Source organism: Ctenocephalides felis, unplaced genomic scaffold, assembly GCF_003426905.1.
Source record: "Ctenocephalides felis isolate EL2017-DRISC unplaced genomic scaffold, ASM342690v1 CF-g0.4_SCAFFOLD_01604, whole genome shotgun sequence".
In the NCBI taxonomy this organism is placed as follows: Eukaryota; Metazoa; Arthropoda; class Insecta; order Siphonaptera; family Pulicidae; genus Ctenocephalides; species Ctenocephalides felis.
Window position 1 is genome coordinate 24,179,577 of NW_020537758.1, and position 144,179 is coordinate 24,323,755.

The 144,179-nt window shown below is 30.6% G+C and overlaps 8 protein-coding genes and 1 long non-coding RNA gene across 17 annotated transcripts; 5 read left to right on the forward strand and 4 right to left on the reverse strand.

Moving 5' to 3' along the window:
• Positions 1 to 11,488: 11,488 nt before the first annotated feature.
• LOC113372732 (trifunctional enzyme subunit alpha, mitochondrial) lies at positions 11,489 to 15,533 on the reverse strand. 3 transcript variants are annotated; one of them, XM_026613079.1, is made up of 14 exons: positions 15,318 to 15,533; positions 15,122 to 15,215; positions 14,764 to 14,950; positions 14,509 to 14,701; positions 14,292 to 14,430; positions 14,003 to 14,215; positions 13,713 to 13,892; positions 13,480 to 13,646; positions 13,292 to 13,406; positions 13,110 to 13,224; positions 12,829 to 13,021; positions 12,627 to 12,762; positions 12,341 to 12,561; positions 11,489 to 11,992 (listed from the first exon to the last, which is right to left on the reverse strand). In XM_026613079.1, exons 1-14 carry the CDS (start codon positions 15,395 to 15,397, stop codon positions 11,737 to 11,739), a joined length of 2,289 nt encoding a protein of 762 aa, XP_026468864.1. In that variant the 5' UTR covers positions 15,398 to 15,533; the 3' UTR covers positions 11,489 to 11,736. The 3 variants fall into 3 exon arrangements, with proteins under 3 accessions (XP_026468864.1, XP_026468862.1, XP_026468863.1); XM_026613077.1 differs by having other exon boundaries at positions 15,122 to 15,211; positions 15,287 to 15,533; XM_026613078.1 differs by having other exon boundaries at positions 11,491 to 11,992; positions 15,122 to 15,222; positions 15,322 to 15,533.
• Positions 15,534 to 16,890: 1,357 nt separating this feature from the next.
• LOC113372596 (transmembrane 9 superfamily member 4) lies at positions 16,891 to 19,644 on the forward strand. The gene is made up of 10 exons (XM_026612954.1): positions 16,891 to 16,948; positions 17,077 to 17,450; positions 17,609 to 17,764; positions 17,837 to 18,111; positions 18,253 to 18,456; positions 18,535 to 18,723; positions 18,787 to 19,015; positions 19,098 to 19,281; positions 19,339 to 19,477; positions 19,544 to 19,644. Exons 1-10 carry the CDS (start codon positions 16,937 to 16,939, stop codon positions 19,642 to 19,644), a joined length of 1,863 nt encoding a protein of 620 aa, XP_026468739.1. The 5' UTR covers positions 16,891 to 16,936.
• A 1,587-nt stretch (positions 19,645 to 21,231) lies between these two features.
• On the reverse strand, positions 21,232 to 71,384 carry LOC113373166 (Krueppel homolog 1-like). Of its 3 annotated transcripts, none has more exons than XM_026613479.1 (4): positions 26,073 to 26,190; positions 23,118 to 23,602; positions 22,475 to 22,680; positions 21,232 to 22,359 (listed from the first exon to the last, which is right to left on the reverse strand). In XM_026613479.1, the coding sequence occupies exons 1-4, from the start codon at positions 26,119 to 26,121 to the stop codon at positions 21,423 to 21,425; spliced, it is 1,677 nt and encodes a 558-aa protein (XP_026469264.1). In that variant the 5' UTR covers positions 26,122 to 26,190; the 3' UTR covers positions 21,232 to 21,422. The 3 variants fall into 3 exon arrangements, with proteins under 3 accessions (XP_026469264.1, XP_026469265.1, XP_026469266.1); XM_026613480.1 differs by lacking the exon at positions 26,073 to 26,190 and adding an exon at positions 24,003 to 24,149; XM_026613481.1 differs by lacking the exon at positions 26,073 to 26,190 and adding an exon at positions 71,257 to 71,384 and having other exon boundaries at positions 21,235 to 22,359.
• LOC113373169 (WD repeat and FYVE domain-containing protein 2-like) lies at positions 51,954 to 53,892 on the forward strand. Its single transcript, XM_026613487.1, has 7 exons — positions 51,954 to 52,264; positions 52,346 to 52,526; positions 52,604 to 52,770; positions 52,857 to 53,096; positions 53,184 to 53,380; positions 53,452 to 53,593; positions 53,655 to 53,892. Exons 1-7 carry the CDS (start codon positions 52,104 to 52,106, stop codon positions 53,791 to 53,793), a joined length of 1,227 nt encoding a protein of 408 aa, XP_026469272.1. The 5' UTR covers positions 51,954 to 52,103; the 3' UTR covers positions 53,794 to 53,892.
• LOC113373165 (myosin-VIIa) lies at positions 55,656 to 79,266 on the forward strand. Its single transcript, XM_026613478.1, has 11 exons — positions 55,656 to 55,737; positions 67,266 to 67,313; positions 71,268 to 71,528; positions 72,197 to 72,475; positions 72,561 to 72,845; positions 72,999 to 74,594; positions 74,695 to 74,922; positions 75,214 to 78,267; positions 78,341 to 78,654; positions 78,725 to 78,992; positions 79,056 to 79,266. Exons 2-11 carry the CDS (start codon positions 67,296 to 67,298, stop codon positions 79,260 to 79,262), a joined length of 6,510 nt encoding a protein of 2,169 aa, XP_026469263.1. The 5' UTR covers positions 55,656 to 55,737; positions 67,266 to 67,295; the 3' UTR covers positions 79,263 to 79,266.
• On the reverse strand, positions 71,366 to 94,714 carry LOC113373168 (suppressor of hairless protein). 4 transcript variants are annotated; one of them, XM_026613483.1, is made up of 4 exons: positions 93,378 to 94,714; positions 88,736 to 88,964; positions 88,436 to 88,635; positions 71,366 to 71,495 (listed from the first exon to the last, which is right to left on the reverse strand). In XM_026613483.1, the coding sequence occupies exons 1-3, from the start codon at positions 94,484 to 94,486 to the stop codon at positions 88,459 to 88,461; spliced, it is 1,515 nt and encodes a 504-aa protein (XP_026469268.1). In that variant the 5' UTR covers positions 94,487 to 94,714; the 3' UTR covers positions 71,366 to 71,495; positions 88,436 to 88,458. The 4 variants fall into 4 exon arrangements, with proteins under 4 accessions (XP_026469268.1, XP_026469271.1, XP_026469267.1 ...); XM_026613486.1 differs by lacking the exon at positions 71,366 to 71,495 and adding an exon at positions 83,326 to 83,373; XM_026613482.1 differs by lacking the exon at positions 71,366 to 71,495 and adding an exon at positions 84,281 to 85,406.
• Positions 94,715 to 95,062: 348 nt separating this feature from the next.
• Positions 95,063 to 99,856, forward strand: LOC113372906 (DNA repair protein complementing XP-G cells homolog). The gene is made up of 9 exons (XM_026613242.1): positions 95,063 to 95,362; positions 95,482 to 95,657; positions 95,725 to 95,941; positions 96,000 to 96,229; positions 96,326 to 98,294; positions 98,364 to 98,482; positions 98,554 to 98,685; positions 98,752 to 98,967; positions 99,443 to 99,856. Exons 1-9 carry the CDS (start codon positions 95,275 to 95,277, stop codon positions 99,854 to 99,856), a joined length of 3,561 nt encoding a protein of 1,186 aa, XP_026469027.1. The 5' UTR covers positions 95,063 to 95,274.
• A 962-nt stretch (positions 99,857 to 100,818) lies between these two features.
• Positions 100,819 to 103,368, forward strand: LOC113373096. Of its 2 annotated transcripts, XR_003366854.1 has the most exons (11): positions 100,819 to 100,941; positions 101,677 to 101,756; positions 102,194 to 102,322; positions 102,385 to 102,454; positions 102,512 to 102,581; positions 102,645 to 102,717; positions 102,781 to 102,850; positions 102,916 to 102,985; positions 103,049 to 103,118; positions 103,180 to 103,249; positions 103,347 to 103,368. It is a non-coding gene; the product is annotated as an uncharacterized LOC113373096 (long non-coding RNA). The 2 variants fall into 2 exon arrangements; XR_003366855.1 differs by lacking the exon at positions 102,512 to 102,581.
• Positions 103,369 to 111,171: 7,803 nt separating this feature from the next.
• Positions 111,172 to 113,559, reverse strand: LOC113372230. The gene is made up of 10 exons (XM_026612555.1): positions 113,556 to 113,559; positions 112,761 to 112,830; positions 112,491 to 112,562; positions 112,358 to 112,429; positions 112,091 to 112,162; positions 111,959 to 112,028; positions 111,825 to 111,893; positions 111,692 to 111,761; positions 111,375 to 111,626; positions 111,172 to 111,312 (listed from the first exon to the last, which is right to left on the reverse strand). The coding sequence occupies exons 3-8, from the start codon at positions 112,500 to 112,502 to the stop codon at positions 111,730 to 111,732; spliced, it is 327 nt and encodes a 108-aa protein (XP_026468340.1). The 5' UTR covers positions 112,503 to 112,562; positions 112,761 to 112,830; positions 113,556 to 113,559; the 3' UTR covers positions 111,172 to 111,312; positions 111,375 to 111,626; positions 111,692 to 111,729.
• Between the last annotated feature and the right edge of the window lie 30,620 nt (positions 113,560 to 144,179).

The window sequence follows — 144,179 nt, forward strand, 5'->3', positions numbered from 1 at the left end:
ATACGAATATATAAATACATTCATATATTTCCACACATGCATATATCTTTACATACATACATATATACATTTGTACGTTTGCGAGAAAATAATATACAAGGGAGGGAAAAGGATACATCGATTTGTGATGCACTTACACCAAGAACCTGCCTTCTTTTTGCATTATCTATTTATATTTTTATACATATACACATTAATACAAGCACACAAGAAACAACGAATCAGACACTCGAAAACATGTCCAGTATCTTACATAAAATCCAAAGCCTTTCCAACAAAATCTTGTCAGTATCACTCCAAAAATACCTATCGTATCCCTTCTGGAAGAATTGACTTAAAGTATTAAATCGAAAGCATGAAATTTTCTAAATTAGTAGCACGTGATTTTCCACTTGAGATGTTATTTTTGTGCGGAAAAGCACTTAGAATCGAGCACAACGGCAACCTGTGTCTTTGATGGTTGCTTTTCCGCGGAACAATCAATATCGGTGAAAGGGCAAGGAGCCAGAGATGAGTGCGACATTCGATAATTTTAGAGAATGAAGGTTCCAATACGTAATAAATAATTACTTTGATCGGTATTAGAAGACTAATGTGTTAAAACTTTACTCATTAATAAATAAATTACTTCATTATCAAACATTGAGAGAATGGTTCCAGTTCAGATATAACTATTTTGTGATTGAACAAGTCAACAAAAACATAGTTTTATATTAATTTTCACGGCGTTTCGAGCAACTTGTTCTATAAACATCTGCAAGAAATATCTACCAAATTATTATATAAGTAGCAACTGAAGATTAAGTTATTTTCTCAAATTTGTTTTACAACGATTGGAGAAGAAGTAAGTCGTTTACTTGGATATCGGTAAGGCGATTTCTTGAGAAAATTTTACAGCACAGAGGAGAAGTACGTAGTGATCTATTTCGGTGCTCGGCACTAATTATAGAGTGTAATAGGTCGCCTGTTGATAAATCAGTTTACAGGCGAAGCGGCGAAACGGCGAAAGGCACGCACGCTGACACGACTAATGTCGATGACTACACACTAGTTCTCGATTTATTACAACCAAATAAAAAAAAAACGATTTGTATTTTTACATTTTGTCAACTTGTGAAGATAAAATTCAATATTAATCTTAAAAAAATCAAATGATAATATTTGGCTTCGATACGATGAATAAAAATCAATTTTGTGAATTCGTTTTACGAATAAGGGATGGTGTTTGCTTACGTTGAATTCACAACACTTATATCTGATCAAATTAATGTGATAAATAATAAGGCAAAGAAACCATGAAATCAGAAGAATTAAAGGTGAATATGATGTTTTAGAGTGTTCGTTAAGATCATGAACTCTACCATACAAAGTCTTATCAAAATTGATATAAAAAAATCAACAATTGATTACGATAATTAATTAAAATCAATTCAGGATTTTAGGCGAAACAAAATCTTTTGCTCTTTTCGGGTAATTATATAGGTCTATCGAATCAACGCAAGTCCTATTCGAGTTACATCGAATAGGTTTCAAAATTTTGAAATCAATGCGGCCGTTTTTGGAAAACGTCGCAAGAATCAATTTTTCAAAACATACACATACATACATAAGTTTTCTAATTACAATATCACACGAATGACTTGAAACGCCTAGAAAAATGAAAATTTCTTTTGTAATTTTAATAATGCACTGCATTTTTCTTTAATAGCCATTAAAAAATATATTTTCTATGAAATCAACTCGTAAAAATGTCAAGAATTCCTCTAATTACTCAGAAATATTTTCCAATATTGCTAATGAAAGTGTAGCGAAACACATTCTAGGAATTCTAAGTAATCGAAGTGCCCTTGAAAATATTAATTAAATACGGTGTGTTTTTATGTTTTCATGTGAAAAAGTCAATAAATAAATAAATAACAATTTGAAATTCATTAAGTATATATTTAAACGCACTCAAGTTATTAACATATTAATTCATTATATCCGCAGCAACTTTGAAATCTTATTATCAAAAACTGAAACCTATATGAAATTGAACAATTTTGTTCACCTTACAAGAACCCAACACATTTAAAAACAATACAAAAACAATAGTGCAAATGAAAAATAAATGAAAATGGAAAACCCTTTAGGTCAATCAAATGGAATATAGCAAAATATAATAAGAATATTAAATGTTATGATTTTTTTAAATGACTACGACTTTTCAGTTATTTATATTAATAAAAGAGATCCCATTTCTAGATGGCAGAGAACACTTATTTAGCATACTGTAAGTCGGCATTATCCCGTCAACATAAAAAAGTTGAAAAAAAATATATATTTACTTTGCAATATATGTTGATCGTTAATTTACAAGCTTCTTCTATCATTTTCGTTAACTCATAATAAAATACAGGTATTTTTATGCATACCTCCTGCCCCAAAGAATTTCGGGTCAAAAACAAAGAGCCCCTAGTCAAATTTTGACCATAGGCTCTTAATATATTTATATTATATAGACAATGAGATCTCATTTATTAGTATAAACGACTTAAGAGCCATGAAACAATTATAAAAATCATGAAAGTCATAACAATTAATATTATTTTTTATTATATTTTGCTATATGGTATTTTATTGAACTAAAGGACTTTTCTGTTCATTTTTTTTTTGTATTTGTAGTAATGATTTTAAATGTAAAAATTATGGGTGCAAAAGCTTATAAGACACTTAAGTGATGTTTAAAAATGATGAAAAACATAAAAATCATATAATTCCAACTATTGATAATAACGTCAACGTCAGCAAAAGTAATCACTATTTTATGAGCTGACCCAGCTCACAATAAATATAATACATATAATTTTATGCGTATGTCGTTGAATTTAATTTCGTATTGTCTTATTAAATTTTCCCCTCTACCCAGGTGAATTTAGATCCGTTAGAACAATTCTAGGGGTAATAGTAGAGGAATATAATTCAACGCTTTCATTCATAAACGAGCAGATTCACTTCGGGCGAACATCGGCATAGTCTGACTACGTCATTAGCCACGATCATCAACGATAGATCCGCATTGCCGAATTTAGTTTCTACTGATACGGAGGAATCTATGTATTGTCATTTTCTTGAAAATTTATAATATAACCAGTAATTCATGCCATCGTGTTTTAAGGAAAATTGCTGGAACTTTGCGTATCTGTTTTTTTCTTTTTTTTTAATTAGCATTAGGATACCATCATACCAGAACGCCTAATAAATGGTTTGGCATCCGATTAAGACATTCTACAAAGGACTATCAAAATATATCAAAAATTTGCTGATATTTTATAATATAATAGGTGCAAATATATATGAAAATAAAAAAAATTGAAATAGATTATATAATTAGATTTTTGTGAATTTTTAAATTTTTGAAAAAATGACTTTATTGAAACAATTGAATTTTTTCTATATTTTAAAATGTTTTGGAAATTTTGAACTTTTTTCTTCAACGCGCTGCGTTAGCTTCGCAGAGATTAAATATCGAAGCGCATAGGCGCCGCTTCCTAGTCTAACATTCAACAGATAAATATTGGTACAGAACCCATATAAATTTGAACAAAATTTGTTCTTATTATAAAACTTTCTACAAAATATCTGATAATTTGATATGCCTATGTCTAATGATCATTTTTGACCGCCGAATAATATTTTTTTAACCTTTTAACCATTTGAATGATTCATTTTGTCAAACATTTTATTTATTTGTATTGAGGAAAAGAAGAACTAATAAAATTTTTGGCAAGAATGAACTATTATGTTTTATATTATATACATATATAAACCAACAATGAATTTGATATTAATTCGCCGATTTATTATTTTTATTTACTAAACAATCAACGTAATTTAATAGCAATTTTATTAATTATTTGGCAATTAGCAATTCATAGCCTTCATATTTTTGTATAAAAATTCAATTTTTATGTAGATTTTCCCTGTTGTATCTTTATGATGCATACACATTTGATAATATCACCCCAAATGGATTTTGTTCAGTCCTACTGCATATTTTTATTGAGTTGTACAATTACTATAAATGATAATAACCGCGGCTAACGATAAGTATTTCCTATTGATTAATTGACAATGTGCGTAATGTGTATTTATATAGTATCAGCGTGCGTCATTGTGAAATTTATTGATTTAGGGCTGAATTACATCCACTTACAAATATAAATAATATTTTCAGAAAAAGTCAATTAACATATAAATTTTATTTGGTATAACACGGGGATGAGTTTCATTACCTGAATTATTTCAACGCCCCAAAATTTTCAAAATAAATCCAAATTTTTATACATGTGTATTGTTTTCGGGATTTAATAACTATTTGCAAATTTTTAGAAGTTAAATGAAACGCGTTATATCTTCTTGTAAAAGTACTGCTTGTTCGAGTTTTAAATAATCTAAAAATACAACGATTATGAATGAACAGAAATGCAGTATGTAAATTATGATGCCAACACGACATATATAAATATATATATATATATATATATATATATATATATATATATATGAATGTTAACATTTAGCTCAGACAGCACCTGGCGATAGGTTTTGAAAAAAACGACTCTCTAGCCATAGTTGCTTATTATTTATTGATGAAAGAATGCGATCGATAACTTGTTCACTGTATGTACATATAACTTAAAGCCAAATTCGAATAACAGATACGTTTCAGAAATATTTCTATTCATAAATAATAAATAAGCTCATTATTGAAATCAATAAAGTGGAAATAATCGTGTCCGATAGAAATGATCTTGTTATTGTTAGATGATTAAGAAAAATAAGACATAACGATTATTAGAGGTGCTTAATATATATATATATATATATATATATATATATATGATTCATTATAATATTCATTCAAAATTAAAGCTTTATATTTCATCTCTTATTTCATTTTTCACCCGACTAATTATGACTGTCAATTCTCTCAAATTATTACAAATTTGAATAATATTAAAATGAATTTTAATTCTCAATCACCATATATTGGATTACATTGGAAAACAAACAAAAAGCTCTCGAAATAATCGCGGGAACAGAATCAATATCGAATTACTGCGCCGGAAAACACTTCTGAACAAGTGGATGAAAAATAAAAATGAAAAGCACCAAAGGATTGAATTTCATATAAATTAAACTGCAACGAGAGAAAAGAATGTTAATTAGGGCTAAAATTAACAAAAGCGAGCTTAAAATATTTTTCCATGAAAACACGAGCAAAAATAATGCTGAGTACATAGAATGTGAAATAAATATTATTTTTGAAGATTTTATGGCGTAAGCCTACACAAATGAGATATAAATATCTGATCCAAACACTAAAAACTCAAAATAAGATAATTAAACCTACAAGCTAACATAAAATAGTTCTACTACTTTAAAAAACATATCAATACATTTTAGAAAAATTTTAGAAATTAATTATTAATTAATTTGGTATAATCCATATTTTATACCAAAACGTTAAACACCTGTATCAAAATTTTAAAAAAATGTCTGAGAATTCACACAAGTTCAAAGCTAGTCAAAAAAAATTGAAATCATTACATTCAGGTTTATGGTCAAAAAAATTACGTAAGAAAAGAAACGAGCTTTAAACTTCTGCAAATATAGATTTTTAACCATTTGAAAAAAATAATCCAAATTGATCTCAAATAAAAATGGCATTTCTTGGGCATTGCTGCAACATATATTGTGACGTAGAGAAAATGAAAGACTTGCTGTCAATCAATCAATCAATCAATGAAAAAATATAAATTTGAGGAAATTATAATATGTAGGTAATAAAACATGTGAAACTATTCAAAATGTAAAGAAAAGTAAAATGTATGTAACGCGTAATTAAAATAAAAATTAAAGTGCAATAAAAAGTATGAAAAATAGGTATGTTTGAGGTGTTTTTTCATTATCATTACTATTTGTTATTTAATATAAAAAAATATTAAAATTTATAGAATTTAGAATAAAAATACGTGTAGGATCAATTAAATGTGCAATACAACAAGCAAAAATATGTAAAATGTGAAGAAAAGGTAAATTATTTAGAATGAAAAGACTGACTGTGCATCCATGATTGAGTTGCATTTTAACTCAAAACATGGACCTACCTTCGGGAGAAGTATCCATTTAAGAAAATTAAAATATGTAAAATGTAAAGAAAATTCAAAATGTATGTAACTCGTAATTAAAGTAAAAATTAAAGTGTGATATAAAAGTATAAAAAATAGTTCTGCTTAAGAATTTTTTTTTATTATAATTATTACTTATTGTTCAACATAAAAAATATGTATTATGTTGGAAAAGACAATTCGTATAATTATGTATGCATTTATAAAAAACATACTATTTATAGTAATTTTTAATTGACCAAACCAAAATGTTGAATATTTTCCTACATCGTGGTAATAATTCTAGTAACAGTTAGTACAATAATACAAGGCCCAAAATAAATTTCAAAATTAATTTTGTTTGTAAATTATTGAATGAACTATAAAAGTAAATGATTCATGGGCATTTTACAATTTACAAGTGTTTATTTCGTCGTATAAAAGCGTACTCAATGTCGTGTTCATGTGTTAAGCCTCAACACAGTTTTATAACGACAATTATAATGAGCGTTGACTAAAAGCAAATCTAGAAACGAGAGCAAGTGGAAAAGGAACCTCGGGCGCCCCCCGCCACACGGGTCCCACAGTCGTCGACCGTGTAGCAGAGACAATCGAACGAAAATAAACCAAAGACGAGTGATGTGACCAATGCAAAATTCTTACAGATTTATCAGGACTAATGTGAATACTACGTACCGGCCAAATAATACAATCAACCAGCCAATTCGAAATGTTATCTTACAAGTTTCCTTGTTGTTATAATGATAACGTTCAGTTCATCTAGAATATTTCTATTTCTTTCATTGTGCATAATAATGACGATCTATGGACTTAGTTAGAAAGATGAATAGATAGTTAGGTAAAAGAGACAGATTGGTATGCAGATGATTTATACACTACAAAGATACTTGCATAGGTCGACGGGTACAATATAAGTAGATATTTTGATTTGATTGATAGAAAATATCTAACAATAAGTTGGAATTTTATAATTATAAAAGAAATTGTAAATCAATGTAATTACAATGTTCAAATTAGAATTAAGTTCCAATGGCTTTGAACTTGTGGTTATGATTTTTAAGGGGGTCTTCCTATGTGATGGGTTGAAAAAATCGATTTTTTTCACAAATTGCTCCCTTAACATGTCTAGAATACGGTAGTAAAGCGATTTTAGAAAATTCGAAGTCGTTTTAAAGATACAGCAGGTAAAAGAAAGAGCGGTTCGGAGCGCTGAGTTGGCAGTTAGAAACTTTAAACGCGTTTTTCTCAAAACTGTGTTTTTCAAACTTTCCTCCATTGTATCTCAGAAACGGCTGGACCAAATTACTTGAAATTTACAGGGCACACTCGATTTTTTATAGCAAAAAACAAAAAAAAACGCCTAATTTGCAACTTGTATTTCAAATGTCTATCAAAAATCCAATTTTTTTTATATTCATTTGATTATAGGTCATTCCGTGATTTTAAGCCTACAAATTAAAACGCCGTTTATTTTTTTTTTCAGATAAGCCGATCAGCCGGAATCAAGAAGTGGGAGCTCTTTTTTTCGAGGCGGGGGTGTTCAGAGCGCTGTAACTCTAGTTTGACTGAATATTTTTAGCTGAAATTTTATATTTATACTGTCCAAATATGTGTTAATAAATGATAAAAAACTTGAAGCTCTAAATATTTACTAGTCGTAGAAAAAAAATCCTAAAATATCCCTAAAAAACAGGCCGTCACATAGGAAGACCCCCTTAAGAAATCGTATGAAAGTAATTGATGATCTATATGAATTAAATTAGTTATAATTAATTTTAAATAATTTTTGTAATTAATTAACTGAAGATTTTCTTAAAAAATCAGAAGCAAAGTCAATAATGTGAAAGTAGATCGATTATGAGTTGCAGAGCATTATGAAGAATGTTTATATTTATTTATTGAGAGTATACAGACCAGTTAATATTCTTTGATTCTAATAAAAATGTTCTGTATATACTTCGAACATATTTGAATTAAATTTCACTAATTATATTATGACTGTCTATGTAAATCTTACATGAGGCATGAAAAAATGACTTAAATCGCAGGTAATTTAGCTGTGCTGTATCTTAACTAATATAAAAATAAAAGATATATGAATTATTATTAATTTTATGTTGTATATGGAATCAGATAAATCAGAGATTAACGAAAAAGAATAAAACAAAGGTTAAGCTCAAATCATAAAATGAGAATGGCCTTCTGTATAAAATATTCTATCAGAATAAAACCCTCCCCATATCAACCTTTGACGAGTACCCTTGCTTATGCTAGGATTACGTAAAACCGTCAATCAATCAAACACGTCAATGCATTTGTTGTGTACCAGAGGAAAAACACAACACTGGTGCGCTTGAAATACATTTTCACTTATTATTGCACTGGTATTCATCAATAGCCTCAAGTTATTTCCAGTAAGCGGAACTAGAAAGCGGAAATGCCGCAATAAACACGGATTCAAAACCACGTGTTTGTTTGGACAATTCAAGCTGGAATTTTTATGGTGGAACCAACATTGCCTAATGGAATTACTTAAAGAAAATCATGAATATTCTTGTGCGCGGAGATCTATTCTTGGATGGATTTCAATCGATTTTGCATATGATAAAGCTATTGTAGTACTATCATATAATTTATTGCATATTTTCAATACGAGATTTGAAACACCTGTTGTTGACATTAATCAATCGTAAGTCAATTATTATGTCTTTTCACAATTTTCTAGTTCGAAGTGCACCTCTGTGTCAAGAATGTAAAACATAAAATGTTTCATGAGTGTTCCCGGGCCTTACTCTTTATAACCAAGGTTAGCATGGCACAAATTTATTTTCGTTTGATCTGTATTAGAAGATCGCAAATAAGAAGCGTCAATAAATTTTGAATCTCGGCAGAAAATTTAAATGCAGTAAGTTTAATGTACAGTATGTCAGAAAGGATGATTCGTGATTCAATGATATTCAAAAGTTGCTTAGACTATTTGAAGATTTATGAGAGTTTATGTTTTTATATTACACTAAAACCTTTTCTAATGTATGTTTTGTTTTAAATATTAATTAGAATATTCGAGTTCATTATGAGAGTTTCCAAATAACACCCAATGACTCTATAAGAACTTTGAAGCATATGTTCTTAAAATAAAATAGTGCATACCTCGGCCATGTGTATATTCCTGATACTTCGAATCCATAATGCCACGATCCGGAATAAGCTCCTTGTCCTTTAGGCCCGGTGCACACACCATGTCCGTGAGCTTTGCCATCCTCCCAACCCCCGCAATAAGTACCGCCATCGTCAAAATCAAATCTACCTCCGTGCACTTGAGTTTTTCCGGCAGCCGCGGTCACTCCGACCGAACCCGTGGGACTCGTAGCCCCCGGAGCGCCGCTACCAGTAGCGACTCCGTTGCCTGCGACGCCGTTCGAAGGCTGCATCGTTCGAATGATACGAGTTTAGGTTATGAGCGACTATTTGGAGGCATTCAATCGTTGTGGAGTATCATATTGCGAAGCCTCGTGGTTGCGTCTTTTGGCATTTCAAAAAATCTAAGAAAAACTCATTCGATTCCGTCGCTTTTGTTAAAACTGAAGTATTCTCGGCGCACTATTTATGGATCTCACAATCATGTTCATGCCGTAGCGTAAGTACACTAAAAAAAAGTATCAGCTGTTCGTATCGTCAAATAATAATTGGCCATCACTAGAAGAATTTAATAACGCGCACGTTAAACATGTCTCCAAATCGGTTTATTTTACGTGTTTATCGTTGCTGCCGCGGCACTGTTTTCGTCTCGAATGTGTAAGTGTTGCTTTTAGAGACGTGAACAGGGTGACCAGCAGGCGCCTGGCCGTTGCGACGCTGCTTGCATTGGAGCACGCATGCGCCCGGTTCCCTCTACGATATATCGTATCCTGCGAAAGCAAAGGGAATTTTGCGAAACCAATCGGGAAGTAGTGCGATCTAATAAGAAACCGGTTACAATGCCATCTACAACCGATTAAATACATTTAATAACAGAAACTTCAAATAAAAACGTTTATGTTTACTTCAAGTTTTCAAATAACGTTTCAAATAAAAAACCGAATAATTTCATTTTTCATTTAATATCAAATAGCACGATTGTAAAGAAGCAAAAATCGTTATCACAAATCTGTAGCCAAAACACTCAATTCACAATTTCAAGTGAAATGAACATGAGAAGTACCTGGCATTTAAAATATATTTGATTTGAAATATTAGGGTTATGCTACATTTATTATCTTCTATATATATAAAAATAAGTCGGGTTTTCCTTCCTGACGAAATAACTCCAGAACGCACGAACTGATATGGACAATTTAGCATTTGTTGAAAAGGCTCCGCAAGGTTTATAGCTAAGAAAATTAGTGGTGCATAGCATCGTACCCTAATGCAAATTGCTGGAACTTCACGCACCGTAATTAAAAATTCGAGTAATAAAAATAATCAACAATTGTTTTAAATAATTTCAAATAGATTATCTTCTATATTCTATATATATAAAAATAAGTCGGGTTTTCCTTCCTGACGAAATAACTCCAGAACGCACGAACTGATATCGACAATTTAGCATTTGGTGGAAAGGTCTCGGGCTCCGCAAGGTTTATAGCTAAGAAAATTGTGGTGCATGGCATAGTGCCCTAATGCAAATTGCTGGAACTTCACGCACCGTAATTAAAATTTCGAGTAATTAGTGAGAATTATCAGAATTATGCTTGGTTAAGTCAACGAGCAATTCTTGCCGCAAAGAATAATGATATACACGCACCGAATTTCACCATTAAATCAAAAATTGCTGGCGATTTGATGACATACCAATAATTCCGACTGGTCTTTCGTTTGACTTCAAACGATTGCAATTTCCAGTTCGCCTTGCGTTCGCAATAACAAGTCGCAAGGCCAATCGCTTAGTGTTTGCGGGATAAATATCAAATAGATTATTTAGAAATTGCCTGTTCACGAGTTGGAAAACCATCCGCTTTGTTTGTGTTAACGTCAGACCAAAAAACAAAAAATGTCGTTTACCAAAGAGCACTTCAATGAAACGGATAATTTACGGATTCACTTTCATTTACTTAGAGAAGTTCAATTAAAAAACACTGCATTTTTGTAATCGAAATAAATTCATTACTGTTTTATAATAAAATCACATTTTTCCTTTTCAAATATAAAATAAACAAAAAATTTCTTCATCTTTCTCACGAAATCATCTGGTGGCGAAACAGAGTTCGTCGGGTTTGCTAGTCTTATATAAAAACAAATACTACTTTAATATAAATTTATTGTCTATTTTAAAAAATACAGATATAATAAAATTTATAAAATGCTAAACATGAACAATTATGCTCCAATACATGGCACAAGAAACAAATGTGCCTTACAAATCCCAATTTGCTGAAGTCTTCAGACTGTTACAACTTTGCAGCAGGTACTAATACTCCATGTCTAAAATTAATTGATGATGGATTTGCCATTTTTTTAAGTCAACTTAATTTAATTATTCTTCATATCAGTCAAGTTAAACTCTATTTACAAATGCATGATATTATTACTTTGGGTAAAATTTCTTGCTGGGATCTTTTGCCATTTCAACCAAGGTTTCAGCTGGCTTGAATGGTGCTCCATATAATGCTGCATATGAATTCATTTTTGAAACTAAATTTGCTGCTCCAAAACGGTCAACCCATCTGAAAGGACCCCCAGTAAATGGTGGGAATCCAAGACCAAATACAGCACCTACATCACCTTCAAGTGGATTGGCCAATATTTTTTCTTCGAGGCATAAAACTGCTTCATTAACAAATCTTGAAAATTAAAATACTTAAGTTGATAAAACTTCTGCATCAAAAGAACTGCATGTGAGTTGTCAAATGTAGCATGCATTGGACTAATATCAATCAAGTAAAAAATTCAAAGACTATAGATTTGAAAATGAAGTAAATACCAAACATTACTCATAATGTTAATAGGTAAGAAAAGGAACTTCCCATGATTTCTAAATGTGAAATTCTCACATTTCTCATCATATAACCCAATTCTCATCATATAACCCAAAATAAAAGTTCAATTTTATTTTAATCAACCCGACACAATATGGAAACATTCATAATAACAATCAAATTTTATTATTTTTGAAAATGATCACATCTTACCTTGAAACCATCCTTAATTGCCGATCTTCAACACTATCAGCACCTTTTGGTTCAAGTTTATATCTTTTTAAAACATCCAAAGCACCTAGATTGACTTCCTTTGATTTGCTCTTATTTTGATACATAAATATACCTCTTCCAGATTTCCTACCCATAAATCCCTCCTTAACTAAGTCGGTCATAATATTTAAATCACCACCACTAATTCTATCACCAAATGCCTAAAATATTCAAGAACCATTTGGTTTATATGCAATTTATATTATATAATCATTATCATTCCTACCTTAGCAAGGTCAACAGCGATATGGGATCCTACATCAATTCCTACTTCATCAGCTAATGTAGCTGCGCCAACAGGGAATCCAAAAGATTTTGTGATTTTGTCTAAATCAGTTGGTTCTAAACCTTCTTGAAGAAGTCTTTAAAATAGCAAAAATTAATATAATTAACAGCTAACAACCTGAGTAAAATAAGATGAAGCATACCTGATAGCCTCTGATAACATTGTCGACAAAATTCTAGTTGTATAGAAACCTGGTCCATCTCCAACAGTAATGACTACTTTTCCTTGTTTCAAGCCGACATCAACAGCTGCCGCACATGTATCCTTGCTTGTTTTATCATGTGTGATAATTTCAAGCAATTGCATTTTATCAACGGGTGAAAAATAATGCATTCCTGAAAATGGTTTATTTATATTTAAAAATAAAGAAAACTATATTATAAAAGATTATTAAAATCAATGCATCATTAAATTTCACTTTACCTATTACTTTTTCAGGTCTTGAACTACCAGCAGCTATTTTTGTTATTGGAATAGCACTAGTGTTTGTTGCAATAATGCAATCTTTCGAAACAACTGCTTCAATTTCTTTAATAACCTAAATCAATAAAAGATTATTTAACTACAGAAATACGTTTACAAGTTTGTAATGTATAGTAAAGTACCTTATGTTTAAGATTAATATCCTCAAACACAGCTTCAATCACCATATCTACATCTTTGAAAGAGGTATAGTCTAATACTGGATCTAGATTTGCCATATATTTATCACATTCAACTCTAAGAAAAATGAATCAGAATAATTATATATTATTTATGTATGTAAAGTGCATAGTTGTAGCATTTTACTCACTGGGTCATTCTCTTTCTCTTAACAGCATTGGCCATGCCTGTTTGGATTTGGCCTATACCTCTGCCAAGACCTGGCCGGTTAGTGTCTTTTAATACAACTTTGTAACCTTTGTCAATAGAAACATGAGCAATTCCTGCACCCATTAAACCAGCACCAACAACTGCAATCTGTTACAAAAAATAAATAAAATTATTTAAATTACGTTTATAAGATAAAATGATATATTGCTATACCTTTTCAGTTTTCTTCTCTGGTGCTCCAAATCTATTTTTTTTACATTCTGTTTGACCTCTAAATAAGCCTATCAAGCCATTTGATTCTGGGGTTTGCAACAAATCACCAAATGCTTTTGCTTCTGCTTCATAACCAGCTGCAGGTCCTTTATCAACTCCAGTACGAATAACATCTAAAATCTGAAATGTAAATCAAGAAAATAAGTAATCAAGAAGTAGGCAGAAGTATCGTGGCAATTCAAAAAAAAGCAAATGATCAAGTAGATTTTTTGATTTATTAAAATATTTACCCTTAAAGGAGCTGGATACAGTCCACCGCTTAGTTTCATTACTTGTTGCTTAGCTTTCCCAAAGACTTGGTCCTTCACAAAATTAAATTGTAATGCAAAATTTAAGACAGTATTAAATAATCCTTTTTTAGTTCGGTCTACAGTTAAAGCACCAGATGCCAAATTTTTTGCCGTTTCAACAGCAACTTTTTCCAAATATTCTGCAGTATTTGCCTGTTATAAAGAAATGTTGAAATATTGCAAATACTTTGATAATAATTTAAAAGGCTATAAAATCAAAATATATTACTTCGGGAGAATTTAATCCAGGTCCTAAAGGATCAACAAGTAAATCAACAATGCCCAGTTGCTTGGCTTTGGCCGCTTTCACTGTTTTGCCTGTGAGAGTTAAATCTAAAGCATCAGGTAATGACACAAGTTTTGGTAATCTGCAAGTTTAATATACATTTGTCTGAATAATTAAATTAAAATAAAACGATATAATTACAAATAAAATATTTTATCACCTCTGAGTGCCACCTGCTCCAGGAAGAAGACCCAACATTACTTCAGGAAGCCCCAAACCAGTTTTGCCATCTTTAACTGCAATTCGATAATGGCATGCAAGTGCTACCTCCAAACCTCCTCCCAAACAAACACCTTGTATAGCAGCTACAATTGGTTTTTTCGATTTTTCCATTGATTCAAACACTTTTTGACCTATTAAAATAGTGAGAAATGAAATTATATGTTGTAAAATGAACTTTGTATGATTCACTTACCTTCTGAAGCCATTTTAGTGGCATCTGCAGCAGTTTTGCATTGTTCTAACATAGAAATGTCGGCACCAGCGATAAAACAACCAGGTTTTCCAGAAATTATCACCGCAGACTGAACAGCAGGATTGGACTGAACCTCTTGAAATGCAGCCACCATTTCAGAAATGACGCCCTGGCTGAGTGAGTTGACCTATTTAATAATAAAAAAAAATAAACAATTGGATCAATAGATAATTTTAATTAATCTCGAAGAAAAAATTGTAATTGTACCAAATTCAAACAATTCAAGCCCATGAAAAAAAGATCAATTGCAGTAATAAAATTTTATTTAAATTTAACATTTGTTTAAATAAATCCTTACCTTAACATTGGGAGAATCAATTGTAATAACACAGACATTGTCTACTATTTTCGTCCTAACGTGTTTCGAAGTTTCAGCAGCCGTGTTGATCTTTCTTGCAACTGCAAGAGAAACAAAAATTTAACACATTCATAGCCGGTCAAAGTGCAATTCTAAATTGGTTACAGAAAATAATTTTTGTACAAAATTCATACACTTACAAATATTTCTGTTAAAAAATCTGGCATTGCGTTGATTAATTTTAGATAAAGCACCAAAAATGCGTGAACTAGCCATTATTAAAATCACATATGAATTACTTTAGAAACTTAATTCAAACTGGGTGACAGTAAATGCAAATGAATGAGAGAATGGACTACGCACGGCGTTCGAAAATGCAATGAAGATAGGAACGCAATGGGTGTGTGAACGAGACGAGCGAACCAACATATTCAAAACAAAGCAAAGTCCAGAAATCTTGGCTAGACTGTTATATAAATAATTAGTACGACATCTGGTACAAAATTCGTAGAGACTGATTTTCGCCAATTGATTTAAAAATAAATAAATATGAAATAGTAACTTAATAATCAAAATTCTGTTAAAATGTGAACAAAAATAAAATTGATACAACCCCATAACCCCATATATGCCCCATATAATTATGCATATATATTCTTCAATTTTTTTTGTTCGACGTTGAAATGGAAACGTATTCTTGAATGTTTATTTACAGCCAAAATGTCGAAATAAAAGATAATATATAATTTAATTAATCATTTTGCACGTTTCGACACTCTATGTACATCCATTCCTTTTATGGTATGCCAAAATGCTTAGAAGCCATTGCAACATAGATATAAAAAAATGTCGAATTTTTAAAAATAAAAATAATAAAGTTATGGCGAAACAGGATGTCCCATTTTCAAAAACTATTAAAAACATAAGAAAATAAATAAACTCTTTTTTGATTATTTAAAAATTGAAAGAATTCAATTCTATTCTTTGAAACTTAAAATGAAAACTACACTCACTAATTCTAGTTGTTTCAAACACAATTTTCTGATAGCTTTATGGATTTTATTAATTTTATATTTTTGTTCATATTTTAACTATATAATTCATAAATTGAATCAACAATACAGTTTAATACTTATTTAAAACTTTAAAAATATATTTGTATAAAATTAAAATATATCTTACTTACTTTTTATATTATCCATAACTTTGACAATAGAAATACGTATATATCTCACAAATTATGCTTTTGAATTTATATTCTATATTGAATATTTTTTATATGTTAATATATTCGTATGGATTATCATTACTTGCAAGTATAGTTATCAAAGAAAAGATAAGTTTTTCAAAGTCATAAAAACATGCAAAACAAAAACATATATTTCAATAATTTATTAAATTATGGCAAGGACAATTCTAGGCATTATAGAAAGTTTCCATTTTTTATACAAAATAAATTTCAAATAAAATACTTTATGAGTGTGTTAATGGTTTATAATAATGTTTAGCATTTTTGTTGTTACGACTTTTGATAAAGCTTATGAAGTGTCATTTTGATACTTGATTTTGAAACAAATTGATGTCAATTTCATATATAAATAAAATCTTTCATTAAAATGTTTCTTATCGTTTTCAGTTTTTCTTGCAGTTGAACAAAACGGGAGGAAACGTATTTTAAATTTTTTATTTTTGTCTGCATAGGTGGCAAGCCTGATATGCGACGTATGAGCATGAAGTGTTTTCTTGATTATTTATAGGTTATGCTTGTTGTCAAAATTGAGGGATATTTTCAAATTTTAGGAGTATTTTGAAATAATGAATTTATATGTGAGTGAAAATGTCATTTTCATTTAATATGAACATTCGGAGAAGAACTTCTTTATCATATGACAACATAATAAATATTTATATGTCAACATATAAAATATATTTTTTTTAATTATTATTAATTTTAGGTCATAACATTACTGTTATTATTGCAAAAATGCTCATCATTCTATATCCCAGGCGTAGCTCCTGTAGAGTTTCGCAAAGGACAAAAAATCGAAGTAAAAGCTGTTAAGATGACAAGCACACATACTCAATTACCTTACGAATACTATTCTTTACCCTTTTGTTTACCAAAAAATGGCACATTCATTTATAAGTCAGAAAATTTAGGAGAAGTTCTTAGAGGCGACAGAATAGTTAATACTCCATACGAAGTAAGAATGGCAGAAAATATTGAGTGCAAATTGTTATGCCATTCGAAAGACAAGCCCATGAATTGGAATGATGAAGATTCACAAAAGGTTATTGAAAGGATTGAACATGAATATTTTGTTCATCTGTAAGTCAGACTTATAATTTAAATAATTTTAAACATCCCTTGCTTATTATTGCACAATATTGCCTATATAGAGGGTAATTCATAATCATACAGATATATTCATATTGTACTAGCATAGATGATTTTTTGATTAAATCAATGTAATTTACTGTTTTCAGTCTGGTTGATAATCTACCAGTTGCAACTAAAATTATGAATGAAAATTCATTAGAAATTCAATATGAACCCGGATACAAACTTGGTAATATTGTACAGAATCATGCATATATTAATAATCACCTCAAGTTGATTTTATTATATCACATGCATAATGTGTAAGTAAACTTTTCTAAATGAATCAAATAATTATTGATATCAGTTACTGTAAAAAATACATTATATTGCAGAGATACATATAGAGTTGTAGGTTTTGAAGTTGAAACCTTATCAGTTCATATGAGTGAATTAAAATTCAAAGGAGACACATGCGAATTTTCTAGTGATCCTAAGCCACAACCTGTTAACAAACACTCAACACAGTTATGGTTTACCTATTCTGTGGAATGGAGAAAATCAGACGTCAGCTGGGCTTCACGATGGGATATATATTTGGGAATGAATGATGTCCAGATTCATTGGTTCTCTATTATCAATTCGTTAGTGGTTGTGTTTTTCCTATCAGGTAAATTGTATCATTTATTTTCTATTCTATTCTAACAATATATATGTTATTACATCCATATTATAACAAAAATAAATTATAAAAATATATATATATATATATATATATCCATGTTAAATTTGCTTTGTATTTTCTGTTTAGGTATTTTAACAATGATTATGGTAAGAACATTAAGAAGAGATATTGCACGTTATAATGCTGATGAATCTTTGGATGAAACTATTGAAGAAACAGGATGGAAATTAGTTCATGGTGATGTTTTTCGACCCCCAAAATATCCAAGATTATTTGCTGCTGTTATTGGAAGCGGAATACAAATCTTTTTTATGTCCCTTATCATCATATGTAAAAAGATATTGCATATTTATTTTGAGCAAATTTATTAAATAAATTGTTTTAATGTGTTATAATAAAATATTCTAGTCTTTGCAATGCTGGGAATGTTATCACCAGCATCCCGAGGCGCTCTGATGACTGCTGGAATATTATGTTATGTTTTCATGGGATTAATTGCTGGATATGTTGCTGCACGTTTGTATAAAACAATTAAAGGACGTGAATGGAAGAAAAGTGCTTTCCTGACAGCAACATTTTATCCTGGAATTGTTTTCGGTAATACTATTAGTCTTGTATTTCTCGACTGAATTCAAAATTTTATGAATGTTGTGCTTCTAGGTTCTTGCTTCTTCCTTAATTTCTTTATCTGGGGTAAACATTCCAGTGGAGCCGTACCATTTGGGACAATGGTATCTTTATTATGTTTGTGGTTTTGCATTTCATTGCCACTTGTATATCTTGGTTATTACTTTGGGTTCAGAAAACAACCCTATCATCATCCTGTTAGAACAAATCAGATACCAAGACAAGTTCCTCGGCAGCTGTGGTACATGAACCTAATGTTGAGGTAAATATTTTTCATATTAATGACACGGCATTATTAATATCAACATTGGATTTATGATTCAATATTCTTCTTTTCATTTCAGCACTTTAATGGCTGGTATATTACCCTTTGGAGCAGTCTTCATAGAATTATTCTTTATTTTCACAGCCATCTGGGAAAATCAATTTTACTATTTATTTGGTTTTCTGTTTCTAGTATTCTGTATATTAGTTATATCTTGTTCACAAATATCTATAGTCATGGTGTACTTCCAATTATGTGGAGAGGTAAGGTAATTGCGTTAAACAGGTTTTCGAGATATTATTGATGATATTTCTCAACAGGAATATAGATGGTGGTGGCGCAGCTTTATTGTTTCTGGAGGATCTGCAGTTTATGTGTTAGCGTATTCAATATTTTATTTTCTAACAAAATTAGAAATCACTGAATTTATTCCAACACTGCTATACTTCAGTTATACAGGTGACTAATTAAATGTCATTAAATAACTATTTATATCAATGCAATATAATTCAACTTTGTTCCCAGGTTTAATGGTGTTGACATTTTGGCTGCTAACAGGCACAATAGGTTTCTTTGCGGCTTATGCTTTTATAAGAAAAATTTATGGAGCTGTTAAAATCGATTAGACTGATTTACAAATATTTTTAGAATAGTTCTGTCTGATTTATGATTTTGATATTAAATATAATAAAAGCTTGTATGAATGCTATGCAATAATGAGAATTTATATCATTAGAATAATTGACTGTGAGTTTAAATTAATATAACTAATTATTATATTATATTTAATTATTAATAAAGAGTATGATTTATTTTACGTTCTTTTTGTTATTAAATATTGCTAATGATGACTTTTATTAAACAATAAATTAAACTTAGGAAAAAAAATTACCTAATGTTAGAGAATCCTGTAGAAATTGTAAATTTTCCAATATGCTCGACTATTTCAGCAAATAAATAGTGCACTGAAGGAACTATGTATACATGGCATTTATAATTCATGATCTGTAAATAATTACACAAAAAACTTTAAATTTTCGTTCCAGCATGTATTTTCAAAAACATTCATTTATTTTGCAGATTATATATTTATATTCTACAGAATTGTAATAAACCTTTCGGCTTGGCAAAATAAAAACAACCTATGAGATATAATTCGGTTTTATTATGTAATAATTAATGAACAGATTCATTTGATACAAACAGAATGTAGTTTTTATCAATAAACTATATAAACAATTTGAAGTATATTAAATTGCCTAATATTAATTTTTAATTAACAATACATTTATAAAAGTTACAAACTTTTACAAAAATTCAGTCTATAAGCGATTAATTATTCCTCTTCATAATCTGATTTAATTTATATGTTCAGGTAAAATAGTTGTAAATCCTGATATTTTTCATAGAACAAATATTATAAACAAAAATAACAAAGATATTAACAAGCATCACATAAAATATATAAAAATAAATAGTTTACCTGAGAACGAGGTATTACAATACTCTGTCAAATAAATTGTGAATGCAAATTATAAAGGAATTAGACATTCATTTCTTATGCTAATAGAATTGGAAATATTTATTATTTGCAACAATTCGGTTGTCGAAATTGGATTAAATACATTGATTGACAATTCTGCATATCTATATAATAATATAAATTAGATGAATTATGAGGTATAATTTTTATATTACCAACTACATATACAAAAAATAAGTTACCATACTTAAAGTTATATTCATATTGTACATAAATATTTATGAACTTTGAAATAATTTTGTAAAATAACCACGATATCCATAATACATTCACATTTACATACACAAACACATATAAAAGTACTCCCAGAAAATTTCTGGTTCAGTATAAAAGTGTCAATATAAAAATGTCATATATAGAGCCAAAGAGGCACCATATTATAAATAATATTTTCAATGAAGTCATTTTATATAATAGCAGTCGCCTGTAGATTTAATATTAACAGTCTTATGATAACAAGTTCCAAATCGACTAACAATGAATATATATTAAATTTCTAATATAAATACAATCTATTATAAATAATATATTATTTTATAATTTTATCATTACTAAATAATATTGCTTAAATCTATGAAGGTAGTACGGAATTTGAAACTTGCTTTTATATGCAAATAATAATTTAACTTATAGAATGAAAGACGAGCAAAGAATTAATTTTTACATGATAAGTTTTTAATTTTATGATTGTTTAATTGTCTCATCATTCAGATACTCAATAAAATTGACGATTTAATTATATATCAAAATCAAAAGCCAAAAGCTCTTATCAGAATGCTTTCATTAAAATAATATTTAAATCTTCAAGTAGTTAAGAATTTTTGCTAGTCTTTGTTCTATAATCTTAAAGCAATAATGTTTTTATGAAGCTTTCGCAAATTGAATGACTGAACTTAATCTAACATTATTGATAACTGGAGCGGATTCAATATCCCTGAGGTACATTTTCCTTTTTCTAGGCGGCAGACTCATCATTTCTTTATGAGCTGCTAAATCCAAAATATCTTGTTCCATTTCAGATATTTGTGGTGGTGTCACAGAAAGTCTTTCAGGTGATGAACTAGGTACACTAAAAGTAGTTGGACTATGTTCAGCAACAGACAACGCTGCTTCTACACGTTTTATGATATCATTTGATTTCTCTAAATTTGAATGGTATTCAGGAACAGGTTGAGGTATGAGCTGGTATGCTTGCCTCATAACGGCTAAATGTTCATACATGTTCATCGACCTTTCGACGCTTCTGGGCGAATAATTAGTTGGCTCAGTATTATAAATTGTATCATTAGATTCTATTTCCATATCATAACAAACGGGTGAAGAAATTTTCTTCTCGGAAGACGACACTACAGCAGCCGTGGCTAGGAGATTCATACCACTAGAGTATCCTAATTGTTGATCAAATCTATGATAAGTATAAGCAGGTGCGTCTTCTTTATAGATTTTATTTTCTTTATTACTCGTCACAGACCCGCACGATGACGAATCCGTTTCAGGTGACATTGAACTAGGTACGACAGTCTGTACAGGGGCCTCAACTGTGTCAACAATTTGGTTTGCATGACCCTTTATGTGAGCTTCCATCTCTTTTTTATTTTTGAATGTTTCATCACAAATTGTGCATTTGTAACACTTTGAACCGTAATGTTGAACTCGATGCAGTTTCAGCACATGGTTATATCCGAAATCGCGCAAACAAATGTCACAATGGTATGGCTTTTCACCCGTATGCGTTCTTGAATGTACTTTTAATTGTTTGGAACAAGTGAAACCTTTGCCACAACCTTCTACCGTACACCTGAAAAAAATATTGCGATAAGTCAAAATAATTGAAATAGAACATCTACAAAAAACTTATTTATTCGACTAAATAGTCAACTTTACGATAAAGATATTAATTTTAAAATACTAACTTGTAAGGTTTTTCGCCGGTATGAGTCCGCAGATGAATGACTAGTTGACCTGACTGTATAAAAGTTTTTCCACAAATGTTGCATTCGTGGGGGCGTTCGCCCGTATGGATGCGTTTATGCCGATGCAATTTTCCACTGTGTTCAAATGCTCTGCCGCATACATCACACTTATAAGGCCTCTCTTTAGTATGTATCCTCCTGTGCACCTGAAAAACACAAATTAAAAATAAAATCAAAAAACAATAATACTATGTTATGTAATTTTAGCAACAAATTTACTGATTAAAAAAATGGCATATAGTTTAGTTCCAAAATATATGCAATTTAGGTACCTCAAAAATATGAAAAATTAATAGTATGATCACAACACAAATTTATTATATAGTGCCTTATAAATGAATTAATAGTATGACCTTATACAAATCAATAATTTTATTAATATACGAAATATTATTTTTTTAAATGACGAATGTTGATCTAAAAATTTAATCGTCGCGTTGAAAGCACACAAGCGTAGCGCTTATTCGGGCGTCGAAATCACTTGCACTTTTGAATGAAGCCTGAACGAACCGACAGTTACACCGTAAATCTATAGAACTTAATATAGCTATATAAGATAATAAGATATATTCTCGAAACTAACCTGGAGATTTTCCTTCACACTGAACATCTTCGGACAAAAGTCGCACCCGAACGGCCTTTCTCCTGTATGAGTCCTGTAATGTCTCACTAGCCGCGCTGGTACCGCAAAAGTTTTTTTGCATACATCGCATTCATAAGGATCCGAGGACGTTGTGGGTCCTGTTGTCTGTTGGGCTGTCCCTATTGCTGGAGACATTTGTACAGCACTCTTGGCAACATTCTGTTGCTTCGTATGCGATTGAATATGCGCCCCAAATGCACTCTTATTAGTGAATGTCATATTACATTCGTTGCAGCGGAGCAATACAGCGCCTGAAGCTTGCGGTATATGGTTACCACTTATTGGAGAAGACATTGTGGTAGAAGCAGTACAGTCCGCAGGTGAATTTGATGGTATTTCACCCCCAACTAAAAGACTGTTGGGTAAACTAGTATAGTATGAACCCACCATCGTGCCGTTCGCACGAGGTAACGAATTTTGAGAGCCTGTTAAAACAAAGATCTATATTACTAAATTGAATAAAATAAATATGAAATAATGTATCACTGAATATCAATTATGTATATTTCATATATATTCGTACATAAAAGTTTAATCAAATTTCATGAATCAATAAGTGAACGCAAAATTCACAATTCAAGCAGCAGATCATTTTATAAGGATTTCTGATTGCTAAAATAAAACGTTAATTTTTTTTTAATTTCTAGTTCTTTAATACTGTTGTGTATTGTAAAACAATAAACTCATACTAAATAATCAAAATGAATCAATTAATATGTACGAATATATTTAAAAATCGACAATGATCGAAAAGTACAAGAATGCTCCACCGCAAGTCAATATAAAAATACTGTGATGATAAAAGTGCACTGTAAATCAACTCACCGTTAAAATTACTTAAATCCTTATTAACAAACATTTTTCTAATACAATGTCTATGTTATTTAGTCCCAGATTGGTAACTTATATATCAATAAAAAATTTAAAAAAAATATTTTTTTTAAAGCTTTACAGTTCATATTAACCAGCCATCATCACAAAATGTTTTTATACACTTAACTGCAAAACATAATCACTGCACAAGAATAATACGAAAAATTCTATGTTTCACGAAGAAGAAGTAATCCATGCGGAAGTCGGTGACTGAATGACGATCTGTTGTTAGTACTAGGCCTACGAGCCGATACGGCATGCGCCATTTCAATGCACCGTAGCACAAAATGGACGAGCCAACAAAATGCTACGGGTCAGGTTGGGTGGCGTGGGGAGAAAGCGCTTTGGAAAATATTGTGCCTTTTATCTCAAAACTTGCTATATGCCAAGAGAGTGAAGATAAATATTCACAGATTTTGACTAGGTCATGATTAATTGTATGACGAATGCAAGTGACGTCGTCGTAGAAAATATTTATAAATTTTGTTATGCGAAATGATAACAGATATTCTTTATCAGTGGACGTAAATATGTATGTAAATACTAAATGCGATTGATGATTATTCGGTTGAGCAATGTATTGACAAAAACTATTTGTATTCCTGTTTTTTGAGAACACCAGTATGATAAAAAGTGTGGTATCACACACGTTTGGTGTAAAATTTTAAAGAAATATTAAATTGTAAATAAATATAATTTCGATAAAAATGTCAGTTAAAAACAACCTCTCGGATAGCGCATCGCCGTCGTTCTAAAAATACACCGCAAAGTTGTGAATGTCGAGTTGTTTGTGTATTTGTATAGAGAGGCGGCGTGTCGGTTCGAGGGAACACACGCTCTGCTATGACGAAGTACGAGATAGAGAGGCGAAGTACTCGGCACGTTGTTTCATGAAGACGGCTCATTTTTCTGTTCGAGCTCCGATGAAATTGATCGTGCAGAGTACTGAGCCTCCACGCGCCTACGTTTCGGAGCGTCAGCGACCTCGCCAACTAGTCGCGCAGTGTGCATGCCGCACGAGATGACTGTATGAGTGCTTTCGAAAAGCTTCGGACACAAAAACGTTCGTGTGTGGGTATAATACACACGCCGTGATACAGAGCAGGTGTTCCCAAACGAATGCTAACGGGCCGAGGGACCGAGATAGTAAAATTTTTAACTGAGATGTAAACGTAATTTATAGATTATTTGTAAACGATAAATTGAATCTATTTATATGTCGTACTATTAGGTAAAATAAAATAACTTGCTTCGGTTTTACAATTAGCCAAATCCAAAGTAAATTGGAAAACATCAAGTTCACGACATAGGACATAGGTCTCAAGACGTTTTAACCAAAATGAACCCTAATCGACTTCTATTATTTTTTCTCTCTATTTTCTCTTTAGTTTCTAATGTCGTCTAACATTATCCATTTCCCCAGCCCTGATCAAAGGCATCAAAGAAGAGGGTTAAAGCAAGAGAAGAAGGGCGAAGCCGCAAATTCGGAAAGGGGACATTGCGAAGTATCTACGGACTAAGCCGATCGTAGAAAGCTGGGGTGCGATGAGCTTTCGTATGGTTATGCGAGTATAAGACATTTTTTTTCTTTTGGCGAAAGACTTTTAGATTAATATCGATTTCTTAAATACTTCAAACATGTCTTCTGAGGATTCTAATTTAAAAACAATAACGAATATTTGTAGATTCTAATTTATCAATAATAACAGTATTTGTAGGGAAATATTATGGAAACGTTTAGTTTAAATACTACTATTTATTAACATTGATTAGAAATGATACACAAAAAGCGATAATATCTAATGCTATAAACCTCAACCTGACGTATCGTGTGACATATGCGGAGAGCACAATAACTGACCTGTCTAACCTGACGGAGCTTACATTAGATTGGCATTCCAACTGACATCCAATTGGAAACTCATTTGATTTTACAAAATTTATCATAAAGCATTTTTATATTGACATTGAAGCATTAAGATATTTCAAGAAGTTATATAAAATTATCTAAACAATACTTACTGTTGAAACGTTCTGTTCCAATAGCTGTCATTCGAATTTCAGTTGCCATAAACAGTTTAAAATCACAAACCAACTAAACACTTCTTTTTAATGTCACAAATAAATTATTATATTCACACGTCTCAAATCACACATTGATTTAAATATAGTCTTTATACGTATTTAATAAAACGTCTATTAAGACAAAATAAGTCCGATAATATTTTTCCCGAATTTTAAAAGTGTCCGCACCGCGATGACCGCTTTATTCATAGAAGATCAAACAGTGTTTAATGTTTACCTCCTACACGGAGTTCGAGCGGCGTCGTGCCCCACGAAAGCGAGCGAAGCGCCTTGCCCCAAGCCCCCCTCGCCGTGATAACGAACGATGTGAGCACGATACACAAGTTGGAGCACGTGGAGGCGATGTACCGGACACGATAAATAACGGGCGCGTGTAGCGATCACAGTATAATAGCAACATGAACAAAAGGCTCGATATTTATATACTTACCACGGCAACGTAGATACAGTAGGAGTTCTTCAGCCCGGTAGATCATATTTGAAAACTTAGGTCTTAAAGGTGAGGTACGAAAGGGGTCGATATAAAGTAGATTTTAGTTACATCGATCAACGAATCAGGTTTGAATAATAATTAAGAGGGTTAGGTGATTTTTTAACGAATACTGATTATTAATACGAAACCTATAATGGTTTGTCATAAAATGGCAATAATCAAATATTTATCTCGAAGGGTAAATGTAAACAGTGCGATCCAAACAACAAATTCATTTGTGTATTTCACAAGCTGTTGTCTGAGGTGCCAGTGGTCGATGACCCGATCGCTTAAATTTTCGACGTGCCGGGTACTTTGCCTCTTATACGCTCGTGGCTCATCGCGGCACATTACTAGCGCTCAACACACAAGCATCGGCCCATGTAAATAGACCAGTCTCCGCTGTGTTAAATGTACACTACTACATTTTAAAGAGCGCTGCGCGTGCGTCCAACACTAAGAAATATTCTCTGTTAAAACGCTAACAAAAACAAAAGTTATATGTAGTGGACAGCAACTCACACATTCGCAAGCACGTGTATGCCACCGAAAATAAAATGTTGCGAAAGGGGGGCATTGTGTTGGGGAGAGGCGAGACGATATTTTGCTTCGCGTGCTCTGTGCTAAATATTGGCTTAGGGAATGGTCTAGCCACGCACACAATTAGAACTTTAGATTACTGAATTCTACATATACGCATTCATTGCCTCTACCAACAACATGCGAATGATTTTCGCGCACAGCTTGTAGTACGGATACCTTGACATTCGTTTCACTTTAGATGAAGGTCTAAAGTTGCTAGTACGCAAAAGGAAAACTGCATCGTGGAAGATTCCAGAATATACTTCCTAATCACAGTACTACATAGAACACAATATGCACACAAATGCATATACTCTACAAGTTATATATTTAAAGGACCTATACAAGTACGATACATTTACTACAAGTCATGATTTTTATAATTAACCTTTACCATTTTAATCAATCATTGGAAAAATAAACAAAAAGTGACCAAAATGTATGTCAAAAATCTTATCCAAAGCTATTTAATCGAACGTAAATTAGCTTCAAGACCTTGCTCTAAATTTGGATTTTTGCACATGTGTAAAATAATATTCATTTATTTGATAATAGAATTTATCTTCAATTTCGTAGTAATATGATAAATATCTAATATAAATAATTTTTACTAAAATATAAATATTCTGTTAATATCGAAAGCTCTACACTACAGCATTTCAAAATCAATTTTGACTTGAATAAATAAATAGAAAACGAATAAAAGAGAGAAAATAAATAAAAATAAAAACGAATAAATCATTTATAACAAATTTATATTAGCACAGAATCAAATACACAGTTGTCTGTATTGAGTTTACTATCGAGAAAACAGTTTTGTGGACCAGTATAATTAATAAAGTTTCTAAGAATATGAAAACAAATTAAATATTTTAACTCATTTATATAGTTTAAATGAAAACTACGCGCTTATTAATAAATTCATAATGAAAAAAATTTTAATAACACATATGATTATAATTGTAGTTTTATCTGTGTTTACAGAATGCAATAACAATCCCGTGGTTTGTTAATAAAATGTCCTTGATAGGCCGCAACATGTGCAATAAACAAATGCCGAGCGCTGTAAAATAATCCTTGAATATCGGTAAACATGCTCGGAAGCAATAGTTGAAAATCAATTATTAAATGACGTTTACTAGGCACGTGCAGCTACTTACTGTGGGATATTCGTTAGATTATGCACTTTGACGCTAATAAATTATTCATTGTTATATTTATAATATTAGATAATGTGCTGATTAGGATACTGTTCTAGAAAACAAATTAATACAGCTACGAATAGATAGTATGATTAACGGAATATTATTGGACTTCCGGACAGTGCAGAAAATACCTTGCAAAAAGGAAAACGAATCTTGACAGTAACTCGCTCTTAACCCTATTGCGCTTAACAAAAAATATTTTTTTGAACATTCAATTACGAAAAATTGTCTCTCTCACACACATACTTTTTCCAAAACATAAAATTAGCAAATCGGATTTTTGGCAAAAACAAACCTCTTCGGTATGTTAACAATTATGATAATTTCAGATAAAAGTTTTTATCTATTTTTGTATTTATGATACCTACACAATATAGATAATATTAACAATAAAAACATTTGTATTCTATACAGATAATATCTAATATAGATAACTTTATTGCATTAAACAAATTGTCACCAAAATACGATTAAATTTACTGAATTATAAATCGTAATTAATGCTTTAAGTGCTAAAATTTACATGAATTTATGATTTATCTCATGGTTAAAGCCATTTACCAGCGACAAGGGCCAATGTCAATGGCTCATAATCTTGTTCAAGAATCACCTGTCGATCAATATGCTCTATCCGACTATCGAATGACCCCGTACTAATCTTGGACCGTTTTCATTATCACTAACACATCAAACTTGTCTATGTCAGGGTCTATGTCCTTGTGTTCATTTCGTAGAATTAAAACAAAAACCGCATACGCGATTGACTGATCATTTTACCGTAGGTCAAGTATGTAAAAAACACATGTATTATTAAGACAGACACTAACAATAAGTGTTCATATTTTGTTATACTACAGGTGATGCTAACCATTATTTTAGAATCAAAATAGCTGAAACCATGTATAATCATTATCCAAGTACTATGAGGTATACAGGTTCTAATAATAATAATACAAGCACTAATCGTAAGTGTACTTTTTAAAACCTTCCTTTTATTATGTGAAATATGTATAATGGATAGAATGTAAAGCAATATATATTAATATCGGTTAAGATGCCACAGTTTTTTTTATGAAATTTCAACCTCTCTTGTTCTAGATGCCGAGCACTTATTCAATAAATAATACTTATTTAAAATTATTTGAATAGCGATCATAATTCAAGGGTTTCATAAGTTTTTGTGACGATTTGCCCTAACTGCGACGGATTTATAGAAGGCAACCCAAACAGTTGCCCTATATCTCCATATGACAAATTTTTATTATTACAATTTCTGGAATAGTGATGATTATTTCAGTGATACAGCATTGCTGGTTAAGCTTTGTTTTAACTTTGATCCATATTGCTAAGTAAAAACTTAAATTCTGCCTGACATCAGGGCGCCCGAAAAGGGTAACAAACATGGGTTCTGTGATTGAAATTCCATAACAAATCTACAAAGGATCCTTCCGTTATTTGTTATCACTAGTATTGTGAATAGTTAAAGCAAAGTATAGTTAAAGAAAATTTCTAGTTTCTTTCAAGTGACTATTTTTTTATTCATTTTTGTGATCAACAGAATAAAACAGTTTTCGTCAACCCTAACCGAAACTATAAAAATATGGATTTCATAATAATCATAAATTACCTGAAGCTAATTTTTTTGACAAATATGATTGCATTCACATCGAATAGATTTTTCTCCATTCATTTGAACATCCTTGTATAATAATAGTAATACATCATCGTTATGAGTACAAAGTGAGGAGGAATAGAGGTCACAAATTCCAACGTGCGCATTAGACATCGTGTATATACACATAAATAAATAAAATACATATGTACACATGTTCTTGAATATACGTTGTGTAAATTGCATAGAAAGATTATTTTGAGACCTTGGCAGAAACAGAAAGTGAGGTAAAATGGAACTTGGAACTATAAAATATAAGTGACTTTATTAAATTCTTTCTGGTTTAAACCTATATTTTATCTTTGAACTCAAAACTAAATACAGTTTCAAATTCAATCATTGCTAACTATAATAGATTTAGAATCTAGTTCAAGGCCTGGTAAGATCATATTAAAGATTTCAAGGATATTTAAAAATTTTCAAATTAACATATTAGTGTAACTATTCTCTCAGAAATTTTTATTTATTTTATTATTAATATCATAAAAATTTAATATGACTAAAAAAAACATATTGAACCTCGGATTCTTTGGTGTAATTATATCTATTGTAGTTCTATTGTAACTTTGAAATGGCGTAAGTCAATGTCGTTTATTTTACATAAAAGAAACATGACCTATACCAAATCTATCGTTGATTATACGTTTTTTTATTTTTGATTCAAATCGTTGTTGCCAAGAACAAAACTAAGGTATTCAATAAAAATAAAATTCGCATTAAAAACAATACACACATTCTAAGTATAGTTATACCGACATATTTTATATAGCCCAATAGCTGTAATATTAGGAATATTGACATGGTAACATGGTAACATATATAGACTGGAAACTAATATTTTGTAACATTTATAATGACTGGAAACTCATTCTCAACTTTTGGACTGTTCATGTAATATAAGTTAATTTATAAACAGCTTGTAAATATTCTAAGTACCAGCGACAAGTAGATATATTTTAAACTTACAGTTGAAAATAAAAAAACAATGATGCCATGTATTCATATTTTTTATCGTTTACAGACCTTAAATTACAGGATTGATAGATTCGATTAAACAAAATTGGCTCAATCTTACATTAATATTCTTAAATCAATATATATACTTCTACGTGCTCATGTTCGCAAAATGACCACTTTTATTCTTCCATAACTGTTAAAGAGTGTTCGGGAAAATTGTGGTAAATTGAAAATTAGCATTAGAATCAGCAATCATATCCATAGGTAGAAAAACATATATTAAGTAATTGCAAATTAAAACATTTTTAAGCTTTATTTTATTTATTTATTAGTTATTAGTTATTGTACTGTGATATTATAATATAACAGTTGAGTAAATTTTATATTATGAATGATTAAAATAAATCATAATGGTTATAGAAATAACATTTGGTTACAGATAAATAAATAATCGAGTAATAACAATATTTTTAATATATAGTAATTTTTAAACAAAAGTCCTGAAATGGTTAACAAGTAAAACTGCAGAATTTAAAAAAAAGGCTTTAAAAATACAAAATCTTTTAATTCTTATCTGAGATTTTTTGAAATTTGAAATTTTGAAAACATTTGACCAATTAATATAGTTATTTAAATAGAACAACTATAAATCGATAAAAAATGATTAAATCAAAGTTCTCTATTTGATTAAATAACTATAAAAGTGTTTATACAGAAACTTTTCCAAAAACTAACATCGACCCATAAGTTTCAAAACTGTTATATTAAAAGATGTTTCGAGAGACAATGCCGAAACTCAATACCTTCAGACATAATGCTAACAATTTTAACCTACTATTTCAATTACCGAGTTGTTCTAAAAATTGAAATGTGCTAAGTCAATTTCGATGTTGAAACGAATAGAAGTATTTTGGCCAAAAGATCGCTGAACCGGTTACGCGAGGTACATTGCCTGACCAATCCAACAACTGCCGCTTTGTCCGCGTTTCTTTTCGATTTTAGCGATGTTCCGTGTTACTAATAGTGTTAGAACGAAATATCGAGTACTGAGTAAATATCGATACTTTGCGGTCGATAGTGAGTACTTTTGCTATCGATTTTTTAGCTCGATCTATTTGCCAATATCGATTCTTTTCGTCGATAGTACTCAAAAAGAATCGACAGCGTAATCTATAAACCACTCATCGACCAACTATTAACCCCACTCATTGCCAAATGCAAAGCAATAGTCTCCCTAGGTGGTCATAATTGTTCAAAGAAGTGTCAAGAAATGATCCCGAAGGGTCATTAGTCTTAGAATTTGTTGCTCAAAAACCCAAAATGAATATGACCACACTAATAACTAAAGATGTTTATTTATTACGCCTATGTAAAATGAAAAAATAAAATGATTTAAAGTACCTTAAATGTTTTATAAAAACATATTCAACAATCGAAGTATGATTATTTCAAATAATAATACTTACCAATTTCAATATATTAGTATTTTACGTAAAAAGGAATCGAAATATAATTATTTAAAATAATAATATTCATCAATTTCAATATACATATTAGTATTTTGTGTTTATTATATTTTAAAATATAAATATATATTTTTTATATATATTGAAATGGTTGAGTATTATTATTCGAAATAATATATTTTTGTTCTTTTTTACGCAAAATACTCATGTATTGAAATTTTTGAATATCAGCATGCAAACATATGGGTTTGAGTTTCTCGGAACCATTTAAACTTTAAATCCCATCGCTCCGAAGGGATGTTTTTCAAGTGCCGAAATATTATTTTGACCGTCATTAAACTGAATGTTTATTGCTTTTCAAAGAGGTTCATATTGCACTTTTATGTACACATGTAACGGCTTTTAAAGTTGCATGCTCGCTAAAATTATTCATATAAAATATTCAACAATTATAAAATATTATTTTACTTAATAATATTAAAAATATTATTGTACTTAAAAATACTTAAAAATGAATAAAATTGCATTTTGAATATAGTATCAGACTATTATATTGTTTTAATAAAAAATACTCAACTATTATAACTTGTATTTTTTTTTGAAGAAGTATAGAATTCGAAATTAGTATTGAAAAATTACTGTTAACATTTTACAATATTGAAAATGATTCTGATTTAACACATCAGATACAAGCAATAGAATTCATTCTAATATTGTGATATGATATTTAATGAGTTTTAGATCTTTCTTGCACTTATGTTTGATTTTGATGAAAAGTACTCATAATTCGATATTGAGTACTATCGATACTTTCGCCACGATATTTTTTTGGCATCGATATTTTGATTAGATACTTTTTAAAGTACTCAATATCGATCTTTTGCCTCGATACTTCTAACACTAGTTACTAACAGATCTCTCTCCTGGGTCACCGCGTTCATTCCGCGTGTCGTGTGCGAATGCGTATTCGACTTCTTTTTAAACAATTCTCGACTGTGACATAATTATCATCGAGAGTTCTATTTTAGAGTTTAAAAACCTATTTATAAAGTTCAAACTGACAAATCTTAATTGCTATTCAGAAATGTAGTCAGATATATTAACAGTCATTAGTAAGCTGTACCGTACTATTAATAGCATGACAACATTTGTAATGGTCCAACTTAACTCATTTTTGCATAATATAACTCTCATAAAATAATTAAATGCAGATTCATTAACTCCTGCTGACTAGTCGGTATATTTCAAACTCACACTTAAAGTAGCTGAAGCTTTAAGTTCAATTAATAGGATCTTTTCTTATTTATCTACCCGATGTTACTAAGCACGTTTATTTATCTACCCGAAAAATAGCACGTTTAGGTTGTTTTTTTAATGATCGGCTAGAAGAAGTCTCAACAGTTAAGTCTCAAATTTGAAATCGGTCTAAAATTCATTGAAATCGATTACGTGATTAATGATCGGTCGGTCCCCTAGTAATTATTATGAATAATATTAGGTTGTCAAATATCTCCCTTCCGCTTTTTTGCTCTTGGTTTATAATACAAAAAGGCGGAAGGGAGATATTTGACAACCTAATATGTATAAAGTTAGAATCAAAATAGAGTTAACACAGATAGTTGGAGATAAGCAAACATTTTGTTATGTTTTTGACCGCAAATGTCTCCCAAGCAAGCAAGTATATTGTGTCATGATTGACAACTTATTTATACGTGCGGCTTTTCATTGTAATACATAGATATTTTTCCTTGAAATTATAATGCGTTAGTCCACTGCTTCGTCTATTTATGTTCAAACAAAACTTATGTATATGAAACTTGTTCTCATACAAAAGATTCTGAAATTATTTGTTAGACACCGACAGTTCGAGGGACAACATTGAATATAAGCAAGAACTATTTAAATAGAGAATTTCCTAAATAAAGAAATCTTTGACTAAACAAATGAAGATTAGTTTCTGACACCGATATAAAATAGTTCAATTTACATTTTATAGTTCATATTTATTTAAAATGTTTATGTAGATATATAATATAAAACATAATTAGATTGGAGTTTACTAATTGATTAAATGACTAATAACAAAGTTGCAAATATTTAGAAGAGTTTAAAAAGACGACGTTGGTTCTCTAATTAAAGCATCATACTAACACTTTTAATCTACTCTTTTAACTACTTAGACGTTACAAAAATAGAAATATGCCAAAATGATACAAAAAACTAAATTTTATATAAATTGCCAAAATAACGAAACAACATTGAAGTACGAATAATGATTTTTATATTACAAAATTTATATTCATTTTATCATTTTCAACACACGGCGCGACATTTCGCCAAACTGTCGTGAAAGTTAAAAATCGTTATTTAACCAAACGAATATGTTTCTTATTATTATAAATAGTAGCCAATTTACTTGTCAAGCCCAAAATACGGTCTTTATATCGTAAAAACATTCAATTAAAGTTTACAGAATTTTAGTAAGCAGATGGGTAATAACAGCCCTATATGTTTAGATTAATAAAAGGTTCCTTTGTTGCAAAATATTAAATATATACAAGTTCTGTATGCAAATAATTACCTATAATTAATGATTAAGTATTTTAATTTATCTTTATTTATGTTAAAATGAGCTGTAAAAGCTTTCGTACAGTACAACTATAAATATATCGTACATACCATTGAGATTAAATAACACGTTAGTACGCAGTTCAATAATTGTTTATAATTAATCTTGAATAGCAATTAGTAGAAACTAAATATTGATAAAACAAAGATTCGGAAACGTCAAGTCATTTTAATAGCATTGGAATTACTGCGCGATTGCGTTTTATATGAACCACCGATAAAACATACATAAACAAAAAATTCTTACAAATAGTAATAATAAATAGTACTATATATAAATATATATATATATATATATATATATATATATATTTATATATGTTTGTGTGAATGTATTCAAAAAAATCATTACTGAAATTCTTTAGTTTCTTTCACAAACATCTGTTATCGGTAATTTGAGTACCACGTTATGTAATAACGTAATTAAAAATTATTTGACTATTACAATTAACAAAGTCGGTTCATGTTTTTGGAGGCACTATGCCAATTGTTAAAGCGTTTAAACTGCGGTGTCATATAACACTTTCACGAATTGAAATTTGATACGTCGGTATGCTGTCAATTAGCTTAATTGCATAATATAAATTAGTTTTAACTGGATATGCTGTGAAATTATAATTAGAGAAATACTTTAAGGAATCATGAGAATTTCTAGTAAATAGTGAGAATAAAAAAAGAAACTGGACTTGATTGGAAGAATTATGAATACATGAATCGTTTAATTAATTAATACTAATAATAATAATTATGAATACATGATATGTAATGGTTGCTTCGAGTTTCATAGATTGCATTAACATTAACAGTATGAAAGAATTGGTGCTATATATTACGATATTCCGAGAATAGCTTATTAATCTCAAATGAGTCAAATGAGTCAAATTGGGTAACATCTCTATTTGCTATTTCTTTCCTCTCCTTGTCCTACCAAAAATCAATTTGCAAAAACCTTAAACTCTTATCTTGAAATGTTAGATATTAAACCAATAGATAGAATAAATGAATCAATTGATCGATACACATACACATACAGCATGGTAAGGTTTGTGTTTGTGTTACTGGATTCATGTATTTTGTATTCAACTACTAGACAAGATTTGTTTTGAAAAGTTGTCAAGATTTGACTAGAGCTTTTTGTATTCAACTCGAGACTTATTAATTATTCAAAGTAATCCGCTCCAAAAAGATATAGTATAGTATTTTATATAGTTCAATTATATAAATAACTTTTTTCTTTATTATTTTTTAGATTAGACAAACTCACGGTTGTCGCCCTTTGGATTCGCGCGCCTTACCATGATTTCTCCTTGTTTCTTCCATCGATGGTCAAAAAATACCTATGTTATTTTATCCGCCGCAATAATATTCGTAGTGTATGTATTTCATTTATTTCATAAGCACGTGCGTAATGTATTATCGCGTGTAATGTCCTAATATCATGAAAAAATATCGTGCCACTCGGAAGCATTTGTTGTGAGCGATAGCGTTCGCTGCGCATAATGTTTCTGTCTGTATTGTATTTCTGTATTTGTATTGTGCAGCAAAACGCGTTGCTCCGCGGGTAAGTTCTTGGGTCGTTCACATCGCCCTTTGGAGCTGCCAGTGACGTAGGGAACGGTAAATACGAAATCAGACGGGTACTTTCAGGTGCATTACATATGATAAATGCATCATACTTTTATATGAAGGACACTGCCATAGGACATAAACAAATTCGTCCAATTGCAGCGGTGATATAATTTAAAACAATACATATTAGTATAAGGTTTCATAAGTAATTACAACCTCATGCAATAATGTAGATGGAATTACTAAAACTAAAGTATGAGATGATGCAAATGTGAGACCCTTGTACATCTTAATTCCAATGTTCACAATGTTCGTAATACGTTCGTTTTGAATAATCGTGCTTTAAGTTGTGCTCATGTAAAATAACCTTTCCTATTTGATGTTACAAATATTATACAGCATATTTAGAGCATTTGTCGTATAAATATTTGGTAGGGTAGGGCGGGGCTAGTTGAGCATAGGGGCAAATTGAGCAATCGAAATATCTCGAAAACTATTCACCGTCCGTTTAGGCATCATATGGCGGAAATATAGAGGTTTGGGAGAAATAAACATCCCGCGATCGCTAGTGGCTGCTGGACAAATGAGTGAGGCTCACGGGCGTTTTGATTATTTTGAGACCAAAAAGTAAAAAAGTAATTCATCACGAGTTTTAGTCTGGTTTAGTCAAATGTTATTTATTTTAAATCAGGTAAATGTTATTCTTCCATATAACTATAGTACTTTTAATATGCACAGAGATTCTGGGTATAAATCTCAGTTTTTTTATAAACTCACTTTTATTTTGAAATTCCGAGTTGGGGTTAGTTGAGCATAGTTGCTAAACTTGTTCTGTCACTAAGACAATTACCATTAACTTCCAGAAATTAATTATTATTTTTAAGGTTTAAGCTAAGTCTATGAGTAATAATATAAAGACATAATGATTTTAAACAAAAATACTGAATATAATGGTAAAATAATTCCTAAGATACGACATTGTTTTTTTAATTCTACTTTTGGTTAATTATTCAAAGAAAATTACTATAAGTTTTGTTTTCTCTGTCAATAAAGACTATTAATATAGAACTGGTTATTAAAAACTTATTTTATTTTATCACTAATCGACATTAAACCTATAATTTCATTATAATATTTTAGTGCTCAACTTGCCCCACCTATGGGGTACATTGAGCATACTTGACTTTTTGCACTTAAACAGCTGTAGCTTTTAAATTTTACATATTACAAAATAATAGTATTTACACTTTTGTTAAGCGATAAACAACAAATCCATTAGGTCGTATAGCAATTTATTGAAACTTTTCATAGAGGAGCTACATCCGTTTAATTGAAAATTTGCTCAACGAGCCCCGCCCTACCCTAAGTATAAAAACTATGGGTTACGCCAGTTAATTTGAATGTGAATATCTCATTTTAAAAACTTGTCTTCGAGCATATCATCAATCAATAATAATAAAATTAATTATTTCCCATTCATAAATTAGTCGGAAACAAATTGTCATTCAAAAGTTGATTCCTTTAATATTTTGTCATTCATTTTAAACAACCAGCAACCCCTTTTTGTCATTAAAATACCTCCGCCGTATTAGTTCGAGTATCGAACGAATGAACCGCACTGCGTACGCGCGCGCTCACGCATATCGCGACGCAGCTACGCAAAGAGTCATTTCCCGCTGACCTATATTTTCCCTAAAACCTTGGGAGCGAGCGATGTTCGGGAAGCGAAGAATGGCGATCGCCGAGAAAGGATACGGTGGTAGACGGAAAGCTAAAGGAGAGAAAGTTATAGTAGCAAAAATAATAATCATCGACGAGTAATTTACGTAAATCTTATGATGTCGATTAAGCATCTAATTATAAGTTGCTAAATTTAAAAAATACTAATTAATTCCTAAATTCTGATTTTTGTAGAAAATATTTATTTAAGTGTACCAAAGTCTCCATATCAAACAAAAGAGCAAACAACCAATGAAAAAATTCAAACAACTGTACTAGCTAATTGGCAGAAAATCGAAAATATCATACGCAAACAAGACTTTAATATACAAAACCGTACTAGTACCAATATGGAGCTACGGAATAGAATTATGGGGATGTGCAAGTGCATCAAACATAAAAATTATACAGCGTACCCAGAGCAAAAGAGCAATGGTAGATACGCCTTGGTACGTAACTAATGAGACCATCCACAGGGACCTGGAAATTAAAACTGTAAATGAAATTATAAAGACCCGGAGCTGTTCTTACCACAACAAAATCGATGATCATTCGAACGCTGAAATACAAATCATCAACAAAATGGTTCAAACAAGAAGACTCAAGAAGAAATGGCCAAAGGACCTGCAATATTAAATTATATACAGACAGCTATAGATTAACTCTAGCAGAGGATCTCTTCAATGAAGGAGACCTCTAAACGCCAAATATAACTTATCACATAGGCTAATAGAAACATTGTCTTCTGATTGTTAAATAATAAATAAAAAAATTGTACCAAAGAATTAAAGAAATTAATTCTATGCGTTATAAACACTGAGCCACAGCAATTTTAAAGTTTTAAATAAAATTATATTAAAGTTTAAGTCAATAAATTCGCAAGTGCACAAACAGGACATACAAAAAATATTGGTTTTATGAATTAATTTAATGAAGAAGTGGGTTATCATTGTGCATGGTATATAATATAGTGGACAAGCATAAATATATAAAAATGTTTATAGCAATTTATTATGAAATTACAATATACGTTTATTGCATAACAATAATCATAATTTCCAATTTTTAGGACTAGATCATAATTTTTCTCTTTTTTTTCATGACTACTCCGATGAGCACAGTATCGCACAGATTGAACGCATTTAAAGTTGTGTAAATATAGACGACAAAATAATGAGAAAGAACTTTCCACAGATATCCTCTTAAGAGAAACAAAATATCATGAAGGACCAGGGATTGTCAACTTAAAGTGCACAATTGAATAATTATAATATTTATAACAATATTATAACTATTTGGATCTTTAAAAAATAAATAGTATTGGAATAACTGAATACTTAAATGTTTTTTGTTTGTTTTGAAGACGATTATAAATTATGTTGATTCAAACGTATAAATAGATAACCTCATGTAAAAATGTTAAAAAAGTTAAACTTCATAATAAATAGCATATGTTCAAAGACATTTCTTTAATAATTTATAAAATGCAAGAAAAAATGTGGATGTGTTATCGAGATATACACATTATATAAAAAATATTAATATTAAAATTTATATATGTATAATATATTTTTGAGTGGATAAAAACGTTTATAACCAAATTTTTGTAAAAATCTCTACAAAGTTCATCGCTTACCAAATTAGCATTAAATCACGTATGAAGCCAAAAGCAAGACAGTACAGTACAGCCTTTCAAACCAAGAATTGTCTTATTCTATTATATTTATTAAATCAAGGGTTTTAATTAGACTATTTTGTACAGTTGATATAGCGTAATATATTCTATTTCATTTCACTGCACGCGTATGATGTAATAATTTCTAATTCGACTTCACCTACTCTGCATTTGTCCCAGAAAATCAGACCCAACACGTGTATAGGCCAATGACGCATCGTTCAACGACCGATTTTCATTCTGGATGAACCGCATAGCTTTCGTTGCTTTCGACGAACACTTTTTCCACTTGTTATTAAATTGTTGCAGTATCATATTACGATTAAATATACAAAAATACATATCAACTTACATTATTTCACATGATAAATTGATTTCATATCGAAAATAATAAGAATAATAGATTACGCTTGTCCGAAATGAATTGACATTGATTTAAATTTCACAAGTTTCACTAAACTGGTGAAAAATCATCAATTTTATTTTTTGTGTTTATAGATAAGTATTTACCATCAATTACCAATTCAACTGTTTATTTTTGCTATCTGTTGACGCAAAATATTACAGATTGTGTAGCGACACGTGGAACAGAATTATCGTTCTTCGCGATAGAATATTTTATAGCCAAATAAAATTATGTATTTGACGTCAGCTATGAATTATTATTAAAATTCCACGTTTAAATAATTTATTCTTATCTCATTAGGAGTTCCGTATTATTATCATTCATGTTTATCAATATATGTTTGTGATGCAAGATGAATTTTATTTAAATTATAATTTACTTACTGCCCTACCACAAGATTTTTTTTATATTGAATGATGCTTTTTTATTTTCATTTTCATTTCATATAATGCAATACTTGTCGATAACATTAGTTTTTCATTTAATTTCATTTATGAATTCAAAATGTCGTATATCGAAATAACATTTTCCAGAATTCTACGTTACTATGTTGTTTTTTGATGCGCCTAAAAAATAGAAAAATATAACATCAAATAAATTTTCCATTTAGGTTTACATATTTATGAATAGTCTGTTATTCAAAGTGTTTGTACTATTTTTTACTGTAAATAACAAGTGTTTTGGAAATTATTTATGTCACTAAAACTATTAAGATTATCATAACTACCTTCTATCATAATTAATATTATTACAATATGTGCAGATTGAAAAAAATCAAACTTAAATTATGGTTATTAAGTATTTTTTAAAAAAAACATTTAAAATTAAAATAAAATTATTATCGCTTCATCTATTTTAAATAAAATTTCACTTAAAATAGTTGTGATAAGTAGATAAGTTGTAATTTACACTGTCATAAACAAATGAAAAAAAAAATTGTTTACACCATTTATAGCAAAAATATATTATTTTAGCGCATTGCAAATAAACTAATAAGAAAAACATATTACGAGCAATTAAAAAAATTTAGGCAATTTGTAGTCGAATTATACTTTCAAGAAATCAATTTATTACTCATGAATCTGATGCGAAGTGTGCTAATAACATCAACATTCACCGAATTTCTATAAATACGCGGATGTGAACGAAAAAAAACTATTTCTACAATTAATTATATTTGGTATCTGTCGATATTTGAAGGAATTTGGAAGAATTCTCTTAAGAAGTATTTATTGGAGCACATGCTCTGATAATTTCAAGATGGAGCTTGCTTCGTTGTAATCTGTAAGAGAGTAGATTATGAACAAAACAAGTAATAGAACAAACAAACATTCATGAATCCACGAGATCAACAATATAATATTTATCCAGCCGATCTGATGGTATAAGAACAAGTAACCAATATTGATTACGATAAATCAAAATGAAAGAATAACTAGATGTTTGTGCATTTTGCCTTAAAGCAAGTTGCACAAACTTCCCGATATGCGTAAGTAATTAATTAAAACCTCTTGGCCAATTTTTACCAAAAACTAATCAACACGATTTTCTACTATTCTTTGAACGGCTTTTGAAATTTTGAAGTCAGTTCAGGGATTTGGCGAAAACGTGGATAAAAATTTTAGCACTGATCGGCTAATTGTAAAGACACAGCTTGGCCGATCGTCTTAAAAAACTAAGTGTGTCTCATCGAGCACCATTAAATGACTTAAATCGGTGCAGCCCTTTTGGAGAAAACTTTAATCTATTTTTTCTTATTTTGGTTTCAAACGATTCCGAATGGCTTTAAACGAGATGAAATAAAATTATCAACTCAAATTTTCTGTGCAACTTAAATATTTGTAATTATTCAAACTCCAAACATAATTTCTAACCAAAATCCAAATTCGATTGCAATTCACCACCACTTGCAACTTTCAAGTCGGTGCCTTGGAGCGAGTGGAACAGAAGGCACTTACGCAGCTTGCAACAGAGAAAGTGAATTCTAATTCTTTCTTCTACTATATTGTATGATAGGAGGAGCCGGTGTGAATAACCTCTGAATGCTCGCAAGTGAATAGATGTTAGAGCATGCACGTGCTTCCCGGTGCGGTTTCGGCGTTCCGGGACCTCGGCTGGCTGTTACCGAATTGGGTTAGATGTGATAATACGCGAGGCGGAACGATATGGTGGTGATGCTCTCGGGACAACGGCCTAAGAACGATGATATATTAGATCATATATCAATTTTGATATAATAAAGTTTTATCAATTGTTTATTATACAATTTTTACTACATATTGATTTATTATCAAGTAAACTTTATTATAACGACAGGCGTAAGTCTTACAAATCAGCATTAAATATATTAACCAATTAGTTGGAAGAATACGTCATACGATTATAACACCAAATAACTTCATTATATAATCATCAATGATAAATAGTACATGCAATTATATTATTAAGTTATTACTTTGTAGCAATTTGAATCGATGCAGGTGCGATTCACGTACCAAGTTCTTTATTGCGCGATGCCCGATTATTGCCATTGACAAGGTTAATGTTTTCGTTTCAAACTCCACGCGCTCCACGTTCCGTGCTGCACGTGGAGACGACTGTAGAATGTAATAAAATATTTAAAATCACATTTCGAGTGCATTATTAACACGATTTAATTTGTTTTCAGCTTTTATGTAATGAATGACTCAATGCATGAAAAACTTGCCGAATTGCATTTCGACTTGATGTGCACAGAGTGATGAATTATAATAAAAGTTTAATAAATAATAATTATTGATGAAACTTAGTAATAATAAATTAAAATAATATGTATGTATGTGTGCTGGCTTATGAAATAGAGACATAAGTTGATATAAAGGCAAAATTTGAACATATAAATCAATTATTAATTTTTCATCGACAGTTTGCATTTTTTGAATGAATAGTCCATGTACTCTGGCCATGTATCGTATCTTCATTATTGACAACAAACTCATTGTTTCAAATTACATCTTTGAAGATGGCGATAAATTTATTCTGTGTAACAATAGTAATATGAATTTACATTAGATTTATTTGATATATTGTTCTAATAACTTGTTTTAGATCTAATAATAAGTTCAAACTTCTTTTCGTTCAAATTCCTTTTTCTCTCTTGTTTTGACAATCTATATCTCATCTCTGTGAAGAACTACATCATTGGAAGAAGTTCTTAGTTTTAATTCTACTCTATAACACGTACAATTTATTTTATATCTCATGTGGATAGATGATCAAATAAATAATATAATAAAAAAATACATTTGATCTGCACTCTTCAAAAGCTTATTTATAACTCGTGTTAATAAAAAATATAAAAATCATAAGAGTTCAAAGTTCTACGTCGCCTCAGTAATATCTTAATGCATTACTTCAGATCTCAAAATATTTATTTAACGAATGTCGTTTTATTGAGAAGTTTAAAGTATCGACCCGGCCTTCTTCATCAAAATGTCTACTTGCAGCGTAATTCAATTCTGAAGTACAAACATTCCCTCCGTAACCCACATTTACTATTCACTTTCTGCTGTATCGACCCATTTACAACGGAGCCTCCCTTGACCTGGTTCTACGTCGGCGCCTACGCGCATAGGGCTACGAGCCACGCAGGAAAATGACAACAGTGGTGTAAAAGATTTTGACATTCATATTTTATGAAGTTTCAAATACTAATTTGATTATAAGTATTAGAATTAGTTGTATACTACATTTACTTCATATTCGTTGATATCATATTTATTTATTCATTCAAAGAAAACTAAAAAATATAAAATATTTTTAAAATTGTATAGATATAGTATGAAGTTTAGTTAGATATAGTTTATGGAACAATTTAATTAGTTATTGATTGCTGCCATGTTATTGTTTTCAGGAGCCCCCAAAAACTATACGTCTAATAGTAAAAGTCTAATAAAAATTAAATCTGTGTTTTCATTGATATGGAATTCAATAGAAATTAAGCAAATAAAAATATATATAAGTAATAAATAATGCTTTTTCTTGTTCAATATTGTTCATATACTCTTAACTTAAGCTACCGTAGAAACAAATTATAAACTCTCTGCAAACTAACTAAACAAGCTTCAACTTTTACTAACAAAAAGCTGTTTTAAAGGACGGAGAGATACTCTTTATTAAATTATTCAAATAATTTTTCTAATTAATTTGCCATTTTAGTGTTAATATTCGAAACTTCCAAGTTAAAAACGAAATATATAGCAATGCTTCTAGGAGCGACAGATTTACGCGAAAAGCTTTGCGTAGGCCGTAAGCGCAGTACGCATTGTAGGGAGTGGTTATCATTCTATAATATTAGGTTTAGGTTATATAATTATATATATATATATATATATATATATATATTCATATGTATATATAGATACGTATGTATATATATAATTATATATGAAAAAACTTTTCTCCAATACATTTATACACTTCAAATTGCAAGCCAATAATGTTGATAAAATAAAATATATTGATATCAATTTACTATTAATATCAATATTAATTATTCAATTATCAGTCATTGAAATCTATTCATATATCAAATCATGTACTAGTAATATATTATTTACTTAAGTTTGTTTATTTACCTATATATTCACGTAAATTAATCTTTATTTTCACAAACGATTTAAAGTAATAATTGTTTCATGATTTTTTATGAAACAATTTACAACCAACAGCAAAATATATTACATTTAAGATACATTATTTTCCATTGTATCAATTTCACAATAAATAACTTATAATTATTATTATTATGTTTTCTGTGCAGCAAACAAAATGTTAATGAAATAGACTAATGCGCAAAACAACAAAAAACAAATTTAACGAATAAACTTACAGAGTCCACGTGCGGCATTTGTAATTTAATACTGCAGGTTATATACATATTGATACATAGGTGATATTAAAATATGTTTGCCAAAGAAAATATGCAATGTTTATAATTTTTACAAACTATTTATCACGTACAGATAATTATAAATGTAACCGGATTTCTGTGACAATATGCAATTTATTCGATACGATGCGGAAATAAACATGTATAAAGTTAATGTACTATATGAATAAATATAATATTTTCAATCTATCAAAATTTATATTCTAATTGTTTATAATTTATAATATATTTATTTATACAAATAAAAAAATAATTTATCAAATGTGTTGTCAAAGTACGCTTAATGCACAGCAATGGGTCAGTGTTAACATCATTCTACAATTAGCAAATGTTTAAATCTCAACAAACATCGATAATATTTTTCTAACGTACATTGATAATTCAATATTGAGCCAAGTTTCTTCAACAATAAAACAAAATATAAAATGAAAAATCCAGTCGATAAACAATGTAACAAATTACTAAACTTCAATAATGCATAAACAACAATAATTTATTGCGGATGCAAATGTGTATAAATTATATATTTACTGTTAAATAAGGAAACAAACTGAAAATGAGTTAGAAGAAATAATGCAAAAAAATTAATATAAAATATTGTATTTAATATAAATTTTGAAATTTGTAATTAATTATCTCAAACTACTTCAAATTCCTGATTCTACATTTCAAATAATAATTAAATTCAGAAATATCAAAGTATAAAATATCACAATGTTCTAAAATTAGACGGAAATCCCAAGTCAAAAAATAAGTGAATAACAATTTAATGAGTTGTATAAATAAAATTATAGCATTCCTATATTTAAAGGTCTCTGATTCATATGCAAATTCGCACAACTTGATAAATATAAAAATATAGATAAAAAATGCAACAACAACTTAATAGTGGAAATTTTCATGAGATTTTGAATATATAAAGTTAGTTTGCCATGAAACCATGCGAAATACTATTTATGGATAAAAATAATTTGATTTTCGATAAAGTATATAAAAATGTATTCAAGTCTTATTAAAATGATTTGGCATTTTTATGAATAAAATGTAGTTTAGAAAACTTTAAATATTGTATTTTTAGTGGCCTAATTTGGAACGCTATTATGATCCTGAGATTAGTCAGTTTGCCATACAAAGCAGTTTACTCTTGAAGCATCTAAGTGGTTGATACTTTAAACAAGGCAGATTTCCCACTTGATCAATACACCACGCGAAGCATAAAGATTCATTGCCCCACCTGATATCTGTGTCCTTGTTCCCGTGCAACATCATCCTTTTTCCACATATTTAGTTAGTTCTCGGGCCAAAACTTTCGGCTTTCGGCTGTCGATTGTCGTCGCACTCGCGCACCCACTCGCCCACGCACGCATTACGGCCTAATATGGCAACCCCCAAGCGAGATAACGGTTCGGGAAAACAAACGCGGAGCGCACTGCACGATAATAGCAGAATGTCTGGCAAGCGATTTAGGGAATGAAATTGTTAAAATAGAAATATCTCTAGATCAGATGATATTAAACTTTATGCTTACAGCTTACAGAAACTGTTTATATTTTATAATTGAATAATTGTAATATTGCAAATTATATAAATTAATCATTAAGAAACCGCAAAAGTAGTATTTAATCCCAAAAACGGTTAATATTATCTGCTATGTCAAAGGTTTAAGTTTTCGCATAATAACTTTCCTAATTTAGGAAAAGAATAATTGTATTGTGATCATTCAGCAATAGCAATCAAATTAAATATACATTTATCTTAAACATTTTATTAAATTTTATCAACTTTCTGTAAATTCCCTGCGTTATAATAATCACAAAGTAATCGAAAATGATTTTTTTGCATATCTTTATATTTTAGGGGATTCGAAACATTTTGGCATAGGGTAGAGCGGGGCTAGTTGAGCATAGGGGCAAGTTGAGTAATCGAAATATCTCAAAAACTACTCACCGTCCGTTTAGGCATTATATGGCGGAAAGATAGAGGTTTGGAAGAAATAAACATCCCGCGATCGCTAGTGGCCGCTGGACAAATGAGTGAGGCTCACGGGCGTTTTGTTTATTTTGAGACCAAAAAGTAAAAAAGTCATTCATCACGAGTTTTCGTCTGGTTTAGTCAAATGTTATTTACTTGTACTTAAAAATTAAATATTCACAATATTCGATTTTTTTTAATTTTTCAAAAATTTTAAATTATATTACGGGAGGTTTCAGCAACATGCTTTAGGGTACAATGCGATGCACCACTAGTTTATAATCAAATCTTAAATACTGTTGTTAAAATGTATTCATATAACTACAAATTGATCTTATGTCATACAGATCATATTAATTTCATTATCCGAATTCGATTGTTGAAGATAAAACCGATGACGAAGTCTAGAGTGATAATTCGTAACCAAACTGAGTCCTAACCTCGGACACGTGCATCGCATCGAACCGGTCATCGCCCTTTTATGATTTCGATGTTCTTGTCGCTTTTTTCATTCCTTTTCGTGTGTTTTCTTATGTTATTTTATTTCAGGGCTCCGAGTTCATCACCGTGCTGGTGCAATGATGGACACGGCAGCCGAAAACTGCTCAAAAAGAAAGAACGCTTTTATAGCGTCGTCGCAGGAAGCAATAAAATCGTGATTGCTTGTTCTTTCATAATAAATTCAATCATCACATTGTCAAATAGAATTTTTATAGGCGCAAAAATATGGTCACTCAAATGAAATATGGCCATTCACAGTACTGCCGTTTGAATTGAAATATAGGTTTGAATATTATTCGTCAATAAAATAAATAATAGCAAAAATCTTTCTAAAAATAATTTAAACAATGCATAAAATTTTGACGTTATCACTTATTTTAGCCAATATGAAACGCTATTAATATGATTCTGTCATTAATCCAAGTGGAATATTATATGCCCCTTTATAGTAATCGATAATTAGGATTTATTTATACAATATATTTCTGGGTAGATAAACATTTTCAATTAATGTGTGTTTGAAACATAATGTTTTGCAGCAAACGATCAACCACATATGTATTATGTAATTGCATTTAGAAGATTCTATCCAGAATAGTTTCATACCGATGTATTTATGACTATGAGTATCTAAAAAGATACATTGAACGCATTAAAATTCCTGGATCATTTATAGCAAACAGTTCAAAAAGTGCAATCGTGTAACATGGCCCTATGCATCTGGTTGTGCTATTCATAGAATGAGCATCGAAATGTACTGAAATATTTCATCTTAATTATCAACTATAATAATATATGATCAATTTTAAGTAAACTAAGATTTTTGAACTCAAGTAAGTCTTATCAAGAAACGCATCCAGTACTAAAAAAACATCAGTAACCCATTAAATGTTACATCCTGATGCGCAATAGACCATCTTTCTTATTGGTCGATAAAATTTCCAGCACCATTACAATTCAAGAGAATTTGTGCGATCCGCGCGGAGTTCAACGGCCGCTCATAGTAAATCGACACGTGTATATCGTAGCACCGCTTCGGAGAGCTGAGCTACGCCGGGACGGACACGGGATAGGAGGTTTAGCCTGGAAAACGCTGAAAGCTACGGGTATCAAAGATGCGGATATGTTATCAATCAGATACTGAATTTAATCAAACAAACTACGATCAACGATTCTTCTTGAAAGAAATTTGACTAAAATTTTAGTTTGAAAAATAAGTAACTGGTAGAAACGTATGACCAAGAATATAGATCAGAAAGTGGTCCACATGAACTCTCAGGTATCCACGACAACAGTCGGAAGGTCTACGTCAGCAAAAAAAAAGGGGTAGACCACAAAATGGTGGTGCACGCTTGTGGATCACAATATACAACGTTAATATCTATTTACATATTATTTTATCAATAATAAAAAGTCATATTCAATATTTATAATTTTGTTTATATAATTTATAATTATATAAATATATATTTAATAAATTATATAAATAATTTATTTATATAATTTATTAAAATATATAAAAATAAATAATAAAAAATAAATTGAAAGGCTTGGCATTATTCTTTGTACTTTATGAGACCCTCATAGTATTTCTGAACACTAAAGATAAAAACAATTTAGTAGTTGTAAATAGTGATTTCCTAAAAAAGAAAGATGTAGATGTAAAATTAAGCCTTACAAAATGTTGCCAAATATTGATAATTAAACATATCGCTTATTTTATTTTTGTATTATTATTTTCAATTCAATTAATAAATGTATACAAGTTTTTTTTTTTTTTTTTTTTTTTTTTTTTTTAACTCAGTTTTATTTAGCAATCAGAAATACATAAAGATTCCTATGAGCTAAAATGACAATATTTATGAGTGATGCCTAAGAAGAACTCCAATGAGAACTTCTCAGTTTTACAATTAGTATGATATATTAGACCTAATCTAAGACTAAGTCTAAGGGCCATTGTCGTTTCAACCTCCTAATGCCAAAAGGTTGAGTAACGTCAGCTATAGAAGGATTCAAATGTGAGTCCAGTTTGCGCTTATATTTTTCCTTAACTTCTTTAAACGTTAATTGCACCGTTTTCATATTGAGGTCGCTGTGAATGGTCTCATTTGTCACGTACCACGGAGAATTAAGAATTGAACGTAAAATTTTTGACTGAGTTCTCTGCATTATAGCTATATTGGATTTGTAAGCACATCCCCAGAGCTCAATTCCGTAGGTCCAGATTGGTTTAATAATCGATTTATATAGCAGCAACTTATTTTCGACAGAGAGCTTCGACTTTTTACGCAGTAGCCAATCAAATTCTTTTATTTTGATCATTATTTGCTGCTTTTTTGTTTTTATATGGCTTTTCCAAGTAAGTCTGCTATCTAAATGGAGACCAAGATATTTCACTATGTTCTGTTTCGGAATCTGGACGTTATTTAAATAAATTGGAGGACACGTACCCTCTCTCAGGGTAAATGTGATATGAACTGATTTGGTTTCATTTATGCAAATCTTCCATTTAGCAAGCCACATTTCTAGTTCATTGATAAGTTCTTGCGTTTGTCGGGAAGCTTGCTCAGCACTGTGATTACTGCTTAGTATGGCAATATCGTCAGCGAATGTAGCAATTGTATACAAGTAACATGTATTTTTACTTCCATATTTTTATTAATAAATTTTAGTACAGTTAGCATAAGATAAAAATCAATATCAGGTCAATCAATATTCCACGATGGACCTATGACCTAGATGAATTTAAAATATGTTTCTGAATAACATTTATTACATATAAAGCAGAAACAAAATGAAATAAAATAACATTTGTACAACAAGTGTAGACAAAGTCAGTGAGATAATATTTTTTTGAGATCAAGAGCAATTGATTAGGAAATAGTAAAGTTCATTAGTAAATTGAACAATTAGTACCAAATTCACATATTTTGTAAATATGATGCATTTTTATTATATTGCAGTCGTTCCCTTTCGCTTTCGAAAAACGCGATGCTAGGTTTGTTACAAGTTCGGCCTAATCCCGGGCGCGTAGAGTAAAGGAGAGAAAGTGCGGCCTTGCCAGAGCGTGATAGATTTGCCGGCCGACGAAAGTAGGGAAAGTGATATGATTTTCGGGAGAAGACATCTATGAATCACTCTGCGATTTTCAAGGGATGATTCAGAAATAAGATTAAAGAGGTTGAACAGAAGATGATGTATTTTTGCAGATAAAGAAATCTAGTAATATTGCAATTATAATAACCGATGACGACCAGCGGTAGATATTAATTTTTATTTATAATTCTGTAAAAAATTAAACAAATAGAGAAGTAAATATAAAGTCTAAATCTAAACCCTGTAGTCTGATTAGAATTAGATAGAATTATTGATATAAAAATTTTAGCTTTTTTTGTTCATGTTTTGTTTCAAGAAAATGTGTTCTTGAAATGTTCACTTGCACTCAAATGGTCGAAATAAAAAGCAATAAATAATTAACATTTTATTATGCACGTTTAGACACTGTACGTGTGTCATTCAGCACATAAACAAATTCAAACCAGGAAAACACACAAATTTAAAAAACATTGTTAAAATAAAATAATAAACTAAAAATAAACCAATAAAATAAAAAAATAAACTAAAGTTAAATACAAATTGTAAATCAAATATAAGGTTGTCAAATATCTCCCTTCCGCCTTTTTGTATTATAAACCAAGAGCAAAAAAGCGGAAGGGAGATATTTGACAACCTAATATTTTACTTACCAAGTTTGCTGCATGATATGCGATACTTACACCTGACTAAATATATTTAATATATATCACAATAATAATTTTTGAGTAGCAATTATTACTCAAATTAACCATTGAAATGATAAAAAACATTAACAATTCGAATTTAAACACTTCAGCGGAACAAATGTCAGTTATACTTCAAAAGTGACAGCGAAAGCCTTGATTTTGTATGGACATATGGCTCCATCTACCATTCAGCATTTGAACTTGCAAAATAAACAAATGCTAGGTGTCACCCAGGTATACCATTTGAAGAAAAGTCAAAATGCGTTTTGACGTTTTGGTTTTTCAGCAGATAACCCTCGATATTTTGCGCAACTGTTGTTTCTTTCACATCAAGAATAGTAAAATAGCTTAAAATCACCGGAGCTCTTACAACTGTATAATAAAGAAAAAAATCCAATTGAATGTGCAGGTCTGATAAATCACTGGGCGTATAATGGCTGCTGAAATAAAACCTGCTCCAAGGAGTGTAAGTGACAGATTTAGTACTACCAAAAAACCTGTGTTATTAAGTAAATTAGAAGGATGCAATGACGATATTAATGCTGCGGTTTTGATACCTGGAGAAGATGGAGTTATTAGCGTTTGTGATGATAAGTAAGACTAGTTTTCTAATTTTCCTTGAACTTTGCCAGAAATTTAATCTGTTGCTCAAATAAGCATGACTCTTTTCAACAGAACTGTCAGAGTATGGTTGAAACGTGATAGCGGACAATACTGGCCTAGTATTTGCCAGTACATGCCCTCAGGATGCACATCTATGTTTTACACACCAGAAACAAAGCAATTATTCATAGGTCAAGAAAACGGTACAGTCTCAGAATTCACATTGGAAGATGATTATAATAGAATGACTATGGTATGGTATATTATACAGAATTATAATCTCAAGATTCCTGTTCAAAAAATATGGTTAGCAAAATTGTACAATTTTAGGTCAGGGAATATTTAGCCCATCAAGCTCGTGTTACAGAAGTTATATTTGCAATTAACTGTGAATGGGTTTTATCTGCAGGCAGAGATAAAGTTTTTTCTTATCATTGTACGGAAACAGGAAGAAGACTGGGAGGATATACATTCGAAGCCTGGTGTACTGCAATGCAGTATCCTTTTCGAATTCAAATTTATTATTTTAATAATTTTGTCAATAATTGCACATCTTTGTATATTTTTCTGACTTCACAATTAGATTTGATTCTCAGTCTAAACATGCATTTATTGGAGACTACAGTGGCCAAATTATCATGTTAAAGCTAGATCATTCAGGAGCTGCACTCGTTACGACTCTTAAAGGCCACACAGGTAGCATTAGGGCATTGTCATGGGCTCCAACTCCACAATTATTGTTTAGTGGTTCATTTGATCAAACGGTTATAGTTTGGGATATTGGAGGTAGACAAGGAACTGCATATGAACTTCAGGGTCATAAGTAAGAAATTTTACAATCATCAGATGTCAATCTTGCTTGATGAAATGTCTGGTATGACAGAGATGCTCATATTATGCCTAATTTCAGTAATAAAGTAACATCATTATGTTACTCTGGCACATCACTGTGCTTACTGAGTGGAGGTGAAGATTCAGTAGTTGTGTGCTGGCAAATGAACATACCACGACGTGAAACACCTGATTGGATAGAGAGTGATACTTGTCAACTGTGCACAAGGCCATTCTTTTGGAATCTACGAGCTATGATGGATCAGAGACAACTAGGTTTATCCCCAATAATAATCATAAAAGGTATTTTAGTAACTTGGTGCATTACATCAAATTTATTTATTTAGGATTAAGACAACATCATTGTCGTCACTGTGGAAAAGCAGTATGTGATAGATGCTCAGTTGGACGAGTAACTATACCAGTAATGGGTTTTGAATTTCCTGTTCGTGTCTGTGATCCATGCAATAACCAGCTTAAAGATACAGAGTGAGTACAGACACCACAATCCAAGAGAACTAGAACTCAAAAATAACCTTTTCGCTTTTAGGAGGCCTTCCCTTGCAACTTTCCATGATGTAAAACATAGTGTAACAGCTATGAATTTAGATGATCCAAGGAAACAATTATTGACTGTTGGACAAGACAGAGTAATCAAAATTTGGGATGTATCTGCAGTACTGCAATAGATGTATATAGACTACATAGGTTACAACTTTTATTGCATGTGCCTACTGTAAAAAACTTACCTGTAATTTTACATGAAACATTATTTGCTCCTTCTTATGTTTATGTTTACTTATGTTTTTGTATATGATATATAGAATATAAAATATACATCATAAATTATAATTAAATAATAAGTATACATACATATACTATGTCCTTCTATTTAAACAAAAATGGAATAATTTGAAGTTAAGCTTCTTTAATTTAATACAATTATCGCGCAATAAAAATTAGTCATTATAATATTTTGGGAATTTCTTAGTGGTAGAATGTGATATTTAGTTCTGTTACATAAAAAACTATGAACTAATGATATAAAAGAATTATGTTCTCTAAAATAGATTTTATTAGATGTATCAAAAAGATAAAATATTGTTTACTACAAAAATATATATGAATTGTTAAATTCAATAAGATATTGTTTGAAAAGTTTATTATAAAATTATGAATCAACTACATTTTTATTCCTTATGTATATTTTTTTTATGACTTATTTTATGATCTGGCTTATGTAAGTTATTATTAACAGCATAATTAATAAATAAAATTTTGTTAAACTTAAAAAATTATGTTTAATGTTACAAGCAGTACCATCTTCATGGCTGTGTGATTAACACAAGATTAAACGCATTTGTCTTAATTAGAAAGAAATATCTATTCTTAAATCGCATATGTTTTTTACTGTATTTTGCTATTATGCTTGAATTTTGTAAAATAAAAATGACTTGACCAATTGTTTTTTAAAATAAGTTTTATTTGAAATGTATAAAGTTACTTATATGTATATCATTAACCAATGTTGAAGACAAAATCAAATAAATATACTGCCTAATTAAAATAATTGTTTTTATTTATTGCTTTTTAGCAAAAATATTTATGTGTAAAACTTGTTTGATTTATTACAACCGCTTTTATTAAAACCGTCCCGGCCGATCTTTACTGAAAACTAATCAGCATGATTCCCAAATATGTTTCGAACAGTTTTTGAATTTTATAATCGAATCAGATTTACAACGGCTACAACGTGGAGAAAATATTTTCCACTTTTTAATTTAATAATGCTCTTTGATTCTAAAAAAAGAACGGCTCGACCGATCGTGACGAAGCTAATCAATCAACGCAAGTCCTTATCGAGTTTGATCTCAAACGATTCAAAATTACTTAAACCTTCAAGACAACATAACATTAGTAAATCAGATTTTCTGACAAAAATAAAACTTCTTGAGGAAGTTAAAAATAAATATAATTGCTATGTAATAACAATAATGTAAATCTGCGAAACTCTTATTATTTTGTTTCGATAAGAATAAATAGGAGGATTCCTAAAATACGTAGGTGTGCTGAGATGTTTTTATTATTAGTTATTATATCTCAGTAGATTGTGCTATTATTTTTTATTAAAGTAAAATGAAAACAAATAATTAATGAAACCCTAACCAGTAATAAGTGGCTAACTGATATTACATTTCCGCCTCAGATGGCACGTACGCAACGCGCCTGCTGCGCCGGCACACAAGGTGGCTTCAGGTTTTAAAAACAAGTAATCGCACAGGTGTAAAACGCAGGTATAGGTATGACGATGGTCAACTGTAAAAACGAATCACCACGGAGCGCACCGAAGTGATCTCTCGAAAGCCGCGACTCGCTTTTCTCATCTGTTGGTTACAATTTACAATCCACGGGGCCATAAACGAATTCGGGTAGTGTAAAAAAGCAATGTATAAACATATATTTTAAACCAAAAATATTTTACTGAAGTGATAATCCAACAAGTGTTATGTGTGACCATTTGCCCAAGTGCTTATAACCAAAATATAAAGTGTTGCACAAAGTGTCCGCTTTGAATATGGATTATACAGTGTGATACCTAACGGCGAAGGATTTTTGCAGACAGGTTATAGCAGGTAGGCTTCAAAAATAAAATATCTTTATAAAATTCATACAAAACAGAAAAGATTGTGCGTGTGTGCGTGCAATTGTTACCACGCGTTCATTCGTTCGAGTTCCATGCACCTTGTTTGCCGGAGCACGACGGCGTATCCCAGCACCGAATGCCTCCTTGCCGGGTCGCGCATCTGTTGGAAGGATTGTTGTCTGTTGTAAAACACACGGAAACGTGTCCACAGAACAACAGTCCGATGAACACGACTTTATCACGACTTATTTGTTGTACATGATTCTGTATTGTTAGATTTTGTGAAAAACTTAAATTATTATAGGATAGTCTCAGTTCAATGTCACTGAATTAAAGAATTTTTTTACCTATATAATTAATCACCCCCTACCGATTTGAAGAACCCAATAATTAAGTAACTAAATTGACCTTTGGCTTGATACGTTCAGGGTGAATGCTATACATGTTTAAAATAATGCTTTCTAACTGTTCAAATGCAAAAAAACACACAGTAAAATAATGAATAAAAATATTCAAACAAAAACGTCAAAAAGAATATGACCTTTATTATACTAACTATAGTACTAACTACCCGATTTTCAACATTTAGCTCTGATATTGAAAGATATTTTTCAGAACAGCAAACAAAACTTAAGAGATCTATAAGCTGTTGTTACACAACTTCTTAACCATAGCTTTTTAGAAGCTTTTCTACAGAATATTTTCAACTTAATGAAGCAATGCCGGGGAACGGCTATTTGGAAACATAACATTATCTATATTTTCAAGTGAAAATTGCTTGACATCAAGATGCCCGAAGTTCTTAATGAACTTAAAACCTTTTCGTTAGAAGGCAAAAGCATATTGGAAAAGAAATTTAAAATTCAGTATTACAAAATAAACAATTAAACTAGAATATATTTAATGCAAAATAAAGCTTTTAATTAATTTTGTAATGTTTTTTTTTAAAGCAATTGTTATAGACTAGTACCTACAGCTGTAAGGTTAATTTATAAAAATAGAGTAGAATTTTACAAATGCATTTACAACTTTATTTGTACTAATCGTAAGATAGATGATTCATTCATGAACGATTTTTCCCAGGAGATAACTCAGCCGTAAAAGATAAGAAAAATGAGATAATCATTTTTTATCAAAATTTTTAACTTAATTGATCGATTTAGCGATATTGTACCTAATAAACCCATTAAATTCGGATGAATTAGACGAAGTCGCGATAATCGGTTTAACAGTGTACTTCCAGTAACCGTTACGCAATTGGTCTACTAAGAAGTTTATAGTACTTGCAAAGCATTTTATTGAAGTAATATAAATAAATAAGCAGCTATGCATCATTCCATTTCCGATTAGCCGTTTAAGATAATAGGAAATATTCAAATGCAGATTTTTATGACTGTACGCCTTTTAGTATTGCAATTAAAATTTTGTTTTTCATTTTATATTTCCTTTTTATAAATCTTATTAAATAAATCATTCAGTATCAAATTATATTATTACAAAATGAATTTATTCAAAGTATATTCATGCAGCGCATTACACATCATGCAGATATAAGTAAAAAGTTTAACTTGAATAAAAATAATTAAGTTAAAATTTTTACACTAGTAAAAATAAAAAAGTTCTCTTTGAATATCTCACTTGCTCCTATAAAATTTTCGTTACAATTAATAGAATAAAGAAATTAAAAATTTATAAAGATTCAGTTTTATATTAAATTGTTGATAAAATATCTCATTTTATACAATGAAATTTAGCCAATATTTTTAAATTGTATCTCTATAATATGAAAAACATTCTACCAAGTAAAATAAAAAAACAATAATATATTTGTCCACGTATAAAGTTATCGATGATTTATTAAAAATTAGTCAAAGAAAAATTAGTTATCATTTTTATGTTATTTGCCAATAATTGATAAGACAATATTTATGGAAATAAGTTGCGGGGTAATTATAAAATTTTACATAATTTTCTTTTACAAAAGTAGGTGCTTCAGCAATCGGTTACAGCACAGAAAACATTTTATGTATATGAAGAATATTAAAACACTGTTATGTGTACACTTATTCAATATTTGCCATGAATAGTAGTAGTAGCACAGATATGCCAGAAAACGTTATGTTTGACTCGCGACTTCTTGCGATAACTTAACATCTGCCGGAGAAGATCTCCTCAGGTCAATTATTGGCAAGAAAATGGACATGAGTAAAAATTACATTATATCCGTTTTATTTCAAATGAATCATATAACAGTCTGAGTAGAATTATCTGTTTTAATATATAATATTATTAGACCCATAACTAATTTTATTTCAATATTAGATATCGATTTGAAAATCGTATGTGATCATTTGTACGCTACAACTAATTATCAGAAGATTTTTACAGTAGATTATTCAAATTTGAATAAGTCCGTTTTATATATTACTTGATTTAATCGAATGATTTTGCAAAAGATATAACAATATTATTGCTTTAATTTGATACCAACTTACGATTAAAGCTGTGCAATAAATAGTAGAGCAAGCTTCTATATCACACACCCCAGCAAGAAAAATGACATGTACATATTTTTCAGATTTGAATTTTTGTGGGCATTACAGATTCCAATTAGATTAATCTGGAAAATTGCCATTAGTTAAATTTTTATAAGTTAAATAAAATATAGAGAAATGACAAAACAGGGGCGAGATTTGGGAGATCTGTATGCTATTGTTATAAATTGTACTGAATTGAATCCAAAAGACAATACAAAAAGTCCACAAGTATTGGAATAAGTCGTTTTGTTCCAAGATAGCAATTTGCTTTTAATTTAAAATTTGAAGTTCTTTCGTCTTCTCATCTAAGTTCTTTCACTACTTCCATGTTTTCTTCGTTCATGCCGTACAGAAGACACTCTTTTCCAATATAGGTGCAATCCAGTTTCCTTTTCTGCCTTGTCATTAAGATACGACGTGGGACGTGGGCGCATAATTAATTATCTACATTTTAGTAAAACAATCAATTTATAAGAAATAAATCTTTCACCGTCCTGATTAATGTCGAATCGATGCAATGTTGCAGCAATTCTCTGCATGCAGTTGGCATTCATTAGCGGAGAAAACGTTGAACCGACAGTCTCTGCGGCCATGACCGTTATTATTATATTATTATCTAAGATTTACGTGTTCCACATAATCGAGTTACACGTAAATAGAATTTTCCTTTTTGCATTCCGGTATTGATATCTTACGACTGGGATCGGCACGATTTTCTACACCAGGAATTCGTTCCGAGTTCGAACTTCATTTATTCTCATAATTGTGCATGAATTGTTTACTTCATATCTTGAATTTGCACAATTTTGTGATTTTACTCCAGAAATAATGAATAGGAAAATCTGAGGCCTCGTGTTAATGAGCGAGAAAGCATCTATCAAATAGTTGAAAATGGTCAAGATGAAGATTAAAAATAAGAGCAAATGAATACATCAAAAGGAAAGGATACATCCATAAAAAATGAATTAAACAAATATAAATTACTGAATAATTACCTAAATTTAACGTAAAATAATATGATATATTTCTCCGAGATGATAAGTAAAAGCATAAAAGAATAAATGAAATATAATGTAGATACTGATTGATTTATTTGAAACCAATTAGATCAATTAAGATCACTGAAATCTCACAAAAATCGTTGAAAATAATTAATTTTTCACTATTTCAATAAATAATAAATGATCAAAAAGTTAAATATGTGAATGATTAAATACATTTCCTACAAATGTCCTACAAATGATAATTCAAATAAACAATGTTCTACAAATCCATAAATGTTTTTGTGGCGAACTGGTATGAATAATAATAGAATATCAACCCACTATAAGTGAAAGGCTATTGAAGCTGTTAATCTTGTTTTAATGTTATAACATACGAGTAAAAATAGAGAATTTTAAGAAAACTATAATATAATTGTGTAATTGATCAGAAAACATAATCAAGAGAGTAATTAAAATGTCATCATACTGTTTGTTTATGCATTTTTCGACAGGAATCAGTGTATAATTATACTTTTTTCCGAACAATATAAAAAGTATTAAAACATACATATTTAATAATTCAAAGAACTAAATAGATATATCATACTTTTTGTCAATCGGATAATTTATAACTACATGGCACGAGTGCGATCTCTACTACAACGTGCGTTCGTTTTAGTTAATAATCATTATTATTACTCATAATTTCCCAAAAGCATGATATTTCCTCGTTTTCAAATTATTTACTAAACCAAATACTTTTTTAAGTGCAATGCTTCATTGATTTCACTACTGATTAATGAAAAGAGATATTCATTTGACGTGATTTCGCCGGTCATACATGAAAGCTGATAGAAATCTATCGGTAAGTAATTTGTAACAAAACGTAAATGATCACGCTACATCACAAATAAATAATAATTATGAAATTATTAAGTTACAATTGATAATGTTTCAATTTGGTTCAAAGCTATAACTGACCTGGGAAGTGTGATCCGTCAATTAAATTTTCAAATCATCAGAAGTATTTTCACTATATTATGATCTAGGTCATTTATTTTATCTTTGATCATTATAACTCTACACAATTCCCACGTCAATTTATAATTTTTGCGTGTTAAATGTTTTTGTTTTGGTTTTCTAATATTTTGTATCTTCTTCTTCCTCAACTTCAACTCTTTTTTCATTGAAACATGATAGAACCAAGAAATGAACTATAGTGAAATGATTTCAAAACAAAAATATTCCAACTGTGAAAGTGAATCAAGCCATTCATTCTCATTGTCAGTGTCAGTCTTGATTATTTCTCATAAAAATTAATATGCTGCGAACTATATATGGCACACAATTGTTGATGCTTTCCAAAATAGTACAGAATGGACAAATAAAGAGAGCGTGTAAAATGTCGAATAAAAATTCCGCGGATAAATGCAATATCAAACTATTTAAAAAAAATCTAATTTATTGAGCTTGACTTTTGAATATAGAAAATCTGTCAGAAATCGAATAATGGGCTTAAACATTCAGTTAATATTTATTTATACCAGCCATGAAGAGCCAAACATTAAGGCTCACATCGCTTGTGACAATTTTTAAGGTTTTAAGAAATGTATAAAGTTATTTCATATTCATTTATTTATTGCATAATTATCAGTTTGTGTCTAAAATATAATCAGATAAAAAATAATGAATCTACTATCATTCTTCGTTTCAATATTGGCGTAGAGTCGCATGACGCCCGAGGTATGTGATAGATGTGAAAGTTTTCGCTACTAATTTATACTAATGACGAGCGCTTATTATTATATTACTTTATAAATCATACGTTTAAATAGCTGTGAAAGGCCTAAGACTCTAAATTTTGTAGTTTGTGGAAAGTTTATTTGAACCAGTTGCATAGCAAAAATTAAACTATTCGCTTATATAGCCGATCTACAACAATTTATCTATGAAAACATGCCATAATATGTTTTCAAGTGAAAATACCGGTATTACTGAAAGTAAGTAAAAATATATCATCACTATTACAGAAGGAGGTCTACTAGGTTACTTTCGAAAGTAAAATACATCAATAAATCAGAAAACTATTGGGTTGTCTTCTAAAAGAGCCACCCAGTATCGAGCACAAGAAGATATGTCATTTCTGATTGATGGTGAAAACAAAAAAATATAGTTGATTTAACAATTAATCCAATCTAGACATTAATATACGAGCATCAGTAAATTATATACTATTACTATGTCAATTATTTCCATTTTGCGAATAAATTCAAATGAAACTAGTTGACGTATTGCGACACTATTTAGGAATTGCATATATCACATTATACATACTTGTCAATAATTAAATATTCAAGTGTCTATTAGAAAAGTAATCTCAAAAACCTATTAAATTTACAACTAATAGTTTCAGAGAAAGTTGGCCTTGAGAAAGTAATAAATTTGAAGTATTTCAAATTTTGGATTCATCAATATAAAGTGCTTTTTTACTACACATGTTCAATATAAATACATACATATAAGAAAAATGCACCATAAAACACAGAGGAAGTGGGCCAGCTCATATGTGGCCGCGTTCGTCTCGCACTGTTGACTCAATTTGAAAACTCGTTTCCGAAAATTATGTTCGGACGGCGAACGCGCGGTTTCTAAAATTTATAAAGCAATTACGCGATTCGTATTGAACAAATTTAATACAAATTTCAAATTATTAAAATGACTACGACAATATACTTTTCGTTATACCATTAGACCATAACAGAATGTATGCAGTATCAAATATAAAACAACCAGTCTGATTATATTTATAACAGATTCTTGCAATATACACGTATCTAATTATTAGTACATGATTTTTTTGAAAAACAAAAACTTTCCGTGCAGTATTTTCTAGTGCATACAATTTGTTTTATATCCATTTTATTCAGAATTATAAGAAATCAATCAATTTAATTTTTTACATTTATGAACACAAAATCAAATATATAGCTATGTAATTGATAAAACATCATATTTTTGAGAAAATTTGTACGCCGCATTTTTAGTGCATCATATTAATTAATTATTTATATTGAATTGTGTTTTTATTCACATGAATAATTATCATTTTAGCAGGAACTAGAGTTGAGAACCTTTGTAGTTTCCTGACCCTGCAACAATATATGGCCACATCCACAGGAAATTAAAATTTTCATATGTAGAAGGAATTATTAAAAAACGATTTTAGGAAATTGTGCTTTTCAACAAAGTTTTTTAAAATTTCTTATAACAAATTAATAACTAAGAAGTCATGTACATATTTAAATAGGCAATTGTCTAATAATTTGGAGCAAATAGACAGGCTGTATTGATTTCTAAGAAATTGATAAAAAAAGTTTTGAAGTTCAAATTCAAATAATAGCAAAAGTTTAATATGACAATAGAGTTTAATTCACACTTGTATAATAAGATGAATTGTTAATTATGCGGTAAAATACCAATGAAAAAAAGTGAAAAAGCGCACTTGACGTGTTAAATTTTCGTGTTCTCACAATTATTAATAATTCACGAAACGAAATAATTGATGTTTAAAGTTTATAGTCTGCATTATCTCCTTGACATTATGCGACTTTTTATATATATTATATATGAATGTCTTCAGTACATCTTTAGTGTTATATACCTTCGCCTTAGAAAGTGCATTTCAATAACTTTTCTTGGACATTAATTAAATAATACGAAGTACCTATTATTAAAATAACAAAATAGCATTATAGAAGGTATAATATATTCGCGTTTTCATAATTGCGTAATAATAAAAACAATCCAGCTTTATCGATTTAATTCATCTCATTCAAACACGTTACGGCCGTTTATTACTCGCAAAGCGTTGGTTAAAATTATTGTGCAATTTGTTGGTTGTGTTTCAATGTGCTTTGAGAAAAGTTCGAACAAATTATTACAAAAATCGATACAGAAACCAATTGTTGCATCATGAAAATTTGGTTATATGATGCTATAACTTATAATTTTGCAAATGTTATGTAATTAATTAATAAAATAATGAATTTCATGCTTAAGTAATTAGTTTCATTAAATTATTCAAATTATGTAAGCAACTTGATACCCCTTTTAAATGTCCATTCCTGTGTCGGGGTTTAAACAATACAAGGTTGGAGATGATTTACTGAAATCTGCATAATATGTTATTTATAGTCTAGAATACATGTATATACGAACCATTTTATTTAAATATACAATAATTTTGCATCGATATTCTTTTTCTGGCCCTTTGTACTTCTCTATTAGCACCCATGTGTAATGTAGAAAGACCAGTACGACCCAGATAATAGTTCGCCTACATATTTCTGCGTGACTAATAACAACAAATAGGTAAAAGAATTATTTGTCGTTATTGTCTATTACAACATGAATGGATTTTGCAATTTAGATTAGACAAAATACTATACCAGTGGCGTCGGTAACTAAAACTTGGATACAAATCTGCGAACCAATGAGGCTTTTTTATTTGTAATTATCAAAATAATCAAAATCGTCTTTTGTATTTAACTTTATCCGAGTTTGAAAATTGTTATATAAATGATGCGAATATTTGTTATAAAAATAATACGAATATTTGAGAGAGTGCTCCATGAGGTCAAGCTCAGGGACCGGTTTGGACAAGCTGTCCATTTTCATAGATCAAAAATATGTTTTCAATTAAAATTAGCCCATTTCGGGAAACTTTTACACTATTCCTCCCTGAATCGAGTTGGAGTTTAACTCACAATCAGTTCAAGAATTTGCCCTAAGGCAGTATAACCCATTATTAATTTATTGGAACAGCAATCAGAACTTAACTTTCCTATAAGCTGTATAATGATGTCAACCCAAAAAGTTGTTCTATCTTTATGTGATAAATTTTATTATCACTTTTTCTGCAATATCAAAGAACTTTTTTCTGCAACAATGCTAAGCAGAGCCCTTCTTTACTTGGAAACATATTTCTGTCTACATTTCCAAGTGAAAATCGATCAATCCTTACATTAAGTTGCAAAAGGAATTGAAACTTGAATTTATGATTGAAGTCCAAAAGCTCTAACCACTAATTTATAGAAAGGCCCTACTCATAAGTAGTATTTACTAAGTACAAATAACTTATCTAAGATATGCCAATATCATTAACAAACTTTAACATTGTAATTATAAACGAGTTAATAATCGGCAAAGAATTTTAAATAGAAACGAGTTGCATTTATCATTTTATGTACAAATTAAAGCAGACAATTCAAATAAAATCGTGTTTTCTGCCATAGTATTCGATACTCATAATTCGACCGGTTTAATAATAATTCATTATTTTTGGGCAAAAGCAGGTGGTAACGCTCAATGTGTCGTCTTGTTTCTTCTTTTCCCGCTACCATACCTACTTCTTGTCACTGAATATCATTGTGGTTTGTAGCGGCATTCCATCGGAACAGGTCCCGTCATCATCTTCATCAACAGAGGTGGATTATGAAAATCCTTATGAGGAAAAATCGTCACAAGAAAAGGCTCCAATTAAACTACACTACACGTTTTTGTAAAGGTCAATTAAAAGAAAAGACATTGGGAATCGTATCAGAACAAGTAATTTTTATGGCAACTTGTGCAGCAAGGGATATTTTTCCTGTAGCAAAAAGCTTTTAGAAGAAGCCAGTAAGAATGTAACCTATAAGTAATAAACATATCCTTATAATAATGATAATACAAAATTGAGCTGTTTTTGATACAATTGAAAGATCCGAAACATCATACGACAGTTTAGTAAGTAGTTATCAATTATGTATAATTTTTACGTATTTATAGACATGTTTCAAATATATCAATTATTGTGTGCCAAATTTATGCAAAAAATTAATAATTATAAACATGTTGCTATAATATTTTACGATGGAAAGATACAATTAAACGCTGACAGGATTTGATCTCTAGAATTTTTATTTTTATTCTTATCTATGATTGCAAGCATAAGAAGTAGGAGAATATTCTAAAACATCAATTAAGTTTTATAACTAAATAACTTCTTATAGGTTCTATAATATCTTAAGGTGTTCATTTTGACTATCAACTATATATCCGTGCAAAATTGAATCAAAATCTCAGTACAGTAAACCTGAGGTTGCACTTGTTAGTTAAGTCTTTTTAACTCAAGAATATAAAATCAAATAAGAGACTAAAGAAGCTAAAGTACAAGATTTATTGAAAAATTTCGATTCGACTATTCGCCATATGACTAAATAAACTGATTCAGAATTAATAGAAACAAACTAATTTAAGAAGGTAGGATGGATGTCAATGTTTTAAATTTTCTTTAGTACGGTACTGTTAAAGAAGGTACATTAATAATAAAAGATATCCGATCATCATTCGCCATGCATAGTAATGACCGGAGCAAACATCACATGCCAACACTCGCGTCACACAATTTGTACAAAAAACAAATAAAATATCAAATCAATAGATGGATATATGTGCTGCACGTATTTCACAAAATGATTTATATACTTATTTGATTAGAATGAACTATGTAGACTTCAGTAAGAAGTTAAGTACATTATTAATTAGGAAGATCATTGTTTTCGCAAATTGTACAAAAACTCGTCCAAAACTATTTATCCATTGAACAATAAGAATTATTTGAACGCTTAATCGCTAAATTAATAGATTGTTCTACATGTCGAAAGTTGGTCACCCGTAATGTTTTGCTAAATTGAAATTATCTGAAAGGTAATTGGAATCAGGTAGTAAAATGAGAGTAATGCTTGAACTAGTTATCATAAATAAAAATATCGTAGGCGATAGTGAGGAACAAGATAGAAACTAATAATACTAATGATTAATTATAAATAAATAAGGTATATTTTTCAACTTTCAGCGCTAGATTATACACTTTTAACACCTTGGAGCAATAGTGTTTTTATTAATTAAGGATACAAAATTTTGACAGTACATTCCATTGAATGAAGGCTAGGATATTAGCCACAACGTATGAATTTCAAATATTTTTAGCATCATTTTTTTTTTATTAATGTAATTCCCGAACTTTGAACCTAACTAATTTTTATATACATAAATATTAATAATGGTAATGGATAACTCGTCTATATGCTTATCTACATATTTAATTAAATTAACTTTAAGATTCTCACTTTTTTAAATTAAAAACTATTTTTGCAAAATGATGAAATCGTTGTTTTGAAACCCTAATGTTAATGACTCTTTATAAAAAATGAATTGTTACATGATTTTTGGGATCAGAACATCCGTACGTCCTAAAGAGAGAAATGAATGTATTTATGCCTTACCTATAATTTCTATTTTTTTTTTTAAAAAAAGCTCTAAAATTTTATCATAGCCGCACTTTATATCAATATTCATAATGGTAATTATGAAATTAATAATTTTACAATGAAATATAAAACACAAAGCTTCTTTCATTACACTCCTTGTAAATAAATATTGTAAGCAATCAGACTGATAACTCACATTAAAGAACTGTTAATGTATTCATAATTCATTGGCATTTTTATAAAATTCATTACCATCTGATTATATTATTTATTCATTCAACTATGCTAAATAACTCAAGATTTTTATTATATACTTAACACGAACCTTCTCCACAAAAGCCACTAGCAAGTTGTACATAACTTATCAATAAATTATCGATTTAAAATAATTTAGACATTCGCGGTCAATCGAGGTTCAAAACGAAAGAAACTTGAAATCAAGTTATCAATAAAAGATAGTTGACTACTTTTCGTAAGAAGAATTTAAATTAATTCAACAAGTAACGGATCTGATGAAAAAAATTACATTCGAAGATAGAATATGGTCAAACTTATGGTTTTTTGGATGAATATAATTGAACCCAAAATAATCAAATCGGTCAATACTATATCTTAAATTGTTATATGGAACAATGCATATGTAGTATTATTTTTTATATATAACTAATATTAGTTTTATCATTTCAGGTGCCATCGGAGGGTCCATGAATCGGCAACATGGTCATCGTAACACGGGTAAAAAATACTACACATATTTTCATTTATATAAATAATAGATATTCATCATTCAGGTTTTTTATTATTTAATCAAAAATATAATAATTAAGTCAATCATCTTACTCATGTTGAAGAACCATTAAGTATCATTAGAATAGACATCTTTTTGTTATTAACAGCATGTAATATAATCAGGATTTATATTATGGAATCATTAAATATATTCAGAACAATTAACTTATCAAAGAAACTCGAAAATGATTAAACTATTGAATAAGAAACAATTAAATAAAGTCAGCAGTAATTACTGTAAACAATAACTTTTTTCTAACATTTAAAAGAGACGTTCTAGTTTATAATTAAAAATATGAAATAGTAAAAAATTGGAAATTCAGAATGAGCTATTTCAATACAATCTGTATCTTTAATATATCAACAAATAAAAGAATTTCTGGTTTCTCATATATTCAAATACGAAAATATTACTCTAATTTGTGTAATTGCTCAATATTTTCTCCAGCATGATTTTATATGCCAATGTACATAAGTGAAAATGTGCAAATATAAACGTTCTAATATAAAAAGTAAATAGTTCAATTTTTTTAAATATAATTTATATTTCTTGCACGCTTTTCTCCGAAGACGTGCTTCGAAGCAAATAGTTACAATATAAGTTGATAATTTTAAACCAACCTTAGACAATCATATATTTTTTTTTTAATTTCAATAATTATTATAACTGTTAAATTATTAGACAATTATAATTACTAAGGATCTAATGAAACGATTTATCATTAGAATATTTTTAATGTTAACTCCTATAACTACTACTTATTACAAATTCATTCCAGTTTTACAGCAATTAAAAATGCTTTAGAGAAAATACAACAAACGTTAGGTTATATATTATAATAGTCCACAGCCGATAAGAGCTGAAAAGTTGAATACAAACAAAGAAGTGCGTTCAAACGGTAAAAATGGATAAAAATTTCCATACAATAGAAATAGATACTGATATATTTTCTTCCGTGTTTATAAAACTTTAATTAAGACGAGGTAAATATTAACAAATCATTTAATATTCGGTGTTATAATTTTAAAATCTATTCTGTCGACAGCGCATTTGTCAAATATTGGATATTATCTTTTTCTTTGTCGTCCAGAGTGACGCTAATTTTGCCATTTATAAAAAAATATTTTACACTAACAATAGCTTAATAAATTTTTTTAAAGAGTCATAAAGTTGTAATTTGTTTCATTTTAGTAGTATTTTATACATTGTCTTACTTATTTATATAGTATAGACAATAAAAAATAATAGGGTATGAAGCTGAATCATTCTTTACAATATATATACAGACAGGAAGCTCTTAAAATTGTTTAAATGAATTCTGATTACAATTTAATGTTTCTAAATGAAAAAGATTCAAATGAACGACGCATGGCCAATACGAACATAGCAAGATTATCTTTTTCTTTTATAGAAATTCTTCTGACTAAACTATAAAAGATTTTGGTTTTCAAAAGATTATATTTGTTGTATTATACTTTAAATATTTATGACTCATATTACTAATCTGTTACTTATGTCCAAATGAAACTTTACAAATATAAAACATGGTACATGTAATTAAAATCAACGGTTCGTTGCATAATATGCGCCTGATTATAATGTCAGTTGTTCTCTAGTTCTGTTTACAATTTTTTAAGATTAAGGTTTAAACAAATTTTAAACAGCACACAAATATTTTTTCGAAGAATTTTAAAGTATAGTATTTTTAGCAAAATTTTGCAGTGTGTGTTTTTATTGAAAATGATGAAACATTAAGTTCCAGAAAAAGGGTTTTCTCTTATCCGCGAATACTTGATAAAATGATGGGAAAAATTAGAAAAAATGTTTGGAGAAAAAAATGATACTTTTAGTTATATATATATATATATATATATATATATTGAAATTCATTATTTTTTACATTTGTCTACAAAGAACCAAGTGAGCAAAATATGACTCAACCATTTAGCATAATGAATACTAATTATTATAGAAAATATATTTTTAAAAATTGTGGAGATTGAATATATTATTTATTATCTATTATAATTTTTGCGTTGTTATTAAGTAAAATAGTTAAAATAAAATATAAAAGAATAATGGTGAAACAGAACAGAAATTTAATATAATAACAAAATTATTGGAGAGAACCATAAAATTATTATTTATTATCGATGTAAGTATTCCATTATTTCAAGCCCTTGTCAATTAAATATACTAATATATTATATTAAATTATATACTTGTATACCGCAGATTATTAACGCGCGTTATCATATGCAAACTAACCTTCTTTAATTAATTATTATTAAAGAAAATTAATATAAATGGTTAGCAGGTGCAGATATTCATATCAATATCAATAAATGACCATGATTATGCCAATATTTTGCAATAATCGCAAATTTCGATGCGTCATGTAATCTAACGAGCATAAACGCACAATAGACAAAATTATTTATATTGGAAGTAGTTCATTGCAATTCATACGAACTGAATAAAAAATTTATTGTCTGGTAAAACAACAAAATTTTTAGTGAAAGTGTTTGTTTAATAAATCCTTAACAGTGTCAAAAATTTATCGTGTTAATTAAACTATTACAAATGATTTGCCGTTGATATGGAGAATGAGCCGCAAAACATAATATGTCAGGTAAACTTGGTATAGTGGTTTCTTATCACACATTTAATCGTGATAAAACAATAATATGAGACAATTGTTTGCATAGTACTATAAATCTGTATTCATTTTAAGTGGTTTATCAAATACTTCAAGTTAAAACACTTCGTCTTCTTTTAAACAACGGTGAAAATTAATTTTATGCTTGTATTATCAAAGGGATTACAGTTTCTAATGAAATTCTTGGCAATAACGTGAATTTTGCTAACACCAAACAATTTTCAAGAAATGGATGTGAGTTTTAGGTGAAAATATTCTTGCAAAGTGTAAAATTACAATCTTGTGCTTTTAAGATTAAATAAAATTACATTTATTTGGTTCAATTTTATAATTGATTTATAAAATTTAGATATTTGATCGTTGAGTTTATTTTTTTAGAATAAACCTTAAGTACATTTTTTAAGCATATTCGTAAAAATGTTTAATTAAAATTGCTTATTACATTACATTATTTGTCATTAAAAAAAGTGAAATTCTATTCTATTAATATAATATGGATAATATATGATACATTTGGTAAAAGTTAAGTTGCGTACATGGGAGTATGTGGAATCAATGTGTATAAGTTTCTGAGTATGAATATCACGCATCCCTAAAAGATATATATAATAATGAATTAATATTTATGATTTTATTTTTCTAAATTCGAAGTGCTTGGTCAATCAATATTCAGGCAACTATACACACCTGTAACTTAAAGTATTATCTATTACAATTTTTAGAGAGCATAATTCAATAAATAGTGAAAGTTTGTTTAATTTCACATTTACAAGTATTTTCTACGATTCTAACTAAGAGAACAATTTGTTTTATAATTTAAGTTTTTTAATTATTTGAAAAAAATCACATTCACTAAAAATCGAATAAAACGTTTACTAAAAATTATAATTTATTTTAATTTAAGCTAAAGATGTTTACTGTTGCTGATACACTAAAAGACTAAACATTCTAAATTCATTTTCCCAAACTAATTCTTCGGGTTTTCATATGTCTTTGCGCCTAGGGTTATATATTTTTACCAGTGTTTTATTATTAATCTTGTTTGAGAAATTCATTAGACAAGAAGTTATAAAAATCAAGATGTAACAAATTTGAATATATTGATAATACGTCACGTATGGCTAGGTAAGATAATCGCGAACTGATATTCGTAGATAATATCTATGTGAACTTATCGTTCAAATAATAAAATTAAATATACCCCATGCCAAGAAAATGAACTCACTGACCTTTTGTCCAGGGTGACTACATATGGATCGAGCCGGCGTCCGGTCGCGAGTTCGATGTTGCCATCGGCGGTCGCGTCATTTCGGCAGAAGGACGCCGCATTCAGGTGCTGGACGACGATGGCAACGAGCAATGGCTCAGCCCGGAGCGGCGCATCAAGGCGATGCACGGGAGCAGCGTGCGGGGCGTCGAGGACATGATCTCGTTGGGAGATCTGCACGAGGCCGGAATTCTTCGAAACCTATTGATTAGATATAATGAAAATTTGATATATGTGAGTATAGAAATACGAATGTTATATAATAGTCGCTATCAGAACTATGTGCCCTAGAACTGATGTGAATATATCTAGTTTAATCTTCCTCCTTAATCTAGTTTTTCTAGAAGGAGCATTTCTTTCATTTACATTTTTTAAGTTGATCATTCTCTTTCTGAAGAGGCATATAAGAGATTTTAAACGGCATTTGAAAATATATTATAGTAAAGCCCCAAAAGATATAAGTTTACTTGATATCATATTTGCGATTTATAATCTAAGATTTGGAATAGAGAGAAGCGGAAATCTCAAATATCTATTACTTATTTGATATTGTGATTTCAATCACTCTATTTTTTATATTATACTCATATTAATTATTTTTGACATGTAAGTTGATATTAAATAGCAATATACGCAAAGACTATTTATTAATTACTTATTGTTAGGTCTAGAATTCTGGCCTACATATGAGTTAATCTTTCTGTTTGGCCTTCATATATAAGGTTTCATTAAGCCGTATACTAAAATATGATATATCCACGTATATACATATGTATACATATATATATACATAGGAACACATACCATATACATATATATATATATATATTTACACGTTTTACGGAGACAAGTCCAATTTTTAAATGACTGCAGATGATATAGTTTGTTTTCAACTATTTCAGACATACACTGGGTCCATTTTGGTTGCCGTGAATCCTTATCAAATTTTACCAATATATACCGGAGATCAAATAAAATTATACAAGGAAAGAAAAATTGGAGAGCTACCGCCTCACATTTTTGCAATCGGAGATAACACATACGCACACATGCGCCGCTATGGCCAAGATCAATGTATTGTAATTTCTGGAGAATCTGGAGCAGGAAAAACTGAAAGCACTAAACTAATTCTTCAATATTTGGCAGCCATTAGCGGGAAACATTCTTGGATCGAACAACAGGTAAAGGAACATACGTATGTTGGTATGTTCATATTTTTTTCATAACTTACAAGACTTAATGTTTAAAATCAAAATGAAATTTTAGATTTTAGAAGCAAATCCAATTCTAGAAGCTTTCGGAAATGCGAAAACAATAAGGAATGATAATTCGTCACGTTTTGGAAAATATATTGATATTCATTTTAATAACAGCGGAGTCATCGAAGGAGCCAAAATCGAACAATATTTATTAGAAAAATCACGTATTGTATCTCAAAACAAAGATGAACGAAATTATCATATATTCTACTGTCTTTTGGCTGGTTTATCGAGAGAGGAAAAACGTAAATTGGAATTAGGCGATGCAAGTGAATATCGATATTTAACAGGAGTGAGTATATACGAAAGTTATATTACGAAAATTAATATATGTACTTTTTTTTCTTTTTTAAAGAAAACAGAAAGAAATCTTGCGCTTAAGCGAGTAGTAATAATAAGAGTAATAATTTGTACGAAATAAATTTTATAACTAATATTTTTTTAGGGTAACAGCATTACTTGCGAGGGTCGTGATGATGCTGCGGAATTCAGTGACATCAGATCGGCGATGAAAGTTCTGCTTTTCTCTGATCAAGAAATCTGGGAAATTCTCAAACTTTTAGCAGCTTTGTTACACACAGGAAATATTAAATACCGCGCTACTGTAATCGATAACCTAGATGCCACAGAAATTCCAGAGCATGTCAATGTACAAAGAGTGGCTAATTTATTAGGAGTACCCGTGCAGCCACTCATAGACGCTCTTACAAGGAAAACTTTATTCGCGCATGGCGAAACTGTTGTATCGACACTATCTAGAGATCAATCCGTAGATGTAAGAGACGCATTTGTTAAAGGAATATACGGTAGACTATTTGTAGAAATTGTAAAAAAAATTAATAATGCAATATATAAACCAAAATCGACGGCACGCAGTGTCATAGGTGTCCTAGATATTTTTGGGTTCGAAAATTTTCATCACAACAGCTTCGAACAATTTTGTATCAATTTTGCAAATGAAAATTTGCAACAATTTTTTGTACAACATATATTCAAGTTAGAACAGGAAGAATATAATTTAGAAGGTATCAATTGGCAACACATCGAGTTTGTAGATAACCAAGACGCATTAGATTTAATAGCAATTAAACAATTGAATATCATGGCATTGATAGATGAAGAGTCGAAATTTCCTAAAGGAACCGATCAAACTATGTTGGCAAAGTTGCATAAGACCCATGGTTCGCATAGAAACTACTTAAAACCTAAATCGGATATCAATACAAGTTTTGGATTAAATCATTTTGCCGGGGTTGTGTTTTATGATACTAGAGGATTTTTAGAAAAGAATAGAGATACGTTTAGTGCAGATTTGTTACAACTGATACATATTTCGAATAATAAATTTTTAAAAATGGTTTTTGCTGATGATATAGGAATGGGATCGGAAACTAGAAAAAGGGCTCCGACATTATCGACGCAATTCAAAAAAAGCTTAGACTCTTTGATGAAAACTTTAAGCAACTGCCAACCATTCTTTATACGTTGCATCAAACCTAACGAATACAAAAAACCGATGATGTTTGATCGCGGATTATGTTGTCGACAGCTCCGTTATTCCGGTATGATGGAAACGATTAGAATTCGAAGAGCCGGTTATCCGATCCGACATGGATTTAGGGAGTTTGTCGAAAGATACAGATTTTTAATTTCGGGTATACCGCCATCGCACAAGACTGATTGTAGATTGGCCACGACGAGGATTTGCGCGGCTGTTTTAGGAAGAACCGATTATCAACTAGGACATACTAAAGTATTTTTAAAAGATGCTCACGATTTATTTTTGGAACAAGAAAGAGATAGGGTTCTTACCAAAAAAATTCTTATCCTGCAACGTTCTATAAGGGGATGGGTGTATAGACGCCGATTTTTGAAAATGAAAGCGGCTGCTACTATCATACAAAAGTATTATAAAGGATATGCACAAAGGCAAAGATATAAAAAAATGAAAGTGGGCTACATGAGATTACAGGCTCTTATCCGAGCGAGAGTATTGTCACATAGATTCAGACATTTAAGAGGACATATTGTCGGTTTGCAGGTATCTAAACTTACAAAATAAATAAAATCATACATTTAATCTTTCAAAAATAAATATAATATATTCATGTATAATAATTGACAATATATTATTAATTTAGGCTCATTCGAGAGGTTATTTAGTTCGAAGAGAATATGGTCACAAAATGTGGGCTATAATTAAAATTCAAGCAAATGTAAGAAGAATGATAGCGATGAGACGATATAAGAAATTGCGTTTGGAATCACGAAGACATCATGAAAATCTCAGGCTACGAAAAATGGAAGAAATGGAATTGAAACATCAAGGAAATAAAAGAGCTAAAGAAATAGCGGAGCAAAACTATAGGGTGAATATATTTGTTTATTAGTAATAATATTTATTTCCATTTTAGGATATAATATTAAACGAACTATTTATATTATACTTATTTATATTATATTTTCTTTTTATTACCACGACCAAATGAAATAATATAAATTTTGATGCAATTGTTAATTTCTTTTTTTTATAGATAGTATTATAACATTGAATTTTATCAATTGACAATAAAATTATTTTACGCGAAATCGAACATATTTTTATAGAATATTAATAAAAATAATTTATTATTACTAATAAGATATGCGTAATGATTTAGGAACGCATGCATGAACTGGAGCGCAAAGAAATGGAAAGAGAAAAGGAAGAACGGCGTCGAGTGGAAGCCAAGAAGAACATAATTAACGATGCGGCACGTAAAGCCGATGAGCCCGTCGATGATTCCAAATTGGTCGAGGCCATGTTCGATTTCCTCCCCGATTCCAGTAGCGAAGCTCCAACACCCCACGGCCAAAGAGAAACATCAGTATTTAATGATCTTCCGACTCAACACCCGGGTGATCAAAATGAGATCATCAGCCCTATGCACATTCCCTCAGAGGACGAAGAAGATTTGTCAGAGTTCAAATTCCAAAAGTTTGCAGCAACTTATTTCCAGGGAAATATTACACATCAGTACTCCAGGAAACCGTTGAAGCACCCTCTGCTACCTCTGAACACACAAGGTGACCAGTTGGCAGCACAAGCTTTGTGGATAACGATTCTTAGGTTCACCGGAGATCTACCAGAACCAAGATATCATACTATGGACAGAGACAATACGTCGGTAATGTCAAAAGTAACAGCGACCTTAGGTCGTAATTTTATTCGAAGCAAAGAGTTTCAAGAAGCACAACTGATGGGTTTAGACCCTGATGCATACGTTAAACAAAAACCAAGATCAATTAGACATAAATTAGTTTCATTGACATTAAAACGTAAAAATAAGCTAGGAGAAGATGTACGTAGGCGATTGCAAGATGAAGAATATACAGCTGACAGTTATCAATCATGGCTTGAATCGAGGCCTACATCTAATTTAGAAAAACTACACTTTATAATCGGTCATGGTATACTAAGAGCAGAATTAAGGGATGAAATTTATTGTCAAATTTGCAAACAACTCACCAACAATCCTTCCAAATCTTCACATGCCCGTGGATGGATATTGCTGTCTTTATGTGTAGGATGTTTCGCACCATCAGAAAAGTTTGTAAATTATTTGCGAGCGTTTATAAGGGAAGGTCCACCTGGTTATGCACCATATTGCGAAGATAGATTAAAAAGAACATTTAACAATGGTACAAGAAATCAGCCACCGAGCTGGTTAGAATTACAAGCAACAAAATCCAAAAAACCAATCATGTTACCTATAACTTTTATGGACGGCAACACAAAAACTTTATTAGCCGATTCTGCAACTACGGCAAGAGAATTGTGTAACCAATTATCTGATAAAATAGCATTGAAAGACCAATTTGGATTCTCTCTATACATAGCGTTATTTGATAAAGTGTCATCTTTGGGAAGTGGAGGTGATCATGTGATGGATGCCATATCGCAATGTGAACAATATGCCAAAGAACAAGGGGCCCAAGAAAGGAATGCGCCTTGGAGACTTTTCTTCCGAAAAGAAATTTTCGCACCGTGGCATGAGCCGACAGAAGATCAAGTTGCAACAAATTTAATATATCAACAAGTTGTGCGTGGAGTTAAATTTGGCGAATATCGTTGTGATAAAGAAGAAGATTTGGCTATGATAGCCGCTCAGCAATACTATATAGAATATAATACAGAAATGAATGTTGAAAGATTGTTTACTCTTTTACCAAATTATATACCAGATTACTGTTTAACCGGCGTGGAGAAAGCGATAGATCGGTGGGGAGCTCTCGTGGTGCAAGCTTACAAAAAAAGTTACTATCTAAAAGAAAAAATTGGAGCTCTAAGAGTTAAAGAAGATGTAGTTAGTTACGCTAAATTTAAATGGCCTTTATTGTTCTCCCGATTTTACGAAGCATACAGAAACTCTGGCCCTAATCTACCCAAAAATGATGTGATTATTGCTGTAAATTGGACAGGTGTTTATGTAGTCGATGATCAAGAACAAGTTTTATTAGAACTCTCCTTTCCAGAAATAACAACAGTATCGAGCCAAAAAACAAATAAAGTTTTCACACAAACATTTAGTTTATCTACTGTACGCGGAGAAGAATTTACATTCCAGAGCCCGAATGCAGAGGATATACGAGACCTAGTAGTCTATTTCCTAGAGGGCCTTAAAAAACGATCAAAATACGTTATAGCTATACAAGACTATAAAGCCCCTGGCGAGGGCTCTACATTCCTGACGTTTATGAAAGGTGATTTAATTATACTAGAGGAAGAAAGTACGGGAGAAATCGTATTGAACTCCGGATGGTGCATAGGTAGATGTGAAAGAACCCAAGAACGTGGAGATTTTCCAGCTGAAACCGTATATGTATTACCTTCAATGACAAAACCTCCTGCAGACATATTAGCTTTGTTTAGTGTGGAAGGTGCAGAACATGGTAGAAGATTATATTCACAAAATTCTATAAATGGGAATGATAGTCGTGATAGACCGCACAATCTTGCCGAATATGCTTTAGATCATTTTCGAGTACCACCTAAACGAACTATGTCCAAAACCTTAACTTTATCTTCGAACAGAAGAGGTTACGATGATCTTTGGCGCCATTCAAGAGATCCAATCAAACTACCTCTACTAAAAAAATTGCAAGCTAAAGAGGAATTAGCAGAAGAGGCATGTTTTGCATACAACGCAATATTGAAATACATGGGCGACCTACCATCGAAAAGGCCAAGGATAGGAAACGAGTACACCGATAACATTTTTGATGGTCCATTAAAACATGAAATACTCAGAGACGAAATTTATTGTCAAATCATGAAACAATTAACGGATAACCGAAATAGATTATCAGAGGAACGTGGATGGGAGTTAATGTGGCTGTCAACAGGTTTATTTGCCTGCAGTCAAATACTTTTGAAAGAATTAACCCTATTCTTGCGAACTAGAAGACATCCTATATCACAAGACTCATTAACTCGGTTGCAGAGAACACTGAGAAATGGACAAAGAAAATATCCACCTCATCAAGTAGAAGTAGAAGCCATACAGCACAAAACGACTCAGATATTCCATAAAGTTTACTTTCCTGATGATACTGATGAAGCATTTGAAGTCGACTCGTCCACGAGGGCAAAGGACTTCTGCCATAATATATCACAAAGACTAAATTTAAGATCCAGTGAAGGATTTAGCTTATTCGTAAAAATCGCAGACAAGGTATAATAAAAAATTCATATACTAAGCTAACAGGTAGTCGTAAGTAGACCTAATGCCTCATATTTTATTTTAGGTCATTTCTGTACCAGAAGGAGACTTCTTCTTTGATTTCGTGCGTCATTTGACTGATTGGATTAAAAAAGCTAGGCCATCACGTGATGGCACTACGCCGCAGTTTACTTACCAAGTATTTTTCATGAAAAAATTGTGGACTAACACTGTACCAGGAAAAGATAAAAATGCGGATCTAATATTCCATTTTCATCAAGAGTTGCCAAAACTTTTACGAGGCTATCACAAATGTTCAAAAGAAGAAGCATCGAAATTGGCGGCTTTGGTGTATAGAGTTCGATTTGGAGAAAGCAAACAGGAACTACAAGCAATACCGTAAGATAAATTGAAATTTTCGTTCATTGTAATATTTCAGACGCATAAAAATTCGTAATTTGAATTGCAGACAAATGCTCCGCGAATTAATTCCTTCAGATTTAATAAAAATTCAAAGTAGTGCAGACTGGAAAAGATCTATTGTCAGTTCGTACAATCAAGACGGAGGTATGAGCCCCGAGGAAGCAAAAATTACATTCCTGAAAATAATTTATAGATGGCCAACTTTTGGTTCAGCATTTTTCGAAGTTAAACAAACTACTGAACCAAATTTCCCTGAAATGCTTTTGATTGCAATTAACAAACACGGAGTCAGCTTAATTCATCCTCAAAATAAGGTAGGTATAAAACAGAATATTACAGGGTTCTAATTTTCTTTTAATCAAAAAATATTTGTCTAGGATATTCTGATAACGCATCCTTTCACAAGAATATCAAATTGGTCATCAGGAAATACCTATTTCCATATGACAATTGGAAATTTAGTAAGAGGATCAAAATTACTATGTGAAACATCTTTAGGGTACAAAATGGATGATTTGCTAACTTCTTATATATCACTGATGCTTACCAATATGAACAAACAGAGGACAATAAGAGTAAAATGATATTGAACGAAGATTCAAATTATAGTAATATGTAAATTAATCATAAAAGTCACATATATATGATTAATAAGATTCATTGTAAAATTAGATAAGCCAATATTTATTTTATAATGTCAATGCTACTCGAATATTTTTGTTAAATATGTGTTAAATGTATCGGTGTACTATGCAATTTTTGAAGTGTGGATAGCGACTTTTATAGAACTGACTGCTGGTATGAGTTCTAAATATTCATAATTTTATATTAATGAGATTTTATATATTATAATGAGTTCTAAATGAAATTGCTTAATATAATGTATTTAATATATTGAAAATTTTCGTTATTTATTAATTATTGTCATTTGTGAAATGTAAATTATTAAAGTTTTAATAAAATATTATTCAAATTATATTTGAACTGTTTTAAGCTACTAGTTTTTGCACTAAATACCAAAGTACCTATAATGCTTTTGCTAATTTTTTTATTGTATTATAATTTAAAACAGTAACGCAAGCATGATTGCATGGTTTAGGAGCAATTCGTACCTACTTCCAATTAAAGAACAAATTTTTATGCACAGATTATACAAAATATTTTCTCAGTGACTGGAGTTTTGCAGTTTTGCAAAAAATCGTTAAGTGCCGTTTTTCGAATTTCAATAATATTTAGAATGTTCATTAGGATCATAAATTTTATCATGAAAAGTTTCATTAACTCGTTAAAAAAACTTTCAATAATTAATTACAAAAAACGTCGAGTTTCATCAAATGGCTTCAAAATTTTTGATAAAGGCTAAAAAGCTTCTTGGGTCAAAAGCCTCGTGAGTCAAAATCAAATTTTGACTCACAGGCACACACATACATATTTTTTTTCAATTTTGGTCTCAAATGATTCAGAATGACAAAATTAAACTCATTCTTCAAAAAGTTAAAAAAGCAATAATTGGTAAATTTGAAATAAGTTTGTTTCATAACTCATTTTTTTCAAATTATATCAATTCAATTTACTATGCGCCAAGCTTTCCAAGCACTTCGAATTGCTTTTCCGCTTTTGCTTGTAAATATTATAGATTATTTAATTTTTTACAACATTATAAAAAAAATTATAATTGAACAACGAAATATGTTTAGCCAATCGTAATGGTTAAACTATTATTATGATACAACATTCAAATAAAAAATAAGGGTAAAATTTATTTATCATTCATTTTGCAAAAATAAGAAAATAGAACATTCGCCCACCCAACAAAAAAACGTTCCACGCAAAGTAATTAAAAATGCGAACAAGATAATCAAGCGTTTATTAATATTCCTATTCTATGTGCATAATTAGTTTTAATTTAATGAATAACTGTTGTATTTTCCCACAGTCTTTATCAAGATTTGTGGCAAAGAAAAAAAAGAAGAATTTTCTCACAAGAAATACTAAAACACACCAACTCTATCTATACAATAAGAGCCTCTGAATCGCAATTATATTGTCAACAGTGCAATTGTTATTGTATGAGACTCTTCTAAGGTCAATGATTGTATTTCTTACAATTGAAAAATCCTTTATGAAGAAATTTATCTAGAATGTGTATTATTACTTATTCCGACAGACTAAATATTTCATTCAATTTATAGCGTTCCACTATCTGTGGTATGTTGTGAAGAGAAAGAGGATTTAAATAATATTGTACACAATTACCTTCGAATAAAAGCATTCAAAACAAAAAGACACAAAAATGTATCTTGGAAATCAACGCAGTATATGCAGGTTACAAAATACTGAATTTTTATGATCCAATAGGAAAATCAACAGCTTTTACGACGTCGTGAACTGATATTTAAATTATCGAAAATTTTTGTTGTTTCAGTAAAGTTTCTGGAATTGGTATAATATTTTATATGAAAATTCATGAGCGACGCAAACGCGTTTCATAGCATATGTAATGCAAGTGTGTATTAAACAAATTAATTTTAAGTCGGGGACATTCTTGGCGTTTGGATAAGACAAATAATAGAAGCTCAAGACAAAAAAGGCACTCAATCGTTTGAATGATTAAGTAAAATTGAGGAAGAAACTATTGTTGTAATAAAAAATACCTGTGTTTTTCAAATTCAATCCTCTATTTGTTCTTTTAGTATTTTTTTTAAATATAAAGTAAAATAAAAATAAGTTAATTTTTTATATAATTAACAAAATTATCTGAACGTTAATAATTTGAACAAAAACTATATAAATTTAATCAAAATTTGGTTTGTTAATGAAATTTCTATTCTCTTCAATCTAGTTTCGGTTTGCCGAACCAAATTACTCGCTTACGTTAGATTAAAAAGCGACTTGAACGAAGCAAAATATGTATTTCCAACGTATGATCAATTCGATCGAGTGTTCAGAGCATATACACATGGCCATAGAGATACACTGTGTGAATTTAGTTCCTATAATTGCCATAATAAAATACCCATTATTTACCACTTGCCCTTTCAACTATCGTTCTCCGCTAGTTACGATGCTGCGCACGGTGACCCCACGGGTCGGCCCAAGTCTGACTCCAACTCCAACTCTATCTGCGCGCTACTGCCGGAGCCGTGAGGTCACATGTTTAATAGTATATATTTAATAAAAACATACAAACTAATTTCAATGCTGTAAAACACATCTTCCCATAGTTTGAATATAATAAATGTATGTAATGTATGTTGTATACGAAGCTTCTTAATGAAGCGTGGGAACCCATAGGAATAAATGGAAAATGTAAAGCGCTTCTTCATGAGCGATGATGGTAGTCATCTCATTGTTGGCTATTATTCGACGAAATATTTATATTTGTCGATATATAATTATATTAATTATACACTGTTTCAACGTTTTTATAAAAGTAAACTCAAGAGTAAATAGCATTAGATGATGGAGTAGCATTGATTTATATGCAAATTAAACGCTTTTCAGTGATAAATTAGATAAAATAATTTTATTAAGTTAGCGAGTTTACCTTTTTTATTTCTTTAACGTTCGAATTCATAATCCGACAATACTAGCGGAGGTACACAATCATTTTTTTTTTTCAAAAATAAATATAATTTTTTTCAAAAATATTTTTTTTTCTTAAAAAATTTCACAGCATTTGTTTAAGGCGTTCGTTATTTTAAGAGTTTCCAATCATTATGAAAATGCATTAAAATTTCGAAAGAACTAACAATCACATTAACAAATTATAGTTTACAATAATTTAACCCAGATTGATAAATCTTTGAGCAAAAGCCGACACATTGTATGTCTTCTATAGTAACTCTTGTACACAGGTCGTCAAGCGTATGTCGCCTTTAGATGACGCTCGTAACGAAAGGGTTAATATTATTGAAAATTTAATTGTAAAAAACATAAAATATCAATTGACCCATATGAATTAATATAATTCGTCTAACACTCATTATTTTAAAAATCATTGCAAAAGTAATTAGCAATAAGCAATATTTGATATCCATCAAACAATATTATGGCAAATGGCAATCAATCTTCAAGCAATAAATTGTCAAATTTTTAATCGGTATATTGTGAGATTTAGAATTTTTGAAAATGAAAAAAATCTAGTATAGAGAAATATCTTCAATAATATTCATCAATACTTAGTAAAAGTTAAACTTCCCAATAAAACAAATCCAAAGAAAGTTTTCCTAAAAAAAATCCTAAAGAAACTTTGAAGACTTCTCCGTGAAAGAGATATTGAATCCAGCTATATTACAACCACGTCAATAATAAAATTAATAAAAATTTGATCAATATAAAAACTCTCAGTTCCTTCTTAGCATCTTCCATAAAAATCATTGTTACAATTACATTCATCAATAACAAATCTTGGAATATTTCTCCGAAACCAGTGTGTTATAATAATAATTAGCCCTCAAATGGAGCGTGGAAGGTTGTCCATTGAATAAAAACTGCAACAAATTTCTCCGCCCCTGTAACTAAATGAATTATTGAATCGTCCTGGCATCGTAGCACGAGGTGCCCCGTTGAATCCGAATTAAATCAGAGGCCCCTCTCCTTTATTTTTCCATGTGAAACTCGGCACTTTAATTCTTCACTTCCACGACGATATAGGGAGCGTGAGAACTGTGGGCTACCCGGACGTCTTATGATCTTATTTGAAGATAGAACAATAGCGAATTATACAAGAAGAAAAGAAAAAAATATATAAAACGGTGCATTTCATTTCAATGCCGTTCTCATCTTAACAAGATTATGATTACAATAAATCTTAATGATACTAATTTGAGTAACTAATGTGAGCATTTGTGAAGGAGTACTTCCGTTCCATTTCGACAGTGCATTTTATTCAAAATCGCTGGTTACATTATTCCAAGTATCATTTCCACTGTCAAACATCCTGTCAAACTTACTTAAAGTGCTTAATAATAAACAAATTTTATATATTTATTTTATTATAAAATTTATCTTCATTATATTTTATTTACATAGATCATAGATATATCAGAATATTGTATCTTTCTCTCTCGAGACTTATGTATAAATGTATTATATCCGTCTAAAATTTTTTAAAATTACTCTATTAAACTACATACAGTGTAATTTCAAAATATTTCTTTATAAAAGAATATAATTCGCCCTACAGATAAAATTAATTTACCTTAAACTATAAAACATTTTGGTACAACTAAATTGTGAATAACTAAAAAACATATTTGGTCATAATAATTCTTGACACACATACTTGAACATAATAACGAAGCTTATGTCATTTTTTTAACAAAGAATTTGTTGTACTAAAACGTATTACTTGTATTTTTTTGTAGATATATATATATATATATATATATATATATATATAAATACTAATTAACTAACACGCATAAATAAATAAATCTTAAAACATTCACATTGTGCTTTTTACGATATAAAAATATTACATAACACATTTGCAATTTTACACACTTACATAGTTATAATTTTATTACAATTAAGATACTACTCTATTTATTATATAAATATGAAAATACTATTTTTCAATATAAAGTGACCTGGCAAAGATTATATAAATATAACTAATATTTGCATTTTACACACATTTGTCACATATGTAATATCATGATGCCTAATATATTAGTGATTACGATTTATGTACAATATATATCGATGACAGAAATTCTTCAATCAATGATTTTATTGATTTCATGATTAATTTAAAATCATTAATTTTAATTTATTTCAGTTTGTAGTAGTTCCAATAAAAAAATGTTCATCTCTAGTTGACGAAATGGGAAAAATCTATTCCCTGTTCATACTTTATAATCGTAGTTCGTTCGCATTCACATCGTCCATATTCGCATATATTCATTGATGTCAAAATTTATATTAGTATTATGATCTATTCAATGATTGTGAACCTCGGGGTCTCGAAAATTATGCAGGCAGGATGATATGATGAGTACAGCATGTTGATTTGAAAATTTGCTTTATGTAACGAAGCGTTTGCGTCATATCTGACGTCCGGGTAACATTGTTTTGTAAAAATACTTCAAAATTATTCACTAAATATGTAATAATGTTCACTAAAATTGCTTTATATTAAAAGCTATTTAAATAAACGTGCTGAGGATCGGCTTAATTAGAGTGGAAATATATCGAACATTAATTAGTTTTTTCCCCAAACTCGGAATAAATGTTAATGTCATAATTAATTTGCAACAGGGTTTGCTTCTATAAATCGCATTTAAATCAAACTTGTAATGTAATATGATATCAAAATGAAACTTGTACTTTTTAAAACAGGTTATCATATACTTATCCAATCGTAGTAATATGATGCTCAATTGTATTTGACTGGGTTTTAAGTTTACGAATATTTAAAATATAAATACATATAATCAATAAACAATATTTCCGGTTTAATTAGTGGCATGCAGTCATATAGCACTAAAATAAATTATTTATAAAGGCAGTAAATAAAATTTAACCTAAAGTAGATAATCTCATATGGAACGGATTGCACACACCAACAATACGATAATTTAATAGCTCATTTAGATCATACATAAATAATAATTATTATTTTGCATAATTATATGCATTAATCGTCGAAGTCGAACTATAATAATTTATGTATGCGTTTTCCTCAGTTCGGCATCTTCATAGCTTCTTCTGCCAAATTTCTCCTTTAGCAAGACATAGAGTTAAAGAAATAGAATTAGAATAGCGGAGCGACAAAAATAGCTAACAAAACCAAATAGATAAAGATAAAACTAAAAACGAAGAAATTGATAGTAGATGCAAAGTACCATGCAAACCTTATGTGTACTTTTAAAAACTACAAATAACCTACAGTTGAGAAGTGAAGTATGAGTTGTGAAAGAATAAATAATATCGATAAATGATAACAGGCATTGGATACAGACATTGCAAAGGCATTTTGATGTTTAATAGTGACTGACACTTATGATTTATCGTTATCAGCACACCTAATCAATAAAGAAATGAACCATTTAATAAAATGACATGTGACCACTTTGTGACTGAATTGGAAGAAGCACGCATCGACGTCTTAGAAAGGACGACCGGCCGGCCCAGCGCGATACGGCTATGCGACCTCTTGGTAGCCGAGGCGTGAATGTCAAGGTCGGCTTGGGATAACGTTCCCACGCTACATGGCGCGACGTCCGAGAAAAGACGCAGCAAGAAGAGGAACGAAGGAACCTGTCAATAGATGTATGAGCAAACGTATGTAGAATCGCGGATCTTAGAGATTGGCGCAGATTAAGAAAATGGGCAGCAATTGAAAAGTTGATCTGACTGTTGGAACAAATCGCAGAATTATTAAATCTTCTTGCTAGAGAAACAATTACAACATTTAGCAATTCGGTTAACGAACCATTTAAAAGTATAAGGAAAACGACACAAAGCTAAAAACTACTAAGTGAATACACCCCGTTGCATAAAAACCGTGTAACTCGAAAAATTCACTTTTATATAAAAAAAAAGTGTTGAACAAAAATCAATTAAAAAAAGCCCTTTTTATTATATTTGATATCAAATACATTGAATAAATTATAGCTTAATTCAAAGAATCAAAATTATCAACATCTATTATTCTTTCATTATTACAGAGATAGTTCAAAATTTCAATTTTGGTTAAAAAAAGATAAAACTTTTCTTTCAATCCTTAGCTCTTCACTTTTAGCTTATGCATTGTCAAACTATAAAATTTTATATAAATTATAGATTTTGTAAAAAAATGATACTGTAATTTGCTAACCTTAAATAAATTTACGCTATCAATTACATATAAATATGTGCTAATTGAATGATAACTGATTATTTTGGCATTTCAAACAAACTAGCTTATGCACACATCAAAATTTAGTTTTTATCATAAAATCGGGAATTCCCAACATATCTACATTCAATTTCTATCACAGACATAGTCTATGTACTGAAAATTCGTAACTCTAGCATTTTGTAGTGTTGTATTTTGATAGTAAAACAATGAACATGTTATTGTAGATATAAGCAAATTATATTTAAATGTTTATAATTTCGTGTAAATGCAATTTTAATGAATTTCATTTTAAACAAAGTAGATTTTCAAAAATGATGTGAGTAAAACGGGGGTGATAGGTGTATTTATAAAACTCAAACAAGACAAGAAAGTGCGATTACTGTGTAAAATGCAAGAAGAAAATACCTAATAAAATAATGTCTGTCTAATCGCATTCCAGTAAAATTAATCATGCATATATATAATAAGCGTAATTTACATATAAAATTGTAATGAATCAATAAGATGTTTCAACTGTTTTTGTTAGTATTCAATCTTTATTACAACGCATACCTACAACACAAAAATAGTTTGTCAATCAATAACTTAGACAACAAACTTAACTAATAATACATTACAGTATCAATAAAAAATAAATGATCGTTATTGATCCATTAAGAGAATTATTTAGAGAATTATTTATGCTTTATAACTACATTCTACGCTTAATATGTGATCGAATAAACTTGATGTTTGAAAGTTATTTGCAAATGTAGACATATCGAATAATATCACGGAAATTCGAAATTATGTTTCAAACTAGGTGTAAGTATTATTTTGCCTTAGGGAAGGTTGCATGAACTTCCCGATATGTGTAAATAATCGACTTAATAAGAATTAATATATATATATATATATATATATATATATATATATATATATTATCATATGATGTTCGGAAATAAACTCTTATCACATTCAAAGTTTCAACAAGGCTGTCAAAAAATTACGAGGTAACGATTAGACTAATCTTTACTATAAACGAATAAGCACTATTCACAACTGATACCTTTCGAGCGGTTTTTTGAATTTTCAAAACTGGTTCAGTTTTTTTTCCGACGATGACGACAAGAAAATTAGCACTTTTCTGGTAATTCTGAAGAGAGATCTTTATCGAGATTCCTAGAATGACTTTAAAATGTTTGAAATCAATTCAGCAGTTTTTGAAAATACGTCGACGAAAGGTTCAACTAACTTACACACGAGAGTGCGTATACACACATACACACCCAATTTGGTTGTCGAACGATTTAGAATGACTCGAAACGTCGAAAAAACAAAACTAGCATGTTTTCTTGCGAAAACAACATCTCAAAAAGTTGATTAATAAAAATAATGTAGAAAACAATCACAAAGAAGATCAAGAGTTTTAGCAAAATAGAGTTGTAGGGTCAAATACAATAATTAAAAATTCAGATTGCTGATTGACGTTGAAATAAAAAATTTCTTTGGCGACATATAATTTGTTTTGTATTTAACAATTTGCATGCCCCTTATGATTCCATTTAAAAAATTCAAGCGTATGTATGAAGCAAGTATTGTTAAATGCATTTAAATAATATGAATTTCTACATTTGAGAATGCAAAAAATATGGTCTAAAATGCATGGTAAGCAAAAGAATTCAAGAAATGCAGCTGTACGACACATACTTTAAGCACGTACTAAAACATACGTGATGTGATACGAAATCGATAAAACAATACAAATGGTGTAATTCTACAAACATAATATATATATATATATATATATATATATATATATATAAAAGTGTTCATAAAAGTGCAATTATATGTTACTATAGAGAAATTCTAAATATTCGTCAATAGCTTGCCATAAATCTACGAATTGATTTGTTATATATGACATACCTTGTTCTATCATGTCATCTATTCTATTGCATACACCCATGAGCACCCCAAGGTGGCGCAGTAGCGGCGGCCGTGGCTCTCGGTCTCATCACCTCTTCGGCGGTAGGACAGTGTGTCCTGGGCCCAGGCTCCGGTGTATACGTGAATGTTAAGCCAGTGGCATATATAACACCATCATTACGAACTAAAGACACGGGCACCTGAAAATATATTAAATAATATTGATTATTAACAAATAAGTATTTAAATAATGCTTAAATTAAATTTATCTTGAAAATTGTTAGAAGCTACGAGTCTTACCTGTGTAGGCTGGTGTGCCCAAAGCGTGTCTCCACCGCAAACCGCGGCTATGTCAGGTACAACACATAACATGGATTCGGCACATCGATACATGGTGTCCGAAGCCGCATCTCCAAACCAAACTTGAAGAGACGGCGTAAAATTATCGCCGGTCAATTCGAGCATTGCGACATCTCCGCCGCCGTTGAGATTCAAAGCATGCACCGTGGGTACAGGTGTTACCGGCGACCTGAAAATAAAAATAATTATATATTATACATATATAATATATATGTCTGACATAAGCGATTTGGTAGAAGGCCACGCCAATCATAGATGTCTGATTTTTTTTCTTTGACACAATAAGTTTCCTCGATACATTTTTATCTAAGTTACTTAATAAAGTTATCATGACCCATGTGAATTTTTTTCTGATATTATCGTGGCGATTAACGTGTTAAACAACATGTTATAAGTGAATAATCGTGAAACAATTATAAACTTAACAATCATGAACGATTAGGATTTTTCCAACATTTTTTTAATAATTTACATAATTATGCCAAAAGTTAGTTAAAAAATCAATTATTCAATTACTAAACAATAGTCTGTTTAACCCTCCGTCGGTCGGAAATTTTTTCACCTTCGAACGGTCGGAAAGGTCTGGCTGGACCACCATTCATTTTACATGCACTTATATGGGATAAACGAGTTTTTGATGTCTTATATATTAACGATTATAGTAATAAATATTTATAGTTTTGTTTTTTTTCTTTTTCTTACCGTCTTTTGCATGTGTTGAGCTTGCTTATAATAAAAATATTACATATTATATTATATAAAAAAATCAAGAAATATAAAAAAATCGTTGCTCTTTTTGTTAATTTTTCTGTTTTATATCAATGAAAAACAATATTCTTTTTCGGCGCCTTTGAAATGAATGTAAAATTCGAATGAAAACGAAATGAGGTGCGTCGCCTTTGAAATGAGCTGTAAAACTCAAAGTGAAAATATAATTTCACTACAGGTTTGCCAAAAAAAAATTCGTACGCAGTACGGGTAGAAAAATTGTTGATAATGTGTGCATTGCTCATCCGATTTTCAGTGTTTGCGATTACCAATAAGTTTGGTAGATTTTCAAGCAAATCTCGTCATGAAAATACTAACATTCATGTTACAACACATAGCAAAGAATATATACAACCATAGATAAACAAGTATACAACGCAGTTTGAATAGAAAATAGAATGAAAAAAGACAAAATACTGGTTTACATATATCAAAAAACGTATATTTCATACAAAATGTATGGGTGGTCTAGGCAGACCTTTTCGACCGTTCAAAGTATAAAAAAGTTAATATCCTTATAATTATCCTTTTATACATTTTTTCGTCCTGATTTTTTCATTGATCGACAGCTAATGAAATTTTAGGAAAAGTCAAGAAATTTCAAGTCGATAGGATTACTAGAAGTATTTTTTTTTTAAATTGAAGTCGAAAAAAGTCTGGCCAGACCACGCCGACCGACGGAGGGTTAATAATACATAGGTAACAATAAAAAAACAGAACAATATTGAATACATCATTGTTTCAAATTTTCATCATCGTTGGTTATATAATAAATAAATATAAATACTAATATTAAGTCTACGTTCCCGGGCAATTTACTTATTACTAGCTAAAACGGATATTCAGATTGTCAGCAAATATTAATTTTTATACAGTCATTTCAATTTGTGCCGGATGGAAAGTCATTTGGCCATTCTGATTTGTTCCCAGGCTAGAAACACGACAGCAGCTAAGCCGCAATTTGATATTGTCTGAATCACAATGAATGATAGTTAAAGAAAACTATCAGCGAATGAATAATACGAAAAAGAATTCACACGGCCCAGAAATATAACTATGTGTATGTATAATAAGATTTTAAATCAGTGGTTTGTTATAAAATTACTATACTAGACAAAGACAACTCTAAGATAGACTAGTGGTGCATGGCATCGTGCCATGCAAATTGCAAAATCATGTAGCGCAGTGACTTCCAACCTGTGGGGCGCGCCCCCCTGGGTGGGCGCCATACCGTCCCAAGGGGGGCGCGAAGCTATTTCAAAAATAATATTTTTAAATGCTGAGTAAGTGTCAAAAACAAATCAACAAATTACTTAAAGTACTTCTAAGAGTGTTTGAGCTCAAAAAAGAAATTGCTATATTTCTTGTGATAACAAAAGAGACGGAGCAATCTTGTTTTAGGACACAAAGTTCCTCGCAAAATTTGCGTATTTAGTTGATATTTTTCAAAGACTTAGCGATTTAAATAAATCAATGCAAGGATCTCAAATTCGTGCTTTTGTTCAGAAAGACAAGATTACGGCTTTTATGAAAAAATTAGAACTGTGTATAGCTAGTATCAAATAACTTTATAACTTTAACATGTTTCCCACTTTTAAAATTACTTGTGTTACTGATGAAGTAGAAGTAAGTAAAGATCTTATTATTATATCAGTCAAATGACTAGTCTACGAAACCAATTTTCGCATTGCTTTATCTAATTACGTCCAAATACGAATGGATTAGAAATCCATTTACCATTGAGAAACATGATGATTTTGGTAATTCAAAAGCGGAGCAGAAAATGATAATTGATTTATCTAGTAATAGCACATTGAAGCAGATGTTTCAGGACGAAAATATTTTGTTAAGTTTTGGTTACCAGTAAAAGACGATTTTGCTACTTTGACAAATAATGCTTTAGAAATTTTATTACCATTTGTGAGATCTTACTTATGTGAAACAGAAAATTCTTATAATAAATAGTTATGTTTGTATGTATATTTTTTATAATTTCAGTTATGTTAAGTATATTAAAATTAAATTGTTAGAAAAATAAGAAGGGGGGGGGGCGCAATATTTTTTTCATTCGAAAGGGGGGCGCAAGGAAGAAAAGGTTGGAAACCGCTGATGTAGCGTATATTAAAAATTTTACTAAATTATTTTTTGAGAACTGAAATTTTCTTCTTGAGAATTTTGCCAATTTAAAAAAAAATTATGTTTTAATTTTTTTTTTTTTTTGGAGCTATCGGGCCGCGTAGCTGTTTTAGAGACAAAATATCAAAGCGCGTCGCAGACTAACGGTTAAAGATTATTAATCTTGGGACGAAACCTTATTTATTTGTAACTATTATTAAATTTTCTATAAAATATCTGATAATTTAATGAGCGACATATGCAATGATTTTTTCGGACCGCCAAATGACTTTTTTTTCCTTTCTCTATTGGATCAACACAACCGCTGGATTTGCTTTCCTAAAAATTTAATCAGTTCTTTATTTCGTCAATATAAATAAAATGATTTTTGAATAATTCAAATTGGACGCTGGGTTAAACAAAAACTGAATTAGCATTTTTGGCACTTTTTGCCTCCTATTTTAGAAAAAACTATATTTACTTATAATATGATCAAAATATATCAAAATAAATCTTATAAATTATATTACATATAGTTAGTGAACATAGTTTTTCCTAAGTGGTGACCCCGACATTATCTTTTTAATTCCCGCTCACTAGCCTTCCATTTTCATGTCGCCGTGTCTTCGAAACGGCTTTGCCAAAAACTAATCAGCACGTCTCCTCATCATTGCAAATCGAATGTTTTTTGAATTACTCAAATTGTATGATCCGTGTTCCCGAAATCGTCGACCAAAATTGGTATCCGCACATACAGTCATACATATAGTACACACACACATACATCCCTTTTTCCAAGGTATGCCAAAATTGAACATTTTTGGAAAATTCTTCAAAACGTACAGATACGCAAAAAATCATTTTCGATTTTTTGCGATAACTATTACTAACCCTACGGGAAATTAAAAATCGCATAGAAAAATAATGTTTACAAAATTAAAATATTTAAAGTGCCCTATACCGTTGTAACTAACATAATAAAAACTGATTCGTACAATATGACAAATATTTATGTAATATCTAATAAACGAAATTCGAGAACTTTTTGTGTAAAACGGGTTTAAAAAAAAAGCCAAAGAAAAAATATAGTATAAAATAATTCATTTCCTCAAAACATAAAGACTTGCATATATTATTACCTGAAAAACTTTTAATTTTACATTTAACACTCTCAAATAATATATCAGCTGGATCGAGGGTCATAAAAATCAATATGATCATCTATTGTATTTTCGCCCTATGTCATTATTCGCTTATTCGTGACCCTAAATTTACAGAACCTGTATAAAATGTTTTGAAGCAAAGGCTGTTTGAATATAAATTGAATACGCTAAAGCGTAGGTTGAATATTTAAATTCTGAGTGGTTATTTTGATTTAATTTCGAAGGGATTTATCTACTGAAAATTGTTTTAGATTTAAGCTGCCTTATTTATAAGAATCACATGTTCCTAATAATAAATTATTGATAATAACAATAAAATTAATTCCTTTCGGCAATACGTTACGCATTATAATAAATATAACATTATTAGAGATATGAGAAAATGTGAGATTTTCAGAGCTCAGAGATTTTTTGGAATTAGATTGAGGTTGAGATTGATATTGAGATTAGATTGAGGATTATGTGCTTTTGACTAAACGTTGACATTAGGTAGATTTATGAATGAATAAAAGGCAATCGGTTTCGGCATTCCTTACCTGACTGGTCCCATTCCCTCGTAAAACTGGTATTCTGCCTTATCCGTGGATATGATGGTCCAGCAAGCGCCGTCGTTGATCATTTCCTTATTCGGCTCTTTTGGACAAGGTGTTGCTTGGAATTGAATTATTCGTTCTTGTGACAGGCAAAGATACATGCGTTCCGTATCTTTCATATAAAATGCACATTTGTGCAATTGCGATACGGGGTCGTCGGCTTCGAGCAATGCCATTTGTTTATCCACTTTTCGTATTATCAATCTCGGTAGCGCCATTCCAGTAACGGAACATACTAACTTTACCGTGGAGCCGTAATGTACATAACCATCTCGGACTTGAAATTCCTCACTTTCGCTCTCGTTATCGTCTAGTAAATGAATCGTAAAAGCTCCCCATTGTGTGGAACTCGCGTGAAAATTTCCGTTTTCCACATGAAGATACCTTGTGGAAACTGTTTGAGACCGTAATCGATTAAATAATGCTACTTTAGTACCACTGGCTATACAGAGATCGGCATTTTTCAAAGATTGTTTCTTTTTTGAAGGTTTACTTATAACTTTTATTCTTTTACTGTTAAATACACCTATGTCATGTCCTGAACCATAAAACATTTTAACTGACAGCATAAAGTGCTTACGTTTGTCAGAATCAGAGATATATAGTGTCTTTGCCGCACAATATTGTTTACCATTATTTAAATCTAATTGTTGCATATCTTGATCCGAATTTCCTATTCCTATAAAAGCGCAAAGTTGTGCTGCTTGTTCGCTTTCGCCTTCTCTCAGTAATTGTTCCTGTCGCATTCTCCAACCTTCGCCAAAAAGATATATACAAGGCGGAGGGCAGAAAAATCTTTTTTCGTTACCGTAAGATTTCTGTGCTACTTTTGCATGTAATATAACTATTACCATATCCGACCTTTCTCGCAGGTATTTCTTCATAGCTTCTGTCGTTAATCTTTGATCTTCCGACCTGTAAGCACCCGCTCCAGGGACCGAAGCCCCAGACAGACGAGGAAACATAGCGCCGTGTTGCCCAGAAATTTGCGGTGGCGAAGGGGGCGACTGTGCTCCGTGTGCGTAACCAGTCAAACCGTATTGATGAGGCATTATTTACACTATTGATCAATAAGCTACTATTATAACAACATTTTAAATTTGTACCTACGGTCGACGCTTGAAATTGTTTACAACACATATAGGTTAGGTTTTGAACTGTCACTGGTGTTGCGGCGTTTTGAGGCGCTTCGCAAACATTCTACGAACCATTTTAGCTTTAAATCATCACAACACGTAAATTTTAAACTTTTATGCCACTTTAAACATATTATCTATGTATTTTCTGTGTAAAAGATGCATTACAACATACCGTTCAAAAAACACCTGTTCACGCTGAGAATTTTCCGACAGTTTGGTAACATGAGCATATTAATTATATTACCAGAAGGCCAACTAACAAACACTAAAATATCATCATAAAATGTCAACAGACGATTTTACAAATTAAATGCAATTTAATATATTATTTAACTTTCTTTCTAATTTCAATTTAACATCGTGTTTTTATCTATCTTGAAAATTGTACGACAACTCTGGCGTTCAATTCTTGCTGTCAAACTAAACTACTGTGTTAGTTTTTGAACAATCTGCTCGCTCGTTCCCCCACTAGTTATTCTTTGCTCTCTTTCTTTGTGAATTTCTAGATTGTAATTAGTTTTGTGTAACAAGTACTAAGTGGGGCTCGTGTGTTAGTAGTAAACAAATGTTTTGACACAAGAACTTTGCTGATTTTGAAGTTAAATGATTTTATAATGCCATTCTTTGAATTTAGATAACTGGTTTCATTCAAAATTTTAATTACAATGATTGTTTAACAACATAAAGTATTTGCTTCAATTATGGGTGTAACGGGTTTGTGGAAACTTATAGAGCCTGCAGGACGCCCAGTTCCACTTGAAACATTAGAAAACAAAGTTCTTGCTGTTGGTATCCTTTTTATTTATAATCTTTAATAAACTTGTCGATTATTACAAGAACTGACAAATGCTTTTTCCAATGTTCAATAGTTTGTTTTCATTACTATAATTCCTTATAAAATAATTTAGATATCTCGATATGGATACATCAAGTAATCAAAGGCTTTCAAGATTCCCGCGGTGGAACTGTACCCAATGCTCATTTACTTGGTCTCTTCAACAGACTCTGTAAACTATTATACTACAGAGTCAAACCTGTCTTTGTATTTGATGGAGGAGTGCCTAATTTGAAAATCCAGACAATCGTTAGTATAATATATAAACTACAATTTATTTTATACAAAATAAATTGTATGATTTATTGTTTCACAGGCAAAAAGAAATCAATTAAAAAATAAGTATGTGAGTGAATCAGAACGAATACAGCAACAAATTCTAAATACTCTAGCCAAACATAAGGCTGTTCAACACTTATTAAAAGGTCAAATTAAAAATGTATCTCCTAAAAAAGCATCTCCAGAGAAAGCAGTAAGTTCAAAACTAGATGGAGATGACGATATGTTCAAATTACCGCCAATAGTTTCACAAGGTAAATATAATGCATATTCACATATATACATATTATATTTATTATATCTAAATTGTAGAATTAGTGGAAGATATTGTATCGGAATCTGAATCTGAAGTTGATACTAGTCTTGAAAATACCAGCTGGACCGATTTACATACTGTCGACGTAGAAAGTAAAGAATTTAAAAGTTTACCATTAGAAACACAATATGATATTCTACAAGATTTGAAAGAATCTCGCAAGCAGTCATCATGGGGTCGCATACATGAATTGCCAGACCAAAGTGATGATTTCAGTTCGTTTCAAGTAAATATTCATTAATTTTGTGGAAGTTTATTAATAGTATATTCTTTTATTATCATAAATTGTATTATAATATTGACAATTAATAAAATATCACAGATGAAGCATTTACGAAAGAGACGAGCTGTCCAAATGACACTCGATGAAGTGGAAAAAGAGATGGGTGGGCATTCATTATCTATAACTGATTTAGAAAGAATTTTAACAGATGAAGGAATATTAGCCGCTGAAGAAAGTTCCGCTACTAAAAAAATTACGAGCCATGATTCAAAGAAATATTTATATATTAAAGACTTAAAAGCAGCTATTTCAGAAGCGCTTAAAAATAAAAAGGATGATGAGCCTAGTACTAGTAAATTACCTAGAATCGAAGAAATTAGCAGTGAAGATGAATATGAGAAACAACTAAGAAGCAAAGTTGATCATGATTTACAAGTTTTGTTGTCCCAGAAGAGAAAAGACAGTTTAGTAAATGCAGATGTTGAAAATCTAAGACCCAAGACCAAAGATTCATCACAAATAGATGATAACTTAGGTTCAGAATTTGATGAGGATTTACAAGCTGCGATAAAATTATCTTTGCAAACAGACAATTCAGAAGTAACTGATATGCTATTTGAAAGTTTTAATGAAACATTAGACGAATCGAACATTTATGAACCTGAATCTAAGAATATGGCTTTAGCTCGAGCATACATGATGGAAAATAGTGATTTAACTCAAGAAGAAATTCATAGATTAATTCGAGAAACAAATAAGAAAAAAATGGCCAGAGGTTCACATAAAATCAATATAGATCACATTCTAAAAAATTTACCAGCTTCAAAACCAAAAGAAGAAGTGGAATCTCATTTTATAAAACAGGAGAGTGTATTTTATAAGGAAACTGATTTAAAAATTAATTCAGAAATAAAATCAACAGAGGAGTCAAGTGAATCTGATAATGATTTTGTTGAAGTATCGAGCATCAAAGAAAATAAACCTGAAATGCATGAAAATAAAAACAAATCTATTATAACTGTATCAAGTGATTCAGATTCTGATTTTGTAGAAGTTGCCGCAGAAACAAATGTTCAACCTATAGAAATAATTATTAAAAAAACTGAGAATGTTCAAGACGATATCTTTGAAGATATATTTAATGAAATCGATCATAAAAAAAACGAAAAACCTGAAAAATCAGTATTCGATCTATTATTAAATATGAAACCTCAAAATAAAGTGCAGTTGAAAGTTGAAAATGAGTTAAAAGATAATGAATTAAATGACAGTATTACAGAAAGAATAAAATTATCTCTTGAAGTAAAAGTTCTAACTGAAGAATTAACTCCCAACTCAATAATAAAACCCAATGATCAAAATGCTCTGGATGAAGTTAATGCAAATGAAGTAGAAATTAGTGCTGAACATGAAATTGTTACTATTGATGAAGAAAAGGATTTATTAACTTCTGAAATTCCTATTCATGATATTCAACTTTCGTGTGATAAAACTGAAAAAACAATTATAATATCTAATGTCCCTGCCTCAGATGATTCAAAAACTGATAATACTAAAAAACTTAGTGACATTGAATGTAAAAATCTTATAAATGGATCGAATGTGTTGAATGAGGACACAAAAAGTCTCATCAATGATAATGAAAATAAGAAGAATGAACTCACTAATGACCCTGCTAGCTTTGAAACACCAGAAAAAAATGAACCTGCACTGGTTGTAGCACCAATGTCAACCAAAGAACTTGAAACTATTTCAGATCAATTACAAAAAGAAACTAATCAGCTAATGCTAGAAAAGTCCAAGCAGGATCGAATGGGTAATACAATTAGTGAACAAATGACTAAAGACATTCAGGAATTGCTACAATTATTTGGAATTCCTTATATCATAGCCCCAATGGAAGCTGAGGCACAGTGTGCTTTTCTTAATGAGATAAAGCTCACTGATGGCACTATCACAGATGACAGTGATATATGGTTGTTCGGAGGAAAAACAGTTTATAAGAATTTTTTCGATCAAAAGAAACATGTCATGGAGTTTAGATCTGAAAACATATTCAACCACTTTAGTAAGTGTATTACTGGCTCATTACAAAACTTAGACGTCAATGACTTTATATTTGAATTTTTAATTTCAGAGCTAGGCAGAGAGCAACTAATTCAATTTGCATTATTAGTTGGCAGTGATTATACAACAGGAATTCCTAACGTTGGCCCAGTCACAGCTTTAGAAATATTAGCTGCTTTTCCTTCAGAAGTAATATAAAGTATCCTGAATATTAAAAATGAATAAACCATTAATTCTAAATGATATTAAAAAATTTACAGGATGATATATTATCAGGTTTAAAAAATTTCAAGATTTGGTCTGAAAAGGGTTTTCCTGCTGCACCTGGAAAGACCGCACTTATATCTAAATTAAAAAAAGTGAATTTATTTGATGGATTTCCTAGCATTCATGTATGATTTATCAAAATGTATCATTTATTAATTGCATAAGTAACTAAGTACGAGTTACTGTATTAGGTGGTCAGAGCGTATTTGGATCCTACAGTTGAAACAAGTAAAGAACCTTTCCGATGGGGTCAGCCAGATCTTACTGTCTTACGAGAGTATACAAGAACCAAGTTTGGATGGACCACAGCAAAAACAGATGATATATTGAAACCCGTGATTGCAAAAATGAATATTAAACAAACACAGAAATCTATTAAAGATTTTTTCCATATAAGGGATCTTAAGGTATTATATTTATTTACATAATTCTTAAATAGTACTTAGATATTAAATATATGTTAAATATAAATTAAATGCAGTGGTAATTTGGCACATGAGTTTAATTCGTTTTGTAACCATGCTCATATGTGGAATCGCTCGTATTTCGAAGCAATTTTTTCTACATAAATACATTGAAATGCCATTAATTTGTTCCAACAAAAATAAATTTACTCTTTATTAATTGAATTACTGTTTTTTCTGTCTATTTATGATATTGCGGATACTTTGTGTTGCAACTTTCTTGGGACGATTTTTATACACAGACTTTTAGAATCCAGAAATTTGATGACATTTTTCATATTTTCTTTTTATCTATCTCGAATTTTGCTTGTACGTCGCAGCATTGACCTCTTCCTCTCGCGGCTCGTATATCGGGTTACTCGTAAGTCGGGGACTTGAAAAAATAATCTCAAATTACCAAGATCTTTTTTGTTCATAGATTGGTAGTGTTGATAAACTTAGTAAAAGAGTACAATTAGCTGTTGATAAATTGTCTGGAAAAGTTCCCGATGAGAACAATGAGGAACCCAAAAAAGAAACAGCTACAAAAAAGCCAAAGAGACAGAAGAAACAGCAGGATGCTCCAAGTCAATCAGTTTATACAACTCAAAAACCAGTAATAGCAAAAAAATCTAATACAAAATCTAAAGAAAGTACCATTGCCAAAAAACTGCATGCTAAAGAAGTTATACCACAAAAAGAAAAGGACAAAGTTGAATTGTTGAAGAATAAAATGAAAGCAGTAGAAGTATTTAAAAAATCGCAAAAAAAATGTAGTAATGTTAAGAATCAGAAACAACATAAACAAGAACCTCTTGCTGATGCAAATTTATCAGAAAGCAGTGATGATTAATTCTTAATTATACATGATTGTGTATTAATTGTAAAACGATCTCATGTGATGTTATTATATTAAATATATATTTTTTAATTTATAATAAATTAAATTTTATATTTTGTTGTTGATTTATATTTTTTGATACTTCTTTATCTGATATCAAAAAGATATTATGATATTAAGTTTATCGGAAAATTTTAAAAGACAATGAAGTTGTCTTTTGTACAATATAGATTTCTATGTGCTTTAGTATTTGATTTATTAGTTTGTTTCATCTCAAGCAGATATCAGATAAACATATGCTCAAAAAATAGTAAAAAACAGAGTTTATTGAATTACTAGTAGTTCATATTCACATGTGTAACTCAACTTACTTCAACTACTATTAATTTTACTTCTTTTACTGATATTTTGATACTGATAATTATTTGAATAATGAAAATTCTCAACTATTGTGTAAAATTCTTATATACTCGGGAAAATCAGCCTGTATTAATAAAATTATATATATATATATATATATATATATATATATATATATATAAACTCTTCTGTATATTTAAAAATGTATCAATATTTAAGAAATTTTATACTTCACGGTGAAATCACGGAAGTTTGTGAAAAAATGTAATTTATTTTGCACCAAATTTATTTATTGCAATAATCAATCACTAATTCATTGCAGTGTAAATTTTTAGTGAATTTTAATCACTTATATTTTCATTGAAAAAAAAAATCGAATATCAATACAGACATGAACAAATGTAATTTTATTTAATTTATAAAACTTTTATTGTTGTTAAAATTGCAGAGTCAAATAAACGTCGGTTGGATTTCAAAACAGAAGAGGCGTTCGAGTTTCTGAAACGCCATCTCCGACCGAGCGAACGTGCACGCTCTGCAGTCGCACGTCTACAAGTCTTTTGCACATCTATGCTTTGCGACTCTAGGAGTTGGGAGAGGCAGTTGTCATTGCGAGTGAGAGTTCATTTCCATCGTGGCGATTGCTGGAAGAAGACAACGAGACGTCGTCGAACACGGACGAGCGGGCCTTACTCTTCGCTGCCTGTGGAGTACGTGCGATCTGCGAGCGTCACCTGGTACGTTGCACTTGTGCTAATTATATTTCTCTTTGCGGATTCACTAGGATTTCATTTCGTGTTCTACAGCGTTGCGTCATACGTTAGAAATGACAAAGTTTTACAAATTCATAAGATTTAAATGAAACCGTTTCTCATTTCTGTTTCTTTTACAAACCGTGTGCTCGATTTATGTAGTTTTTGCCCAAGTACTACTGTCTAAGACGCACGCCGGATATATTTCATCTCATAATTTTAATTTGCATCATTTGGTGCCCACTGTTATATAAAACTAAATAACATTATTTCTTTGACTAAGCAAGAGTTCACAATTGAATGGCTGGCCGTCGCTGTGTTATTTTATTTCGAGACTTATTGTGAGTACATTCATACGAGTAATTTAATTTGAAGTATAATTTACATTATTATCATCTGCTAACTCACTTCAATTTATAGATCAGAAGTGTTGTGTATATTGGGCCACAATCATTATGACATCAAGAATTTTAAAGCAAAATTACTTTTCCATGAAAGCTATTCTTTGTGTTAAATGCATAATTTTATTTCTCTTATTTGAAAAAAAAAATGACAAAGAATAGTTACAATTTGAATGAATATAATCATGCAAACAAAGTCTATTCTGTGCTTCACTGGAGCGCTGCATTGCACACGAAGACAGCTTTGGCGACGCATCAACAATGACATTTAATGTTTGTATAATCAACTAAATTCAATAATAATTTGTGTATTTTGCAGGTGCAGGTAGGTTTGAGTTTGCTGCTACCAGAGTCTTTCAGTTTTTATACGAACATCGTTTCTGTGACGCACTGAATGTGGTAGTTATTGGAATTGCAATTGGCACGAATAGATTTATTAAGCCGTGATTTTATTCGAGATATTAATTGATCAATACCTTAGTTGTCACTATAACTTTTAGAAATTTACAAAATCATAAAAGCATTGAATTTCATGATTCGAATGATCACCTGCACGATATGCCTTGCATGTGGGTTAATTTATTAGTTAGGTAGCATCAGTACTTTTATTACTAATAATAATAACAAATACTAACACACTAATCTATTCAACTATTGAAAATAATGTGGTCGTTTGAATCATTTGAGATTATGCAATCTGGATTTGACATATTACATTAAATGTTAATTTAATTACAGTGCATTAATTTTCACTGTTTTCAATTCATGTTAATGCATTTCATATAAAACCTAATGCAATTCTTAAATTGCTAGTAAATTTCTACATTATATTTCAGGAAATCAAGATGAAATCACATGGAGGCCACAATATATCATCAAGTTGTTGAGTATCGAATGGCCAAATATCGAGTGAAAATTGCACACCGACTCCTTCACCGGGAATTGCTCTGAAAATAATTTATGAAGTACGTTTTATCCATAATCAGTATAAATGTGAACAATAAATAACATGTTTATTTTTTTACAGGTCTTTTCAACTACTGCTTCTCTGTACACTGACCCCTTCACCAGGAATCGCTCTGAAAATAATTTAAAAAGTACGTTTTTATCCATAATCAGTATAAATGTGAATAACATGTTTATTTTTTTTTCAGGTCGTTTCAACCACTGCTACTCTGCACACTGACCCCTTCACCAGGAATCGCTCTGAAAATAATTTAAAAAGTACATTTTTATCCATAATCAGTATAAATGTAAACAATAAATAACATGCTTATTTTTTTTCAGGTCCTTTTAACTACTGCTGCTGCTCTGCACACTGACTCCTTCACCAGGAATCTTTCCAGAAACATTTTACCAGGTATGTGTTCATCCATAATCAGTATAAATGTGAACAATAAATAACATGTTTATTTTTTTACAGGTCTTTTCAACTACTGCTGCTCTGCACACTGTCCCTTACATCAGGAATTGCTCTGAGAATAATTTAAAAAGTACATTTTTATCCATAATCAGTATAAATGTGGGTCAATAAATAACATGTTTATTTTTTTTTCAGGTCCTTTCCACTACCACTGCTCTGCACACTGACTCCTTCACCAGGATTCTTTCCAGAAACATGTTACCAGGTGTGCGTTTATCCATAATCAATATAAATGTGAACAATAAATAACATGTTTATTTTTTTTCAGGTCCTTTCCACTACCACTGCTCTGCACACTGACTCCTTCACCAGGATTCTTTCCAGAAACATGTTACCAGGTGTGCGTTTATCCATAATCAATATAAATGTGAACAATAAATAACATGTTTTTTTTTTCAGGTCCTTTCCACTACTTCTGCTCTGCACACTGACTCCTTCACCAGGATTCTTTCCAGAAACATGTTACCAGGTGTGTGTTTATCCATATCAATATAAATACCAGGCGTGTGTTTATCCATAATCAATATAAATGTGAACAATAAATATCATGTTTATTTTTTTTTCAGGTCCCTTCAACTACTTTTGCTCTGCACTCTGACTCCTTCGCCAGGAATCTTTCCAGAGACATTTTACCAGGCATGTGTTTATCCACAATCAGTATAAATGCAAACATTCCTATAATGTTTCTTTCTTTTTTGCAGATCTTCTCAATCCAACTATTACTGCCCTGAAGCCTTAAAATCAAGACCTTGGAACACTTTCATGTGAATGACTTGCAAGTGGTTTTTTTCAATGACTGTCTATAATTATGCATGATTAATTTAACTCTTATTAACTCAATAACATGACTAACCTCACTAACTTAATTATGCAGTTTTTTATAAAAACCACTTGTTGAGTTTTACTATGAAGGTCCTAATGGGGTTACGTGGATGACACCGTTGCTTGATTAATCAGGTAATTTATTATTATAGTATATTGTATGAGACTTGTTACTAATTCATTGTTTTTGTTTATAGAGTAAACGAAAACTTCTAGCCAAGTATTCTTCAACTCTCAAGTTACTCAAGACTTGTTCTCCAGCTGAAATAGTCGCTCGATCTACTAATTATGCTGTCCCAAGTACTGGCGTCTACTGTGATATATTGAGTAGTTAAGTGCATAAATGTTAATGAAATAATGAATAAATCTATTGTATTTAATTTAATTTGTTGTTTTAATTTAATTATGAGCCACTTTACGGCCAAATTACATTATACTATAACGTAATTACAAAAATATTTAAACATGTGTTAATAGAGATACTTTTTGAGTGCACTTTTTAGTGTAGACAATTGTGTAGAACAGTTTGTTTACTGTTTGGTTGTCTTAAAATCTTGGTTAACTTCCTTATACCTTTGCTTTGACTCGGTAGAACTCTGCGTCGTTGCTTTGACTCGGTAGAAAAGCGTTGACAATATACACTGCTTTTCTGCAAACCCTTATGTTAGTCGAGTGCCTTAAACATTTAATGTGTCAAACTGATGTTTTCTCTTGTTTAAATATTATACTTTCTATTATTTCTTTAAATGGCGCACTTTTGTTTCTTAGCTATAAATATCACTTAATTTAAAATCATACTGGGTGCATTCGACTTGGACGCTTACGCGCTGTGAGCGCTCACGCTTATAAGCACGAATTTTTAGCGTTCGACTTGGCCGATAAGCGCTCAGAATCGATAACTAAATTCCGTTCGTTTTGGAAACTGTGAGCGTCAATAAGCATCAAAATGGCGGCAACTGGCGGTAACGGTAATTGTGTAAATTTTATTACTTTCTGGATCATTCAGCGGGATTATAAAGAATTTAACAATTAATAAATAAATGAAATTTGGTTAGCTTATGCTTAATTAATAGTAATATTAAATTTAAAATTATTTAAAATTAATTGAACTTAAAATTAATTAATTTAATATTAATATTAATACTAAAAAATAAATGTGATATACAACTCGGCATTTTTGCGGGATTATAAAGAATTTAACAATTAATAAATGAATGAAATTTGGTTAGTTTATGCTTAATTAATAGTAATATTAAAATTAAAATTTAAAATTATTTAAAATTAATTAAATATAAAATTAATCAATATTAATGTTAATATTAAAAAATAATTGTGATATACAGCTTGCCATTTTTGCGGGATTATAAAGAATTTGACAATTAATAAATAAATGAAATGACAGATAGTAAAAACAACTGACGCTCACGCTCACGCTGCCCTACCTCTGTGGCGTGAGCATATGTGAGCGCAAAATATGTGCTACGAGCATCCTACGATGATGCTACGAGCGTGCTTATGTGACACTCACAGCGCCAAGTCGAACGATGAAAGCGCGCTCACGGCGCGCTCACAGCGCGTAAGCGTCCAAGTCGAATGCACCCACTGTGTTATATATATAATAGGTATATATATATATATATATATATATATATATATACATATACATACATATACATACACATACCTAAGTCTGTTTTTACACGGTCTTTTTGTACACGGTTTTGATATAACACGGTTTGAAAATTGAATATTTTTAATTTTTTTATACGATTTTATTCCATACGAATAAAGTACGATTAATAAATAAATTAGTACGATTTCAAATTTTATGTACTTAAATTTTTTTTGTCAAATTTAATTTTTGCGAAGTATGTTCATATTACAAAAAAGTATTTATGAAAGTAAAAAGTCTGAAACCATCGATAGTATCGATAGTTTGCGAACACTAGCTTAAAGATTTAAGTGAATTCCGCTTTAGCGCGTACAAACAATTTTTACTGGTCAAAGCGAATGCGAATAACTGATGACGACAGCAATTAAATTTATGTTGTTGTATTTATGATTATCACTCATTCTATTTTATTTTATTTTTTACCTTAAAAATTGAATAACCTATTCTTTTCGTTCATAACATATTTTTTTAGTTCCTGAACTTGCCATACATTTAATTTATATTACTTTTAAGATTAGAGTGCATATCTTTTTTATCATTAATTACTATGCTTATGAAAATAAGCATTATATATTTGATTTAATAAAATAAACATGAATTCTTGTTTTTAAAAATTCTTGTTTTTCACTAATTTTAATAGGTTTTAGAGATTAGGAACAAATCACCCATTTTTGTATAAGATCAATGTCTTTTTTTACACGGTTGTTTTTACACGGCTTCTTCTGGAACCAATCTACCGTGTAAAAACAGACTTAGGTGTATATATATATATAATAATAATAACACAGTATGTAACAATAATATATATATATATATATATATATATATATATATATATATATTATGCAATTAGACAAATGTTAATGTATTTTAGTCATTTTCATTACTGCAATTGTAAGAATAAATTAATATAACTGTATTATTAAATACTGTGATACATTAAGAGTTTTGAATAAAACTAACTAACTTCTATTTGGAGTGTTTCATTTGACACCATTTTCAGTATTATATATATTAGAAACACACCGTACAGGTACAGGTACTATAAACTGATAAGCTAATGTTATCATAAACATTAATATACTCATTAATTCGTTCTTCTAAGAGGATTTAATATTTTGAATAAATTTCATATAATATAATTTTTGTAATCTAATTCTATCATGATCAATATTGTTAATGTAGTTATACTTTTGGCACTTTAATCTATACTATTATTTAAAGTCTTAATTAATTAATATACTTTGAATATTGGTCAGTTTTACTTCACTATAACTTATAAAAAAAATTACTTAACTATAACTTATAAAAAAAATCCAAGTTTTCAGTCTTGTGTTATTTTCTTCTTCTGCACAAGAATATCTTCATTATTATTAATATATCTTAATTTTTATTTGCGTAATTATTACATTAATTACATTAATATTCTTACCATATTTACCCTACCATCTCCTATTTTACTCTACACTACCTTACCATAAACTTACACTACCTTACCATAAACTTACACTACCTTAACCTAATGCTTATCTACGTTAAGAGAACTGATACTTTTACCTTGCTTACCTTACCACGTCTCGAACCTGCTACCCTGACTTCTCCAGCGACACCCACCTCCAAACGCGCGACGCCACGACGATCACATTAATAAACCGTTACAAAGTACATGATATTGTATATTATAAACGAAAAAAACTAACAGGTCATATGGCCAAAAAAATGTTAATTTTGTGTGGCCTGTGTTGGCGTAATGGATAGATCGATGGCTTCGTACCTTAAAGGTACCGAGTTCGAATCATACCTCAGGACAAAAAAAGAGTATTGTTCACGTTGTGGTATTTATTTAGTGTTGAATAACACAAAATTAATATTTAGATATAACAAACTAACAAGCCATGAGGTCGAAAGAAAGCAGAATCGATGTGGCCTGTGCTGGCATAATTGGTAGAGCGACGGATTCGTGCCCAAACAGTGCCGAGTTCGAACCATACCTCGGGACAAAAAATGGAAAGCGTGGAATTTATTATTTATTGTAAGATAGCACAAAGTTAAAATTTGGATTTAATAAACTAACAGGTCATGAGGCCGAAAAAAAGCAGAATCGATGTGGCCTGTGTTGGCGTATTGCTAGCGTGCTAGCTTCATGTCAACAGGGTACCGAGTTCGATTCATACCTCCGGACACAAAACGCAAAATAGCGTGACTGTTGACGCTGTGGAACGAGGTATGCACGGAATCACATCCGTTCGAATTTGACACCCCAGGCATGCTCCCCTCGATCTCGATTGAGAGGAGAGATACGCGCGAGAATCCCGCAACATCCCCTAATGAACCCCGCAGCAGCCCCGAAAAGGGGCGAGGGGGGATTATAGGGGGGTGTGGGGTTCACGAACCCGCGACCCTGTGGTCCAACCCTCCCGAAAAAGGGAGAGGGGGGACTATAGGGGGGTGAGGGTTCCGCGCGACGACCAGCCCTGGTCGCGCCGGTTGAAAAGCTGGGTGCGTCACAGGGTGGGTCGGTGTGCGAGTCCCCGGAGCACCCTCGAATGCGATGATGGGGATGTGGGGTGAGGGAAATGCGGTGACGAGGAAAAAAGGGGTGGAAAGATATGAGGGGGAGAGATAGAGGCGGTGGGAGTGATAGGGGGAGAGATAAGGGGAGGGGGAGAGATAGGGGGAGAGAAGTAAAAGGAGGGAGAGAGATAGGGGGAGAGAAGTAAGGGGAGGGAGAGAGATGGGAGGGGAGAGATAACGGGAGGGGAGAGATAGGGGGAGGGATGAGAGGGGGAGAGAGACGGAGGGAGGAATGGATGAGGTATGCAGCGACGGGCGCGGATGTAACACATTTTAATCTATCTACCCTCATCCATCCCTCCTCCGTCTCTTTCCCCCTCCCATCTCTCTCTCTCCCTCCCCACTCTCCCCCCCTTATCTCTCCCCCTATCTCTCCCACCACCTCTATCTCTCCCCCTCATATTTTTCCACCCCTTTTTTCCTCGTCACTGCATTTCCCTCACCCCACATCCCCATCATCGCATTCGAGGGTGCTCCGGGGACTCGCACACCGACCCACCCTGTGACGCACCCAGCTTTTCAACCGGCGCGACCAGGGCTGGTCGTCGCGCGGAACCCTCACCCCCCTATAGTCCCCCCTCCCCCTTTTTCGGGAGGGTTGGACCACAGGGTCGCGGGTTCGTGAACCCCACACCCCCCTACAATCCCCCCTCGCCCCTTTTCGGGGCTGCTGCGGGGTTCATTAGGGGATGTTGCGGGATTCTCGCGCGTATCTCTCCTCTCAATCGAGATCGAGGGGAGCATGCCTGGGGTCTCAAATTCGAACGGATGTGATTCCGTGCATACCTCGTTCCACAGCGTCAACAGTCACGCTATTTTGCGTTTTGTGTCCGGAGGTATGAATCGAACTCGGTACCCTGTTGACATGAAGCTAGCACGCTAGCAATACGCCAACACAGGCCACACCGAATCTGCTTTTTTTCGGCCTCATGACCTGTTAGTTTATTAAATCCAAATTTTATCTTTGTGCTATCTTACAATAAGTAATAAATTCCACGCTCTCCATTTTTTGTCCCGAGGTATGGTTCGAACTCGGCACTCTTTGGTTACGAATCCACCACTCTACCAATGACGCCAACACAGGCCACATCGATTCTGCTTTCTTTCGGCCTTATGGCTTGTTAGTTTGTTATATCTAAATATTAATTTTGTGTTATTAAACACTAAATAAATACCACAACGTAAACAATACTCTTTTTTTGTCCTGAGGTATGATTCGAACTCGGTACCTTTAAGGTACGAAGCCATCAATCTATCTATTGCGCCAACACAGGCCACACAAAATCAACTTTTTTTTGGCCATATGACCTGTTAGTTTTTTTTCGTTTAAAATATACAATATCATGTACTTTGTAACGGTTTATTAATGTGATCGTCGTGGCGTCGCGCGTTTGGAGGTGGGTGTCGCTGGAGAGGTCAGGGTAGCAGGTTCGAGACGTGGTAAGGTAAGCAAGGTAAAAGTATCAGTTCTCTTAACGTAGATAAGCATTAGGTTAAGGTAGTGTAAGTTTATGGTAAGGTAGTGTAGAGTAAAATAGGAGATGGTAGGGTAAATATGGTAAGAATATTAATGTAATTAATGTAATAATTACGCAAATAAAAATTAAGATATATTAATAATAATGAAGATATTCTTGTGCAGAAGAAGAAAATAACACAATACTGAAAACTTGGATTTTTTTTATAAGTTATAGTTAAGTAATTTTTTTTATAAGTTATAGTGAAGTAAAACTGACCAATATTCAAAGTATATTAATTAATTAAGACTTTAAATAATAGTATAGATTAAAGTGCCAAAAGTATAACTACATTAACAATATTGATCATGATAGAATTAGATTACAAAAATTATATTATATGAAATTTATTCAAAATATTAAATCCTCTTAGAAGAACGAATTAATGAGTATATTAATGTTTATGATAACATTAGCTTATCAGTTTATAGTACCTGTACCTGTACGGTGTGTTTCTAATATATATAATACTGAAAATGGTGTCAAATGAAACACTCCAAATAGAAGTTAGTTAGTTTTATTCAAAACTCTTAATGTATCACAGTATTTAATAATACAGTTAGATTAATTTATTCTTTCAATTGCAGTAATGAAAATGACTAAAATACATTAACATTTGTCTAATTGCATAATTATATATATATATATATATATACATATATTTATATATATATATATATATATATATATATATTATTGTTACATACTGTGTTATTATTATTATATATATACACCTAAGTCTGTTTTTACACGGTAGATTGGTTCCAGAAGAAGCCGTGTAAAAACAACCGTGTAAAAAAAGACATTGATCTTATACAAAAATGGGTGATTTGTCCTACTCTCTAAAACCTATTAAAATTAGTGAAAAACAAGAATTTTCAAGAACAAGAATTCATGTTTATTTTAATAATAATTCACCTAAATTAATGCTATTCACATTTGCTTTGACCAGTAAAAATTGTTTGTACGCGCTAAAGGAGAATTCACTTAAATCTTTAAGCTAGTGTTCGCAAACTATCGATACTATCGATGGTTTCAGACTTTTTACTTTCATAAATACTTTTTTGTAATATGAACATACTTCGCAAAAATTAAATTTGACAAAAAAAATTTAAGTACATAAAATTTGAAATCGTACTAATTTATTTATTAATCGTACTTTATTCGTATGGAATAAAATCGTATAAAAAAATTAAAAATATTCAATTTTCAAACCGTGCTATATCAAAACCGTGTACAAAAAGACCGTGTAAAAACAGACTTAGGTATGTATATGTATATGTATGTATATGCATATATATATATATATATATATATATATATATACCTATTATATATATAACACAGTATGATTTTAAATTAAGTGATATTTATAGCTAAGAAACAAAAGTGCGCCATTTAAAGAAATAATAGAAAGTATAATATTTAAGCAAGAGAAAACATCAGTTTGACACATTAAATGTTTAAGGCACTCGACTAACATAAGGGTTTGCAGAAAAGCAGTGTATATTGTCAACGCTTTTCTACCGAGTCAAAGCAACGACGCAGAGTTCTACCGAGTCAAAGCAAAGGTATAAGGAAGTTAACCAAGATTTTAAGACAACCAAACAGTAAACAAACTGTTCTACACAATTGTCTACACTAAAAAGTGCACTCAAAAAGTATCTCTATTAACACATGTTTAAATATTTTTGTAATTACGTTATAGTATAATGTAATTTGGCCGTAAAGTGGCTCATAATTAAATTAAAACAACAAATTAAATTAAATACAATAGATTTATTCATTATTTCATTAACATTTATGCACTTAACTACTCAATATATCACAGTAGACGCCAGTACTTGGGACAGCATAATTAGTAGATCGAGCGACTATTTCAGCTGGAGAACAAGTCTTGAGTAACTTGAGAGTTGAAGAATACTTGGCTAGAAGTTTTCGTTTACCCTATAAACAAAAACAATGAATTAGTAACAAGTCTCATACAATATACTATAATAATAAATTACCTGATTAATCAAGCAGCGGTGTCATCCACGTAACCCCATTAAGACCTTCATAGTAAAACTCAAGTGGTTTTTATAAAAACTGCATAATTAAGTTAGTGAGGTTAGTCATGTTATTGAGTTATTAAGAGTTAAGTTAATCATGCATAATTATAGACAGTCATTGAAAAAAACCACTTGCAAGTCATTCACATGAAAGTGTTCCAAGCTCTTGATTTTAAGGCTTCAGGGCAGTAATAGTTGGATTGAGAAGATCTGCAAAAAAGAAAGAAACATTATAGGAATGTTTGCATTTATACTGATTGTGGATAAACACATGCCTGGTAAAATGTTTCTGGAAAGATTCCTGGCGAAGGAGTCAGAGTGCAGAGCAAAAGTAGTTGAAGGGACCTGAAAAAAAATAAACATGATATTTGTTGTTCACATTTATATTGATTATGGATAAACACACACCTGGTAACATGTTTCTGGAAAGAATCCTGGTGAAGGAGTCAGTGTGCAGAGCAGTGGTAGTGGAAAGGACTTGAAAAAAAATAAACATGTTATTTATTGTTCACATTTATATTGATTATGTGATAAACGCACACCTGGTAACATGTTTCTGGAAAGAATCCTGGTGAAGGAGTCAGTGTGCAGAGCAGTGGTAGTGGAAAGGACCTGAAAAAAAAATAAACATGTTATTTATTGTCCACATTTATATTGATTATGGATAAACGCACACCTGGTAACATGTTTCTGGAAAGAATCCTGGTGAAGGAGTCAGTGTGCAGAGCAGTGGTAGTGGAAAGGACCTGAAAAAAAATAAACATGTTATTTATTGTTCACATTTATATTGATTATGTGATAAACGCACACCTGGTAACATGTTTCTGGAAAGAATCCTGGTGAAGGAGTCAGAGTGCAGAGCAAAAGTAGTTGAAGGGACCTGAAAAAAAATAAACATGTTATTTATTGTCCACATTTATATTGATTATGGATAAACACACATCTGGTAACATGTTTCTGGAAAGAATCCTGGTGAAGGAGTCAGTGTGCAGAGCAGTGGTAGTGGAAAGGACCTGAAAAAAAATAAACATGTTATTTATTGTTCACATTTATATTGATTATGGATAAACGCACACCTGGTAACATGTTTCTGGAAAGAATCCTGGTGAAGGAGTCAGAGTGCAGAGCAAAAGTAGTTGAACGGACCTGAAAAAAAATAAACATGTTATTTATTGTCCACATTTATATTGATTATGGATAAACGCACACCTGGTAACATGTTTCCGGAAAGAATCCTGGTGAAGGAGTCAGTGTGCAGAGCAGTGGTAGTGGAAAGGACCTGAAAAAAAAAAAAAACATGTTATTTATTGTCCACATTTATATTGATTATGGATAAACGCACACCTGGTAACATGTTTCTGGAAAGAATCCTGGTGAAGGAGTCAGTGTGCAGAGCAGTGGTAGTGGAAAGGACCTGTAAAAAAATAAACATGTTATTTATTGTCCACATTTATATTGATTATGGATAAACACACACCTGGTAACATATTTCTGGAAAGAATCCTGGTGAAGGAGTCAGTGTGCAGAGCAGCAGTAGTTGAAAGGACCTGAAAAAAAATAAGCATGTTATTTATTGTTTACATTTATACTGATTATGGATAAAAATGTACTTTTTAAATTATTTTCAGAGCGATTCCTGGTGAAGGGGTCAGTGTGCAGAGTAGCAGTGGTTGAAACGACCTGAAAAAAAAATAAACATGTTATTCACATTTATACTGATTATGGATAAAAACGTACTTTTTAAATTATTTTCAGAGCGATTCCTGGTGAAGGGGTCAGTGTACAGAGAAGCAGTAGTTGAAAAGACCTGTAAAAAAATAAACATGTTATTTATTGTTCACATTTATACTGATTATGGATGAACACATATCTGGTAAAATGTTTCTGGAAAGATTCCTGGTGAAGGAGTCAGTGTGCAGAGCAGCAGTAGTTGAAAGGACCTGAAAAAAAAATAAACATGTTATTTATTGACACACATTTATACTGATTATGGTTAAAAACGTACTTTTTAAATTATTTTCAGAGCGATTCCTGGTGAAAGGGTCAGTGTGCAGAGCGGCAGTAGTTGAAAGGACCTGAAAAAAAAATAAGCATGTTATTTATTGTTCACATTTATACTGATTATGGATGAACACATACCTGGTAACATGTTTCTTTAAGGATTCCTGGTGAAGGAGTCAGAGTGCAGAGCAACAGTAGTTGAAAGAACCTGGAAAAAAATTAACATGTTACTTATTGTTCACATTTATACTGATTATGGATAAAACGTACTTCATAAATTATTTTCAGAGCAATTCCCGGTGAAGGAGTCGGTGTGCAATTTTCACTCGATATTTGGCCATTCGATACTCAACAACTTGATATGATATATTGTGGCCTCCATGTGATTTCATCTTGATTTCCTGAAATATAATGTAGAAATTTACTAGCAATTTAAGAATTGCATTAGGTTTTATATGAAATGCATTAACATGAATTGAAAACAGTGAAAATTAACATTTAATGTAATATGTCAAATCCAGATTGCATAATCTCAAATGATTCAAACGACCACATTATTTTCAATAGTTGAATAGATTAGTGTGTTAGTATTTGTTATTATTATTAGTTATAAAAGTACTGATGCTACCTAACTAATAAATTAACCCACATGCAAGGCATATCGTGCAGGTGATCATTCGAATCATGAAATTCAATGCTTTTATGATTTTGTAAATTTCTAAAAGTTATAGTGACAACTAAGGTATTGATCAATTAATATCTCGAATAAAATCAGGGCTTAATAAATCTATTCGTGCCAATTGCAATTCCAATAACTACCACATTCAGTGCGTCACAGAAACGATGTTCGTATAAAAACTGAAAGACTCTGGTAGCAGCAAACTCAAACCTACCTGCACCTGCAAAATACACAAATTATTATTGAATTTAGTTGATTATACAAACATTAAATGTCATTGTTGATGCGTCGCCAAAGCTGTCTTCGTGTGCAATGCAGCGCTCCAGTGAAGCACAGAATAGTCTTTGTTTGCATGATTATATTCATTCAAATTGTAACTATTCTTTGTCAATTTTTTTTTTCAAATAAGAGAAATAAAATTATGCATTTAACACAAAGAATAGCTTTCATGGAAAAGTAATTTTGCTTTAAAATTCTTGATGTCATAATGATTGTGGCCCAATATACACAACACTTCTGATCTATAAATTGAAGTGAGTTAGCAGATGATAATAATGTAAATTATACTTCAAATTAAATTACTCGTATGAATGTACTCACAATAAGTCTCGAAATAAAATAACACAGCGACGGCCAGCCATTCAATTGTGAACTCTTGCTTAGTCAAAGAAATAATATTATTTAGTTTTATATAACAGTGGGCACCAAATGATGCAAATTAAAATTATGAGATGAAATATATCCGGCGTGCGTCTTAGACAGTAGTACTTGGGCAAAAACTACATAAATCGAGCACACGGTTTGTAAAAGAAACAGAAATGAGGAACGGTTTCATTTAAATCTTATGAATTTGTAAAACTTTGTCATTTCTAACGTATGACGCAACGCTGTAGAACACGAAATGAAATCCTAGTGAATCCGCAAAGAGAAATATAATTAGCACAAGTGCAACGTACCAGGTGACGCTCGCAGATCGCACGTACTCCACAGGCAGCGAAGAGTAAGGCCCGCTCGTCCGTGTTCGACGACGTCTCGTTGTCTTCTTCCAGCAATCGCCACGATGGAAATGAACTCTCACTCGCAATGACAACTGCCTCTCCCAACTCCTAGAGTCGCAAAGCATAGATGTGCAAAAGACTTGTAGACGTGCGACTGCAGAGCGTGCACGTTCGCTCGGTCGGAGATGGCGTTTCAGAAACTCGAACGCCTCTTCTGTTTTGAAATCCAACCGACGTTTATTTGACTCTGCAATTTTAACAACAATAAAAGTTTTATAAATTAACTAACGATATTCCATTCTTTTAGTAAACTCTCTAAAAATTTACACTGCAATGAATTAGTCATTGGTTATTGAAATAAATAAATTTGGTGTAGAATAAATTTTATTTTCTTTCACTAACCTGTGTTTTACAGTACACTTGTTTGCTTTTCCTTTCTCAGGTATAAAATTTGTTAAATATTTTTACATTTTTAAATATACAGACAAATTTTCAGTGTTTTATTTATATATCACTCATATACATGAATAATTTTGAAGTGCTTTTAAATTTTGATAGAAAATTTATTTCTACATTCCTGCAACACGTGAAGCCATTAAATATTATATAAATACAAACATACAATTTTTTCAAGTTTTAAGTTATTAGTTTACAATAAAATTACTAATGATGATACAAACTAGCCACAAAACATTTGTAAACTAACAAAGTTAGCGCAAAAGAGTCTCACTGTGTACTTATCGAGAGTAGAGTTGGTTAAATATTTTGAAATATAAAAAAATCAAACCAAGGTCAAAAGAAAAATATAAACTAGCTGTAAGTGGAATTCTGTCTTAAGGCAATTAGGGCATCGTGCCTTAAGGCAAATTGCTGGAACTTCTCGTACCAAAAATTATTTTTTTTTTTAAAAACGATTAACATTTTTGAAAAAAAATTACTTCGAAAAAATAAGATTTTTGAGAAACTATAAATTTGACAAAAAATTACTTTTTTTTAAAAAAAAAAATTGAAAAAAAAAATTAAGAAATTTTTTTTTTAAATATTTTTTTTTGAAAAAAAAATGTTTTCTTTATTTTGACATATGTTGGAAGATCTGAACTTTTTTTCAAAGCAATCGTACTGCTTTAAATGCATAGAGACAAAATATAAAGCGCGTAAGCGCCGCGTCGCTGTCTAACGGGTAAACATTGGTACGGAACCCATAGGAATGTAAACAAAATTTATACTTAGTGTTAAAATCTCTATAAAATATCTGATAATTTGATGTGCATATGTCTAATGATCATTTTTGACCGCCAAATGGCATTTTTTTTACTTTTTTCGTTATATCTCCGAAACCGCTAAACCTGCCCTTATAAAAATTTGATCAAATCTTCATCTTGTCAATACAAGTAAAATGTTTTTTTAATAATTAAAATCGGACGCTCCGTTCTATTAAAAACTGAGGTACCGTTTTTGGCACTTTTTGCCCCATATCTTCGGAACGGCTAGATCTACCTCCGCCAAAAACTAATCAGCACGTCTCCTTATCAATACGGATCGAATGTTTTTTAAATTATTCAAATTGCTTTATCCGTGTTCCCGAAATCGTCGACGAAAATTTGTATCCGCATAAACATACATACTACGCACACACACACACACACACAAACACACACACACACATACATCCATTTTTTCTAAGGTATGCCAAAATATTCAGAAACCTCTGAAACGTAAAGATATATAAAAAATTTTATTTTCGATTTTTTGCGATTACTATAACTTACCCTACGGGAAGTTAATTAATTAAAAAAATGTTTAATATTACATTTTTCTTTAAATTTCGTTTATTTTAAATAATCAGAATCAAATGACATTCTGTAAGAAAACACAAAATAAGCAATTTGAATTATCTAGTGAAAACAAACCACTCCTTTGAAAAGTTGAAAAACAATTAAATGAAATGAAAAACCATTTACGCAATTTGAACAGTAATAAAAAATATACGAGATAGATTTAAAAGTCGATGTATGATTTGATTTATTTGTTAGTTTCAATCTGTGTGTCGGTGAATAATAGAATTATTAATTAGTGTAAAAATATTTGTGAAAAAAGTGCTGAAATTGTTCTTATTTTGTGTGCTTGTATTTATCAGTATTTTTCTTTATGTGTAAACTTTTGTATAGAAAAATATAATCTAACTAAATCCTTGAGGGTCCTTGTGAATAATAATATAGTAATGTCATGACTTTAGTGAAGAATAATAATAATGATATTAATTTAGTTTTTTCCCCCATAGTTCTTTTCCTGGTCGGCCAGATAATTCCAGGAGCGCCCCAAAATATCGATCAATAAATGATCCAACAAGTATTCGGGGCCCTGCCTTCCAACAATATACCACAAAATTATTACAATGGATCAGTTCATCCCCAAAATCAATGGTATGGTGGTATGATGAACGATCAACAAGCACCAAGGCCACACAATTATGTACAAAATTCGAATAATTTGAGGAATATGCCCATGCCGATGCCAGATGTACAAAATGCTACCGGATGGGATTTGAGGGATGATTTCATTCCCTTCGAAGGAGCGGTCGATGGGGATTTTGATTGGGCACTTTGTAAGGTACAAGATCTCCAACAAGGAATTTAACTCAAAGATTTCTTCATTAATATGAAGCATCTGTTCAATAATCACTTGAGGTTTTTAGATGGGGGGGGGGGGTGTTGACAAAAAATCACGTGGGGGAAGAAAGTGTCTAAGGGTAAAATATCACGTGTATTTATTTTTTAACTGATTTTTTTTAAAAAAAATCCAAGCATTTTTAAAAGAAAAACAAAAAATTTACAATTTTTGGGGAGAGGCGTTAATTTTGAATATCGCCACGTATCAGCAAGGAGGAGGGGGGGGTCCAAAAATCCTTAAGAAATCGATCACTTGATTAATGGACGCTTCATAAATTGGATTTCTGTCATAGTTAAAAGTATATAAATAAACCCTAAATCAATATTTAATACTAAAAAAATATTTCGTAGTAAAAATTTAAATTAATAGGCAAGGGTTGCATGGGAGATTCGAGGTTATATGTGGTATTTAATTAACTTATTAATTATTTAATTTCTGAAGATGATGTGGTATTTAATTATCTTATCAATTATTTAATTTTTGAAGAAGACGTAGTATTTAATTATCTTTCTATGAGAGTTTATTTTTAGTATACTCAAAACAAAATATTGTAAATTCTAAATTATAATTTACTTGCAAATATAAATCATACTGAAGAGAAAACCTAATAATTTTTGAAATTTGTGTAATATAATTGTGTAATAAGTGATAGATATTCCTGATAATTTAAAAAAATCAAATTTTATAAATCTACAAATTTTACAGTATTATTATAGTCAATTTTAGAAATATACGCTGAATGAGATATAAAAGTAACGCATATTAAATTAATGAAATTATTATTAAATATTCAAATTTTCTTTAAAAATCTCCAAAAAAATTCACGTTTTCTTTTCTAACATTTTAAAAATTTTAAATTACGGTACGGTAAGTTCCAGAAATTTGCCTTAAGGCACCACTAGTTTCATAGTAAATTTTCTTAGGGTAAGTTATAGTGATCGTCCAAAAATCGAAAATGGAATTTTTTGCATATCTTCACGTTTTAGAGGTTTCTGAACATTTGGGCATGTCTTAGAAAAAAATGATGTGTGTGTATGTGTGGATACAATTTTTAGTCCACGATTTTGGGCGCACGTATTTGAATTATTCAAAATCATTCGATTTCTATTGATAGCGAGATGTTCTGATTAGTTTTTGGCAAAGGCACGTCCAGCCGTTTTAGAGATACTAAACAGAGAGTGGAGAAAATAGAAATTAAGTTTTTTGATTCGAATGATTCAAAAAACATTCCACTTGTATTAATGTAATGAAGAGTTCATTAAATTTTTGCAGAGGCTGGTCCGACGATTTTGGAGATTCAGAAAAAGAAAGTTTGAAAAAAATTGAATTTGGAGGTCGAAAATCAGCTATTTTGTAATTTGAATCAGCCGATATGCATGGGTAACAAAAAAATTCAAAATTTTCAAAAAAATTAAAAAAGTTTTAGTTTTAAAAAAATCAGAATTTTTAAAGAATGCATTTATATCAATATTCAAATTTTTCAAACGTTTTCAAAATTTTCAAAAATGTGCAAATAGTTTAAAATTCACAAAGAAAAACAAATTTTTCTTCTCTGAGCTTTTAAAATTTTTAAATTACTGTACGGGAAATTCCAGCAATTTGCCTTAAGTCACTAGGCCATGCAACACTAGTTTTATAGTATTTTTCAAAAACCAATAATCAATAAAAAAAATATTTTATTATACCTTTTAGGCGAAGTTAAAAAAAATTACGGAACTTAAAACAGTGAGACAAGATGTACTTTTACAACTTTCAAAAGAATTAATGTTTTCGTTTTTTTTCAGACCTTATCAACAAGTAACCTTCTAGTTTCCCCAGTATGCGTAAAATTACTGCTGATGATGCTGAATGAAGGTGCTTCTGGTGATACTAAGTTGGAAATTTTGAGACACTCTCCCTTCCTGATAGTTACCAGAGCAACAGGGAACATGCAGGAAAAATTATAGCTTCCCTTAATGTACTTGAACACATTCAAATCCAACAAAACTGTGTTATTATCACTTATATTTTTATTACTATCTTTTCCCCCAGGCCAAGAATCCTGCCTACCGTTTGGGTTTCGACACCAGGATTTACATTTCCCACATGATCCAACCAAGGCAGCGATTCAACGCGATTGCCAAAATGTTCTACGACTCGGATATCGTGTCCATAGATTTCACAAATGGAATAAGTAAAAATAACAGCGATGGTACTGTCACCAAATACGATAGTGCTGCCGTTATGAATCAGTGGGTCGCCAATGTTACAAGGGGACACATCACGGAATTGGTCAACCACGGTAGGTCGTGAATTTTTAACAAAATTGTTTTTTTGATTTGATCGGTTATTGATAAATTTATTCTGCTTCAGCGGATGTATATGGTGCTGTTATAGCGCTGTTGAACGTCATATACTTTAAGGGCGAATGGAGAAAACAATTTCCTGAGGAGAATACAACGTTGGGAAAATTCTACTTGGATGTTGATAAGTAAATTACATTAAAATTTTAATTACATTTTAATATATATACTAGATGACCCGACAGACGTTTTCCTGTACCCACGTCTACAATTTTTTAATATACTTTACCAATATTTACCGTTTACCTAAAAATAATAATTATTGTTTTTTAAATTACTCTTCACACCAAAACGCATATACATCAATATGAGTGAAGTTAAATGTATTAACTGCTTCAAATGAAATGATGGGTCTCAATTTCTACACCATCCCGCATGCAATTTTTTTCCAGCGCCTTCCCCTCTTATTATTTTACCTGTTTTACCAGTTTATTATTAAAATTATTATCATTAATTAATATTTGGCTTTTGAAATATTTTACTTATTTATTTTAAGCGATTTATTCTATTGAGCAAATCATAGAGAGCAAAAGAGTCCTAGCCTTTCATTAATAAAGATAACACTGATACTTCATGTTGAATTATTTTAATTTAATTTTTTATTATTTAAGATATACAAAATTGCATCTTAAACTTGTAAAGGACTGAATTGTATGTATTCATTTTTACTTTCCCATTTGTTTTTTTAGATGAATTAATTTGTCAAATCCTGTTCGTATGTGTATCATTCAATCTGCCATACATATACTTCATATTATTTTAATTTTCTCAGCTGCCTTTTGGCAATAATAATGTAGACATTTCATTTTTCTTCTTCATTATCATGAATTTATTATACATATTCTAATATTGTCTAGGCTCATAAGTAAATTGAAAATATTGGTAGATGACAGTTTTCCTTTGTTTTCATTGACAAACAATGTCTCAAATATTTTCCATGACATGACGTTTTTTGCCATTTTTTTCATTTATTTCTACAATATTACTATATTTTTATAATCACATGCATCCTAAAAAATCTCTTAACACTTCAGAAAGATTTATCGAAATCCGAATAATCGTTTAGGAGGAGTATATTTACATACATCATTACAAAAAAATTATATATATATATATATATATATTTATTTATTTATTTATAATAAAAAAAATCAACAAATATTTTCTATAAACAAATTGAGTAATCAATTTATCCCCATTTTTATTATTAGGCCAATCACTATACCTTTTATGAGACAGCAAGGAGTCTTTTTCTATCATGACTCAAAATTGCGATATTCATATTGCCAAACACAATGAGAAACGGATTACAACATTTACAACAGAATTTGAATGCCCAACTTCTGAGGCAGCAATTGTGGCTAATGGATGAAGTTGAACTCAATGTTACCTTACCAAAGTACAAGTTTGATTTTAAAGCAAAACTTGTTGATACCTAAAAAGAGGTAAATCTACTGATCCTGAGTCTCATCAGTTAGAATGATTCGATTTGAAATTGAAATTTTGTTATTTAGATGGGCCTGCAGTCTGTATTCAGTCCAACTACGTCCTCTCTGCCTGGTATTGCAAGAGGACTATCGCCACAGGATACATTATCAATATCTGGCATAATGCAAAAGGCGGGCATTGAAGTTAACGAGAAGGGAAGCACTGTATATGCTGCTACAGGTAATGATGTATATTAAATGATACTTACACAGGCACCCTGCATATGTCTTTTGTTCATATATGTATAATATTACATTTTATTCTTTAGAAATTGTCCTGACCAATAAATTTGGCAACGATCGCTAAAGACTTTATTTACTCAGGAAAATCGGCTCTTAATATATATAGACTTGTCTAGATATACAGCTGTATATTTAAAAATGTACGTTAGAAATCACTTCAAAAGAAAAGCAAAGAAGTGTTCTGAAAAACAGAAGTTTGTGAAAGAAAATGTAATATATTTTACACCAAATGTATTTATTTTAATAATCAATAATTAATTCATGAACAGATATAATTTTATTTAATTTATAAAACTATTACGATTCTATTTACTTTTATTTTCGCTTAATATAAATAACTCTACTAATAAGAATTGTTTATAAATTAATTGTTGACTAACTACCGTTTATAACAGTATATAGATTGATTGTGAATTATATTATTAACGAATGAAATAATCTTTGAATTATCAAAATTTAGAAATCAAAGTACTTTAATACTCCAGCCATCTAATACATGAGTGCAGAAACATCCAAAGAAACAATCCAAAATTTAATCTTTCTTGAAACCATTATCGAAAAGCTCATGTATACTATAAGATTTTATAATTGAAATTTATATTAGTTTTTATAGGTCTCAATTAATTTATTTGTAAGTACAATCTTCACTAGTTTATCCTTCACTGCAGCACATTTTTTTTCTATTGCAAATATTTTTTAACTCACTTATATTTTAAAATTTTCCGATAAACTTAATATCATACTATCTTTTTGATATCAGATAAAGTAAGTATCAAAATATATAAATCAACAACAAAATATAAAATTTAATTTATTACAAATTAAAAAATATATATTTAATATAATAACATCACATGAGATCGTTTTACAATTAATACATAATCATGTATAATCAAGATTTAATCATCACTGCTTTCTGATAAATTTGCATCAGCAAGAGATTCTTGTTTTCGTCGTTTCTGATTCTTAACATTACTAAATTTTTTTTGCGATTTTTTAAATACTTCTACTGCTTTCATTTTATTCTTCAACAATTGAACTTTGTCCTTTTCTTTTTGTGGTGTAACTTCTTTAGCATGCAGTTTTTTGGCAATGGTACTTTCTTTAGATTTTGTATAAGATTTTTTTGCTATTACTGGTTTTTGAATTGTATAAACTGATTGACTTGGAGCATCCTGCTGTTTCTTCTGTCTCTTTGGCTTTTTTGTAGCTGTTTCATTTTGAGTTCCTCGTTGTGCTCATCGGGAACTTTTCCAGACAATTTATCAACAGCTAATTGTACTCTTTTACAAAGTTTATCAACACTACCAATCTATGAACAAAAAAGATCTTGGTAATTTGAGATTATTTTTTCAAGTCCCTGACTTACGAGTAACCCGATATACGAGCCGCGATAGGAGGAGGTCAATGCTGCGACGTACAAGCAAAATTCGAGATAGGAGCTTTAAGCGAGTAAGAGTTCAATAGTAAAATGCTAATGGCAAAAATATATATATATTAATATTTTTGTGAAATATATTAATATTTTTGACATGTTTGTAATGAGTGAAAATCCATGGACTTTTTCACGAGATTAAAGTGAGTGAAAAATGTTAACACTTTTGACATGTCAAAAATGTGAAAAGTTATAATTACATTAACTTTATTGATCACAATTATGTATATGTGAATGTGCATATACATAAAAAATTACGAAAAATATAATATATGAAATCCTTGTCAAAGAACGAATTAATGAGTATATTAATGTTTATAATAACTTCTGCAAATGTATTTATGTTTATAATACCTGTACGGCGTGTTTCTAATATATATAACTGAAAATGGTGTGAAATGAAACACTCAAAATAAAGTTTAGTTAGTTAAATTCAAAACTCTCAATCAATATATCACAGTATTTAATACAATAATATTAATTTATTATTACAATTAAAATAATAAAAACCACAAAACTACATTTACATTTGTGTTACATATATAGTATGATATTAAATTAAGTATATATTATATATATATATAATATATATATATATATATATATATATATATATATTATTTATATATATATATTTTTATATAAGTTTATATAACAAAGTGATAAAAACTTTAATATTTTATCTAATTTATTCGATAGATATCGCTCCAACACATAAAATGTTTAAGACACTCGAACACCATGATGGTTTGCAAAAAAACAAAGTCAACGCTTTTCTACCAAGAGTTCTACCGAGTCAAAGCAAAGGTATAAGGAAGCCTAACCAAGATGCCGCAAGACGGTTGCAGACACCCAAATAGTAAACAAACTGTTTTGGTAGACATAATTGTCTACACTAAAATGTGCACTCAAGAAGTATCATTAATAACACAAGAAATTTTTAAAATTTAGATATGTTAAAAAAAATTGTAATTTACGTTACATCATAATGTAATTTGGCCGTAAAGTGGCTCACAATTAAATTAAAACAACAAATTAAATTAAATACAATATATTTATTCATTATTTCATTAACATCTGCGCACTTAATTATTCAATATATCACAGTAGACGAAGTAGTCTCTGACGACAACACGCAGATAGTTACTTGGGACTGCATAATTAGTAGATCGAGCGATTATTTTCGCTGGAGAGCAAGTCTTGAGTAACTTGAGAGTTGAAGACTACTTGGCTTGAAGATGTTTATCCTATAAACAAAAATAATGAATTAGTAACAAGTCTCATAAAATATACTATAATAATAAATTACCTGATTAATCATTCAGTGATGACTTCCAAGCAACCTCAGTAAGACCTTCATAGTAAAACTCAACAAGTGGTTTTTATAATAACTGATTCAGTTAGTGAGGTTAGTCATGTTATCGAGTTATTAAGGGTTAAGTTAATCATGCATAATTATAGGCAGTCATTAAAAAAAACACTTGCGAATCATTTACATGAATGAGTATTTCAAACTCATGATGTTTTGAGTATCAGGGCATTGATAGTTGAATTGAGAAAATCTGCAAAAAAGAAAGAAACATTTTAGAAATGTTTGCATTTATATCTCCATTTATATGTCCATTTATATTACAAACATGTAATCCAATATAATACAAACATGTATACTGATATGGATGAACACATACCTGCTAAATGTTTCTGAAAAGATTCCTGGTGAAGGAGTCAGTGTGCAGAATAGCAGTAGTTGAAAGGTAAAATGTTTCTGGAAAGATTCCTGGTGAAGGAATCAGTGTGCAGAGCAGCAGTAGTTGAAAGGGCCTGGAAAAATAGAATCATTATAGGAATGTTTGCATTCATACTGGTATGGATAAACACATACCAGGTAAAATGCTTCTGGAAAGATTTCTTGTAAAAGAGTCAGTGTGCAGAGCAGCAGTAGTTGAAAGAATCTGGCAAAAAAATCATTTTAGGAATGTTTGCATTTATACTGATATCGATAAACACATACCTGGTAAAATGTTTCTAGACAGATTCCTGGTGAAGGAGTCAGTGTGCAGAGCAGCAGTAGTTGAAAGAACCTGAAAAAAAATAATCATTTTAAAAATGTTTGCATTTATACTGGTATAAATAAACACATACCTGATAAAATGTTCCTAGAAAGATTCCTGGTGTTGGAGTCAGTGTGCAGAGCGGCAGCAGTTGAAAGGAACTGGAAAAAAATCATTTTAGGAATGTTTGCTTTTATACTGATATCGATAAACACATACCTGGTAAAATGTTTCTAGACAGATTCCTGGTGAAGGAGTCAGTGTGCAGAGCGGCAGCAGTTGAAAGGACCTGGAAAAAAAATCATTTTAGGAATGTTTGCTTTTATACTGATATCGATAAACACATACCTGGTAAAATGTTTCTAGACAGATTCCTGGTGAAGGAGTCAGTGTGTAGAGCAGTGGTAGTTGAAAGGACCTGAAAAAATAAACATGTTATAAACATATGGATTAACATATACTTCATAAAATATGAAAGGATTCCTGGTGTAAAAGTCACAGGCCCTAAACAGGCCTCACACTTGAGATTTAAACTGTTATATGCATAGACAAACTTCATAAAATATGTAGAAATGTCTGGTCAGTATAAAGATTCTTCGATTCTTGATTTGGATGTTAAAGGACCAGAATCTGGAATAAACAAAAACATATTAATGAATACATTGATGTTATATATAGAAATTTCATAAAACAGTTGATGCATTACCAAAAGATCCCTCGTGAAGAAGTCTGTGTGGAGTTTGAATGTTTAAGCTACCTAAAATCAATAATAAATTTGCTAACAAACCCGACATATTTAGGCTCGGGAGAACATGAACTTCAGAACGCTTTCTTCAATTATATTTTTCAATCATGACTTTACATATGTTTGCAAAATAACCCCTCATAATATATACATGACAGTACATTGTCCATAATATATTAAGAAGCAGTAGTGTAAATATTACAACAAACGATATATTTTATTAAACTGAAATTAGTTCAGATTCATTAAATAATTAAATAAAAATAATTAAAAATTGCTATTCAGTTTAATTAATATATCAGTATTTAATTTTCATCTTATTGTCTTACAATATAATGTAACTCGATAAACCACTCGAGTATATTTCATGCTATGTCTGTTAGTTTACAAAAACTTATATGCCATAGATGTGCAACTGAACGTACATAGTAATTCAGACCTTGACGTCAAGCCGAAATGGGATGTTATGTGGGATTTTATGTGCAAACTAGAGCTTGGCTTCAGTTAGCACATAAAATTTAGCTTTTATGTGCAAACACTTTTTGGCTTTGGCTTGCAGTTAAGTTTCATTAATTTTGTTTATTTAAACCTTGGAACCGTAACCCTGAGTAACATTTATTACTTCAAAAACAATTATTAATACAATTAATCAAAGTTTTCAAAAACTACAACATTTTGCTGAACTGAATTTAAATTTTTTAAAATTGGTCGACTTTGAGAGGCCCCTCTTTGAAAAAAAATACCGGAGAGTGTTGGCAAGTTTCATCAAAAGTTGGCGAATTTAATCAGGATTGTATAATGATATAATACTTGTGCTATTCCACATCTCTAACCCGTTATGCCATGGCAGGCTCTCAAAAGAATTAATCGAAATTTATGATCTTATTTAGAATGAATGAATTCACACAATATTTTCAGTATGAAGACACTTTTAATTTTTTTGTTTAAATTTTATTTGCTGAAAACACGAGCCATTCTAAAGTACAAGACAAAATCACAAATAAAGTATGATACAAACTATTCATTAAGCAGATAATAACGGTAGAACGCGGCAAAATGCAAGTGCTGCGAAATATACAGCTGTAAGTATATATCTTCGATGCCATTCGCCATATTGAAATTGGGATTCGCTATTAAAATTTATATTGCTCCCCGAAGTCTCGTTACTCAATAGCACTCGAGGTACGATTACGCCTATACAATTTGTTTCATTGCGCAAAATACGCGCAGTTTTCCCACCCAGCGGTGTGTAGTTTAAATCATGTGCAGTTCAATCGAGCCCAGATAGATCACAGAGACGCATATTTCTTACAACATTCTTCGACTTTGCTTTATTAGACATGGATAATTTATTAATTGAAATACTATACTAAATTCGGTGTATTATGTGCTTGGCCATAAATACGACGATACTTTTTCCGACCGCCCCGAAGCCTAAGGAGATTCTTTGCACTACATTGTTGCAGTTAAGATATTTTCCTACACGCTCACAGCGCAATAAAATGAAAGTCTCGGTATAATAAATTACTAGTAAACAAGCTTTTATAAACAATAAATTACGAGATAACATTTCTTAAAGATGCTGAATTATGTTTTGCTGAATTTAATTATTACCATTTAATTATGCAATCACTCGTAAAATTTATTATTCTTATTGGTTAAAAGATGAAATATCAAGAATAAACTTTTCGTTGTTCGGCTACTTCATAAAATGTTATTATTACTCTATTATATTTTCATTACACAAAACAAAATCAAAATAAAAAAATATCTGAATTATATTGATAATGTAATATAAAAATAATTGCGAGCATAAGCAACTTTACTCAAAATTTTAAAGTGCGCAAATCATCAGAAAGATATATTAAATTTTAAATGATTTGAATTTTAAACTCAACTGATTTGTGATATTACCGATCCAACTCATTATAATAGAGATTATAAGTAGTACATGATTTGCGTTTCATGATTTATGTATATTGTATATTTAAATAAAATAAGTAAATTATGCGAGCGAACACGGAAGATAATCTAGCGATATGAGTGGATATGATCAAACTGTAAAAAGCTCGAGAAAAAAGAAAAAATATAGAATTTTCGACATTTAAGACTGTACGGGCTCACTCGTATCAATATAAATATTTGCCCTAATGCAGAAATTGTAATAATAAAATTTATTACACAGAGATCAGACAACTGTTGGGGTTGCTATATGCAAAAAACGTAGAAAACGTAGTATTAAGTCAAATTAGACCAACAAGTTATAGACCTTATAAGTTCTGATCGCTGTTCAAAATCAATAAAAAACACTGCATGTCCACCGGAAGGTGACAACGCAACTGTGGGCCCGCTTGCCACTGGTGGGCACATGATATGTGTTACCTGGAATTGGCAATTATTGATACGGTCCCCACGATTAAAATATTTTGTTATCGTGTTTTGCGTGTTAAATAAATTAAATAATACAAAAATTTATAGCTTACAATAATATGTTTCAATTATCTAATTGTGAATGTTCAGAATCTACCTGCAGAAAAATTCAATCTACGCCTATTTAAACTAGTTTCACAATAATTAAACATTAGCGTGTCGTTTCATTTCGTTCCGAGAATATTTATGTGATAAGATAAAGTTATCTGTTTTGTTGAGAGCTCCTGATCTAACAAATTCGAAGCTGTAGTTATTCTCCGTCCCCTTAGGGGCGCGATGGATCGCAGAATCGCTCAATCAAATGATTCGTCACACTCAGGCCGCCGGAGTATCGCAACCCGACACGAAGCGCCGCTGCACCGCTACGCCGCCGTTTATTCGCCCAAGGCTCCTTCTCGGCTCGCGCACGGCTCGGTGTTAATGGTACGGCCGGTGGACAAAGACACTCGAAATATTTTCCCTTTTTGCAAAAAATGTATTATAATTGGAAATAAATAATAGAAAAAGATGTCTATTACCAAAATTGATATTTAATTATACAAAATGCGGTATAATAATGGTAAAAGGCAAATACATTCTACTAAAATAAAGACAAAAAGCCTTAAAACAGTACAAATGTAATTAAAAAATCAAACAGCACTCTTATTTTTTTCAAACTTTAACTTTTTTATATTTGTATTTTTACAGTAATCGGAACTATTTCATGTTCTATTAGCTGTATTGAGCACTGCTCAATACTAAAAACTACGATATTAGCAGGCAATCCATTGATTGTCTGTACCTTCTGAGACATATTAACTTCCCGTAGGGTAAGTTATTGTAATCGTCCAAAAATCGAAATTGAAAATTTTTACATTTCTCTACGTTTTGAAGGTTTCTGAACATTTTGGCATATCTCAGAAAAAATGGATGAGTGTGTATGTATGTATGGATACAAATTTCCAGTCACGTTTTCGGGCGCACGGACTAACCGATTTGAATGGTTCAAAAAACATTCGATTCCTATTGATAGGGAAAAGCTGGTTAGTTTTTGGCAAAGGCAGGTCCAGCAGTTACAGAGATAAAGAGCAAAGAGTGCAGAAAATAGAAATCGAGTTTTTGAGAGAACAGAGAATCCGATTTGAATGTTTTAAAAAACATTCAATTAGTAATGATTGGCAGAAGTGTTTATCAGATTTTGGCAAAGGCAGGCCCAGCCATTTCGAAGATACGGAGCTAAATGTGCCAAAAACGGCAGTTTTTGAGAGAACTGCTTGTCTTAACAAAATAATTGATTTTGGAAAAAAAAAATTGTCTCAAGTTTTTTTTTCAATTTTTTTTTCAAAAAAAATTTTTTTGTTTATCGAAAATAATTCAGATTTTATTTTTAATTCTGACTAAAGTTCTAATATACTTTGAACAAATAATTTCAACTTTGCAATTAAGTTTATATAATTCTTATAAATATTAGACAATGTTACAATATTTTAAAACTTTCAGTATTCCTCGAACGTTTCGTTACGGTACGAGAAGTTCCAGCAATTTGCCTTAAGGCACGATGCCATACACCCCAGTAGTTTATTTTCATTTTGAACGCTACTAGAAGACAACCACATGGGCGTCTTTCTCATTAGGATATTTCCGCAAAGCCGAGTAAGGGTTATTTTTACTTAGAAATATAATATCAAGTGAAAACCAATGTCACTATTGATATCAGACTGCCCGAAGGGGGTGTCGATTTCTGGAACTTCTATGAGCGATTTCTAAATTTTAATTTGAATATAATTATCCAATCTGATACTTGAAAGTATCTGATTATATAGTTTAAAAAAAAAATCATGAAATTGTAACCAAAATAAATTTTCATGTTTATTAAGTTACATAATAAAACTTTTGTCCATTTGTTACGAAAACATCAGCTGCTTTATCGATGTCTTTCATCTTTCATTACTTACCTTATTTAAAAATAGGAAGCTACATCTAGCAATTAAAATTTGCTTGAATAACTTTCCAAAATTATACATCTTTCTAATTTGTAATTTTATGCGTCATTCTAATAAAATATCATTAAATTAATCTCTTATACAACAAATCTCAGTTTATCCTTTATATATCCTGTGCATAATATTAGTAAGTTAACGAATATTAATTATATACGATGCAAGTATTTTTCGTACTCATAATGGGTTTAATCAATCATTTTAAAGAAAGCCAAAAACAAGTTTACAAAATACACAGCATTTATTTTCTGAAGATATGACGGTTTGTGTCATAGGCTATATCCATATATAACTTTCATCGACAACATACAAAATAAAAGTCGAAACACGTGTATCTTATAATTATGTCATTAAAACCTACTAAAAACAAGAGGAAAATTTATTATACCGTACGAAATGATTTATCATATGATCGACAAAATAATAAGTAACAAAAAACAGCAACATCAATCAAAATTTTCGAGTTTTGTCTTTGGTAGGTATGCAAACGATGACGCCGAAGATAACATCGCAGTAGAAGCGGCACCGAAGAATGCAACGAATACTTTGGGGCTTGGTGGGTATGCATGTACGCATAAATATTGGCATGTTGAAATAATTGGCCTTATGGGAGTCGATACTTTCACCGTCCTTGGATCATGGGAAATATGTGTCATCCCTCTGATAAACGACTGTTTACATACACGAGATTGACGAGTGACACAACATACACGGAATACTAATAAATAATTCATTTCGTGGGCAAATTAACCGAAATTCTTAACGAGCATCGGTAAAGAAATGAATTAACTAATTGTAAGTTTAAGTGACTAAAACATTTTGATATGTAAATAACCAATTTAATCAAAAAGTATTGTAAATTAGTGACTTTTAAAATTGTGCCGATAGAGTTTTGAATTGACGCAAGTCAATTTTATCCATTGACAATAAACTTCTAATTTACAAGGCAGTAATAAAACCCATATGGACTTATGGCATTGAATTGTGGGGCTGTGCAAGCAAATCCAACATAGCGCTAATACAACGTGCCCAATCGAAAATATTGAGGCAGATTACTGATGCTCCGTGGTTTGTAAGTAATAAAACTTTACACGACGATCTTCATATTGATTTTATAAACAGAATAATACAAATCAACAGTATAAAACACTTTCAAAAACTACGACATCATTCAAACCATATAGTCACTCAGCTTCTTGAGACATCAACTTCAAGAAGACTGAAGAAGAAACTGCCCGAAGATAATATGGAGGAACCTTAGAACTACCACAACCTTATATGAACAGAATAGTTGAATCACTTGTTGAAGTGATTCTCTAAATATGATTGTAATATCGATCCGATAAATTTATATGTGTGTTTGAAAGTGTGTGTGTATGTGTGTGAGTGAATGACATAAGCCAAATAGCTCATAGAATAGTCATGTATTCTGATTGCTATTGAAAATAAAAATAAAAAAAAAAAGAGTTTTGAAATTTTGACATGACTGATAATTTTTTATAATTATTTTAGGCCTGTAGCACTTTAGAATGTTCGTTAAGACATGTCTGAATTGTGTCTGTTTGTCCATGAATCGTCATCATACAGAGTTTTATTAAATTCTGTTGAAAACGTTCAACAGCTTAAAAAATCGTTGAATTTTACTCAAAACTAATCGGCACCATTTCTAATTGATATCTTTCTAGAGGTTGTTTAATTTTCAAAATCCTGAAGATTTTTGGCAGAAATGTGAAAGACAAATTTTCACTTATAATTATGAAGAAACGGCTTGGCTAATTGTTTCGCAAAACTACTCATTCCGTGTCCTTACGAGTTTCATCAAACGGCTTTCAAGTATTTGAAATCGATGCTGCCATTTTTGGGAAGTAAGGTCAATTTTTGTCTTACACACTTTATCCAAATTTGATGTCAAACGATTTAGAATGATTTGAAACGTCGAAAAAACATAAAATTAGAAAATGAGTTTTTCTCACCATAACAAACATAAATTCAGATTTGCCTGTGAAAGTGTTGATCTGTAATCGTATCTGCATTATTCAACTCATAAATTATTTCCTACAAGATGATGACCGGTATAATCTCAGTATTGTAAGGGGATTATTATTTATTTATCGTTATAGGTTTAAATATAGCAGATTTCTCCAAACGATCGGTTCCATATCTCACGCCGCCTTGCCGCGCACACGGACCGTCCGTCCATCGATCATGGCTCCGCGAGTAGGTCAAGCTATCTAACCCCGCGTTATTCGACTTCGGCGGCATACTATGAACATTTTCCGGTAAAAAAGCTCGCAAACTGTTACAGGAATCTGTTTTTATTTTCTAAAATACTTGATTGCATGGAATTATTGGTAATCGGCTTGCGGAGTAAACGATATAATATATTTTGACCCAAGTTTTGCGATCGCGTATGATAACGCAGGTACAACGGAACAACAGTGGTGCACTTGGAAATAAATGAAATTAAAAGTAATCAATGATTATGATTAGTATTTCATAAATGAAAATAAAAAAATTTTGATTAAATTATTACACATTCAAGCAATAGGCTATATATTTATTTTTATTTATTTAAATTTTAGTTTTTTAGGCATTAGATTAAAATTATGGTATAATTAAATTTTAAATAATTTGGTCAAGATTTGACCAGGGCTTTTGAGTAAAAAGAACCAACTGAATCTGGCAAGGGTGTAAACAATAAATAATAGTAAATAAAAAAGTAAATGAAATGAAAAAAAAAACAGCTATTCCAACTCTGCTGATGATTATTTCTGACTGAATACCAGATCAGTTATACAAAAGTTAAATATTACATCCGTTGAATAATGTAGATCCATTATTTCGTAAAATCCTTCAAAATTAAAAATAAAACATTGGACCTGATGCCTCCTTGCCGTTTCATTTTGCTACGCCTATGGGGTAAAAACAGCCGGATGCAAAAATAAAAAAAAACGCAAATAGCACATTTCTACAATGGTGAATTAGCTGAGTATTACTGAACTTAGTCAGATAATTGTTTGTTTGATATCTGTTATTTGTTGTGATATAATTTGTTTGGTTTTCATAACATTATTGCTCATAATCATATTAGATATATATATATATATATATATATATATATATATATATATATATAATTTTTGTATAGAGTTTATAGTATGTCCCTGTACTATGAATGCATTCTCAGTTTACCAATATAATGCAAGTTGCAATTACACTATAAACAATGAGAAAATTACTTTCGATAGTTACTAGCCTTTGCTATTTATAAATTTCTTAAGTATCTATTATGAAATAGTACACAAATTAATCTGTAATTATGGAATACAAGGCACGAGTTACTACACATATTGATAGAAATCCATGTCAGTACTATAAAGTTTACAATCTTGTAGATTTATTTTGAACAAATGTGGGTTAGCTGAATAGCACTTTGATTTATTCTGTCAAAGATATATGCGCGAGTAATTTAATTTGCAAGCTTTATAAATGTATTATATTACTGGATGTGATGATTGGGACTGAATACTTTATGGGATGTATTGAATAATTCAATACAAGTTGATTTCTAACATATCTAGAATTGTAATACAATCATTGAAATTTGCAGGACATTTTTTCATTTTTTCATTACTTGCATAAAATCTAGTTATTTAACTATGCTAAGGTATAATTTGATTTTTGTAGTTTTAGCATGCATGATTTCACATGAAATCATTTTGTTATTCAATTTTACATACAGAGGTTTTGGCAATTACCGCTTCCAATTTGATTAAATTTTAATATATAAACTTTAGATTTGTTTGTTCGTCGTTGAAACATATCCTTGAAATATATGCAACTTACTTATTTAATTTTTTTAAATTATTGCCATCACTGGTCATCTTGATATCGATCAGAAGTTCATTATAATCGGTCGCTTTGTTTGTAAATCCAATACCATGTGACACATGAAATTTTATTCAAAATTCTTTTTTGAAACAATGAGTTTAATTTTGTGATTTTTTTAAATTGGTATGAATTGGCTTACTTGTTTTTATAATAATTTATTTACCCATAATTTATCCAGGTACTTCCTACAGATAGCTATCTAGGGTACTAATTTAATATTTGTTAATTAGATAGGAACCTTTAAAATTTCTTTAAATATGGAAATACGGACACGTCCATATGCAGGAATTCCAATTCTCGAATTGGAAATACACATGTGCAAAATGTCTCTCATGGCTATGTCATTTTTTGACTGAGATACAGTATGTGTACTTATGTTACGTAGTTATAAAATGTATTAAAACTCTCCTTCGATACTCATGTTGTTGGGTTATAATTTAGCCCTTATAGCTGTGTACTGTATCAAACACTGATTTGTTTGTATATTATGTATTTGTTGCAGTTCTTATTACAATCACTGATTTGTCACTAAGTTATAATTGAAGATTTATTTATTGGTTATTTATTATACATGTAGTTTTGCGGACTTTCCTTTCAGAAGTGAACAACCAGTTCAATTAAAACACTCCACTACCCCCTCTACCAGGGGTAGCAACCATTCCGTGTAAAGCTTAACGCCTTGAAGGTTGTCACCTTCATGGCCAATATGATAAAACAAAAATACGTCCGAACAGTATGTTTGAATTATAGGTTTTCGCATACGAGAACGTGGAATAAAAAAGTTAGTCAGTAGGTATTAGAGAATTTTTACTATGCAACTTTGCTAAATTAACTTCAATTATTGAACCGTGCCGCTTGATCATCGCTATCGAGCGATCTGAATCAGAAAAGCCATCAGCGGCGGCATGCGGCGCGGCGCAGCCGGGTCGGTGCAGCGGGCGTTGGCGGCGGACCCGCTTATCCTCTTATCCGCTTATCCTTTCATAGTTAATTGATGGAAGAGCGTCGGATTATTATTCCTCAGCATCGATATGCATGTTCGCGCGATTATTTAATGATAAAGATGGACGTGAAAGTCGCTATCAGGCCGCGTTAATTCCACGACACGCCAAGCCGAGCCGCGCTTCTATTTCATTGGACGAGAGGAGTGGTCATAGATACTTTTGATGTAGTCATAAATTTCGAAATCCTTTCCTATGATAAAGATAAACTTTTACAAAATACCTGATCACGCACTGCTCGCAGACACTTAACTGGCTTATGTAATGCAAAAGAGCAACGCGCGGCACAGATAAGTGGATGCTGTATTAACTACGTTATGCCGACTGAAAATGGCTAGTTATTTCGATGTTTCAGATAGTCACTGGAAAACTTCCAAATAATCTAAACACCTTAACAATTTCTCAATAATATTTATTTATTTATTTATTTATTTTATTCTATTTATTTATTCATAAGCAAGCCGTAATCAATAATAATAGATATTATTTCAGGCTCTTGTCAAGCTTATTCATAGTTAATATTAAAAGGATAGTAATTTTATAATAATCATAGTAGCTGCACGAATTTCGCTTCTGAAAAAAAAAGAGCTGAAAAAAAGCATTCGAACATTAAATACAATGTTCATCATCGAGTTCATCATATTAAAGTCTATTTGACCACCAGTCAAGCTCAAAATTCTTGCACAAGGTTGAAAGTTATACTCATTTAAAACCGTAAAAATGCTAAATTAATAAAATAGCAATAAAAAAAATTAAAAAAAAAATGGTTGTACAGGCGATCAAATGGTCAGACTACATAGATAAAGGATAAAGATTATGCAAGAAAATAGTTATTGAAATCAAATTGAGAAAATTCATTTATGTCATAAAAAGCTAATTCTTTAAAAAGTTTAACTAGGAAAGCATGAAATTTTTTGCTGTCTAAGTTTCGGATGTTGAGTGGAAGTTTATTCATAAGCTGAATACCTAGATTGTCGATCGTATTGAAAGAGCTGACTAATTTATATGTGCGTTAATATGCGCCTTAAAAAGTTTGTGTCTAGTGTTGTAGTTTGAGGAGAACGAAGCAATATCAAAAAGTTTCGAATTGTTTCTGATTAAAGATAATGTTACCAGCAGAAAAATGCATGGGACAGTTAGAATATTGTGTTTTTTAAATATGGGTCTGCAGGAAGCTTTACTGGGCAAGAAAAAAATTATTCGAATAGCTCTTTTCTGAAGCTTAAATATTTTAATTAGTTCGGATGAAAAACCCCAGAATTGGATGCCGTATGAAACGTGAGAATAAAAGTTGCTATAATAAACTGAAAGTAAGCAATTTAAACCAAGTTTGGGTTTTAGGGTGCGCAACATGAAACATGTTCTAGATAAAGTTGGTGATAGTGAGATAGAGATATGATCAGACCACTTTAGATTATTATTAACATGGATACCAAGAAACTTTGATACTTACGAAAAATTATATGCTGAATTATTGATGGTTAAAGAAGTAATATTATTGGATAAACGATTTTTTGTACAAAAAGATATGATTTGGGTCTTATCATTATTGAGGACTAGATTATTTTCACAAAACCATTTCGTTATTTCTGACATAACCACGCTTAATTTATGTTGTAATTCTTTAATTCATTCATTAATAATTATGAAAATCATAAAATTTTGCTTAAAATCGGCGATCGATTATTGATAGACAATTTTCAGCAAAGTGATCGATTATTCTTTACAAATATTTGCGGAATATAGAGTATAGAAGGCATTTTCACAATATAGCTAAATCAACGACTTCTACTACTTATCATCCTAACAACCACATATTTTGAGTATGTATCTAATTTTCGACCAAAACTTCAGAAACAAATTACAAAAATACACCAAAGGAATCGCGTTCACCGGTAACTGATTGACTCAGAGAAGATTGAATATTTTATTTGTATTTGACAGACAGCGAATGAGCTTAGAAATTATTAAATCTTGATACTCGGATACTAATCGGAGTGATAATTCTCTATATTAATAAAGCTCCATCAGATAACGCTAATGAAGGCAAGATATCAGTATTTGAGTAATAATAAACAGGTTCTGCATATTTAGCAATACTTTAAAAATATTTTTTGCATAAATTTGACAGATCAACCATAGTAAATGTTAGAAACGTGAATGTCTTGTTAATTTAATAACGGAAGAAGATTGTGCACATATAGACTTGAAAAATAGACTTATATACTTTTCCAAAAATCAAACAGATATATAATTACATGACATTAGATCAAATAACATAATAATTATTTTTCAAGCTAAATTATGTTTCTAAAAAATTTAGTAAGCTTCAATGTGCTAAGAATTTCAATTTAACACTTCTTCAGTAAATGAAATTACAAAAAAACAATATACCAATTTTTTTTATAAAATAATCAACAAATATTTTATAAAGTGAGGCAAGCCAAATATTAAAAATTTACATAAAACCAAGACAAAATGTATAAAACTAGCAACAACAAATTATCAGATTTATTCTAATTCTTGGCTTTAATATTTTAGGATGTTTGGTGAGGTTGGCCTCGAACTTTTCCAATATAAAAGGCTTCATCGAGATAGATGAAATCCCGATCTTTAGTAAAAAGTAATCAGCACGAATCCCAATTCATATTTTTCTAACAATTTTTGAATCTTCAAAATCGTTTCAGGTGTTTTGAAGACAAACAATAGTGCATTCTTCAGCTAATTCTGAAGAAACTCAGTCGGTCCTAGCGCAAAACTAGTCAACCTCCTTATTGAGTTTCATCGAATGGGTTTTAAATTGTTGAAATTGGTGCATTTGGTTTTAAGAGAGATTGATAAAAATTCAAATTTTGGTTCACATAAGCAAACACACATACTTTTTTCAATTTTAGTGTCAAAGACGATTGTATGTACGGCGAGAAAATATAAAATTAGCAAATCGTATTTTCTGGCGAAAACAAAAAATAAATATCTAATATTTATAGCAAAAACATTAAAATGAAAATTATTGTAGAAAATTATATGATGCTATTTTTTAAGTTGTGTCTAGAGAATAAACATAATCTTCGGTAAATTTACTGAAAATATTTTTTTCTAAAATAAATATAATTATTATAAACACTATATCAATACTCGTACATGTATCATATATATTTAGTATTATAAGTTACAATATAATAATAATTACATAGACAAATTTAATTCAACCATCACCAAAAAGATGCCGCATCAAAGCACATTTTAAATAGAATATATAATTTATATTCTACGCGAGCTAAAGCAATTTATATAACATATAACAATCAATTACAGCAATCATACAAATAATGATTACAAAGAAATACGAACGAACGAATGTATGGACGCACGCACTCATCGCCACGAAAGCGATTTGGGAGCACGTTGAAAAATCAAACTGACAATGCCCGACGTTATATTAGTAGTTCGGGGGGCACCAGTAACGTAACGTTATGCGGAGTCAATGAATAATAGATTAGCGAAGGGGTCAATCAAATCCCAGTCAATCAGCGTCAATCACCCACACAATTGCGCCATTGTACAGGTGGCGCGATGACTGCGCCCGGAGCGCCTACCTGACGATGTCGAATTATTAGGCTGGGCTCGTATGGAACATAACTTCTCGCCAGTTTAATGAAATTCATGAACCAACTAGTTACATTTTCAAAAAAGTCAAAAGATACGAAGCATTAAAACTGAGGAATAGTTCCTAGGCTGTCATCATATCCACAAACAAATCAAGAAGAAGACAATCTTATAGGCCAATTGTGTCGTTAAAAAAGACCAATGGCTAGGCTATGTTACGTTGCGTGTTTTATATAAAATGGTACAAAAAACTGTCAAAGTGCTATGTATGGTTGATACATCAAGATCTCAGAATTCGAACTATAGAAGAAGAAATTAGTCTTTACTGCACCAGATACAAAGCTCGTCTAAGTCGTCATCCAAACGTATTAGCGTTAGATCTGCTCAAGCCTTTACCACCAAAGCGTCTCAAAAAAAGAATCTGCAATGATTTACTACAAAATTTAACTTAACATCTATGAAGGCGCTATCGCAGGATAGCGATCCTTCTCACGCCGTTAATTAATATATAACTGTAACAAATGTAGCTGAATGTACTTTGTATAGCTTGCTATGAATAATAAATCAAAAAATAAAAAATGCTATGTATTTGTTGGGCGAACAGATGGAAACTAAGCCGATCTAAGAATAAGTCTCTTATAGATGTCATTGATTTAAAATATAAGAATGCACTTAAGTGCATCATTTGATACTATTCGCGATAAGGCATATAAATTGAGTAGGGATATACAAGATTAGATATGATTAACAAAATAATAGTACAAGTATAATATAATAATTATTATAAATTTATTATAAAATATTTACTTAGCATAATTGAGAACTAATCAAGAACAATATGTATAATGGTTACTTGGTATATGCATAATGGCAAATTTAGTGTAAGTATAGCAAATACAAAGATTTTTTTTATTTGCTTATAAATTGCAATCTGTCTATAGGAAACAATGAGTATTTAGTTTGTTGTGGCTTTTAAAAGAAAATCTCAATGGTTTGCCTTTTATTTGTGTATTATATATTATTTTTGTTTTGTTGTGCAAAAATATAAGAATTTTGAGTTTAATTAATAACAAAGTAGCGTGATATAGATGAGCATTTGATTTTGGTGTTCTCAAATGATGATTCTCTAGTAATTAATCCAAATCCACAATTCTCTACGTAATAGCTCCGTTGCTTTGCCTTCCGATGAATATCTAAATTCCAATATAAGATTAGTTTCTCTAAATGGTATATTTTTCTAGTGTATCCAGAAGATAGTTCATAGTAAATAATCATACCGCAGAATCTAGTACATATAATCATATTACAGAACCTAGCACAGGTATTAAGACGATTGCTTCACTTTTAAATGCGCGTTTCTAACATTATGTCTTAGCATTTAAGGGGGTATTCTACTGTAGAATTTTGAAAAAATCGAAAAATTTTTTTTTCATATTTTCAAAGTTTAGTAATTCAAAGATATGTCGTTAAAAGGATTTTTTAAAATTACTATTATTTCCTGAGTTATAGCCGTTTTAGTGACGTGGCCTCGGTTCGGGTCCGACTTGTCTCAAAACTTTGAACGCGTTTTTCTTGGAACTACTTTTTTCGAGCTGGCGGTAAGGATATCTCGAGTTCTAATGAACAGATTTACTTCAAATTTGGAGAGGATCTTCTCTATACATCGCTTTATCGCATGGACCTTGCCCAAAACTATAACTTTTTATTTAGTATTTTTAAAAAATTCGGAATTGTTAAAAAAACACGAAAAAAAATTTTTTTTTCAAACTGCTGCCATTCGAACAAATTTTTTTTTATTAATTTATCCAAGGGTCATACGATAGCGGCATCTATAATAATTAAGAATCCATCTATTTTTTATGTTTCGGATCACCAAGAGGGTTGGAATCGTGCACGCCAGGACACCCTCTTTTTTTTGAGCCCCCACTTTGACTGCTCATAACTTTGTGATTTGTCTTTTATATTTTTTATGTAATAATAAAATATCAATAAACGAATGATAAAAAAATCGATAGTAAAAATATTATTTGTTTCCTTTATACAGCGCTTCAAAAACCCAGCGAAATTCATGCCTCTACAGTAGAATACCCCCTTAAGTGCTTTAGCTATAATACTTTAGGTATTCTTTCGTTCGTTCGTTTCCATGTGTCCCAGGTTTAATACAACTGACGAATTATATGTAGTACGAATACACCAGTGTAATATGTTCAATGATGTAAAATAAATGAATGCGCTACGATACCTCAACCGCAAAGGAACAACAAGTACGCCGCGCGCTCTCTAATATTCAGACCGCAAATGCATATAATATGGATAAGAAACCAGCTGCCGCGTGTTTGGATATTTTGCGATTTCATTCTTTTACTTCGGTCCACTAAATATGATAAACAATATTGATGTTGCTCATCAAGAGAGGAGAATATTATACAAATTGATAAGTATACTGATATAAATCAATTTACCTCATATTTGTCTACAGATTGTACGCTCATAAAGATGTGGGATAGCTCTAAACTTGTCCCGGGTTCAATATCCACCTCGGCCAAGCTTGGCAACATGTTCATTATTTTGATATTATTAAAATCAAATTAAAGATAGATCTGAAAAGCAATTTCATATTAAAGGTTCAGCGATAGTGTAATCAGTTCGACCGTGGGTTAGCACAAATTAGTCTCAGATTCGCTGGTTCGATCCCCATTCACTTGCGGTTATATATATCAAATACTGCCTTAAGTGAAAATGGCTTTTCGTGAGTACATCTGCATATATAATAAGAATGACAAATACTTCAAGTATATATTAATTAATCACAACTGGATTGGGCAACTACTGGGTTGCCATCCATTCAAAACGCTAAATAATAACGTCAACAACTACTGCCCTGAATGTCCTATCTAGTACGATAAATTATAATAAAAAGTACCTATAATAAAAAAATATAGTGAAATGAAAAAGTTTAAAAATTATAAATCAGTCATAACATCTCTATCTATTAAATTTATCCCACAAACATTATTTGGTCATAGAAAGCTTTCTTCAAAATAAGTAAATAATGTTTACGGATTCGTTAAGAGTGATTTGAAATCTTTTATGGTAATCAATTCAGTATCAAGAGGGCAATAATGCCAATAAACCATGTGGCAATTCAAGTAGTAATCGTTACAACAACTCTCGAAACGAGTACGCATATTGATACAAGATACTCCTATGCTCTCATGTTCAACAGTAAGTAATGGTGCTTAAAATTGTCTTAACAAGAGATATTTTATAGTTTTTACCACCTGAGAATGGTAATAAAAATACCACGAGTGCACTTCATAACACGATGGACGTTTTTTGTTTCTTTGTTTTATGATCAATAAAATTTTAATGTCCGTTTAACAACGTTGCAAAATTAGACAAAAGTCTCATTCACGAGTATATGCGCTGTATATATTGACTCAAGATTTCGAGCCAAAAATTGTTTCATAAATTTGCTTTGTTATATATTTTATATATATATATCAATCTGATTACCTATACATATAAATAAAATTACTGAAATAGCCGTTTTCAATGCATACATTAAATGAAAAAAATACCAAAAAAACTTTTTTTGGCAAAAATGGTTGATCCGATTTTGATGGAATTTTTTCACATTTTTATCACGTTATAATTATCAGTTCAGATATAGTGTCTATAACCTCAAGTGAAACTTCATGCAGCCTGGTATCGAGCTAACCGAGGTTGGATTCGAATTCGGGACTAGAATGTGCACGTCGCGACGGGCTCACAGTATTATATAATATCATTTTTAGGAAATTCATTTAATAATTTCAATACTAATATTAACAGTAAATTAAATTTACTACAAATTTCTATAGACTTATGGTTGCTATAAATTAAATATATTTTTGATAAATATTTGTTTTTAATAAAACAGGAAATCCTTGATATGCAAGAATTTACCATTCAAATATTATGCATTTTTCTTCAATGTTAACATGATGGTGCACGATTGATTATTCGAAAGTTCTCAAATAAGAAATCCGAACAATAAAAACAAACGATTATAATGAATATGAATTTGCTATAACCTTGATACTGTATCATAAAGAAAATTAATTATCAGATTATAATCTCCGGAGCGATTGAACGCATCCTTTCGATTGACGTGAAAAAGTCTTGATTGAATATTTATGGTTGTAATATAATTAAATTGTTGCAATAGGCACACATTTTGCAACGTGCAAATTATCTTTGAAGCGCTATATAATTAAAAACATAATTGTTCTGGGCAATTAAAATAAAATGCGATCTATAAAAACACATTATATTGCTTTAGTGAAGTTCTTTCGATTATAATTCGAATCTAGTTCAATGCTGCATTCAATTCAATATTCAATGCTTCGATGATTGGATATTAATGATATTGATGGACACCGAAGCGAAATTACAATAATTACATATTGAACAATAAAATATTTAATTAATGCATTTTTCAGAAATTCATTATTTACAAATGTATAATAATGAATATTTACAATAATAATATTTGTAACAATACGTAAATTGAAAGAAACTAGAATAAATAATTTCGATATAAAAATCTATATAATAATACTTATTCTGATAGAGTCTATCATAGATTATCATTGTCCTACTACAATATATTTCAGATATTTACGTATTATTAAATAACAAAATATACCAAAAATTTTCTAAATAAAATTTATGAACGGATAAAGCACCATCTAGTTCCTTATCGTAATTTACTTAAATAATTTTTTTAGTTATTAATGAATTTGAACTTTGTGGATAGGACACTTGATTTCAGCACTATAGTTGATATGCACTTTTGATTTCCACGCTGTAGCTGTAATAACATTTTCAGTTTGTTCAATTAAAATTAATTTTAATAATCATTTCATTCCAGATAGTTTAATAAATAAACTGCCTCTCCTACTCATTACCTATACAAGATACTTTAATCTTGAAGCATATTAAATATTATATCTGGACGTGCCATCTCCTTCTATTTGCATGTAATCACAAAACTTCAGAAAACAAGTATTTAAATTATTTATTATTATCTAAGTTATATGATAAAATGTTAAATAATCTGCTAATGAGGTTGCAGAAATATAACTGAATTCCTGAGATCAAAGATAAAACTATTAATTTCATAATAAACTTAGATTTTAGAGCCTAGATGGTCTTTTTGTC

Coding starts and splice junctions, on each gene's coding strand:
- LOC113373166 (XM_026613479.1), bottom strand. CDS start 26,121: ATGGCAACTGAAATTCGAATGACAGCTATTGGAACAGAACGTTTCAAC. Junction 22,681..23,117: donor GTGTGAAGGAAAATCTCCAG/GTTAGTTTCGAG, acceptor TGTGTTTTTCAG/GTGCACAGGAGGATACATAC. Junction 22,360..22,474: donor ACCGGCGAAAAACCTTACAA/GTTAGTATTTTA, acceptor TATTTTTTTCAG/GTGTACGGTAGAAGGTTGTG.
- LOC113373165 (XM_026613478.1), top strand. Junction 72,476..72,560: donor ATTCTTGGATCGAACAACAG/GTAAAGGAACAT, acceptor ATGAAATTTTAG/ATTTTAGAAGCAAATCCAAT. Junction 78,268..78,340: donor TCGTAAAAATCGCAGACAAG/GTATAATAAAAA, acceptor ATTTTATTTTAG/GTCATTTCTGTACCAGAAGG.
- LOC113373168 (XM_026613483.1), bottom strand. CDS start 94,486: ATGCCTCATCAATACGGTTTGACTGGTTACGCACACGGAGCACAGTCG. Junction 88,965..93,377: donor GAGGGAATGGGACCAGTCAG/GTAAGGAATGCC, acceptor TTTTATTTTCAG/GTCGCCGGTAACACCTGTAC. Junction 88,636..88,735: donor GGGCACACCAGCCTACACAG/GTAAGACTCGTA, acceptor ATATATTTTCAG/GTGCCCGTGTCTTTAGTTCG.
- LOC113372230 (XM_026612555.1), bottom strand. Junction 112,163..112,357: donor CCAGAAACATGTTACCAGAT/GTGTGTTTATCC, acceptor ATTTTTTTTCAG/GTCCTTTCCACTACCACTGC. Junction 112,029..112,090: donor CCAGAAACATGTTACCAGGT/GTGCGTTTATCC, acceptor TTTTTTTTTCAG/GTCCTTTCCACTACCACTGC.
- LOC113372906 (XM_026613242.1), top strand. CDS start 95,275: ATGGGTGTAACGGGTTTGTGGAAACTTATAGAGCCTGCAGGACGCCCA. Junction 95,363..95,481: donor AAACAAAGTTCTTGCTGTTG/GTATCCTTTTTA, acceptor AAAATAATTTAG/ATATCTCGATATGGATACAT. Junction 96,230..96,325: donor ATGATTTCAGTTCGTTTCAA/GTAAATATTCAT, acceptor AAAATATCACAG/ATGAAGCATTTACGAAAGAG.
- LOC113372732 (XM_026613077.1), bottom strand. CDS start 15,397: ATGGCTAGTTCACGCATTTTTGGTGCTTTATCTAAAATTAATCAACGC. Junction 13,225..13,291: donor ATATTAATCTTAAACATAAG/GTACTTTACTAT, acceptor TTATTGATTTAG/GTTATTAAAGAAATTGAAGC. Junction 13,022..13,109: donor AAGACCTGAAAAAGTAATAG/GTAAAGTGAAAT, acceptor AACCATTTTCAG/GAATGCATTATTTTTCACCC.
- LOC113373169 (XM_026613487.1), top strand. CDS start 52,104: ATGGCTGCTGAAATAAAACCTGCTCCAAGGAGTGTAAGTGACAGATTT. Junction 52,265..52,345: donor ATTAGCGTTTGTGATGATAA/GTAAGACTAGTT, acceptor TCTTTTCAACAG/AACTGTCAGAGTATGGTTGA. Junction 52,771..52,856: donor GCCTGGTGTACTGCAATGCA/GTATCCTTTTCG, acceptor CTTCACAATTAG/ATTTGATTCTCAGTCTAAAC.
- LOC113372596 (XM_026612954.1), top strand. Junction 18,457..18,534: donor TATGTCCCTTATCATCATAT/GTAAAAAGATAT, acceptor AAAATATTCTAG/TCTTTGCAATGCTGGGAATG. Junction 19,016..19,097: donor TACATGAACCTAATGTTGAG/GTAAATATTTTT, acceptor TTTTCATTTCAG/CACTTTAATGGCTGGTATAT.